This window comes from Polyodon spathula, chromosome 11 (genome assembly GCF_017654505.1).
Source record: "Polyodon spathula isolate WHYD16114869_AA chromosome 11, ASM1765450v1, whole genome shotgun sequence".
Lineage (NCBI taxonomy): Eukaryota > Metazoa > Chordata > Actinopteri > Acipenseriformes > Polyodontidae > Polyodon > Polyodon spathula.
In genome coordinates, this window is record NC_054544.1 from 22,881,231 (window position 1) to 23,025,409 (window position 144,179).

The 144,179-nt window shown below is 38.0% G+C and overlaps 3 protein-coding genes across 4 annotated transcripts in view; all 3 read left to right on the forward strand.

Annotated features, from left to right (window-relative positions):
- Positions 1-52,012: 52,012 nt before the first annotated feature.
- LOC121322944 (SH3 domain-binding protein 4-A-like) lies at positions 52,013-103,836 on the forward strand. Its single transcript, XM_041263588.1, has 5 exons — positions 52,013-52,112; positions 77,376-77,579; positions 78,142-80,492; positions 100,104-100,292; positions 100,815-103,836. Exons 2-5 carry the CDS (start codon positions 77,459-77,461, stop codon positions 101,037-101,039), a joined length of 2,886 nt encoding a protein of 961 aa, XP_041119522.1. The 5' UTR covers positions 52,013-52,112; positions 77,376-77,458; the 3' UTR covers positions 101,040-103,836.
- Positions 103,837-110,347: 6,511 nt separating this feature from the next.
- LOC121322945 (E3 ubiquitin-protein ligase TRIM39-like) lies at positions 110,348-121,237 on the forward strand. Its single transcript, XM_041263589.1, has 7 exons — positions 110,348-110,411; positions 111,588-112,215; positions 112,650-112,745; positions 112,874-113,107; positions 114,326-114,485; positions 114,793-114,819; positions 119,958-121,237. The coding sequence occupies exons 2-7, from the start codon at positions 111,643-111,645 to the stop codon at positions 120,548-120,550; spliced, it is 1,683 nt and encodes a 560-aa protein (XP_041119523.1). The 5' UTR covers positions 110,348-110,411; positions 111,588-111,642; the 3' UTR covers positions 120,551-121,237.
- Positions 121,238-141,387: 20,150 nt separating this feature from the next.
- The window catches only part of LOC121322608 (protein S100-B-like), a 5,828-nt gene continuing 3,036 nt past the window's right edge, over positions 141,388-144,179 (forward strand). The window contains exons 1-2 of one of the 2 annotated variants that reach the window (XM_041262771.1): positions 141,388-141,494; positions 142,609-142,767. In XM_041262771.1, coding sequence (XP_041118705.1) covers positions 142,630-142,767 — 138 coding nt within the window. In that variant the 5' untranslated portion in view covers positions 141,388-141,494; positions 142,609-142,629. Of the gene's footprint in view, positions 141,495-142,237; positions 142,341-142,608; positions 142,768-144,179 lie in introns of those variants that run through there. The other variant, XM_041262772.1, reaches the window with a different exon arrangement.

Genomic DNA, 144,179 nt, shown 5'->3' on the forward strand with positions numbered 1-144,179 from the left:
ATTTTTTTTTCTGCACCCCTGTTTTTCCTACCGATTCAGTATTTTTTAAAGCTGTTGAAAACAGCCACTAGGACTCCAGCCACTAGTTTGGTTCATTAGTTATTCTGACGGTTTCTTTTGGCCAGTTAGCTTTCCGCCTGCTTCAGCATGGTCAATATGACTATCCGCCAGAGTGACAGCAAGTGAGACTGAGTCTCCCTGGATCCTATGTTAGAAGCAGCTGTGTGTGTGTCTTGTGTGTGTGTGTATTATGATCCTAAGCTGAAATACAATCCTGTTGCAATGCACACAATTCACGTTACTTCAAGCTGATGTGAAGAAGATCCAACCATCCCTTTGTGTCAAAGTGAGACTAATGTGAATTATTTTCCAGGGTAGCCCCAAATGTGTCAAAATATACACTCTTTATACACTCAATTATAAATCCTACTTAAAACTAAAAATAACTGTGTACAATTCTACTCAAATACTATGCTTATATTAGGTGGATGCTTTGGTCATTTTATTTATTACCGCATTAACACGATGTTGAAGTTGCCTTCTAAGTCGGCCAGCTTTTTATTCGCATTCCAGCTTTTTATTAGCTATATGCACCAATATAACTAAAATTTTATAAGTATCTGGGCCCTGGGGTATTTCAGGGGATAAATTGCCTCAGGCTGCTCATTTCAAAGTTAATACAAACACAGGGGGGACCCCTCTACGTCACTTTAACAAAGGTATTCGGTTATGATGTGGGTATCCACTGAGAAATGCAACAAACACAGAGGGTTTGTATTTGAAACGCCACTCAGGCGTCAAGGTTTTATTTATTTAAGCAGTTGCAGTGTTGATGGCCGCCACTAGGGTACCAGCGATGGTAGCCCTAGGGCCAGAGGATATATACTTGGCAGTACATGAATAACAAAAAGGAAAAACAAAACACAGTTCAAAAACACCTAAGAAATAAATTAGGTGGCCAAGCTCGGGCCATGCGCTACTCCCGCTACACAGGGAGGTCCCGTCCCAGGAACCTTCTTCCTAACATAAACTAAATAAACTGTGGTAGGATTAAAAATCCCCTAAAATAATCCCTAACATTAAGTCCACAATCCTGGTTGACCACGCAGGGGTCGTGCTGAAGCTCACCCTTGCTTCCACACTCAGTTGCAAGAACTCTCCTCTTTCACCTCCAGGTTGTGCAGACAAAGCATCAAACAGCACAGCTCTTTTTAAGGCAGGTGAGCAGGGTTAATTGATTATCAGTTTTTCAATTTCCCCAGACCACCTGCTGCACTTTCCCTTTAATTAGGCAAGCAGGTAGGTCTTAACCTCCAAGCCCTGCCATCCAATTAAACACATTAAACACATCATTATTTACAACCCAGCCCAAAACCATATTTTATTTAGACACCCCAAAGCAAACCATACTATTCACAGGGACAGGCCTCAGCCCTACCAGTCCCCTGTAAGTATTTATCCAGGACTAAAACAGAATTTGGTACAAGAACAGCAGACAAACACAGCAATATTGACATCAGGTTTAGTGAAACATTTCAATGAAGGTATCCAGAAGTGGAAACCCTGTGCGTGATCCATATGTATTCTTCCCTGAAATGTTGCTCTAAACCCAATGTCAATATTGCTATGTGTGCCATGTTTGCCCACTGCCCATACAGAACATAAATATAAATATTAAATATATAATAAAAAATGTATGAATCTTATATTTTTCCAACATCATTCTTGAATTAAATAGAATATATAAAAAAGATATCAAGAAGAAGATTATCAAGGTATTTTATACATTTTTGATACACCAAAATTGACCCCTTTTGTAGATAAGGAAAAAATATGAGATTCATGGTAAATATGTTTTATGTATATAAAATATATAGATATGTATACATGTTAAATATATCGTTAAAGATTTTAAAATATAAAGTAAATAATTTCAACTAATTAATTTCAAGTGTACTCTTTTTATATACTTTATTAATTAAATTACATATAACAAATGTTTTTTATGGCACATAATAATAATAATAATAATAATAATAATAATAATAATAATAATAATAATAATAATAATAAAAACTATGTTGTAGACAAGCAGGGCACTTAAAATTACCTTTAAGGAGGAAAGACAGCAATGCAGCTCTTTATAAAACACAAGAGGTGTTTACTTAGCAGAGATTGTCAAGATCAGTGACTCACCGCTTAGTAACACAAAGTGCCACACAGCCACCTCCCCACTCTTGCGGATGCACACACCTCTTAGGGTGATTTTAGCCGATTAATAACAAATCATGGAAATACTCCCAAATGAACCATAAACGTGTAAAACAACAACTTGAACAATTCTCACCAAAACAGTAGTCAAATATTTACAATCAAAAAATTTCCAACCCCCAGCATCCTTTGTAAGCAACTAATTTACATGCATCCACTCAGGCAATATCTGTATATGACAAATACATATTTAATGCTTTGTATAATATATATATATATATATATATATATATATATATATATATATATATATATATATATATATATATATATATATATATATATAAATAAATGTTTCAATACAATTAAATATAAAATGCATGTACTGTATGGTATACAGTATGGTCCACACCCCCTTTCAAAATTCTTACCTTTTGTTGCCTTATAGTCTGGTATTAAAATGCATTAAAATAGTTTTAGTCTCAATAATACGTTTTCCCCTTAACAGTGTGGAGTATGGTATGTTGATAAGTGGAAAAAAATCCTCATTTAAGTGCATGAAACTCTGAGGCACTGACACAACAAAATGTGAACAAAAGTCCAAGGGGGTGTAGACTTTCTATAGGCACTGTATTTAGTTAATGTTTTTATCAATGTTTAATTAATTTTTAATGTCAGCATCACATATTAGCATCATTATACATTTCAGGGAAACATGAATACTTATGTAGGGATTATATAAAAATTATATAAATTTTTGTCATAGGTATATTTATTACAAAAATTTTACATACCACTTATATTCCGTTTTTTTGTAAACAACGTTTTAGACATATAATATAATATATATATCAATATATATATATATATATATATATATATATATATATATATATATATATATATATATATATATATATATATATATATATATAGTCAGTTAAATAAAATGAATTAGTAATGTATAAAAATACATTAAAATATCTGGTGCATTTGGAGTATATTTTAAATATAATTTAATCTGTGAGCAATATATTTATTTGATATGTTGAAAATATATGGTAAGGTTATAAATATATTATTCATATTCACAAGTTATATTCACAAGTTTCCCATTCATAAAAAATATATATTACAAATATATTTTCATTCCGTATGGGTGTTCGTGTACCACAATCTGTTTTGGACCAGGATAAATACTTATGGGTGACATAGAGGAGTCGCCCTTGTGTTTGTATTCACTTTAAAATGTAAAGTGAGGCAATTATCCCCTGAAATACCCCAGGTATGTATTCAATTTTAGTTACATTTAGTGCATATTAGTGAATAAGAAGCAGGTCAGATAAGAAGCCAATTTCAGCATCATCGCATTAACATTTATTTTTATTTTTTAGTTAGTTTGTTTTTTTTTAATTTGTAATTTTCCAAAGTAGCTTATAATTTGACACATTTGGGCCTACCCTCGAGAATAATTCAAACTAGTCTCACTTTGACACGAAGGGGTGGTCCGAACTTGTTCTGTTATTTGTTCTTATTCAGGTCGGCTCTTTGGGTAATGTAAATTGTCTGCACACACCTAACAGGATTTTGATTTCCTAAAAATATCAGTGAACAGTCCTCAGGGCGATGGGGTTGACCCGATCTTGGTGGGGTTGTATTTCATTTTTGGATCAGAGCATGAAAATGAAAAAAAAAACATAATAAACACTTTTTTTATTTTTTTGTTGGATGTACACAAAAGATTCATTTGATTAAAAAATGATTTATTTCAGGATATATTAGACTAAAGGCTGTCTTCATCTGTGTAGAGAGAAAAAATTAAGCATTCTGAAATAAATGATTCATTTAAACCGTTTGTGTACATCCAACAATTTTCATTGTTGTACACTGCAATTATACAGTACCTCCTTTCAAACCTATAACTCCGATAATTTGCTCCGATCGTGGTTGTTTGTTTGTTTGTTTGTTTTATGTTGTCCTAATTAAACACGCATAAGCAAGGAAATAAGAATGTGCCCTCGTGTTTCATTATGTTTTGACTAGATTGTGTTATATATAGTGTTTGCTAACACAATTAAACAGGAAATATTATTTTTGTTGGATAAAACCGCTTAAATGCTCACTACTTATTAATTTAGTACCGCAGAAAATTCTGCATGAAATGTGATCCACCAGCAGATAAAATGGAAGAGCACGTTAAAAAATAGGCAGATATTTTTTTAACGGATTAACAGGTGGAAAAAATGTGCGGATTTAGCCATTCCACTGTAAATGAAACCCTGTCTGAAAATCAGGCCCAATATCTGCTACTACATTAGGCTAAAGAAAGCTCTTAGTTTGTATACCTTTCTCGGGTCATCTGTTTCCACTTGTACTGCCTGGATCATTTCACCTCAGCAGTGCTACTGGGTTGAAAGCTTGTTACTTTCTGAAAGCAAGTCATTCAATAGGGGAGGGAAAGTAGCTGATTGGTAATTGACAAGAAAGAAGCCATTCAAGGGATGGGGGCAATTTCACCCTTCAGATCCAAGCAAGTGCAACACTAACTGAAAGCATGGCTTGCAAACAGAGAATCAAGTGTAGCACCTTATCATGTTTAGAATAAAAACACAAGTTTACTATAACACATGTTTCTTTCAAAACTGCACATTTAAGACCTATGTAAGAGCACAACCTGTAGAGTCAGGAATTATTTTGTTAGCTCCCATCACTTTAAAAAGCAGTAGCAAACATTTCAATTCAGTAGCATTTGTCGGTATGGTGCTACTCTCTGTATTTAGGGATTGGCTCTTAAGATGTCTAAGTGCTTGCTCTTTAGCAGATGGTAAAGCTCCTTATGGGTATTAACCAGGTAGCAATGATGACCGACTAACTAAGAAAAAGTGTTTCTCAATCGACTGGATTGGATAGCACTGACTGATATCATTTGAACGCTGAGAACACTGTATGTACACCTATATTACTTGATTTGGGTTTCAATGTACAGTTTATATAGTTTTCAATATCAAACAGGTCTCATGTGTGCACTTTTGAAAGAAACACATGTTATAGCAAACATATATTTTCATTTTAAAACAAGATATTTGGTTTTACTTTAGATTACATTTATGCTATTGTAACAGAGTTAAAAGTGCCATTAAATTCATGCTGAAATTGTATGATCATAAACTAGTAGTCACAAGTTGGCACTGAAAGGGTTACAGTGCTCAAAGGCATCCATTTTGTATATGGCTCTCTGTTATGTTGAACGTGCAGCAGTGATGGATGGATAGCAGCTGCAGTGAGCTGTGTTGCCGATTGAGGACTGGATACCCTGATACCTGTTTTCTGTTTATTCTTACAGAACAAATCTTCCCTTTCCATCAAGCTGCTTGTGTGTTTTGTTAAGCTGAGGAGTAGTGCAGGCTCTCTCTTCTTGTTAGAGACAGGGTACCTGTGGCATCACAGGAAATATGTTATATTTGCACTTACTGAGTTTTCTCACCTCAGTGGTGTCTTTTGGGTCGTGTTAGTGACTGAACGCATGTCAATCAATAGGGGAAGCAGCTGATTGGTTATTGTCAGGAAAGAACCCAGTGAAAAGGTAGAGACAGATTCACACTCCAGGTGAAATGACCCAGGAAGTGCAAAAATTTGTTTAACATTTTTGTACCAGATATTACTTTTATAAGTAAAAATACACATTTTCTACAACATGTGTTTCTTTCAAAACTGCATATTGAGACCTATCTAGTGAATGAATGTGCATGGTGGAGAATATTTATGGAACTATTTTGTTAATTAGAATTCCTTGGTAAGCTGAGCCATTGCTGAAACAAGGATATTTTATAGTAACCTATGGCTCAGCCACTGCTGTTATTAAAATCTTCCGCTGGCATCAAACAGCAAATTAATGGCATCCTGCACTTGAATAGGAATAGACTGCATTGCTCTCATGGTTGCCATGGCACCCATTCTTTCAAACATGTGTCATGTTTTAAGGGCAGAAGATCAATTTGCTCTTGTTTGGGGATTACTACCACCAACACGTACATACACCAGCCTACTAAGGCTTAGTTTAACATAGCTTCATGTGTCATTTCATTTTTTTACATTACTATTTAATGGTATTTGCAGTCATTATGAGTGGTTCTGAGCTTCATTCATTATCAGTTTTGATAATTATTAGTTACTGAATCTGAAAGTATGTGAACTTTTAGATTCAGTAACTGGTGGCACCCCCTTGAGCAGCAATGACTTCAACTAAGCGTTTCCTGTAACTGTTGGTCTGTCTCTCACATCGGTTTTGAGGAATTTTGGTCCATTCCTCCTTACAGAACAGCTTCAGCTCGGTGACATTTGAGGGCTTCTTTGTATGGACAGCAAGCTTCAGGTCCTGCCACAATATTTTGATGGGGTTTAGGTCCAGACTTTGACTAGGCTATTCGAAAATGCAGAATTTCTTCTTCTTCAGCCATTCTTTTGTAGATCTGCTTGTATGTTTTGGCCTGACATTCTCCTCTAGAATCTTCTGATACAATGCAGAATTAATTATTGTGTCAATGATGGCAAGCCGTCCAGTTCCTGTGGCAGCAAAGCAGCCCCAAACCATGACAATCCCACCACCATGCTTGACGGTTGGGATGAGGTTCTTCTGTTCGAACGCAGTGTTTGGTTTTCGACAAACATAGCGTTTCTCATTGAGGCCAAAAAGTTCTACCTTTGACTCGTCTGTCCAGAGAACATTGTTCCAGAAGTCTTGTGGATCATCTATGTGCTCTTTTGCGAACTTCAGACGGGCAGCAATGCTCTTTTTAGAGAGCAGTGGTTTCCTCCATTTGTAGACAATCTGTCTGACAGTGGATTGGTGGAGCCCCAAATCCTTAGAAATGGGTTTGTAACCCTTTCTAGACTGATGAGCATTAATAACTGTTTTTCTGAGGTCCTTAGAGATTTCTTTTGATCATGGCATGATGTGTTTACACACACCTGATGGTGAAGACCAAACTCACAAAGTTTTCTGATCTTTATATAGGGCGGGGCCTCCCTAATTATTTAAACACCTGGGATTCTAATTATGCCCTTAATTGGGCTGATAAAAGCAGGGGTTCACTTACTTTTTCACATACCCTGAATCTTAATTACTCATTATTTGTCTAATTCATACATCATTTTCTTTCAAAAGACATGGAATTGGTTAATATAATCCCTATTGGATATTTAAGATTTGATTCAAGGCTGCTATCATGGTAAAACTATGGAATTTCCATAATTATCATTGGGGTTCACAAACTTTTTCTCGGCACTGAAGATTGATTTGATCTGTTTAGTGCTTCTACCAGCAAATGCAGCGTACAGCCAGAGTTATCAACGAGTGACTTGACCCAGGTCTCAATTAAATCTCATGTCGGTGTGGGCAAGTCTCAAATCACATCTCAAGTCAGTGCAGTATTCTCAATTCTAGTGTAAAATCTCAAATAAAATGAACTTGCTAGCTGTGTACATAGCTTTAAAAAACAATGGCATTGCAGCAAAATTTTGGAATTGTTTCACATGAAACTTGGGTTCATTATAGTAAGTAAATCACCATAAATCGAAATTCAAATATAAAATATGAAAAACTGGTGACCATATTTTGTAAACCAAATCTGAGGATAATCAGTTATGGGAGCAGAGCAAAGTAGCGAAGATTCAAATGTGTGTTGCAGAGTGTAGCGTGAGCAGCTTATATTTTAACAGTTGCACATATTCATTACAAATAGAAAACAAATATGCTACAACCTACAGAAACAAACACACACTGCGCAATGATTAAAAAAATTATAATAAATTCCCCAAACTAAACAAAACAGGCAATATGCAAATGTCTATTTCTGCTGCCTTCAAGCCAAAGCTAAGTAGTCAGGGTTATACTTGGACATACTGGGAACTTTGGACTATGTATAACCAGGAGATTCCTGAAAATATAAAATCTAATTTTACTGACATCCTACTGTACAGTATGCTGTCATGGGTTTTCATGTCATGTCAATTTAGAGAAGGAAAAAAAAAGTATTTTTCCAAAAAAAAAAAAAAAACTTTGCATTTTGATGGGTTTTTTCTTCAGCACTGTATAACACATTTACATACACACCAAGCAAGAACACTTATTAATGCCCATAACACAGACGTTTATTAAAAACGGGACAAGAAGCCAAAAATATGATATTAAACTTAAATATTGTACTATATATTGTAGCGATCTGTGCTAAGTGTGTGTGTTGTCCTGTCATTCCTGCTGTTTGTGTGTCTCTGTCACAAAGATGGCTGTAATAGGTGTCTTTAGACCAGAATCAGGAACCAACAAATAAACAACAAAGAGGTGGAGTTTGGTGAAGATGAGCAATTGGTTTCGCTCAGCATTTAATAATGAAACAGACAGAAAATAAAAGGTTGTAAAGACACACAAGACATGGCACTTTTGCCAAAATAAAGAGATAAACAAAACGGACTATAGAGACAAAACACGGTGAGCTTGTATTTTAACTATTACTACGATTATTACCTCCATCTCCAATCCCGTTCTCCACTCACCGAACACACAACCCTGAGTGAGTGAAAACATGCAGCTTTTATGCAGACGTACCGAGACTCGATTGCTAATCAATCATTCAATTGGAGTCTCGGTACAACTGCACGTGAATTTTAATAAAGTGTAATTCCCCGTGCTAGCATATTATTACATTTTACTTGCACGTGAAGTACTGTGCAATCTTAGTGCCTAAATACAAATATACATTTTAAAATAACTTGTGTTCCACAGACCCATTTATATCCCGTGTACCAATGACTATACACGAACATTAGCACACATCAAGCAACGTATAACACTGAAATACACACACGGGCGGGCAACATTGCCACAGTCACCCTGCATGAATCGATGAGTAAAGAGAGTTTCGTGTCTAGGCTGTGCTCACTTGCTGCCTGGTGTGTCACATGCACAGTGCAGCTGTATGTAGATGGGGTCTGTGTTTGCTGCACTGTGATTTGTGTTAGGTTCCTTCAGTCAGCTGCTTGCGCGGGACTGAGTGTCTGAGTGATTGGCCAGTGTGTATGTAAATGTGCCCTTGTGTGTGTGAGCCAATAGGGCTCGGGGGGGGGGGGGGGGGGGGGGATCTCTATTTAGGAGCTGCCTGCGAGCAGCTCGGGGCTGTGTTGTGGTGTCCTGACTTTAATAAACATCTGAATGAGATCTTGTTGCGGTCGTCTACCTCCCCCTTGTTTACCCCGAAACGCTACAATATTATAATAAAGGTTTGTACTTACTCCCTCATCATCACTGTAGTACAATCCTCATGCAACTGTTTTTTTTTCTTTTCATGCGATACAGTTAGCCTATCTAAACAGAACATGTTTTGTTTTATTTAAATGCAAATGTTTTTTGTTTTTTTTCCAGACAAAAATACATAACTACAGTAATGCATTTATTAAAAAAAAAATAAAATAAAAAAAAATAAAGTAATCTAAATAAGGTCCTCTTAGGTCTAGTTCTTAACACTTGCTCCAGTGTGTACTGAAGCTGGATTTACTGTCAGTTGAAACAAGAGCGGGTCAGCTCAACAAACTAGACTGATAGGCTACAAACAGTAGAATGTCAGTGATTATACAAAGAAAATGAGTGGTAGGAATTTCTGTCAATCAACCCACGGTACCTAAAATTCAAAACCTGATTGGTTACTATGAATGTCAGTGACGTTCATCCAAGTAAATCCAAATCAGGTCGCAATTAGAAAAACGTGGCAACTTTTGTAGCCCAATAGGTCACTGGCAATTCCAGTTCAGTGCTGCCAATGGAAGTGAACAGAACTGATTAAGAGAGAGAGAGAGAGAGAGAGAGAGAGAGAGAGAGAGAGAGAGAGAGAGAGAGAGAGAGAGAGAGAGAGAAAAACCATGTCTGTGTTGCTTTTGATGAATGGCTTTTTTCTGGCCACTCTTCTGTAAAGCGCAGCTCTGTGGAGTGTACGGCTTAATGTGGTCCTATGGACAGATACTCCAGTCTCCGCTGTGGAGCTTTGCAGCTCCTTGAGGGTTATCTTTGGTCTCTTTGTTGCCTCTCTGATTAATGCCCTCCTTGCCTGGTCTGTGAGTTTTGGTGGGCGGCCCTCTCTTGCCAGGTTTGTTGTGGTGCCATATTCTTTCCATTTTTTAATAATGGCTTTAATAGTGCTCCGTGGGATGTTCAAAGTTTCGGATATTTTTTTATAACCCAACCCTGATCTGTACTTCTCCACAACTTTGTCCCTGACCTGTTTGGAGAGCTCTTTGGTCTTCATGGTGCCGCTTGCTTGGTGGTGCCCCTTGCTTAGTGGTGTTGCAGACTCTGGGGCCTTTCAGAACAGGTGTATATATACTGAGATCATGTGACAGATCATGTGACACTTAGATTGCACACAGGTGGACTTTATTTAACTAATTATGTGACTTCTGAAGGTAATTGGTTCCACCAGATCTTATTTAGAGGCTTAATAGCAAAGGGGGTGAATACATATGCACGCACCACTTTTCCATTATTTATTTTTTAGAATTTTTTGAAACAAGTTATTTTTTTCATTTCACTTCACCAATTTGGACTATTTTGTGTATGTCCATTACATGAAATCCAAATAAAAATCCATTTTAATCCCCGGTTGTAAGGCAACAAAATGGGAAAAATGCCAAGGGGGGTGGGGGGTGGGGGTCAATACTTTCGCAGGCCACTCGCAGGCCACTGTATATGCTATAACTTACAACATGGGTAGAGTTTCCAAATATGCCATCACTGATAGTTTTATAGAAAAAAATATACTATTTACTTAAAATGTCTTTTTGAACAGTCCAGTAGCTTACTGAAGTACAGTGCCTATAATAAGTATTCACCCCCACTTAAACATTTTCACAGTTTGTTGTGTCACAAACTGAAATATTGATGCATTTAAATGAGATATTTTTCCTTTGATTTACACAACCTACTCAACACTTTGAAGAGGCAAGAGAATTTTTATTGTAAAACAGTTAATGAAAAAAAAGAAGAAATTATTTCCATTACGAGAGTAGATGTTAAACTTCATGTGGATTTGAACTCGGCTCTCGCCAAGATAAGCACCAACTAAGACGTAGCTTTACAGTAAATCAATGAGATCCATCTGCATATCCATCTATTTGCGTTTCTTTCCATCTGATGGTGTAAATATCCTTCTGCCTGGTGTTGGTGGCTGAAGTGTAATGCTGGCTCCAGGGATCAGCTTATTTTGCCTCCCCAGCACATAAGCACACACAATGGCTGTGATGTTGGCTCTGGGGATCAACCACAGTGTGGTCTCTCCAGCGCATCAGCATGACAACTGTCTGGATTGAGCCAAGTAGGGCACATCTCTGGGGTCTTCAAGTTGGCACCTTCCATCCTCTGTGTTTCGTCGTTTAGCCCACGACACCTCAAGAGGGCTCGACAGTGATTCTGGAATCCCAGCATCACCCCCCTCTGTCCCTGTGACGGAAAGATGAGTTCTGGTGATGAATCTTCCTCCCAACCTGTGAGGGCGCTAAAGAACGGGAGGAGAAGTATCTGGAAGGGCTGGCCTGACAGTTCGTTTCCGGGTCAGGGAAGTGGGTCAGCCTGGAGGGAAGCGCGACTCTGTTGTAAGACCGTATTGATTTGTGAGGTAAACGAGAGGCAGCTGCAAGTAATAAGGCAGCTGCAACCGTTTATCTCGATATCATGCGGGATTACATATAGGGGCCAGGGTAACGCTGATCTTCTCCTTCGTTTGGGTTAACGCTTGGAGAGAGAAGGATCGAGAGAGGAGCTCTCGTTGTAAAGAGGAATTACGTGTTGTGTTTGTTTGTAATTGTCTGCGTTTTTCACCACCAGACAGTTAACTCACCTATCCGGAGCTGTCGACCAGGGTCAGCACAATCCGGATCACCACTGCACGGAACCGTCACAAAATACAGTGTCTTCACCCACCACAAGCACTTCTGCACTCACCCAGGACTGGTGACCGTGTGTTCGTTTGTTCGGGACTGTGTCCTATTATTGCTATCCCCGTGCTTTACACATTGTTGTGTATAGCCGGGGATTTATTATTTAACGGTCACCAGACCTGGATTATAAATAAAAGCACCTTTCCACTGGAAACTGTTGTCTGCCTGTCACTCCTGCATCGCATCACCGCTATACCTGTTCCCCTCCACTAGCCACTTTGCCACAGTCCCCCACTCAACTCAGCCCAGCTTACTTACCCATACATCAGCGTCACTTTCTTCCTATTGTGCTTGAGATCAAAGCCAGAATCTTTCCGTCTCAACCATAGCCAGTTGCTGCTCCTTTCTGCTGCTTCAGATTCAAGTTCTTCACTGTGCGACACAACTCTTTGCCACTGAAGTCGACATCTCTGAGAAACCGGGTTGTAAAGTGTGCCACAAATCCTCGACAACCCACCTCCACTGGGTAAACCTGGTTAGATAAGTTTTTACCCACCTGAGTCAATACTTGGTAGAACCACCTTTGGCAGCAATTACAGCTGTGTCTTTTGGAGTAAGTCTCTACCAGGGTTGCACATCTGGATCATGCAATATTCGTTCATTCTTCTTGGCAAAATTGTTCAAGCTCTGTCAAGTTGTACGGGGATCATTGGTGGACAGCAATCTTCAAGTCTTGGCACAGATTCTCAATCAGATTCAAGTCTGGTGAAAGGTGACTCTCTGTCCCAGTCTTAGGTCTTTTGCAGACTGAAGGAGATTTTCCTCAAGGATTTGCCTGTATTTCGCTCCATCCATTTTGCCCTCCACCCTGACAAGCTTCCCAGTCCCTGCCAATGAAAAGCATCCCCATAGCATGATGCTGCCACCACCATGCTTCACAGTAGGGATAGTGTTAGCTGGGTGATGTGCTGTGTTGGGTTTGCGCCAGACCTAACGCTTTGTATTTAGGTCAAATAGTTCAATTTTTGTTTCATCAGACCACAGGAAATTTTGCCACCTTTTCAGAGTCTCCCACAGGGCTTTTTGCAAATTCCAAGCAGGATTTTACATGGGCTTTTTTCAGAAATGGCTTCCTTCTTGCCACTCTTCCATACAGGCCAGATTTGTGGAGTACCTGAGCTATTGTTAACACATGGACAGTTTCTCCCGTCTCAGCCATGGAACGCTGTAGGTCTTTTAGAGTTTTCAGTGGCCTCTTGGTGGCTTCTCTGACCAATGCCCTTCTTACCCGGCTGCTCAGTTTGGGAGGACAGCTCTAAGCAGGTTCTGGGTGGTGCCGTATACCTTCCATACCTTCCATTCCATGCCGTATACCTTCTTAATGATCGACTTGACTGCGCTCCAAGGGATATTCAATGCCTTTGAAATCTTTTCTGAATGCAGTACTGAACTGTGGGACCTTACTGAGACAGATGTATTTAGTCTGAAATCATGTGAACCACTTTTATTGCACATAGATGGTCTCTATTTAACTTATTGTGCGAATTCTGAAGGCAATTGGTTGGACCTGAGCTTAATTAGGAGTGTCATAGCAAAGGGGGTGAATACTTATCTAATGAAGACTTTTCAGGTTTTTATTTTTAATTGATTTATTTTTTTCACCCCCCATTTTTTCACAGTGTTGAGCAGGTTGTGTAAATTAAAGAAAAAAAGTCCCATTTAAAAGCACCAAGATTTCAGGTTGTAACACAACAAACTGTGAAAACGTCCAAGGGGGGGTGAATACTTCCTATAGGCACTGTATACATTCAGAGATCGAGGCACAGCTTTACTGAAAGCAGTATGCAATACAATGTCGGATGATTAGACTGTTTGGCCCAGGAGCTCGCCATCTGGTTCAGCAGGAGCCGCACTCAGTTGAAGAGCGATCTCCGACAAGGTCAGAGGTCAACTAAGGCCAGGTAATGGAGGACCACCGTTCCCCAAAAGGGAGACACACTTGCAAAGGAGGTGGTGGAGAAAGACTTGCGGAACATTTAGTGAAATGTGGACTTGATCTAAATAGTATTGTGTAGCCAATAAGGTTAGTGTAGAGGACTGAGCCTCACCCCTAGAATTACATAAAACCTCCAAAGATTGAATGAATTATTTTAAACAATTTAACCTAACTTATCTTTTGTATAATATTTTAGTAAAATATATTTATTTGATGTAAAACAAATGCATCTGGAAGGTGTGTATTTGTGATACAGCAGTGTACACTATGGGTAGGATTTTCCAAAGGTCGTAAGTGATAACTTTGGTGTTAATCAACAAATCGGTATGTTGCATTGATTTTGGCATTTTCAAGAGGTCGTTATGCCTGTTTCGTTACTAAATAATCGTGCTGATTTACAAAATAATGTTAATTTCTTAACAAGCAGTGTTTCTTGCAAATATTTATTTTGTTTGTGTGAGAATTTGAAAGGAAACTGTTAATTGTCATAATTTGTCAGGAGTTAATTTGCACTTGGAAAAGGAGTATGTAACTCACCTTGAAAAAAGATATGTAACAGACCACGGGTATAACGATGATGATACAGAGAGAGACTGAACAGGACCAGTGTTAGTTTCTTACCGACTACCTAGAAAATTCAATATTTGTAGTTCTGAAAATATTGAAGCCTTTTCTATACTTGTGGTTATGAATAAGATTTATTCACTTGTTTTAACCGTTTGTAAACTTGCACAACATTTGTTGTACTGCTAAAATGATATACCGTTATTTGCACCTTGTGTATTGTTACAGAAATGATCAATGCAACTGTAGCCTGGGTGAACTCTCAATACATATATTATGACAACTGACTTGTATTGTAGATTTTATTTGAATTATACAAATAAAAATAACAGTAAATAATGAAATCTTTGTGTAGATAACAGCAGTACCAGAATTCAACAATCAATACTGGCTGGACAAGGCACTGCAATGTGTGGTGTGGCAGGCTGGCAAGTGGACAGAGGCCCAGACACAGACTGCAGTTCCAAAAAATATATACTTTTATTATAAAGTAACGCAAAACAAACATGCACAAGGGCAAAACAAAGATGTTTAAACACAAAATATCTAAACAAAAAAAACAAAACTTTTTGAGGCTGAGCAATGCCTTCACTGGATTCAAAATTTCAAAACCACAAACCGACCAAAAAAACAAAAAAAAAACAAAAACAAAACCACCAAAAAACCCACCAACCTGCTTCCTCAGCTCCCTCCTCTCAAATGAGAAGTAGATGCCTCCTTTTATGTTAGGTGGCTGGGCGTTGATTGAGCTTTAACCTAATCAAATAATCAGCCCCAGCCACCTGAACATAATAAACCCAGGCAGGTAGGGGAAATTAACCCCATCCCTGCCAATTTAAAAAGGGCAGAGCTTTGCTCTGCCACACACCTCCCCCCATGTACAACGTACACCGGCCGCAATCGGCCAACTCCCCCCTCTCTGGCTCCCGGGAAGGCGACTCACCCCTCTTTATTGGAGTGACCGGGGGCATCTCCCATGTCTACTGCCAGGTAATTGACCACCATGAGGGCAACCTCTGGGAAGGATGCTGGTTGGTGTTGTTCCTCCCACTGTTCCCACCTCTCCCCATCTCGACGCCACAGCGTGTTGATAACTATGGGGAGATCGTGGACAAGGTCTGCCTCAGGGTGCATCAACCAGTCCCAGATCTCCTTTGATGGTGGTGAAGTTGGTGGTGCTGGAGGTAGTGGGGGGTGGCCCCTGATGCCCGAAGTGAACACTGCATCTCTTCCTGGGACTGGTTGTAGGGGCATCCTGCCCAGTTGTGGCCGTCCTCCTCACACCGGCCACACCAGTTTGCCGGTGGCACATCTGGGCAGGACCGCCAATGATGGTCCTCCTTCCCACACCAGGAACACCAGAGGAAGAGGCTGGCCGGGTCCTCCAGCGGTGGCTACAGCAGCTTACATTTCTTTAGCTGCTGCTTGTCCTGCCTTTGCCGCTGTCTGCTCTTCTTTCCCATGTTTTTAAAAAAATAATTATTCCAAAAATTTAAAAAAAAAAAAAAAAAAAAAAATACTGCTCTGAGCCTCTAGGTGGCACTATCCTGCTTCTGACACCAAATGTGGCAGGTTGGCGAGTGGACAGAGGCCCAGAGACAGACTGCAGTTCAAAAAAATATATACTTGTATTATAAATTAACGCAAAATAAACGTGCACAAGGGCAAAACAAAGATGTTTAAACACAAATACCTAAACAAAACTTACAAAAATAAGGTTTCAAGGCTGAGCAATGCCTTCACTGGATTCAAAATTTCAAAACCACAAACCACCCAAAAAAAAACAAAAAAAAAAAAAACACCAAAAAAAACCCCCACAAACCACCAAAAAACCCACCAACCTGCTTCCTCAGCTCCCTCCTCAAATAACAAAGATAGAATAACTAAAACAGAGGTCAGAGAACCACTGGCAAACTCAGACCACAACATGGTCTCATTTGAAGTGTTTTTTAAATCCCCAAAAGTAAAGACTAAAGCTAAGGTTTACAATTTTAGAAAAGCAAACTATGAAGGCATGAAACAGAGACTAACAGAAGTAGATTGGAGTAAAATAGAGAAAACACCCACAGAAGAAGGATGGTTGTTCTTCAAAAATGTAGTACTAGAGGCGCAAAACAATTATATCCCTAAAGTAGACAAATCTAAATGTAAAACTAAATTGCCAAAATGGTTTAATAGATCAATTAAAAAAAATATTCAGCGAAAAAAGGCACTTTACAGAGCATTAAAAAAGGACCAAAAAGAAAGTACGCAGAAAGAGTACACAGAACTGCAAACGCAAGTCAAAAAGGAAGTTAGAAAGGCTAAGAGAGAAATAGAAATGAACATTGCTAAGGGAGCTAAAACCAATTCCAAAATGTTTTTCCAATATTACAACAGCAAGAGAACATTCAAAGAGGAGATTAAATGTTTAAGAGATACAAATGGCAAAATCGTAGAGGAAGAAAAAAAAATAGCAAATATGTTAAATGATTACTTTTCACAAGTTTTTACAAAGGAAGATACTGACAACATGCCCCACATGTCATCCAGTTCCTATCCAGTTTTAAATAACTTTAGCATAACTGAGGCAGAAGTGTTAAAGGGACTAGGAGCTCTTAAAATAAACAAATCCCCTGGGCCGGATGAGATCCTCCCAATAGTACTCAAAGAAATGAAAGAAGTTATTTACAAACCGCTAACCAAGATCATGCAGCAGTCTCTTGACACAGGGGTGGTACCGACAGACTGGAAAATTGCAAACGTAATACCGATCCACAAAAAGGGAAACAAAACTGAACCAGGTAACTACAGACCAGTAAGCCTGACTTCTATTATATGCAAACTTATGGAAACTATAATAAGATCCAAAATGGAAAATTACCTATATGGTAACAGGGTACTGGGAGACAGTCAACATGGTTTTAGGAAAGGGAGATCGTGTCTAACTAACTTGCTTGATTTTTTTGAGGATGCAACATCGATAATGGATAATTGCAAAGCATATGACATGGTTTATTTAGATTTCCAGAAAGCTTTTGACAAAGTCCCGCACAAAAGATTAATTCTCAAACTGAACGCAGTTGGGATTCAAGGAAACACATGTACATGGATTAGGGAGTGGTTAACATGTAGAAAACAGAAAGTACTGATTAGAGGAAAAACCTCAGAATGGAGTGTGGTAACCAGCGGTGTACCACAGGGATCAGTATTAGGTCCTCTGCTATTCCTAATCTACATTAATGATTTAGATTCTGGTATAGTAAGCAAACTTGTTAAATTTGCAGATGACACAAAAGTAGGAGGAGTGGCAAACACTGTTGCAGCAGCAAAGGTCATTCAAAATGATCTAGACAAGATTCAGAACTGGGCAGACACATGGCAAATGACATTTAATAGAGAAAAGTGTAAGGTACTGCACGCAGGAAATAAAAATGTACATTATAAATATCATATGGGAGATATTGAAATTGGAGAAGGAATCTATGAAAAAGACCTAGGAGTTTTTGTTGACTCAGAAATGTCTTCATCTAGGCAATGTGGGGAAGCTATAAAAAAGGCTAACAAGATGCTCGGATACATTGTGAAAAGTGTTGAATTTAAATCAAGGGAAGTAATGTTAAAACTGTACAATGCACTTGTAAGACCTCATCTTGAATATTGTGTGCAGTTCTGGTCACCTCGCTATAAAAAAGATATTGCTGCTCTAGAAAGAGTGCAAAGAAGAGCGACCAGAATTATTCCGGGCTTAAAAGGCATGTCATATGCAGACAGGCTAAAAGAATTGAATCTGTTCAGTCTTGAACAAAGAAGACTACGTGGCGACCTAATTCAAGCATTCAAAATTCTAAAAGGTATTGACAGTGTCGACCCAAGGGACTTTTTCAGCCTGAAAAAAGAAACAAGGACCAGGGGTCACAAATGGAGTTTAGAAAAAGGGGCATTCAGAACAGAAAATAGGAGACACTTTTTTACACAGAGAATTGTGAGGGTCTGGAATCAACTCCCCAGTAATGTTGTTGAAGCTGACACCCTGGGATCCTTCAAGAAGCTGCTTGATGAGATTTTGGGATCAATAAGCTACTAACAACCAAACGAGCAAGATGGGCCGAATGGCCTCCTCTCGTTTGTAAACTTTCTTATGTTCTTATGTTCTTATGTTCCTCTCAAATGAGAAGCAGAGGCCTCCTTTTATGTCAGGTGGCTGGGTGCTGATTGATCGTTAATTAACCTAATCAACTAATCAACCCCACCCACCTGAACATAATAAACCCAGGCAGGTAGGGGACATTAACCCCATCCCTGCCAATTTAAAAAGGGCAGAGCTTTGCTCTGCCACATGTGGATATACCACAGTTGATGTTAAGCCATTTATTCTACTCAAATAGCTTTTCAAACTCTGTGATAATGTCAATTCAAACCTCCTTAATCCATATACAGTACAGCTTTGTTTTTTCAGTGTTCATGGAACATAAGTGGTTTTTTTTTTCCCACAACTGATAACATTTAGAAGCTTTATGCCATTTACTGGCAGTCTTCACAAGCAAGATGGTTGCCATGGATACGCCTCATGTGGCTCATTCCATGTCTTCTTTATAAAAACACACTTCATATAATAGTAAAGGGGGCAGAGTGTGCAGGCCTCTTATCAAAACAAATGATATTTTATAGAATATTTTGCAGTGAAATACAATTAGATCTATCAGCAATGTATTTATCTGTGGTAGAACATTTACAATGCTATTGTCACAGGGTGACCTAACATCTACAAACTGTTATTTTTTTTAGCTTGTTTAACACTGTACATACAGGTGTTTTAAAGCACCTCACAGGATTAATCTAATCACAGGCAGCAAACGTGCAGTAGGACGAGCAGAGACGCAGAGACTGGAATCCAAAGAGAAACCACGGATAGGAGATGCACGAGTAGAACAAGCAGGCTGTACTGGAGGGTGGATTCAGGACGAAAGGGTTCAGCTTTAAAGGGAAGTAGTTGGCCCTTTTTTTAATTATTAGTACATGGCCTAGTAGTGTTTTGTCCCGCTTGGTGTTTTAGAACCCTAGTGAACCTTTATTTTCTCTCTGCTGGTAGTAATACCTGCATTTTATTTTAACCCAATGCAGGCTGTGTGGTGTTTACCCCCTGTATTTCAAAAAAATATATAATCACCATGATTGGTATTTGTTTGCAACTTGTGATTAGTTCTGCACCATTTAATGCTTGTTATTAGGGTATAAAGGCTCTGCCTTTGTAATTGCATGTATATTTGGCTGTGTCCAGTCATTCCTTCTAAAGAAAATATCTATCTTGGTGGTGTGTTTTATTGTCTTGCACTTTATATTTATATAAATGCCCACCATATAGTGAGTGGTATACTGTATCAGACGCTGCATTTAAATGTTTTTACCTGTTGCTGGAGAGTGTGTTCTTAAATACATGATATAGTACTGGTATAGTTAACTATAAACAAGCATACTTATTGTTTTGGGGTGTTATGTATAGTGGCTATTACACTGCATAAGTGTGTCCCTCAGTGCTCTTGGTTAAAAGAAAAAAAAGTAACTTAGTAAAGGAATATACAGTGGTATAAAAAGTTTTGTGTCGACGTACAGATTGAGTGTTTAAAATAATATTTAAAAAAGTCTGGTCTTTTGCCTTTTGTTGTTGTTTCTGAACCTAATTACTTATTATTTTCAGTTGTTTTTGATTGTTCTAATTGGCAACAGAAGGTTTGTGATGTAAAGGTAAAATGGAGTGTATACAAAAGAAGTGTTCCTCTATATCAAACTAAGTTTACTCATGATTAAGACTCTTTGTCAAAACACGTTAAGATTTTGTTGGTGCTTTTTTTGTTTTCTAAAAAATATGTGAATATGTGAAAAAATATGAATAATGAAAATAATTTGTTACAATAAATATTTTTTGTGAAGAATTGGTTGTCTTTTTCACTCTATTCAATGTATATGGGCCTGTTGCAATCAATATAAACGGTCTTTGTTTTCTCTAACCATGGAAATAACATGCTGTAATATGTCTTTAACAGGATACATGTATCTGGGTAAAGGATTACTGACATGCTGTAGTGTTTAGAAGAAAACACTTTGCTTACCGTTGCTGCCTGCGGTATCTTTCTCTACATAATAGTGACCGTTTGAAGATTTGTATTCACATATCCTTGAACATCAGCTAGGCAATGAGACTGAATAGACTGCTGTAGATATTTTTTTCTGGACATCATATCCAATTAATGTTTCATTAATAAAATATTGAAATTAGCTGAAAAAAACAAACATTTGAAGTAGTTTTGGACACATAATAAATATGAGGCTACGACTGGAAGGGTTAAAATTTGTATAGCTAACAAAATAATTCCAGTAAATCTTATCCAATATGCATGGCCATCACTTTGTAGAGCTCGCATTTTCCTGTATGAAAGATTCACATGTTATGTTAAACTTTTTTTTTGTGCTGTTTTTGTAAGCAGTAAAACCAGTAACCCTCTCTTGCACTCTCTTCCATGCTGCACTTCCCTCTCATCCGTGAGCTGCTTCTGTGTAGGACAAACAATTCAGAACATTTCGTTTTTTTTAGACAGTGACTCTAAGTATATGATTATATGTCTCCAGAAAAATTCTAAATATTTGCCATTCATTTTCTGACAAAGTGATTGCTGGCAGATGTAACAGTGTAGAGGCTGGACACGAAGCGCCAACTTTGTGCACTGCAATTGAGTGTCTTAACCACAATGCAAAAGAACTGGGCTGGTTTGCATTCGTGGTTTTAGAGCTTTTAACCTCATCTCACCGAAAGGCAACAGAATCCGTAATGGCAGTGTATCACACAACACTGCCTGTTACCAATACTTACAACACAGCAGACAGCAACGGTAAGTAATGTGTTTCATTGTAAGCACTGCAGTCTGTTCATTAACACCATAACATAATACAGAGGTAGTGAAGTTTTTTTTTCTTTTTTTTTAAATAACTGTTTCCCTTGTAATAACCTTGCTTTTCACCTTTAAAATCCTTCAGAAAAATGCTGAATATCTAGTGGCCTGAAGTCCTTAACCGTCCCGTTTTAAAAGCTGTTGACAGAGACACGTTTAGATCTTCAAAGGAGAGACCAACATGCTGTCTGTCTCTCAGGCTCCTCCAGCAGAGCGGACAGACACGTCTTTATAAGCTCTACTCAGTCATTTACCCAGCTGTATTATCAGAATCACCGACAAGGCTTGATAAGCACTGTTTTCAGAGTGTGATACTGCTCTGTATGTTTTTGACAGTTTTGTTCCTTTTAAATATCAGTGTTATCTCATATTGTTTGTTTTATATACATGATTGTGTATATAAAACTGTTACCTTTCTAACTTAATTCTTCTCTGAAGAAGACTCGGTTCATTTACATTACTCCATCCTCACACTCTGTGTCAGCAGCCCGCTATACAGCACATGATGTTTTACCTTCAGTTCCAGTTCTGAAATATGTGTATGCTGTATCTATATTTTCTATAATGTTACGACACTTCCTCATTAAACTAATTTACAGCAGTGTGCTTCACTAACAGCACTTCCAACTCCACTCCCTGCAGTCTCGGGCTAATCACACATTTTAATTCAATAACCTTCTTACATTTGAAATCAGTCATATGAAGCACATTACTGGATATTTAGGTCATGCTTTATTTTAAAGGCCATTTTTTTTTGGTTTATTAACTGTTAACAAACATTGTTAATTTTTAGCTAAGGGTTAGAGTTAAGATTAGGGTTAAGTAAAAACCTGATTAAATTTGCTAAACATTACTACAGTAACAATCTGAACTGATTTCAAGCATATGATCACCTGGGTATTGATCATCCGTAAGGCTATATATATATATATTATTAACTAACAGTTAAAAGAAAATAAACAATGTACATTAACATGTTTATTAGCTGTCTGTTAACAGTTAATAAACAAAAAAACGGCCCTTAAAATAAAACGCGATCGATATTTAATTTAGGGGCTCAAGAGTCGTCTTGAGTTGTTTCTTATTATTTTGGCAGAGGTTTTAGTTGGAGTTGTTTGCTTTCAGCAAACAATGATCATGTTAATATTGTTCTTGGAGTAAAACACTATGAGAATTGATTCCCAATTCATTGAATTGCATTACTCAGTTGTTTGTTTAAAATTAACAAGTGACATTTCAATCAGGGAACAAACATAAGGATAAATGAGTGTATTGATTTTTCTATTACGATACCAGAATGTATTAACCACATGTTGGAGCCTCCTACGCAGTCTGCTGTACCCTAAATGAAGCGGGCAGGGAGCTCCAAATAAGTACTCCATGAGGGGGAAAGGGGAGGGGACATGCTTTTTTCTGTCTGTCTGTAAAATAATCTAGTTTCCATCCAGAAACAGCACCATACTATTTTTCATGAATTCCTTTAATCCCAAAATGACTGTCCCTCAGTACATTGTTTAAACTGTGCTATTAGGGCTTGCTTCGGCTTCGGCTATGATTACTGTCAACTTTAAAAACTTCAATAAAGGAAAGAATCATTAAAGATCAAGTATCTTTATACTTGTACTTTCTCTCACCTTTATAGATATTTACAGTGCTTCAGTGTTTTATCAGTGAGTTATGTTGTTTTGTTTCGCATGGACAGGACAGTGCTTTGAACTGTTTTGAAAAGCTCATCTCCTTCCTCATTATGATAATTCTATCTCCACGGCTACCAGAAGAATCTCTTGTCCCCTCAGTGACGACGCTCTACAAATCAAAGGCAGTCATATTCTGTCAGTTATTGGCATGGCTGATAGAACAAGGGAGTAAATTAGACTGCCTAAACATAGTGCTCTGATAACTCAACTTATTTTCGAAAAAATGGGATGCCACTGATACTCACAGAGACGGTATTGCATCAGAGAGACAGCACTGCATTACAAAGAGTGTGGATGAGTGTGGGTGGGTCGTATGAGTAATCCAGACCCAAATAGAAACTATTATTAACTATGGTTGCTAAGGAATAAAAGAAAGAATAAACACAGCTGAAAACTAACGAAAAACAAGGGTCAGTTGTCATGCTTTGAATCTGGAGTCCGCTGTCCACACATCAAGATCAGAGCACCGAAAAGCTAAATTCAGCACCAAGCATGTTTAAATTGCAGATTCCACCCAGCACAGCTTGTAGGAATATAAGTTGAACTTTAAATGTATTCAGTTTCATTGTACAATATCTTTGAGTAACCACTGCCAGTAAATGCATCATCTCTTTTTGAAACGCTTAATTTGCCATGTGACATTGGAAAGTCACGGAGGAACAATAGCAGCGCCTCTATTCAAATCACAGAGGGCCGTGCACTGACGGGTTACTAGGCAATGCAGAAGACTGCTCTGGACTGGCCTTTCTGACTGCCTCTGTTTAGAAACACAGCTTTGTCAAGCATTCTGTCATTGTGCGCTTTCACATGACTTGTTAAATGTGAAAGAAGAAACTGTGTAATGAGGTTTAGGGGAACCATGTCAACACTGCTAGTTTGCATTCACTGTTTCTCATTAATCTATTTAAATTTCTCTTGTGTGGCATTCAATTGATATATAGTAAATATGGACTGGAGAGGAGGACTATAGTGGAAAATGATTGATCCGAGGAAAGACTATTGTTACAGACAGGGGGCTATAATGCCTGAAGCCGCAGGCTGAGGACAGTGCACCCTGGAGGTAAAAATAGTCTACTGAGGGGCATTTCATTTTCCACTGTTAGCTGAGGCTGCAGTACATATTTAATACGAGTCAGTCAAAATAAAGAGAGGCAAGGTTAGATAGTAAATAGGACTCTATATACTGTAAAGCCATATGTAACAGGGCCAGGAGCCCTGTACATGAAAACATGGCCGGGCAAATGTTTGTTTTTGCATGTGGAGGAGGAGCGAGGTGCCGTCCGCCAGTGCCACGTTACTGCTTTGTTTATTTTGAACAGGTTCTCCCTCTCCGCCCCTGTGTCTCATTTGTTTTATTTTGTATTTGTGTATTATGATTTATTGTATTTAAATGACAGCGAGAGCCGTGTGTGTGTGTTTTGGCAGAGGCGAGTTTTGGTAGCTCATCCTCTGCCAGTGTAATTTAAAAAAGCTTGTGCAGAAGGTGGCCATCTTCCGAATTAATTAGGTAATTAATTTGTTGCTAATCAACAGAGATGGTCACCTGCATAAAAGCCTGCAGCTCTCTGCACTCCGGGTGGTGTGTTCAGAGGAGGAAGCGAGAGCGATATATATATATATATATATATATATATATATATATATATATATATATATATATATATATATATATATATTTTTTTTTAAATAGAAGGTAATCTAGGAACAGTGAAGGCGATATATGCCCAGCCTGACCTGGATGATATTTATTGTTTTGTGTTCTTGACTTTTTTTGTTTACCTTTTTGTTTTGCTCTGTGAGCAGTGTTTTTGTTCAATTGTTTTATTTATTTTTGTATTTAAATAAATGGTGCGCAGTGTCTTTTTTCCCTGCAGTACTGCCTTTGTTTTTTCTGTTCCTGCATCTGGCCAGACTTCACCACTCGTCATCCTGTCACACCATAAATATTTGTGATCCTTTTATTATGCGCTTTTTGCATATGAAAAAAAAAAAATTTGGCATGAATATCTTAGTACTGTACATATAATGAAGTAATATACTGCTACCAGTGCAACAGGTCACCAAGAATTCTGTAGGAAAATAGGTTTTATGGGTGTGATTCGGCAAATCTTTTGTTTGCAAATATTTATGGATTTGTTTAAATATAGCTGATACAGTAAATAACTAAACAACATAAATAAATAATAGAAAATGTTTTGAAGTTGCTACTGCAAGGTTTTGTAATTCATTTTCTGTCAAAGAATCGCGTTCTGCAGTTTTTCATTCAGCCATTTTTATCTGTTTAGAAGTAGAGGTGGAGGACTTTCCTTTGAAAAGGGGTGGGACTGACAGTGAAGTAAACGAATCACATGACAGACTGACTATTGCTCGGTGGTGTAAGGATGTTTTTGCTCCTATGATGAGGTTTTACCCAATCACAGGAAATATATATATTAAATTTAGTGTGCCAAATTATTTTTTTATCCCCATTTTTCTCTCCAATTTAGAATTTCAAATGATGTTCCCTCACTGCAGCAATTCCCTCCAATAACTCAGAAAGAACTGAAAGTCAGTGGGTTTCCTCTGATGTCATGGACAATCCAATCGCCTTTTATACCCAGGTATTCTACAGCAGATGTCAGGTAAGCCAGTCTCTGATTTGTGCTCACCACGTGCCTAGCCAGTGGGCTGTTGAGGAATAAATGTCCCTTTTGATTTTATCTCCTTAAGCCATGGGAACGCCAGAGCTAATTCAGCAAAGATCATCAACTTTGCACAACAAGCAATCTGAGCTCCCCTGACTGTATGACTCTCCCTGCACACCACAGGGTTGACCCTTTACCACGGAGACACTTGGGTACCCCCTAAATGTTTTTAACACTGGGTTCTCGGCCAATAGCCCAGATCGAATCTAATCGAGCATCACTGCATCAAGCTGACGAGGAAGTCTACAAGAGCAATTGAGAAGACTGGCCAACACATCCCACAGACTTGTATGAATCAGTGAATATACTATGACAAGTAATCTAAAACCTGTGATAAACACAAAGAAGGTCGTGCCAGATAGAGTGAATGGATATCAACACTTTCTTGCAATAAGATTTATTTTCTATTTAATATTTACTTTGTATAATCTGTGTGTGTGTTTTAACTGTTGCAATAAGCCTAATTTTTGATATGACATTTACTTTCTATAACGTGTATGTATGTGTTAGAACACCTGTTTGGTATAACCAGTCTGGTGGAGTCCTGTGTGATGGGAATGGGCTTACAGTTGGGGAAAAGGAATTAGATCATTGGACATTTATTCATCTAGCCCTGTCCTTAATGCATTTTCCTGTGTTCTCATCTACCTCTAAAATAAAATAAAACACAGAAATGAAGACTGCAATCCCTTTCTACTTTGAGAACCCTACAAAGCGGCTCTAGGATAAGGGACTTTGCCAGTCCAGATGTATTTTGTAGCTAGAAATTAATTTCCCTTCTACCTTTCCTGAAATGTTCTGTCTCAGATTGCATGCTTATGAATTTCCTTACTTGCATGTGAGCGAAAGGATATCTATGGCAACGAGCAGCTGGTATTCAACCGAGCAGTTAAAAGGGAGATTGCTGAGGGTGAAATCATTCTGGCCTAGATTTGTGTGTTATGAAACATCCATCAACAAGGTGGTCATCTATTTCTAGCCTGTGGCAATGCATTAGAATGCTTCCAGGACCAAGATAAATAAAGGATATCTTTTTTCACTTGGTCCCTTATAAAAGCTTACCCTAGTAAAAGCATATCAAAGTGTAATAAAGCATAGGTAAGCACTGCAAAACCAAAGATAAATTAAGCATATAAAAAAAAAAAAAAAAAAAAAAAAAACATTGCAAACCATGGTGAAAAGCAAGGGAAAATTGCAAAATTACTGTGACAATGTACTATGGAAAAATGTTATAAGGCCAAATAAGTAATATAAAATTTTTTTGCCCATTCTTCTTTGCAAAATTGCTCAAGCTCCGTCAAGTTGGATCGGGACCTTTGGTGAACAGCAATTTTCAACTCTTTTCACATATTCTCAATTGGATTGAGGTCTAGGCTTTGACATTGCAACATTTACTTTTTTGTTTTTAAGCCACTCCAGTGTGGTTTTGGCTATATGTTTGGGGTCATTGTCCTGCTGGAAGATGAATCTTCTCCCAAGTCCCAGGTCTCTTGCAGACTTCAACAGGTTTTCCTCCAGGATTTCTCTGTACTTTGCTGCATTCATTTTGCCCTCTATCTTCAGGAGTTTTCCAGGCCCTGACGCAGAGCTGCCACCACCATGCTTCACGGTAGGGATGGCGTTCTCAGGATGATGTGTGGTGTTAGGCTTGCGCCAAACATAGAGCTTAGTGTTGAGGCCAAAAAGCTCTATTTTGGTCTCATCAGATCATAGAATCGTCTTCCACTTGGTCTCAGAGTCTCCCACATGCCTTCTGGCAAACTCTAGCCGAGATTTGAGTTTTTTTCAACAATGTCTTTCTTTTTGCCACTCTACCATAAAGGCCAGTTTTGTGAAGCACCTGGGCTGTTGTTACTGTATGCACAGTGTCACCCAGCTCAGCCGTGGAAGACTGTAACTCCTTTAGAGTTGCCATAGGCCTCTTGGTGGCCTCCCTGACTAGTACCCTTCTCGCCCTGGTCTTCAGTTTTTGAGGACGGCCTGTTCTAGACAGATTCATGGTTGTGCCATATTCTCTCCATTTCTTAATAATGGACTTTATCGTGCTCCGGGGGATATTCAATGCCTTGGAAATGTTCTTATATCCTACCCCTGATTGGTGCTTTTGAAGAACCTTATTCCGGATTTGCTTTGAATGTTCCTTCATCTTCATGATGTAGTTTTTGTTAGGAAATGTACTAATCAACAGTGAGACCTCCCAGAGACAGGTATATTTAACCTGAAATCATCTGAACACCTTAATTGCTCACAGGTGGACTCCATTCAACTAATTATGTGACTTCTAAAGACAATTGGTTGCACCAGAACTTATTTAGGTGTGTCATAGCAAAGGGGGTAAATACTTATACAATCAATTTTTTGAAAAAAAATTCTTGTTAACTTCTACCGTTTTGAAGATTACTCCTAATATATATATATATATATATATATATATATATATATATATATATATATATATATATAGAATTATATATATATTATATATATATATATATATGAGGACCTATTAATTTAAAAAATGAATAAGAATTCAAGAGAAACACCACAGGAATAGCAGCTAAAGATTTGGTGGCATTATTTTAAAGTGTATCTCAATATTGGAGCAACAGAACCCAGTATGACTCAGAATGATTGCAAACAGCATGAAATAGTACAGGGGGTGAAAACAAACAATTAACACCCGACAAGAAAAAGGCAAAATGAAATTATTCAATAATGTAGTAGCACTGCTTTAAAATCACCTGGTCAAACACATAGAGTAAGGGACAGGAAACATCTTCCAATACAAGGCTTGAACATCTATTCCCAAAGGCTGCATTCAAATGTTGATCAGGCAGGTTGACACATGCAATTCAGTTCAGTTGGGATAGACATACGATAGATAGATAGATACAGGCTGATGCTCTATCAATATGAAAAACATTGCTGCTTTTCCTATATCATATTGTTCATTATATGTCTCTCTGCCATTCACTTACATTTGGGATTATAAATCCTGTTATCCTGCAATAACACGTCACAGCAAGACGCTGAGAGACTGATTGATGTCAAAAGCAGCACACAACTGATTTCTTTATCCTCTTAAAATCCAGGACCTTTCAAAAGGAATACCAAAGCACCTGTCACATTATAATTATAACTAGAGGATGTGTCGCCTGAGCGTCAGTGGTGCTGGGTAGTGTGGTGTAGTTCATCTTTTAACCCCTTAAGATATGCAAGAAACTGATCGGTTGTTCAAATGATTTCTTCTAAAATACATTTCATAGTGACTCTGGTATCACAAGAAAACTGACAATTTGGATGGCCCGATCCAACCTGTCAATATATTTTAAATCCTGTTTCGTGAACCTTGTTGCAAAAATAAGATGGGTTACGTCCAGTCCCTTGTCTAAAACCACAGATGCAAATGAGCCTAGCTGTCTTGTACTGCTCACAGGGTCACCAGTTCACACCCAGCCTCCGCCCTGTTACACTAGCATCATTTTATTTGTGGGATACATATGTCCCTTTTACCTTAAAGGGTTTGGGAGTGGTCCCTATTTTGGCGAATGGTAGGGCTGTATGTAATATACCATCAAACAAAATTATGAGGCTGTGTGATCCAATGGGTAAAGAAACATGCTTTTAATCAGCAGGTACCCAGTTGAAACCCCAGCTCAGCCACTAACTCATTGTGTGTCGTTCACGCACCATAATGTTGTATCTTGTAAAGCCTTTTGTCATAGTGGTTCATTATGAAAAGCACTATATAAAGATTATTATCAAATAAACACCTATATTTCAAACATTTTATCTTTTTATGCTACTTTTGTAAGACAACAAACATACAGATAATTATTCCTGAAAGGTTAACATTGTTCTAACACATGAACAACCATGTCAGGATGCATATAATCACCTGCTGAAATGTTTATAAAATCCTGTTCTGTTCAAAGTTTGTTGGTTTTCTTTGATTTGGTTCCTCAATATACAGACCCTAGAAACCATTCCATAGAAAATCTGCAGTGAAAAGCAGGGAAAAGGGTTCGAGTTGGTGCAGAAATATTTAGTACATTTCTGGACTTGGAACAAAGATAAAGATACTAACTAGGGTCCCAACTGCAGTGTGAAAAAGTGATATTTAATCCACCCCAATCATGTTAGATTTACAGTTACAGTCTATCCCACTTAAGTGTATATTGTTTAAGTGTACTGTATATCCTGCCTGCGTTTCAAATTTCAAAATCCAAACCCGTTACCAATCCTGCATCATTGCATTTACATTGTATATTGTAAGTGTATATTCCCGTTTTACTGTATATCGATGATAGTCTGTATACCGTTAACTGAGCATGTGCATTGTGAACTAATGTAAACAGGCACAGGCCTGGTGTCAGGAATGGGAACACTTTGAATACATTCCTGCTCCAAATGGCTGCAAAAAAGGAAAAGGCAAGACTTTACATTAAAAGACTGTGAAGGACGGTGATGTGCTAAAATCAACACAGCATTTGTAAAGGTACTTCGATACTGATGTGTGTTCAGTTTTCAAGTAGGCTAATATTACATATAGAGGTGTGACGAGAATATGAATGAATGCAGTTTTCAGCATGAATATGGTACATTATCTGCTATGTAAAGACAGAATTTAAGTAGCAATTATTTCTAATGAATTCTTGAAAGTTAAAAGGGGTATTTTGTGAATATGCATCATGGGCCATTGTTTAACATTTACTGAACATTTCAATAAAATATGCTAGAAACTGATGATTCTGTGTGTTCTTATTCAAGTAAAATACTTCATTGTTGGCCTGAATTAAGTGAAGCCTCAAGGAAATGGTTAATACTTAGTACTGAATGCATTTTCTTACTGGTACAGTAATATTTTAAAATAAGAACTGGGATTGCAGATCACCAACCTGCTTAAGTGTGTACTCCATTTTAAGTGTATACATATTTGCGGAAAATATATTATACGTTTAGCAGGTTAGACTGTATTATATTTCTGAGATATTGCTATTGAGATATGGTTACAATGTGGTGCAACACTAAAAAGAGGTACATGGCTAGATGTGACGGTGACTGTAATCCCCTCCAAGTTCTTTCTTTGAAATGCCTGAAGAAATGCAGTCAGGGAGGTGCTATTTATCATCAGTCTTTCACATTCATAAAGTATTGATATACCACCCAGACTAACTGCTCCCTCCAGCTGAGTGCACACTGCAGCTGTGATGGGAGGTAAATATTAAGCAGCTATCAAACAAAAAATACCTAAAGTCCTCTGGGAGGAACTGCTTTTTCGTGACAGCTGAGTGTTGCATACCAAGACTGCCAATATTCAATGGCACCCCTGTCCTTCTTATCTGAGCTTACAGAGTTAGAGCACAAGAGCCAGTGTGGTACAAGCAAGGCAAACCCTACTCTAGATAAAGACTAGGTGGACATCTAACCTAAGAGCTAATAAAATAATTCGACTGACTCTCTTTATATACAACCAATCTTTTTTTTTTTTCACTAATAGCTTTGAAAAAAAAATACTATTAAAAAAATCAAATCTACTTTAACCATAATGTGTGCGTCTTCTGTATACTGTAGGAGACCTGTTGTGAGGCCTAAAAAATGATGACAAGACTGACTGGAATTATAGGGTTAGCTCTATGGAAGTTAGTAAAAAAAAATGTAATGTTTTTTTTTTTCAACCTTAAAAGGAAGATTCAAATGTCATTTTAACAGTTTTTTGTTTGTTTGTTTTTTGTCTAGTGTGGTATTTACAATCGTTATCAGTAGAAAAATAGTTTTAATTACGTTTTCCCTGTATGACCTGGCAAAGTGCTGTGAACTCTTTTGAAAAGCCCAGCATTTTATCAAAGTCTTGCAACCATGGAAATAGCATTGTGAGGATAAGGAAGTGCAAATTAGAAGTTCCGGAATCTTTGAGGAGATGGGCTTTCCAACACAGCTTAAATCACTTTTCCAGGTTTTAAAATACCCCTTTTACAGAAATGTCTGGATTCTTATTGTCCTGTTAGAAATATCGTTGAATAGTGGTGGTTAATCTTTGAGCTATGAGTTATTGCAGGGCAGCCATCAAAAAGCCATTCAAAAAGCCATTCAAAAGCTCTGTTAGCGCCTCACAGCTCTGTTTACTTTCTTAAATCTAAATGTTACATTGTTTAAAGAACAATTTACAATGTTAAAAAAGAAAAAAAAATCATACCTGAGGGAACACTCTGAAACCACAAAGTCAAATACAAAACAGTGACATCATAACTTACTGGCATTCTCTTCATCACTCTTTTCCAGGAGGCATTAAATAAAGGCTGGTAAGGATTTGAAAACAAATAAAGCTGTTTTTTTTTTTTTACCCGTATGTTAACAATAAAGCCGTATATGATAGAGGCATGCGAGAAGTTATGTCAACACTTGGCCATTCACGTTTGTACTCGTGCGATAAATATATATATATATATATATATATATATATATATATATATATATATATATATATATATATATATACAAAGAGACACTGCTTTCTCATTTTCTTAAATGTAGGCTGTTATTACTCAGTAATTGAAAGGCAAACAAAACACAGCTGAGATGACACAAATTAATAACACCTGTTGCCAAAGACACTTGAACCCTGCGCACAGAAAGTTAAAAAGATAAATAGAACTATAAAAAGTGGTAGTTTAATAGTGATAATGGTACTACTGTGGTGTGAGCCCTGGTCTCAGGCATTATTGGCTTGGAAATTTAATTATTACTTCATAACACAATTAATGAAATTCAACTGTAGCACATGCATATTTTATGATCAAGGTCATTTCAGCTAATCGGAGCAGAAGGGAAGGGTAAGGGAAGGAAAGGGTGTTTATTTTTTATTTCACAAATTGAAAAGGGAGGAGTAAGTTTTTGAAAAGTAATCTTTTGCTTCTCCGCTGTCATGCAACTACAAAAGAATGACTGTTGTTCACAGTACAAATACTGTCTGTCTGTGTCACTGAGCCCCCAGCAGCTGTGAATTCTGAAACAAACACTGCCTTATTGCACTTGAAGGTTACAATAATTTTGTGTGTCAGTTAGGTTGCTCTAGTTGCTTGTGGACTCTGGCCACTTTGCCTCCAACTTTCTTTGGGTAAGAAAGTCACAAACACAAGCTCCAGACAACACTCAAGGGCTTGCAGAACTAAAGGAAAACTCCAGGCTCTGACATAGGCTTCCCATGGCATTACATTTACCAGGCACACCAGTTTGCCTTAGAAATAAGAATGACAGGTGGTAACCTTGTTGTAGTCAGTGACTCCTGGCTTCACAGCGATCAGTAATCCCTTTGTTTTTGAAGTCTAGCCAATCCCTTTAAACTGGTGTAATTACATATACTGTAGTAGGCAAATTAATCCCTGTTTTACCGTGTGTGTGTGTGTGTGTGTGTGTGTGTGTGTGTGTGTGGGGGGGTGGGGGGGGGGGGGGGGGGGGGGGGGGGGGGGGGGGGGGCAGGATGGGGGGGGGGCAGGGAGTCTTGTTAGGGAAATAAAAATCAGAAGTTCCTTTTAAAGTCACTTCATAGGGATTGAGAAATACATGTTGCCCATATCAGGAGTTCACCAAACTTCACATGATAAAATAAAAATGTTGGGTCTTGAAAAGACATTTAAAAAATCTCAAATATATAGATATACAAATATATATATATATATATATATATATATATATATATATATATATATATATATATATATATATATATATATATATATATATATATATATATATATATATATATATATATATATATATATATATATATATATTCGATTTTAAGTGTTTGGAATTGAACTTACAAATACCAGAAACCTGTAGACATATAAATTGTGAAGCTGCTGTATTTTATTGAGACTCTCAATACGGTTGCAACAGCTTTCAAAAGTAATTAGATCGTTTCAGCCTTGGAAAAAGAGGGAAAAGAAAGGGGGGACTTGATTGAAGTCTATACAATTAGAAATGGTATAGATAAAGTTAACCCATGATGCATCTTCCAATTTAACACTGAGTGTAGAACAAGATGGTACAAATGGAAGCTAAGGAATACAAGTTTAGAATGGGAGGTAGGAAGCCATTTTATATGCAGTTATGCATACATGGCATAGCCTACCAGGTGACATAGCAGGATTTAAGACACTGGCAACATTTTAAAAACTACTAGAATCTGTCCTATTAAATTAGGTCCCCTAGTAGGGGCGAATGGTGTCCTAACAAGGGACAAGCCTGATGGGCTGATCGGCCTTTTATAATTCTCAAACATTTCTTATGGTCTTATGTTCATTCTACTTGCATGTTATGCTTTTAATCTACCAAGTGATGTTGCGTATTTAGTTGTACTGGATTGATTTGAAGGGAGTGCAATATTATCCCTGGTTCCTCTTTTCTTCTGTTAACCAGTGATAATGCAGCTATTAGTCAGCACTCCTTCAACTAGAGTGACCTCATAGATGTTATTAGGAGCTTGTGCCATTCACTTTCATTTTATGCTGTCTGGGACATTTGAAAGGGGTGATAAAAACAGATTTGAAACTCAAATGACTTGGGATCAGAACATGTTTAGAACATTAAAGTAATTTATGTAAAATTGTTAATTGATGCAACTACAATATAACGTATTGAAGGCTTCTGTAGCACACATTCGTGTGTTAGAGGACCCCATATCACCCACAGAATCACTTTCAATGTATTTCAGACATGTATTCTGCAATATATAAAATATGACTGTTACAGACTTTGATAAAATAATGCTAGCTCCAAGGCTTCTGGGCTCTTTCAACTCTTACTGGCTTGTTGTCAGATTGACACAGCTCAACATCAGATACAGGACACATCTTTAAGCACTCCATTGCTCAACTTCTCCAACTCTCTAACTCTGATCCAAAAAATGATCATTCTCGATTCGATGACTCAGGAACAGCAAATCAAATAATGTATGCTCCTAGGAGTTCAGTGGCTACCTCTAATCCAGTTAAGAGTGTATTTGTCATGCACTCTTTGCTGTGTCAGGCCTGCAAGCTATAACTACTTACTGTATAAACATATTATAAGTAATTAAACCTAAATAAAAAAAATTAAAAAACACAAAGCTGATATTAACACATGTCATTTCTTTATGTAGAGTCTATTGTGGTTTAAAAATGTACATTTCTCTCATTGACATTCTAAGTCTGAGATCTACACTGTTAGCAAAATTATAAGTATAGTTACAGCTATAGTTTCCAGTGGGGTCGTGATTTATAACACAGTATTAGCATTGCCATTCAAGTGTTCAGTAAGTAAATATTACAAGTTTAAGTTGTAATAATTCTTCAAATAGCTTCTCTAATTGGTGACTCTCTTCTGATGAGCAGAGTACAGATTTTCATGCCCAACACAACATCCCGGATGGAATTAGAGGCTGGTGAAACTGGTCATTCTAGAACAAATAAAACACCTTGCAGATCATGTTAAACCAGTGCTGTCCTGACTGTGGCTCTACAACCTTTGACAACACTGCAAGAATGAAAATAAGGTTAGCAACATGCTGCCCTTGGCAATAAAGGTAATATCTCTAATTAATGGCAGGTATTAAGAAATACATGTTACTACATGGAAATGTAAAGATGTGCTACATTAATTTTCATACAATCCTAAGTACAAAACATAAACAATCAATATTATAAAAAGATGCACTTCCGAAACCTCAAACTAACCGAATTTACAGCTATGGCCAAAGGTTTTGCATCACCCAGTAGAATTAACTAATTTTGTTTCATAAAATCAAATGAAACCTGCTTTTGTTTTGTAGTTTTTCCATAAACTGACACAAATTTAAAAATGTGACATTTTGAAATTTAACATGAAATACTGTATGATAACACCAAGACTCATCTGTAAACGCTATAGTAAACAGTCAAGAAACTAATGTACTAAATTTACTTTCTAGATTTAATTCATAAATATATAGTATATTATATATATATCTAGATAGATATATATAAATATAATATTTCAATTATATTTCAATAAAAAAAAAATTAAAAAAATACAAAAATTCTGAACTTGATATTTGATTTTAGACAAACTTTAGATTCCAATAATTAATATTAAAATTGAAGTATAAAACTGCAGGTGGCATTGTATGGTACTTGATTTGCACATTTCCTTTAGACTGGAATTTTTTTTAATGATGGTTGGGTTGTATTGCCACATTCTATATTATTATTATTAAACCTTTATTTTACTAGAAAATCACATTGAGATTAAAACCTCTTTTTCAAGTGAGACCTAGCCAAGAAAGGTAGAAGCAGTACAATAAAACATATTACAATACAAACATACAAATACAAAATTAAAATATTTTAAAAACACAGACAAGTCATACTCAATACAACAAACAATCAGTGACAATCAATTAGTGACAGGTGTAATCAACTACTTAAAACAACCAATAATGCTTGTGGTGGGTGATAACGATTTGTTTTCAGTGGCTTTGCAGTGCAGTGTTGATCCGGTTTACATGCTGGTCCAAGGTGATATCTCCGGATACGTGTTAGCTGTCTGGTGGTTCAGAAACAAAGACAGTTACTAACAGACAAAAGAAACAAACAAAACACTCACGAATATTCTTTTTATATTTTTGGGAACTCTCCCGGTCCTTCCAGTTCCTCTCAATTTGAACCAAGCGAAGGAAAAGATTTATGATTCTCCAGCCCCTTTATGATATCACGCATGACCCCTTGGTAAGTGATTGCAGCTGTCTCTATTGCTTACAGCTGCTACCTCATTTACCTTCCGGGTCAAGGTAGTCTCACCTTCTTCCAGGCTGACCAACTTCCCAGCCTAGGAAATGAACTGTCAGGCCAGCCTGTCCAAAGACTTCCCCTTTCGCTACTTAGCGTCTTCACAGGTCGGGAGGGAGATTTCCAACTAGAACTCATTATATTTCTGTCACAGGGTCCCAGTTAGAAAAAGCTGAACTGCTTAATAAATAAAGCAATTGTTATACCAGTATCATGGCGGGACAGTATCGCAATGTCTGTTCACACTGGAGTACCAGTATAAACCCAGACAAGAGAATGTTTCATACCGGTACAGTTGTGATATGACTCAGAACAGATGAAGTGTGGACAGGTGGATCATAATAACAATGTAATGGAGTCCGAGGCATCACACACATTCTATTACCAAGATTCTCAACTCCGTATTTAATTAATTTCCTGATAAGTTACAGCAGTAAAAAACATAAAAACTGATGGCCAATACCAATAAATCCAAAATTTATAATTGCACCTGTCTGCACTGTGTGAAATGCTTATCTCTGTTTTCTGCACATGCGCCATCTCTGGTACTGCACTCAGAAAAGTGCATTTTTCATACGTAGATTACAGTAGGTCATCATTACCATGAGTTAAAAGAGACTCAAAGTAGCTCAATCAACACCGCTCCATTAGCTCAATAGAACATCTTCTCCTGAGTGCTCTATATCCCACAACCCTTTGTGTGCAGCATGACAGAGGTCCCCATAGAGAATCAGTGGAGTGGAGTATCTTGCTGTAATAGAGAATATCTTTGATGTATATAAATCAGCTTAAAGTGGACAGGTATAGCACAGTAGTATCGGTCTTGTACTGGTGTTGAGAAGTGAGTGATATTTTACAAAGCTGCTCTTTAAAAGCAAAGCTTCACTGTTAAAAACCCAAAAGTGCTACATTTAGAAACACTAAGACAAAAACTTAATAAATTGTGATAAAATGTACACATTTATTAAGATTCTTTTAGTATATCTAAGGTTTCATTTTCATACTTGCCAACATTTACTGTTCAGCACAACTTGTATGCATCATACACATGGGAGAGATCATACGCAAAAAACACTATCATATAATAATAGACGAACTCCACACCACACAACCAGCATGACAGTAAACATAAACACAATGAAGCGTTCTTACCTTTGTATACCAGTAAGTTAGTGATCAGCAGATGTGTCAGCTGCATGAAGAGCACAGCGTAACACAACATAACTCTACTGTGCAGAATACATTTTTTTTTTTCAATGGGTAAATATCAGGACTTTCTTCCTATGCATTGGGACACGGGACATTTGCTAGGAAATCAGGACTGTCCCGACCATATAGGGACTGTTGGCATGTATGAATTTTACACAATTATGCTGAGTTGGGACAAATGATTATCCATATAAAGATGTGAAACCTAGGGTCTGAAATAATAATTTGTCCCAGTAAAGATTTCTATGTCATTTTTGTATCTTGTTTTAACCATGTTACGCCATGGTTCATTAATTTTTCTAGGCCCTCAGGAAATTGCAATGCACATCTGTATTAACTTTTCGTCCTGTGTATAGTGAGGGCACCATGGAGAGATGAAATCTGAGGTCTTTAGTTCTGGGGTTATGCATGCGTGTAGAGGTTCAGAGTGAGTTTAGAGCCCTGGACAAGGGTAAACGACTGGCTCAAATGATAAGAATCTTTTAATCCAATCAACTCTAAACCAGCACAGGTTTGAGATTTCAGTGTAAACGCACTATTAGATCATTTTTATGTGTGGTGCAGACAGTCAACAGGGGTAGGGTGACCACCTGTCCCTAATTGGACAGGACAGTCCCTAAATGTAAAATCAAGTCCCGGTCCTGGGCTAAATACCTCTGGACTCCTAGACACAGTGCAATCTTACAGTTTAGCGCCACAGACAAACCATAGCATACCTGTTTGGAGCAAAGCCCTGCCCCTGCCATATCATTTTGTAATGCCTTACACTGCCGCAGCGTGATTGACACGTTGGATAGCCAATCTAAGACATAAAACTATATAGTTCCACTATCATGTGACATTTTACATTCCCATCACATGTTCCCCAGCAGCATAACACTGATCTGCTTTAGCGACAGCAAACAAAATACAATTCATAGACTTTTAATTTCATTGTTTTCTTTGTTTATGCAAAATGGCTGACTCTCAAAGTTGAAGTGACACAGATCGTGATACGTCGATAAAGGAAGGAGAACCCTATAAGGCAGGGGTGGGCAATTCCAGTCCTGGAAGGCCAGTGTTCCTCCTGGTTTTTGTTCCAACTGTATCCTAAATTACTTAATTAGACCAATTAAATGCTTATTAGAAAATTAATTTGTCAGTTGGAACAAACACCAGTAGGGACACGGCCCTCCAGGATTAGAATTGTACATCCCTGCTATAAGGCCAACTCCACCAAAGGAAAAAAGTAAACACCTGTGCAAATTCAGTGAGATTATAACAGTCATACACATGGATTAGGAAAATTGCAATTGAGTTTATACATTAGGTAGAAAATATTTTAGAATTGGATACTGAAGTAAAAATGTTAAAAATGTTAGGTGTTCTGTTTTTGCATTTTTAAAAGGTGGTCACCCTAAATAGGGGTGATTTAAAATATTCTTTTTTTAATTAAGTTTTTTTTTTTTTTTTTAAGCCATATGGGATTAATTGAATCAGGTTCATGAAATCTTTTTCAACATTTAAGAGAGGGTTTAGCTATTATTTTTTTTTCTCATTTTTCAAACCAATAGATAATGACACAGAACCTAAGGCAATGTTTACAAACACTCTTCAAAAAGTCCTTTAAAGATTTTATCATTTAATCCTCAAATGCTGATATCAAGAATGGCATTATTCATATCACGAATGGCATTTCTGATATCAAGAATGGCATTATTCATATCACGAATGGCATTTCTGATATCAAGAATGGCATTTTTGATATCAGTATAGTAATCACATTTTTGATATCAAAAATACAATTCTTGATATCAAAGTACAATTCTTGATATCAAAAACGCCATTCTTAATATCAGAAATGTCATTTTTGATATCAAAAGCACCATTCTTGATATCAAAAATGCCATTCTTGATATCAAAAATGCATACTAATGTCAATCCATCCGGTTTGAATTTGTAATATCAAAAAGGTCTGTATGTCTGTTTTGTGTTGAGCAAAATGTCTGAGAATTCTTGTGACATGGACAATGTTTTATGAGCAATTCATAAAAAATGCACTTCCAGGCAGGATTGGAACTCGCAAGTCTTATATAGTCTTATATAGTTTCAAATAATGTAATTAGTAATGTTCAGATAAAGCATTCTGAATACAGAAAGGTTGTTTTTTAATATATAGGTTATACAATGTGTTATGACCATACAATAAATTGTTAACCCTATTTTTCTTCGTCTTTGAAAAGACCTGCGCGTTAAAGTCACTAACTCTGATGCTTTGTTATTGTTAGATATGCTTGACTTATGAGACAACCTGACCCTGTATATCAGAAAAAAAGTTTAACAAAGAAAAGTATTTGTATTCGTAGTTCTCAAAACTGTTTAACAGCTGTCCTCTAATTTATACAGCACCCTTTCATTGATGAGGCTGCTTCATTGAAACCCACTGTGCTAAGTGACACTTGAGCCCTCGTCGGTCCCTCTGCATTCGCAGAGCAGCATACTGATCAGGCAGGAGCGGAAACACTCTGCGGTCGCCATGGCAACCAGGGAAACTCATGAGCCAGCTCTCACTGAAACTGAGTGCGAGATTAAGAAGGAGCACACTGTTCCCTCTCAGGACAAGGCCAGCGGCTTTATTATATTAGATCATATTCAATAGCGTGCTTAACCCCTGTTCAAATTTATTTTGTTCTGAGAAAGCACTTGCTTTTCTTCGGTACTCAAAGAAAAAACAACTTGGCGTGTGTGTGAAATACCCCTGCTATCTTGTCTGTTCTTCTTGGTATCGCTTTCAGCTGCATTCGGCAAATCCTGGTGACTTTTTAAAAGGCTTAAAGCACTTCCATGGTCTTAATACATCCTCTACGAAACATGTTTTCTGTCTAAGTACAGCTGGTGCACCAGTGCAACCGCCAACCTGCCCCTCCTCAACACTCTTCTCCTAGTGGATGTAAAATCGTTTAAAGAACCTGTGTGGTCTCAACAATTTTTATGATTATGTCTAACCTCCAAGGTCCTCTGGTACACCATTAACCTAGCTGATGTGAGAAATTTCACATTTGTTCTATGGGGTATTTCTCACTGGTTAATGGTTACGCTATGGTACCAGATAAGCAATTGTTGACCCAATTTTATATTGCATTTTTACACTGCAAAATATGTTTCTTTTTCAAGACCTATAACAAGAAAAACATGTCTGTAACCTTTGGCAGTAACACTGGTCCATCTTATCAGTCTTGACACCATCTGGATGTGCACTGGTTTGAGGTGCAATATAATGACCAGCATTATGAAGGGTGATTCGGTCACACAGTCACCCACTAGCAGGCCCCCTGAGTCACTGAGATCCTTCTCATTCATGTCTCTTTCATTTCTCTGAAGTAACTCATCTGATATATGCCTGGAACATTTCTCCTAAAGCGACAAAATATGACATGTTCCAATATTTTCCCTGTGGTTGTGCTTTATTATGATTGTGGCGAAACAGTTGAACGCCTCTAACGGTGCATATATGTTGAGTGTATCACATGTCACGTAACCACATATATTTTCATATATGTTGATTTGAGGGTTTGCTGAGGTTATCTTCATTAGGCAATCAGCGTATAATAAACAAACCAACACCAAGACATTTTAAAATGATTAAAAAAAGATTTTCTGTCATTTGGGCATTCAGGGGTTATAAGATATTAAACAACTACATCTCTTTAACTAAAAAAAAAAAATCTGGAAAACTGGTGAGTTGATTAAGTTTAAATACCTTGAAGCTCAACTTGTCCAAACATGAATGATAAAACAATAACAGTACTTTTTCCACATGACAAAAAAAAAAAAAAAAAACAGTGCTGAGTCATTCGATAAGAATGCAGGCTGCTATTCGGAGGTTGGCGTCAAGCACTGCTTTTCTTTGAAACACTGTTCTAGGAAGGTATTGCTATTGCTCAATTGCTAATACAATTTGGAGCTTCCTCTGAAACTGATGTGTCAGGATTGACAGAAAACAGATTCTATTGTGTACATCTGTAGAATATATGAGAGGAAGGGATTTGATACAAAAAGTGCTTCATACTGTAAACATTTAGTTAACTGTAAGCTTCTTTTTTGTATTTCACATATGGTACGTTTTTGTTGTTTACTTCTGAGAATAACCGAATAAATCATGGAACTGTGAAACGTGAAGTTAAAGATTAATAGTGGGGTTCCAAAAATATAACGTTATGCATCCCCACGTGTTGCTACAACTGTTTAAATAATGTACCTGTAATTTTTTATTTTCATTGTTAGCATCCTGACAACTTTTTACACTTATAATTTTAACATTTGTTTCAAAGCTATTTTATGGCCACTCTAGTGCACTGGGGTTGAGATCTGCTCTCGAAATCACTGCAGGAAGAGCAATAAAAAAACAACAAAAAAAAAAAAAAAACCTAACAACAAGTGTTCAATCTTTTCTGTCCCGTACCACATCATGGATTTTTATTGCTGTGTTACCTGTTTGGCAATGTGGGCAATAATCCTTACACTATCAGTGCACTAGAGCGGACATTTTGAAAAGAGCTTTGAAACAGACTTTAAAGTTATAAGTGTAAAAAATTCTCAGGAGGGTGTTACAATGAAAAGAGAAAAGACAGGTACGTTATTTATACAGCTGTAGCAACACGTGGGGACGTGCAACGCTAGATAATTTACAGCTACGCTTTAAGCCCTTTCATGCAAAAATGTTCAGGAATACACATGGCAATTGATGGATGGAAAACATGTCGATCAACTTTCAAATGTAACCCTTGCATTTTCTTTAATGTAATTAGTCAGTTATAAATATATCTTTCTTGTATAGTCTTTATGTAGTTAATTGTTCATTCAGTATTACAAATCCTCCTGTGTACGGTGTACCACCTTATTGACACAGTTTTCCAATAACAACCCAGGGGCTTCCTACGTGTCTCTCTGATTTGATGTAAGTCAGTGAAGGTTGGTGTTAGGCATGACTGCTTGCACAATGAACAGTTTTAATGATGTTTCAGTCATCTCCAGGTATATATGGTATGTAACTCTAAAGGTAATGTTGTATGAAGGTATTTTGATCGCTCCTCAAAAATGAACACAATACAGAGAAAGCAGTACAACAATAAAGGGATGCAGGCCGTGATTCTAGTGGTGACCTCTGACAGCGATAGCGTCTCACCTCAGTAGAATCTGGTTCCCGGTGGCCCAGGAGGGGGGGGTGTGAGCCTTGGCCAAACTGTTTAAATCAGTCCCTCAGTTCAAACTCAATCATTCCCACATTTACTCCACAATACCCATCTGAGTGTTGCCTTCCCCTTTTGAATATATCACACAACAAAGCACTGAGGCCACTCTTTTTTATAATATGTTATTTATATCCATTGCAGAAGATGTATGTTTGATAGTACATAACATATATTTTCTGGTTAATATTTTAGTAGTTTTTTTTTTTTTTTTTTTTTTTTTACAGTTCTAATTGTTGGTTTTGTCTGTAAATTACCGTTCTGTTTTAAAGCTTGTATTTGTTAAAATTGCAGCTAAGCCTTTTATTTTTTTGTTTGTATGTGGGAAAAACAGATTTAATCTGAAGGCAGTGGAACTCCATTGCAGTGCAATTCCCACAGAACACAACTGAGGAAATGCTTAAACAAATTCCACCTGGTACAGATTAAGGAGGAATGCTACAAAATTAAACACAAATGAATGTATAGTTTTTTATACTGGAAAATAGACCCTAGCTGCTAAAGTAAGCAGATCTTGCTAAAAAGCCAATATCGGAAGCCCTTGGTCCTTGGCCTTTATTCCCTGTACTGGAATGCACTGCCAAAAATGGCAAAAGCCTACATCTAGACTATATGATACCTAATTCTAAAACACTGTACTTGTGTATAAACACGGTACCGCAAGACTGCCAAACTCGTAGTACTAATGCATGTATCTGAAGGCTGAAGCCAACATATTTGTCTTCTCATAGTTCAGTGTTTATGATCGAGTGTTTGAAGTTATGGCTCAGGAAAGTGTGTTTCTCTAGAAGAAATGTTAAACTATACAGACAATGATTGATGTTCTGTGCTCCTTTTGTTTTCAAACAGCACTTCCTGCATTTATCTCTCACTATTTTGTTATCCCAGGGGCAATTCACACAGGCTTGGCAAAGAACCATAACCCTGACATAAACACCCCAGGAGAGACTACGAGCGCTGCTACACATCAGCTAGATGTAAACACGTCTTGTGGGACAGTGGCCTTTAACTGTAGTCATCAATAGGGCCTTACCTTTCCACTGAAAGAAAGAGCATATTCTACTTGAAGGGTACTTTATACAATCTGCATGTTCCTAATATTTAATATCTTACCTGTTTAATATACTTTTATATGGTTTTGCTTTTTTTGCTTAGATAATTTAGACTAAGTGGTTGAAAAAGACATTAGCAAGTAAGCCTGGTAAATAATGATCTAAAAAGAATCAACAACACAGATATTAGAATATTGACCAGATACACAATTATTGGACCTTTTAGTACTTTTTTGGAATTATAAACAGCTTTGGTTAACTTGGAAGCCTGGTGACTGTGTTTACATTCTTCATTTCCATTCCTGAATTTGCATCATGATTATTTTTGGTCAGGTAGCAGCAATGTGCACACAATACAAGTCTGTGGGTCCACCTATTTGTTTTCATACAAGACATAGCCCTAAGTTATCCAGTTCCCCCGAGTGAGCGATGCTGACTGCAGTCTGCCTGGTGTCACCTGCAGCAGCTAGAGGAACAGGTTTCCAGTGTATGTTATGGGGGTATTGTGTTATTCCAAATCCAGCAAGTTTCAGAATATAACACAAGCCTTGTGCTCTGTGAGCATAACTGAGCAGTTTCATTTAACAGCCCTTGTATAATGTTCCTAATATTCAAATTCGGTCGTCTAGTCTATTTTCAAGCCTGTTTCTGAAAGAATGAGGGAGATGTGCTTTGGGCGCTGGCACAGCAAGGCAATACACACAAGAAGAGGGACAATTTGGTCACAGTAAGATGTTTGTTGCTGATTTGGATTGAATTGTTTATTAAAATATGCAGTTGAATTAATAAACTCAATTGGTCAAAACACATTACCATTTATAACATGAACAATGTATGCAAATTGCACCACCTATATTCAAGAATCTTATAAAATAAATCTTACAACAGTGGGAAGATGAACTTGAAATGGTTTAAGGGACAATTAAATACAAGCAATTATCCACTCATTTGCTACGACTGGATATAGAGGTCTGGTGGTCCATTGTTTAAAGATAAGGGCTTAATACCAGGAGGTTCCTGGTTGAAATCCCTGCTCAGCCACTGACTCACTGTGTGTGACCCTGAGCAAGTTACTTAACCTCCTTGTGCTGCCTTTGGATGAGTCGTACAACCGAGAGATCCTATTGTAAGTGATGCATAGTTCACCCCATAGTTTCTGTAAGTCGCTTTGGATAAAAGCATCTGCTAAATGACCAAGTAATAATAATAATAATAATAATAATAATAATAATAATAATAATAATAATAATAATAATAATAATGTTTACCCAGTATAGCCAGGCCTATATGGTCTGGTGTGTACGCTGCATATACTTGGTTTCTTTACTGGAATTCTTGTATGTTTGATGATTACTGATACTGTGTGTGCAGTTTCGGGTTGGTGGTAGGTTCGCAAGTTTGTGCAGGACCACATAGTTTTGACTAATCTTTTTTAATCATGCAAAAGGAATTTGGATGGATTGAAACAAACATCCCTGCTTGGCACAGACAGAATAGTGAAACAATTGCCAGCATGCAACATTCATGTCTGGGCACAGAGAAAATAAAATAACTATTGCCTGTTTAAACCCTTGGAAGTGTACCATGGTAAGTATCCAAAAAACAATTGTAGTTTATTATGCTTAAGTACATACAGTAAATGATTCCAGTAACTCTTATGATTTGATCTCCTATTTTCTCATATGAAAGAGGCTCATTAATGTTAAGCGTGGATTTGATTTTGAATGGTATTTTTTCAGAGCATTTATAAACAATAAAATTGTCGAGCATCTCTCATGCTCTTTTCTGTGCTGCACGTCCCATTGAAGGAACGCATCCAGCACGTGTGAGTTGCTTCTGGGAGTCTCAGTCCTCGTAGGATCAGCAATTCTGACTGTCTCATTTTTTTTTTAAAACAATTAATGTTCTAAATATTCTTCTCCAACAGCTTCAAATAATTACCATTAGAAAATCATATGTACCTTTACCAAATGTGTGCATGTTTCACGCAAGAAAATCTGATAGCAATGAACTGGTAGGAAAGCATATTAGGTAAGATTTATTCAAGTTATTTTGTTAGCAGCATGTACTTTAAAGGGCTACTTTGCATCACCTGCATTGTATTTTAATTTCTCCTCAGTTTAGTATCATATTATCTGTATTATGTATGATTCATTACTGTATTGTTTTTTTTTTTGTTTTTTTTTACCATGCTTACTAACTAAAAAATACTCTTTAAGGCTAATTGTGGGAAAGTATATTATGCTGTGCACTAAAGCCCCCAGTGAACACTGTGTATTGAAGCCTGTACAACGATCATATGCTTCCCCAGCACTCCTCCTCACCCCCCCATCTGCATATTCAGTGTTTGAAAAAACAAAGTTAGTAATAAAATTCGAGAGCTTTTTTAAAATCTTTGTCTGTGTGTTATTATACTGACCAGTATAAATGTCATATACTTATAATAGGTAGGTTAAGTCACCCAAATTGTCTTTCCATTGCAATAGAAAGCAGCAGCACCATCTAGTGCACAACTATTAATTGTCAGCAATACAAAAGGAAACTTGACTCGAAGTTACAGATCACTAGATGACACTGGCTCTTACATCTTTAAATACCATAATTGCTGGTCTAGCTTGTGTTACATATATCTGTGGCAGAGAACTAGAAATGACAAGAAGCGACTGCACTCAGGTGAAAGCACCATTGACACAAAATACAGAAAACAAAAAACACAGTATTTGAATAATCGTAACGAGAACCTCTGGTAAAAACTGAAAACAAAAAAATAAAAAGCTAAAGGAAGGTAAAAAGAATGAAGCTCTTGTTCAGCAGTGATGTGCGAAATTCCCTTTCCTAGTTGAAAACAATGTTACAGATACACTGAGTACTAAATAGCAGCAGCACAAAAAATGTTGGAAAATCGTTGTCAATTACTTTGGATTTTAAACACAGTGGTACTAAAAAAAATCAGTTGATTATCCACAGTTCTATATAATATCAGCTGTGAGAAAAGTTTTGCAGGAAAGAGGTTCCTTTGATTAACCCATACCTCAATAAGCCACAGCTGGATTTTATTAGGGCACTGGGAAGTTGCCGTGGATTGCATTAAACACCTATCCATGGTTATTTTGGGATTACCCTAAATTTAACGTGCATCGTTTTTTATTACATCACTATCAACTATACCATCTGAATATTAATGGTATTTCTAAAAATGGCTACATTGTCAAAAAACAGTCAAATTATTATTTTTTTTCATTTAGGGCCTTATTTACAAAAAAAGGTAGGTTTTGTTTAGGACTGCATGTGTAAAGGCAGTTTGGTAATTAAATTAAGTTTGTTGGTCATAGAATTATTTTTTAACTGTATTTAACTTAAAAAGAAATCCTAAAACACAACCACGGCCCTTAAAGTTTTGTTAATAGCCCCCATGTCTCCATTCCACACTCTTGTCTGAGTTTGAGGCGTTTCTTTTTCTCGATTTGTAGTTCTTTTCCTAACAGGTTTAGCATGGCATATAGCTTATCACAACATTATTGATCATAGCAACCCTGTCACCAACTCTGAGTTTCTGATTTGAATGATACTGCGCCAAGGAACAGGATACTTGCAATAAACAAAAGGATGACCACTTATAGCTCCTTCATTCTTTTGAAGTCTGGTTATCTGCCTTGGGCAAAACTGTTGCTTTCCCACTGAATGGAAAAACTAATAGCCCTGTTTTTTTCAAACCTTGCTTTGGGTCAAATGTGCACTATTTCAGAGATAGGAAAATGAAACTGGCAAAGTTACAAGACTAGGGAGGAACAAATCATACATTTCATTCAAAGATGAACTCACCACCAGTATTGTCATTAAATACATGCCTTTTTATCCATGTAGCCACTCCTCTTAGGGTCTTATTTTCAGTGTTTAATTAAGTTTATTTAAAGGTCTCTTATCACTCATAAAGAGGTCAATTACTTTAAAGCACACATAAATCTTACTTAATATGTATTGCCATTAATTCATAAATATGATATTTGACTTTTTAAATGACGCACACATTATGGTCAATTGTATTAGATTGTATTGCTATTTTAAAAATCCAATTCATGACACCAACCGTACTATATGGAGTTTTTACCGTGCTCAGTATCCGTGTGGCTGACATCACCTGCTTTAAAAAGCTCATACCTGAGGCATCCTCGGAAAACAGTCAATTCAAAACAGTGACATCACAATTAGCTATGTAATACAGCCACTTAACAAGATTCTCTTCATCAGCCTTCTTTTCTCTTTTCAGTGAAATTGACAATGGACTAAATAAAGGTCGGTATTCATTACAAAACAAATATATCTGGCTTCTATAACTTGTATTTAACAATAAAGCAGTATGTACAGTAATAGGGTTACTGGCTGTGTGTGGTTTGAGAGAGAGAGAGAGAGAGAGAGAGAGAGAGAGAGAGAGAGAGAGAGAGAGAGAGAGAGAGAGAGAGAGAGAGAGAGAGAGAGAGAGAGAGAGAGAGAGAGAGAGAGAGAGAGAAACAGATGAGCTCAGTTGCCAGGTGCATCTGTATTCAAAATGGATGAAATTGTGGTGTTTTACAAGGGCCTTCGATAGAACAGGCCATTCCATAGAACAAGGCTTCAGATTTCACCCCAATACAGATTCCCTGAAGCATGCATTGATGAATGGACCTGTCTCCCCCATGTCTTCATAATACTCAAATCTGTCAGCTAGGTCATTTAAACCTGTGTGTGATCAGTTAGCTAGTAAAACATGTACTGTTTTAATACAAAATGCTCAGTTGGATTCCACATCTATGTGGATTTTTTTAGGAAGGAGACAAATACATTAATAGGTCTATACATGCTTCATTCTTAAACATCAAGAAAGCTCAAAACTGTAGTACTATCAATACACAATTCATGCTTGGAGTTAATCTTCAATCTTTTTAGCAGGCAACCTACTGCAAACTATAATAACATTAACATATAAATAGAGTCAAGAAAATTGCAGAATTGTGCAGGTATTATTATTATTGTACTGTATAAACTAAAACATCCAAACAAGAAAATGCATTAACAGAGCAGGTGCTCTTCGCATATAGATCAAACATAAGAACTGCAAGGCACAGACACAGGCATGCTAAATCAAGCAAGGCTATGTAATAGCCCTGATAAAAGTTTACCAAAGTAAAAGCATAGCATAGTGTGATATGGTAAATTATTGGTAAATACAGAGAGGAATGGTAAGTGCATTTAAAAACATGACAAACCCTGACAAACTATGTAAAATGCTTGGTATAATAATGGAAAAAGCATGGGGAAACTGCAAAATTGCAGTGAAAATTTACAGCAGGAAAACTTTTATAAGGGAGATAACTGGATACATTCATAGATGTCATACTGTTTGGTGTGAAATAGATAACCAAAAACTAATTTGGTTCTTCAAAAAATTCAAAAAAGAATGATCCTAGTTCCAATAAGCAGTAAATAAATGGAGAGGGGTAGATATGAGGCATATACACTAAACTGCTCATTCCCTCACCCCTAAGTGAAAGGGTCCCCCCTCTAGACCAGGGCAGGCTTGAGGTATGGAGAATGAACTGCTCCCTCCCTCATCCCCTAAGAGAAAGAGTGCTCCCCCTAGTCCAGGGCAGGGCAGACTTGAAGTCAAGTCAATAATATTTTTTTATTTTCATTTGAACTGTATTACTTTACTGTAGAATCACCAGTAACACTGGATTGGTTGAACGGTAGGTCAGTATTACAACTGTACCCATCTGTGTAAGTGCATGTCATTTTGAGTTCCAAGCTTTGTAAGTAAGTGGTTTAAAAGTTGAGCACTGAGCTGCAGTTTCCTGTATGTCAATGTATCAACCCTGAGAAGCAGTGTTATGGTACAGGCCCTGTTAAGTGTAATTACTATCACAGCTTGACAGGCCTCAAACCACAGATGACTTATTCTAAGAAATGCTGTTCCAGTGATGAAATCATGTGTCTTGCACAGACATGCTATGGCAATTTATCACATTATAAATTTGACAAAAAGCTTGAATTAGGGAACTAGTTTCAACAGAGTTTTAGGTCTTTGACTGGAGACCTGGGTTTGAATCCAGCTTCTCTGGTGAATAGAAAACAGATTTTGTGGTCAACAAATTGAAATTGACTAGATCTTGATTTGCTGCTGATGAAAATGATTTCAGAACGCTTTCACACTAGTCCCTGTGGCAGGTGGGAAGGTGGAAGATACTTTATCTGTTTGGTACTTGAAAGATGACTTTTTATTTTCTCCAAAAACTAATTGATGGTGGATTTAGATTGCTGCCAGTTCTTTGAATTCCAGTTTTTGCTCAAATCAGTGAAACATCAGAGGTCTCCTTTCTGATTACATTGGATTTAAATGTAAAGCAGCCTCTCATCTCCAACCCAGCTCTCCACACGTGGAAGGCCTGCAGCTGCTTGTATGGACACAACAAAGCCAGATAATACATCAGCCACTAGTCAAACAGGAATTACCATTAAAGACAACAATACACAATGTCCATAAACACTACAGTGTTCAGGAGGTAGCATTCACTGTAGTACATTACAGGTTAAATGTTTAGGGTGATACATGGCATCTTCAATCAATCCAGAAGAAACTTAGTAACTTAGGCATACTTGACAGATGTTTCTACTAAAAGTCTTTCCGATATTCAGTGTTTAAATGGTATTTCATTGCAGGAGTTGAGAATAAAAAAATTGATGCTAACCAGGTTTTCAAATGAAAAATTCATGACCAACATTCCAACAAACATTGAAGACAAGACGAGGTAAACACGTGCTTCATCCAACACATTATCTTGCTGTTTAGGACATGGGTGAAGTTTGACTTTTATATTGGGGGTCGGGAGTCGGGGTGGGGGCCCAGTGATTCTTGGACCTTGGTGGGGGTGGAGACAGGAACAAAGCTACAGAGATGTTAAACTTGCAAAAGAGAACATGTGCCTTATTTGGAGACAACTGGGGGCCCCTCCCTAAGCACTACCATTGCAAAATGTGACAAAAATTTTATATAAGCAGAGCAGTCTTGGATTCAACTGCAGTAAATGAGTGTAAAACGAGGGAATACGCGTGTCTTGGAGTGTAGAACAGACTCATTTAATGGTTGCATTAGTCTCATCGGCTAGCTTCAATACCATACCACTGTATTCAAAATAGGTAAAATCACATACACAGCTGCATGTTGAGGTGCATTGCTAAATATGACGAGTTGATTAATTGTTTTCTTAAGTTATACCTTTTTAACATCTTTTGAAAATATTCTGTAATAATAATAATAATAATAATAATAATAATAATAATAATAATAATAATAATTGAAATTACAGTTAGGGCATGAAAACAAAGTGGATCGTCAACAGGGCCTGGCTTTTATTGTGCAGTACACAACATGGAAGACAAAAAACATAAACACAGGAATCATATTTTAACGCTACACTAAAAGTCGAACACAGCAAAAACGAATGTGTATTTGTTTTTTAAAATTATACAGCACGCTCTCCTTAAAGGTGCAAAGATATAGCAAATATCACCGAAGGTCTGCACATAAATGTATAGATTTTATAAACTCGAGTTTCTCTTAGAGTGCACAATTTGCCGGAACGCTCAAAGTGTAATTTGAACAGCTCGGTTGAATGACATCAGCGGGGCTGCTGGTTCCAGCCCCTCCCTCACACGATGACATCACTACCATACTCAGCTTTCAACCAGCACAGTGGAAAATGACAAAAGGAGTAATAGTACCCGGAGCGAAGGCATTGACGTTGTGGAATATCTAGTGTAAACGAATTCATCCAAATTTGCACGGGTAAGTCACAGAAATGCCTTAAATGTGCAGTTTGCTGTTGAAATGTATGTGTGATTCTTAGTACCTGAAGCTCAGTTTTAATACAGTTGTGTGCTGCCATGGTTTTATGTGAAGGTTGTTTTTTGGTGCTAGTAGTAGTACACTGTATTAGCGCTGGAAACGGGATACTGATCATGTTTTAAGGACTTATTAATGGACGGGAACAGTTTCTGGATAGTTTTCAACTAAATAATATACTATATTTCGAGAAAGTGTGATTGTGTATTGCCGTAGCTAGCTTTGCATTTCGTTTTTGTTTATTTATTTTTAAAGTTAGCATCAATATATTTTGTCTTGCATTACTGTTCTTTTAGTAAAGCTAATTTATTTAGATTTTTAATCAAGTACAAGAGCCTTTGACTTCAAAGGAAAAGGAAAAAAAGCAAAAAAAGCAAAAAAACAAAAAACAAAAAACAAACACCCCACTGAATTAACTGCTTAGTAGTACATTCCATATGTCTCTTTTGAGTCGGTCTGACCGCTCCGTTGATACATTCTCTGAAAGTAACGTTGACCAACATGATAATTACATTATTTTTAGCTCCTGCTTGAAAAGCTTTTGCGAGATTTTTTAATTTTTTTTAAATATTATTTTATGAGTTACTTTAGAGGACGGCTGATTATTTCCTTCCCGATATAATTGATAAGACTTTCAAATCGCTCGCTTATTTTTTGAAACTTTTTTTTTTTTTAAGGCAGTGTTTTAAACGATATTAAACTGATCAGGAAATAATTTTTTGTTGTAATACATTCATTTGCAAGCATTAACGACCACGAACCCTCTCACCAATGTCGATCCAAAAAAATAAAAATAAATAGAAAACATTTAAAAAAATGTAATAACCACAGTGAGAGAAGGTGATCGCGTGTGAAGTTTTTGCCCAGTAACAATTGTGAAATGAGTGAATATAAAACTTTGTAAATTTAATAATTAAAGAGACAACTTTAAATAAATAAATCAACCCTGCAATAAAACGGTTATTGGCAGTCGATGTCTGTTATTTAAATATAACGAGGGCTGTTTGAATGGATATTCAAATTATGGGTAGTCTATTTCGTACACTTTGTATTTACATAACAATGTTACATTACACACTCCCAGCCCCTTCTCAGATCAAAACAATGCACCCCGCCCTCCCCTTCCAGCGAAGACCTCGTTTAAAAGTGTACAATGCTTGTGGGACCCCCAGGTGGACTATAAAAACGTTTACAATACCAGTAAAGAACAAGTAGGGCCTATTGGCTTTGACGTGAAATGCGCTAACCATAAGCATAACTCTGTGGACTTGAGGATACATTGATTGAACGGTTTATTCGATATCCACTGTCATGAGAAGAACTAATTAAACATTTCGACGTAATTTAACAAGAGAACATTTAAGAATAGTAGACAATACACGTTGATTGCAAAACAAGACTTGCAGCATTTCTTCTAATGTCTTCTTATTAGTCTGAGCTGAGGTTGTGTGTGTGTGTTTATACAAATAAGGAGGTTGCACTGCATCAGTCTTGGCAAGCTGCTGAACATTAACAACATGGCTCATTTATTCAGTGTACCACAAATGGCCCTATTGTTTCGCAGCAAAGCGCTTGTGATGACAGTGGAACTTGCCATGACCGTGAGGTGCCTGGCAGGCAGCAGTGAACCAGGCCTTTACAAGCAAACTTGTGGTTCTGTTTACATATTTTTGTCTGAGGTGCATCTTGTGCTTTGTTGCTTCAGGCAAGTACACATTTAATAATTAATATGGTACTGAAATGTTTTATTTACACATCATAACGCCTCTGTGTAGATTATATGTATTTTGACTGTCCAGAATTAAGTTTACCACAATTCTAATTGCTGGAAGACAAAGCAAGAATTACAATATAAAATGTAATCCTGGAAAAAGCCATTCTTCCCCAGGTTTTTGCCTTGTAAGGGCTACCTAGTAAACCAGTACTTTTTAGTAGCCTTTTTCAGTTAATTCATGTTAAATATTAGCCTTCATTTGTAAGCAGAAGGCACAAGCTGTTGACTCATTTTCCTAAAATGGGGTCTTCTGTTTTCTGTCACGCCAACACATCAGATGTGCTCTGAAGTGCCTGAGTGTCATAGTATATTTGTACTTCCTGGGAATAACAAGACAGCTATGCATGCCTTTTACTAAAAAAAAAAAAAAAAGCTTTCATTGCAAGACGCAGCAGCAATCCAAAGGACTCATATCATTGGTTGGTATAGTAATGGGGCTCTAAGCTTTTAAGCTCTAACAGTTAATAAGAACATCAACAATGGGGAGAGTGAAGCAATTAAAATGTTTAACTCACCCCCTCCCAAAAAACAGGATGGTTCCACCAGTCAAGGGCATGGTGACTGAACTGCTCACCCCACTAAGAGAAATGGTGCAAGTCTAGAGCAGGTTTGTGGCATGGAGACTGAGATGCAGCCTCTCCTATAATAATAATAATAATCTTTATATATCACCTTTCATAACGCTTTACAAGATAGAAGGCTAGGGTGTGTGAACTATGCATCAGTTGTAGAGTCACTTACAACAACGTCTCACCAGAAAGATGGAGCACAAGGAGGTTAAGTGACTTGCTCAGGGTCACACAACGACTCAGTGGCTGAGCTGGGATTTGAACCCGGGACTTCCTAGTTTCAAGCCAGTTTCTTTAAACACTGGACCGCACAGCCTCTTATCTAAGAGAAAGGGTGCTCCCTGTAGTCTAGAGCAGGCTATCTGCTCCCTTGATAAATAGGGCATTGTGCCAAGTATCTATATGAGTGCTCCAAAAGTAAAAAATTGGTACGTTATGGCACTTAACAGAAATGGCCTCACAGATTAATACAGGCTGATTAGAAAGTGAGTTTACCACATCAGTGATGTGATGTGTTGATGTGGTAAACGTACTGTCTAATGCCTTTGTACAAGGGTATACGGTGCAATAGACAGCTTGCTTCATGTTAGCAGTGAGTTCCAAAGAGAAGAAAAGTAGATTACTTGTTTCAGACGCCCCCATCTTTCTCATGTTCCTCACAGCCTCTAGGGTGTAAAAGCAAAATAATCTTTAAGAAACCAATAAGCAAGCATATAATATCTTCCTCTGTAAGGCTGGTGAACATTGTTAAAACTTTCTCCTATAATGAAAGTAACCCCAACATTTGGTAAGTGTGCTCTTTAAATTCAGCTTTGCTGAAACAGTGCTCTCTCTTTAATTGATAAATGTTCCAATTCGATAAATGTAATTGTTTAAGCACAATTACTTCTGTGTGTGATAGTTTACAAATGTTGTTAATTCGTGATATATTGTTTTATATTACTACATGTTTTTATGTGATAAAGACCTCAATTCTCTTCAGGTATGAAGTGGAAGTTTTAAAGAAATGAGTGTTGTTGTGTGCATTTGTATAGCCCTCTGTTGATATGTATATACACACACACACACAGTACCAGTCAAAAGCTTGAGTACACCTGCTTGAAACCAGGTTTTTCATGGTTATCTATGCTTTTAACTGTATAAACCTGTCTATAAACACTTAATATTTCATTATATGATACGTGCACTTATATAAGCTGAGAATCATAAGTGAATTGCATTCAGAAATTAAATTTTTAAATGAAAATGTAAATCTTGTCAATTTCAATGAAATGGTCACCCAAAGCAAGGGGATTTCAGTATGAAGTCCAAGTCAGTTAAAAGTGTGAAATGTGTATAACAAGGTGTTAGAACACTGGCCTAAGTATAAAAGTGCCTTTGTTTTATGTTCTCAGAGTTAACTAGCATGTTACCTAATTAACCTTTTTGTCACCAATTATTGTTAGTTGGTGAGGGTCCATGATTATTAGAAATATAAGTAGCATAGGCACAAGTTTGCCATTCCTGAATATAAGGGAGCAGAAAATGGCAAAATACACTCAGTTAAGCAAAGAAAAAAAAGACTGTAATTACTTTAAGAAATGAAGGTCAATCTTTAAGACAAATCGCAAGAACTTTGCAAGTGTCTGTAACTGCTGTGGCCATCAGACGATTTGAAGAAACTGGCACTCATGAATGAGGACCGAACAAAGTCAGGCAAGCCAAGGGTGACCTCAGAATCAGAGAACAAGTTCATTCGAATCACAGGTCTGTGAAACCAGCGATTAACTGACCCTGAAATACAAGCTCAGCTAAATGCTGCTAGAAGTACAGCTGTTTCAACATCAACTGTTCTGGGGAGATTGCATGAAGCTGGCCTAACTTGAAGAATTGCTGCAAAGAAACCATTGTTAAGAGTGCAGAATAAGAGGAAGAGACTTGCCTGGGCTAAAAAACACAGAAACAGGATGTTTGAGGAGTGGAAGTCGGTCTTATGGACTGATGAGTCAAAATTTAAAATATTTGGGTCCAACCGCTGAGTATTTGTAAGACACAGAGAGGGTGAGCGCATGAGTTCTGCATGTGTGGTTCCCACTGTGAAGCATGGAGGAGGCAGTGTCATGGTCTGGGGTTGCTTTGCTGGTTACCAAGTCAGTGGCAAGCTCAATCAGCATGGCTATCCTAGCATACTTCAGAGGCATGCCATTCTATCAGGATTATGGCTAGTTGGGCAGTCCTTCATTCTTCAGCAAGATAATGACCAGAAATACACCTCAGAGTTGTGCCCCAAGAACTATCTGGAGAAGAAGGAAAGTGAAGAACAACTCAATCTAATGACCTGGCCTGCCCAGTCTCCAGACCTCAGTCCCATAGAATTTGTATGGGACAAACTGGATAGAAAAGTCAAAGCTAAGCTACCCACAAGTGCCCTACATCTCTGGGAATTGCTGCAGAAGAGTTTGGAAGACATGTCGGGTGATATCCTGCTGAAATTTGTTAACCGAATGCCTCGTGTTTGTGAAGCTGTTATTAAGACAAAGGGTGGCTATTTTGAGGAATCCAAGATTTAGAGACAATTTTCTTGAACATTGCTTTGATACTCCTTATGTTTTGTTTTGTATATTGTAACATGTGTTTTCATTGTCAAGTATTTACAGAAACGTATAGGACGTAAAACATTGTCAATTATGAAACAAATCTAGTTTCCAGCAGGTTTACTCAAACTTTTGACTGTGTGTGTGTGTCTATTGCCTTTACCTTGTTATAATTTCCTGTACCTCTCCAGTTTCTAATTTTGTTGATCATTTATGAACACTTCTGTACTGTGGGTTTTGTCAAGTGATTGAAAACGAGACATTTTGTGTTTGAATTGAAAGTGATGGTCTCGAGGAGTCAAATGTTTCATCCATGCATTAAATATGTTTATAATATTAAATATGTTTATTCAATATGAGTAGTCTATATTGGCATTGTTTTCATCCCATGCAAATATAAACAGTAACTTAAACCTCAAGAACAGACTTTTTAGGCAAGCTCTCCAAATCAATCACTATTGCGTAACACAGCAAATCTTTCAAGTATTTTGTTAAGTGTAAGTTAGCATAGTATTTTCATCCATAACTTTTTATAAGGTAAAGCTGTGTTAAGTAGACAGTAGTGTCAGCACTAACTCTGTCTGCTTGCAGTCCGGTGCAGTACTGCATTTCATACAGCAAGCCTTGATAGCATTCAATATCTTTTTTCATATTTGGTGGTCCTGAGAGAAATATATATATAAAATAATTATAATTTTTTAATGGATCTCATTCATTGAAATCCACAGAATGACTCGCACTGTTCCATGTTAGCAGCGTTATTAAGCAGACGTGGGGCTTGTGATTCTCTGATATCAGCTGTATTATACATTTATATATTTTACAGGTGCACCAATAAAGATTTCTTTGGCCGATCCCGATAGCTGGTGGTTATCTATCCATATCGTCCGATACCAATAATAATAAATAGTGCAGGTAAGCTATTGTAAACTACTAGAACAAGACATAGGGTCTCTATTTGAACTGTTTTGTAAATATTAAAAAATGAACAGATATAGTTTACTTGTTGCTTTTCAGAAAATGCATACAAAGAATAACGTATTATATTGTGTGCTTGACAGCAAGTTATACATTTGTTTTACAAGTCACACAAAAATAACACTTCTGTAGAAAAAAATATATAATGTGATATTAACTTTTATAGCCACTTACTGTCAAACATTGCATATTATAACTATACCGACCTATAAAATGTAGCCTACACGGTGTCAACTATAACAACGCTTGTTAAATTCTTGTTTTAAGGATACACTGCTTAACAGTATAGCACAGCTTAAATTGTTCACGTAATCAAAAACAAAAAGATGTCATAAAAATATCCAGTTACTAAATTCAGTCAAACTTGAATTTGTTATTTAACAAGACAGCACAGTAATCAATTCTCCTTCAAAATGCCACTGAATGCATCCTGCAACCAATGCAGATTAATCAAGATAAAAAACTGTTGCAAAAGGTAATTTTGAAGTGCATAGTATAATAATAATAATAATAATAATAATAATAATAATAATAATAATAATAATAATAATAATAATAATAATAATAATAATAAAAACTATGTTGGTAGTGTTTTTTTAAAGCATCGTTGGATTTAATGATCGAGTCTGTTCTACTGCACACAACTCGATATCCTATTGTAGTCTTCAGATATTTAAAAAAAAAAATAATAAATTCGAAGCACTGCTCTTTAGAGACTTATTTACTGTTGCGTGATTACACGTTACACAGCACTGGGAAAATGAGTCTCTCAGTGTTCTTGTGCCATTAGTAGTAACTACCCCCAAGTAAGGGACTCATTTTTAACCAATTTCTGCAGTCAAATTAAAGAGTCCATGCTATTCAAAGAAAAAACATATTGTTGGTAAAGGTGGAAAAAACAACAGAATTTGCAGCTGATTGTGTTGTTATCTCTAGCAGGAGTGACACAATTTAAAAACACTTTCTGTTTGTACTGTACTTGTTACTGTTATACATAGCATGTGTAACATTTTTTAATGTGTTTTTTTTCTAGTTAACTTGTGTTGCCTTTTAATTGCTTAGGAAAAACCTGAATACTCGTGTCATTCTAACAATGCTTGATTGAAATTGAGAGAACAAGAGAAAGAGAGATAATCCTATAAGGTGTCAGTCAGCCAGAAAAGTGCTCCACTTGTAGGGTTCACATTAAGACACAGATCAGGCCAGGTCAATAATAGAATGCTTCATATAATGTTTGTTTGTTTTACTTCCCATCATAGCAGTTGTGTCTGATGAAAGTAATTGAAGGTGTGCTTAATCATAATAAACCTAATAATCTTATACGCTACACCTGATCTGGGTCTCAAGGAAAGCAGAGAGTCAGTAAGGGCGGTGCGACTATGAAAAGGGCAGTTATGTAAAATATTATTATTATTATTATTATTATTATTATTATTATTATGTTTACATAAATGAGAGCTAATTAGTCAAAGTTCTTACCTTTCAAATTAGGTGTAATAAATAAATAAAAACAAATTAATAAATCACTGATTTTTATAGGTGTTTTTTCACAAATTTAATGTAAATCACATTTTTCTTCCTAGATTTAACCTAAAAAGTCCAGATTTAGCTAAATACAGAGGAGATGAGGAAGCAGAGGGATTGGCTCTGGGTATGTAAGGGAAGCTCAGCTCAATTTTCTTTTGTGAAAACCTAGATTTATTTTTGCAGATTTAATTGCTGTATTATTTCTCTTATGTAAATGTAAAAAAAATAAATAAATAAAAAATTTAAAAAAATCACTGATTCTGTTTGTAAGAAATCTAGATTTAAGGTGTCTGCTAAATGTTGATTCGCCAAGTTTAAAAAAAGATTTATAGACTAATTTTTAAATGTTGAATTTGTGATACGTTTTCAACATTTATAAACTATAGCTTTTACACATTTCAAAACGTAATGTGTTTGTTCACATTTATGTAAATCTGAACTCTATGTGTTGAAAAAAATCTAAGAAAAATACATGGTTTACATTTAATGTGTGTCGGGGGACAAACAAAACAGCGATATGTCATATGTTTCTATTTTTTTCTCTTTCTGACTCAGTTTGTAAAATGCAGTCTTGAGATACATAAGCAGTTTCAGATGCTCTTTATTGTAAATGCTAGAAGAGTGTGCATTTCTTAGTCATCTCAGCTGTTGCCTTGCCATTGTCTGTTCGGTATCTGTCTTGCCCTGTCTACAGTGCGACTGACCAAAGGAAGTTCACAGAGATGCTATATCTCCATGTACCTGCTCTGTCTGCAGCACATTGAAACATTACGAAACAGCTCGCTGTTAATGCCTTCTGTGCGATACAAACACCTGTGTCAGCAGGGCCGCCTGGACCACACTGATATGACGTGACATGCCTGCAAGGTGTTTCAAGTGTTTGGGAGAGATACATTGTTAAGCTTCAGCATCACCAGCCTGGATGGCTGCATAGTACTGAGACTTAATGCTGTTCCTCATTCCTCGTGAATCAGTAGGAATTCATGATGACCTAGATACAGAAGGTCTATCTGTCTATGTGTTAGGCCTGCTATTTTATTTTCCCCCATTGTGAATGGCAGCGACAGGGCGGTGCAGATTTATATACTATGGAATAATGCACCTCAGGATGTTGTATATAATAAATAATCAGTCATGTGAGGGACATCCCATTTACACCAGTGTGTGTGCTTATAGATGGTTTCTGCTTATTTTGCCCATTGAGTGTTTTTGCTGCAATTTATTTTCATTCATGTACAGGGTAAGTCATCAAATGGAGTTTAAATCTGGCTTTTTAGTTCACAGGCTTCACCCTCACAAAAGCACCACAGAATTTGACGTAATTTGCCAGTCTCTGCTTGAGAGTGGCACAGGACAGAATTGGAGGGAGGCATGAGGTGTTCAGTCAGGACAAAGGGGCTCCCCCTCCCTCTCTGTGCTGTGAGAGTAGTACATTATACGGGAGTACTGGTAGTGGACCTGTGTTCTGCAGGTACTGAATACTTTGTATAATATTAAAGTACAGATATACGATGGATAACATGGCAATAATCAACTCACGCAAAGTTTAATTAAAAAAATCATACATGTGAACCATAATGTGTGCTTCTTTTTACATAGTAAAATATGAGGCCTAGAGCAAAATAATGACATACATGTCAGGGTTCGACATTAACCATAGCCTGGCAGCCCGGGGCCGGTAGAGATTGCAGTTTGGCCGGTAGTTATGAAGCACCACAGGCCCAACTGAGCCAGTTACATTTAACTAATTTTACTAGCCATTTTATATATATATATATATATATATATATATATATATATATATATATATATATATATATATATATATATATATATATATATATATATATATATATATATATATATATGCATATGGCTTCCGTTTCATGAATCCAGGAAAATGGGCCAGTGTGCGAAAAGCTGAAAACTAATTTACAAACCATTTTTTAAAAACATAACTACAAACTAATCGTAACTTTCCCGCCACACCGCATATTTGTTGTACAGTCAGACTCTGAGACTGCATACCGAAGTGCTGTGTTAGTGGTACTCGTTCCTGCGACATGGCAAATCTTTTACAAATCGGGTTCTCTACAACTGAGCAACCAATAAGCCATAAGGAAATCAATACATCATAAAGAAATTAATTATGGAAAAAAAAAAATGAAGACTAACATTTAGATTAGAGGCTTCATCTGGCTTCATTATGACAGTGGAAAAAAAAAGTAACGTTTTGCCTTCCTTGGTGCAGATAAAACAGTAGCTTTATTTGTTGTGAATTCAACATTTTGTTTGTCATATCCAGTCTCACAATAAGATGTCCCGATGGATACCCAGATACACGATCGAATTGTAAGTTTTTGATTTGGGATCCGATGTGTTCAGGTCAAACATGCCATTCACAATCTTTTCAGGACTCGTTGGTATCACTCGGCAAGATTGGTGCTGATTTGGGAGAGGCAACGCAACACAAGCAACAACACTCTGAGAAGGATTGTTGTTATTTTGTATTTTGAATATTGTGTTAACAGTGTTTATTATTAGGATTATTTTTGTGTATCCGAACTCTGGTCCCTTATGCGCCCAAGAATAAAAGGCAAATGTGTGTGTACAAGCAGTCTGCATAACAGTGTAACTGGTAAACTTTAGCTGGGTTCACGAAGTGTACAAACAATGTCCAAGACGAAATTTCTTTGTTCAATAAATTATTTCCTTAGCACAAGTTTTTCCTTTTGTTTATTGTATTAAAATACAGAACTCAATGAGCAGCAACGTCACAGCGTGTCTCTCTTCCAATTAAAGCAACAGTAGCATAATATTGTGCAAACCACCAAATAATAATTTTTGCTGTAGTGTATTCAGAATAAAATAACACATCATAGAACAACCTAAATATTCTATATCAGTTTAATTCTAACAAGTAATATTTATAAAATAATCTTAATAGTGTATTGTAACCTGGCCAGAACAATAGAAAATACATTCCAACACTAATTACTAATTACAGTAATTACTAATTACAAGTCAAGTTATTTTGTTTATTCAATAACTTGTAAATAATTCGATTTTAATGGTCAGTGCAAATGTTGACGTTACTCCATCCATTCACAGAAAGTCAACAGTAGATGTTTTACATTGAACTGCAGTCCAAAGTTAAAAAATAACTCCTTTCCAAGTATCTTGTCGTATCTTATTAGTCACTGCGTTATTCAGCTTAACATTTAATGCCTTTATAATAACGTTACATTACCTTTCTAATTTCAATGTTACCCGAGTTTGGATTACTTCTTTTAGCACATTATTTTATTTCAGTTCACACATTCAAAGTTTGCCGGTGCCATGCTCCCGGAAGCTATTTCACGACTGGCTAGCAACTGCTGCGGAAGCTGCTGTGTACAGTCAATGCAGAGGAACTCAAGCAGGGATCTCTTAACATTAGCTAAAAACAAGGCAATAAAATTGGCAACAATTTCAAACAGAATACAATTACTGCAGAATGTTTCTATCACAAGCATTGTATAATTAATTAGGGTCCTTACGTTTAATATGCAAATAACAGGGTTTAAGGCTGACAACATGTGTTAAGCATCAGCATTAAAAAAATAAATAAAAGAAAGACGGGTTTGCTTCTATTAGTAGCTAATGTATAAGGGTTTTTTGTGTAGTCTAATATGTAATATGCCATGTTTTTTTTTTTTTTCATGTATTCGACTGCACTGACAAATCCCTAATTAGGATTATTATAATAAAGTTTTAGCGTTGGTGTGACCATATGGTAACAGCTTGGTTTGCTTGTGAAAAAAAATTGTACACGTACATTTTCAAATCTTGAATACAGTATAATTTTCTGACAAGCTCACAAATGTGTGCATGTTAAATGGCTGAAGTACCATATATTGAAAGACTTCGTTTAGTCATCTTCTTTTGAGACCTGGGCTCTCTTTGGTTAGCATACACAGTTAGAAGGGGCCAATAGTTAAAAATCTAAATGTAGAGCCCTGATCATGTTATGTAAGATTTACTGAAATAATTTTGTTAGTGACTGAAAATAATACTTTACGCTGTGCCTGACTGCAGTCTGTAGTCCCTCTCTCTTCATATGCGTCAATTTTATATATAAACTAAAAATAGTCAGGCTTTAGCAGGCTGAAAAATCAGGGAATGTTGGCTGTCTGCGGTTTTCAGATCTTGAATCAAATTTTAGATCAAAAGGATTCAGAAAACTTCCACCACCCCTTGTTTGCAATTAGTAAGCAAGCAATCGGATGACAAGGGCTGTAAGAGTAAACATCTTAATTAAGACAACAAAAGGACGGCAGTGCTGCTGGTGGTGGGTGGTGGGTGGTGGGTTGGGGGTGGGGTATGCAGCATTCTTTTAATAACAATGAAGCTAATATAAAGAGCTCCAATCTGGCTCTCATTCCCCACTAGCCAGACATTTCCTTTGCACTTCTTTTTGTCAGTCACTTCCTGTTTTGGGGTTGGCTCTCCCAGCTTTGATAAACACCAGCAGCAAGAGGGGAGATCAGCAATACATTACAGCAGCCCCCTGCCCTGCCCACACAGTTTCCACTAGTTTCCCGTGAGACATTCTGTTACTCAGTCACCATGGCATTAAAGAATCGCTTTAATCTTTTAAACGACATTACACACTTCTCTTAAAAGGACGGATTTTTGATTTGGTTTGAACCTGTTTTCGGTGTGGTGGGTCACAGTCTAAAGCCTTGCTTGAGAAGCTTAAAACCTTTATTGTCCTGGCTCATTGGTTTTACTGTGATTACAGTGCATTGTATAAGCTGCCATATAAATGAAAATTATGTGGAGTATGGACTCCTTTTTTTTTCCTCTCTGATTTGGGCAATTAAACATTTTTCAGTATTTTTCACATGATTGTCGATCAATTGAATATGAGTTCCGACAGTCTACCGTTCCGTGTTGTAACTTGAAATCAGTACGAAGTCACCCTCCTGCCACCTGTCTTTTTATGATCCGTACGAGCTGTCCTGAGTAATAAATCAAACCCATTGCACTGTACACGAGACAGGACCTGCTGTTATCACTAATTAAATTGGGTACAGCTCATTTTTAATCTGCAAAATCCCTCTGAATTCTGAAAGACTGTTCATATTTGAATATTCTTACTGTTTGACAAGTTCCATTTATATGAGTCAACCATGAGACCATAAGAAGTGTGTGTTGTTCATTATGCCTTTTTTTCACATACTTTTTAAACTTTCAGATTTCGTAACTCGCACTAGCTTTGCACCCAGTCTGAGAAATTAAAACCACTTCAAGTAAATATTTAATTTCCTTTTATGTTATTGTGCAATACGTGTGTGTGTGTGTGTGTGTGTCTAATATATATATATATATATATATATAATGTATATATTAAAAACAATTTGTTGGACAGCCTTTGAAATGAACTTTGAAATGATGCTAAATTTCTTTCTGTAGGTCATTCCCCACATGAGGTCAGAGGTCATCGAAATAGTACATTTACATGTCTCAAACCACCAACTGAGGATATGCCCACTCCTACTTCCCTGCACAAATTAGAAGCAGTAATCCTTGAGCTATGGTCCTGTATCCCTACAGAACCACTTGCATACAACACAGTCATATGAAATCATTGCTGCCAAGATTGCCCATGGTGCCACTCACTTCGTTGACTGCTGTTGCAGATGTTTTTACTTTTGTGTACAACACATTTCCATTTAAAAATCTACCCAGTACAGATGAGATGTAGGCGAGTTCAGATTTACTGGCTTTCCAGTCCTGCATCTTTATTTGAGGTTAATTAGCTTAAAAAATGCTAGAGTCTATGTAGTTCTATTACTGGACCAATGGCTGGAAATGTTTGGGAAAACTTGCAGCTGTTACAGTTGGCTATTTTTAGCACAAGCAGAGCAAGGGTGGGTGGAACGAACACACACACACACACAGCATTGTATTAAAGTGTAATGTCTGCGTGCTCACTTTTTTCCATGTTAGAGTAAACACGGCAATCGTACAGGTATATATAAAGTGACTGTGGAAATAGTTTTTATTTTAGGGACAGAAAAGTTAAGGGAGCTGTGAACTTGTTATATTTATTTTTCTTTTCTACACCGCTAAAGGGCTTTTGTCTGAAACACCCTGAAATAAACTATTTGTAATCATTTAAGCTTTTTGTGTACATCCAAATTTTGTACACTGCAGTTATACCTACTTTCAAATATTATTTTACAAATCTTGTTGCTTGGGATTTTAGTGCTCTGGCTCAGGCAATGTGCTGGCAGAGATTGATTGTCTGCTAGGGTTTACCACCAAATATATTTCATTTATGACATGGAAGAAACTGATAATAAATTCCAGTTGTTACTCACAAATGGATAACCTAGCTTAAACAAACTGCACTTTTCAGATGTCTTTTTTTATTAGGATATTTTGCCTGTCTTTGAAGATGATGTATTCATTAATACCAACATATTCAGTAAGCAAAGGGCCTGATTGGGTTAAATCTAGCTTCTGCGAGCCTCAATTCGACATTCGTGGACTAATGAATCCCCTGGTGTGTGTATTATCTTACTGGCGCATGCGTGTTTCAAGTCATAAATTGAATTCACTCCGTGCATGCATTATATTATTGTGTAATAAGTAGGGATTCAGTGGTTATGATTTTCCCAAATTGAAACCAACATTTGCAGGACTTAAAAACTTGTCCCAGACCCGAAATTGTCTACGCAGTGCTGGCCTTATCCATAGTCATATGTATCCATAGTCATATGTGCAGGCTATAATAAACCAGCATACTAAGTGCTTTGCCACATGTTTTTTGGGGGCTGACAGTAAGCCTGAGTTCTTGCTTTTCTGCTGACATAAATCTAAGTTAAATTTTAAATTGGAACTGTTTACTCACCAGAAATTATTTTAAAAAGCTACCAGACATCAGGCACTTGAAGTAGGGCTGTAACAAAGGGTACGGTTTGACCTTTGAAGGTCGGAAAAACATTGTCGAACGAAGGTTCGAACCTTCGTTGGTATTAATTAGCATAATTTACTGATAACGTCACCATAGGTTTTTCATTGAAAATCCTATTATACAGGTAATCCATATAAATGGAATAAAATATTCACATGTAGTTTAACAGTACGTTGTATAGAACAGTAATCATGTTTTTATAATGTAAATAAAATCACATAATTGACTTTGCTTGCGATCTATACAGTACGCATGCATTGCACAGCAGCTTATTAAAAGAACTGCCACTGACGTCAGCAGGTTATCAGTCGGTCACATTTTACTACTTTTTAATAGTACTACTACCAATAAAAATAATAACAATAATAATATGATCTTACACTTGCGCAGTTTGCATTAAACTTTTTTTTGGTTGTCTTGCCATTTATCAGAAATTACCAAACAGCAGAGGGTTAGAGACGGCTTATGCTTTACAACACTTTGAAAAAATTAAAGTTCTGCCTCTGGATAGCATGGGGGGCGGGGAAAACTGGCAGTACTCGGTTTTCTAAATTTAAAATTTGTGTAAGAGTATATTTTGTATGTTTAATACTTTATTCTACCATAGCACTTCTCTTACACTGTCTTGTACACTAGTATTCAGTCTATATTTTACTGAAGCAGTACAACATCTAGCGGTACCCCCCAGTGCTTTGCCATAATATAACCTGCTCCAATGTACGGTGCCATACCAAGTTGCTACGTATAATGATTTGGTATGGTATTTGGTAAGTGGATTTTAATACAACTTGTACTTGTAATATGTGTTATACACTTCTATTTAATATGGCAACAAAAGCCCTACCCCTAGTCTGCATTTGTTCATCTGTGTGGGTCTTGTGCATATTGAAAAATATTTACTAGCCAAATCAGACAGGGAAGAGGACAGGGAGTTTTTTTCTTCTTTTTTTCCAAAAAAGCTGCAGCATTTGTTTTCTGTTTTTCATTCGTGCTGTGATTTTTGGCTAGCCCGACCTTTCCGCTAGGGGCAAATAACAAAATAATGTAACGCGTTGGGATTTGTAATGAGTCCAAGGAAAAACAGTATATGTCTGACTCTGGCTTTAATAGCACCGAAATGTTTGCATATTCTTTCAAAGTTCAAATGCACATTCTTGTATAACTGGTACCATATTACACTGTAAAAATCTCTCGGGAGTTTCCCCATCAAATGACGTTTAAAACAGAAGAATGTGACCTTTCTGTAGCTGCGGTCCATTCCGTGATTGTTATTGATATGGTCATTTTTACCTCCTGAATATATTTAAAATGATAGTAGTGTCAAATATGTTTTAAGTAATATTTTATGTTTTCTCAAAAACGATTGGCTGGAATGTACACAGACCCTCAATATATCGCACTAATGAAAGTGTCACAGTGCTATTCAAAGAACAATCACATTGAGGCATTGGCTTAAATAAAATTGAAACTAAAATGGAAACATTGAGCATTTTAAAAGTAGTTATGGGCCCTGTTTTCAACTGTGGTGGAATGGTAAGGCATCACAAAGGTGAAAAGCTAATGCTGCTACACTTATTTCATATTTTCTTTTTAGGAATGCAGTTACAATAATCCATCAGTGTTTTAATTCCTGTTAATTGTGACTTTATCCCTAGTAAATAGTTCCTTCTCTCTCACAATCATTTAAAATATACTGTAAAGCCATACATACCACTGTTCCCTCCCACAGTAGGAGCCTGCATTGAAGTAATTTTGCGATGCCCACTTTAATTACACAGCATTTAATGAGAGGAACAAAACATCTCGGTAGCTTTGGCGCAGACCATGTTTAGCTTTAGATGACTCACTTTTTTCAGAACAATAAATAATCAAGACTAAGGAAACTGTCTAATAATTTGTCGATCACTGTTTCCACCCTTATTAGATGACAACTAGAACTGCCAGGCAGTTTTATGGCTTCCAAACTCAGTACCAGTTGGAAATTTTGGCAAGCTGTAGCATTGCAGCACAAGTGCCAGCAACAGATCAGTTTTATAGAGCAGTTTCAATTCAAAATACTGCATTAGTTCATTATCTCACGATGCTTTATAACTTTAAACACCATAGTAACCATGACCCAATCTACACACTGCAAGGAGTTATAAACTCATTTTACATTTAACCTTAAGGAGATCAAAGGTCACGGTCAAGGTAATTTTTTAATAGAGCATATATGGGTTCCTAAATGTGTTGTATAGCAACTATAACTATGTGCAGTGTAAGGAGTTGTAAGCTTGTTTTAAATTTGATTGGCGATTTTGAAAGGGTTTTTAAAGAAATGCGTTATTGTGGCCATGTTGGTTTATGCCCAAACACCATTTTTGAAAAAGTCAATTGTATTGACAAAGGGATGATGCTTGTCAACTTTGGAATCAATTAAACCATTTTTCAACTGAAGCGGTTTTAAATTTAAGAAGAAAATGTAGGTCTGACGGCCATCTTGTTTGACAAAAGAACACCATTTTGCCATATTTGAATTCCATTGTCCCCAGAATGATGTCTTGGAAGCCTAAATATGCTACAGCCAGTCAAATGAACATGCTCAATCACTTTTGTGTCCGTAACACTTTGAGTTCTACTGTATTGGGGGTTTTCTTAAGATGTTCTGATTTAATTGACGGAACAAATACCCATCATTGTCTGCCACATTTGTGATTTAAATTATTTGAATATCGTTGTAACTAATGTAAGCAACATGTACAGTTAAACAGTTCTGGCTTCTCATGAAGTACTACGTGTCTACAATAAGCAGGGAGAATATTGTAAGCAGACTCTCAGGAGTCCAAATTTAGTACAGAATTGCTACTGATGGTGACATGCTGCTGCTTTACCTATCTGTTTGTGAAGAGCAGTTTATTTAAGAGGAGTGCTGGGGGAGGTGCCAGGGTATTTGTTTCAGAACAACCTGTCCCAAGATGCTTTACTGCTGCAAGGTTGTAACCATAGATACTGCATAATAGTCTTTGAAGAGACTGGGCAGGCAGGCTATTATCAGAGCTGCAACTAAAGTTAATTATTACAGTATGTACTGTATTGTAGTCGCTGGCAAAAGATTCAGACACAGTATCTACCAGAATGTATTCATTTACAGTCATTTTATTTACAGCTCGATTTAATCTCTGCTGGTGGTGTTCATATGTTTTTGTAAATTAGTTTCAACAAAGAGTTTAGTATTTAAAAGAAAAGGATACACTCCAGTGATACATGAAAATGTTAAACAAGCATCATTACTGTGGCTTGGAAGCAGACATTTCTCCCTTTTGTTTACTATAGGGGTTGGCCCAAAAAATGGAACCCTTGCAATATGTAGCAGATACTTTGGAAATGGAGAGGGTCGTACCTAAATGATTTAGTTGAACAGTAGCATCTCCCTGTTGCAAGTTAGATCAGATTTACTGTCTTACTCATCACGACTGAAGCCAGTTTTCAGTGATGCCGCTTTAATATATTACATATCCAAACGTGTGCATTTAAACTGGTGTGTTTATTACAGAATGTTTTGTGTCATTTCTGATGTCCCGCCAAAAGATGTGTAATATAGAAGAAAAACTAGAAATTTTTATTATTACAACATTATGAAATTAGCCATTGTGATCTAATTTCAGATATAGCCTACAAATATATAGATATTTTCAGTGGGTATAATACTGGTTTAAACATTTGAAATGTCCTTTGGAGTGACTGTCCTGAGCAAGGTTGTGAAAATAATTCTACTTAAATTATTAAAACTATTAAAGTGCCAAAGCGAAAAGATGGCAGAAGGATTAAGACCTAAATGCTCTACTGGAACTGACCCCTACATCTCCAGAAATCCCATTACAGGATGCTTTAGACCTAACTGAAGTGCCCGAAATGAATGAGATGAAAATTGGAGAGCCGGGTCCTAATGGCATAAATGAGCCAAGAGCATCAACACCTAAGCCCAAACCTCCAAAACAAGCAAATAAAGTAAACTGAAGTAAGTAATGAGAAGACTGAAGGAAAAGAAGCTCTGAAAAAAGAGATTGAAAAACAGAGGGCTGAAAGAGCAGCGAAAAAACATCCAGCTAAAGTGAGTGAAAAGCCCAGGTCATCAAAAAACACTGCCTTCATATCAAGAGATGAAAACAGTTGACTTCGCCCTGGTAAAAAAAAAAAAAAAAAAAAAAAAAAAAAAAAAAAAACTGTTGGAAGAAAAAACTAAAATCAAAGAAAACATGTTTATTTAAGTAAATTGAAATTAAAATATATATGGAAAATGCATCAGATACAAACTGAATATCATCACCATTCTACTGATATTATATATTTATCTTTTAATAAAAAAATAGGAATTTCATGAAAATTAAACTGGAACAAATCCATTTTCATGATGTATAGACTCTATTCCATGTTTTCTTATCAATTTAAAACCAGGTGCATTTGCATGTTCAACTTGTGGATGAGCCAGTATGCACACTAATCTTGGGCTTTATTGTCTTAATGCCTGTGAGCATTAACTCAGTATGCTAGTTCTCCAAATGATAGATCAACACTCCGTGTTTTGAGGTCTATCAATCAACTATTTATTCAAAATGACAATACATACTAAGACTACTATTGCGTAGCAGTTTGATCTATTCCTGGGTTTAATAAGACACACCTGAGCTTGTTACCTATACACTGTGGCAAATCAAGCTTGTATCAAAACCTGATCTAACAGATTGGAAACAAGCATGTATATATTTAGTGCTCTGGGAATGTGAGGAACAAGCAGTGGCTGCAGGCAGGCAGGCAGGCAGCACCAGTAGAGCTTCTCTCAGTTCTGCAATCAAGCAAGAGAGAGAGGGAGCGAATAACACCTACCCCAGTCCTGACCAGAACACCCCCTGCCTGCGGGTCAGTCCTGGGTCTCTCTCAAGCAGTATACCTGTTTTCTTCATAGGCTCATATGTTCCTTTCACTCCACCATTTATTGGCTAGAAACACAAGCTAGGAAGTCCCTGGCAAGTGCTTCTTATTGGATTAATGACCAGAGAGTCATGACAGGTGTTGACTAGGGGTGTTGGATTCTGTTTAATATCCTAAAGGTTAACGTTTAATACATATTGGGAATGATTGTATCCAAGCAGTAAAGCCATCGTGTAGCAGGGCAGTAGGAAGGCCCTGTTGTTTAATCGTTTTTTATTTTTCTTTTAGAACGGGGTCTCCCCCACCGCCCCTGTGTTATTTTGTATTTGTTTATTGTATTGTGTTTTATTTTGTTTATAGATGATGGTGAACTGCCGTGTGTTTTGTTTGTTTATTATTTATTGTATGATGGTGTAGCTGTGTTTAGTTTTGTTATTGTTTTGCAGCGTGGATGGGAAGCCCCATCCATATTAAAAACTTGTGCAGAAGGCGGCCATCTCCCGAATTAAGTGATTAATTTGTTGCTAATAGGGAGATGGTCACCTGTATAAATACCGGCAGCACTCTCAGTTCGGGGTGGGTGTTCTGAAGTGGACAGCGAGAGAGCGAGGAGCGAGATTAATTTAAGAAACGAAACTGAAAGGATCCGTGAAGGCTACTGCCCAGCCGGACCTTAACTGTTATTATTGTGTTCGAGATTTATTTTGCTTAATTATTTATTTTCGCCTGTCAGCAGTGTTTTCTGTTTTAAACATTTTATTTATTTTTGTTCTTTTTTATTGAAACTGCAGATACCTCTGTTGTTCTTCGTCCTTCTGGTCTGACGCCATTTCCTGACACACCATCATAAGAAGCCCTCAATGACTGCAGCATGCATTTGTACAGCATTTCATTGTTAATGGAAAATCCCTAATGTCATGAATATGAAATATTGAATGTGAAATACATTTGTCACACAGTGTACATACTGGTAATGCCTGTACTGTCTTTGGCCTGCATATTTTTGACAATGGTTAATCTAAGTGTTAAACACTCAATAGTACTACATTTAGAATTAGTAAAAAAAACTTAATAAATTCAATGAGAAATGTGTTTTCACTGAAAACATTGAGCGTTTGTGAATTTAATTTATTACATTTCTTTTAGTATTTAAAAAATTAGGCATACTTGTATGTTTTTTACACTGGTTTAACATTTAAATGTAATAAACACAAATGTCTTCATCCTCTTCTTCTCAGAACAGCTGTACAAACCAACTGGCAAAGTCAGCAGATCAAAATGACAGCCAGATACCGATTTCTTTTGATTTATGATGAGAAAGACTTGAACCCGATTTCTATCTCTGGTTTTTAGCTAGCACTCTCATGGTTTATATGTCCCCAAAAAGCCTTGAAGAAATTGTAGATTCACTGTTGGTATCAGTGTCAAATTCTTTCTTGAGTATTTAAAGATGTAGTCCGGTACATACATGTCATGAGCAAGCGGTTTGAGTCTGGTGAAATGGGCAACAGATTCTCCAGCACCAGTCAATCTGAATGTATTGATCAGACCCAACTCCTCAGATCACTGCCAAACAAGGGGGTCACAGTTGTGTTTGCTGTCATTCTCCCTGACTGCATAAGGCCTTCAGCCCAGGACCTGGGGGTCAATGACCATGCAGTGCTTGCTCACCTACTGTAGCTTTAACCCTTCATTAGTAAGTTGTTCAGAGTTTTGAAAATTCTAAATACTACAGATGCAGTTGTATTCATTATAATGTAATACATTTAAGTTTAAAACATCTGGGAAGATTAAACTTTATAGATTGATACAGTGGCATACAGCATATGCAGGTCTGTTGAATAATATTGTGGTAGTCTAAAATTATACATATAGTCATGTAGGTTCAGATTTGGGTAAAACTGTAACCGAAATGCTTATGTATTTGATTTCTACCTGTCCTTCAGAAATAATGATTGTGCGTTTTTTAAAGTTTTAGATTGAATTGGCACTAAACCAGTCATTCCCACCCTTTCAATGTAGGAACAACCTTGGTGTTTGGATTTTTCCCACTGAGCACTTGCCACGCATTTTTTCACATTCGCATTTTGAAATTGCTTTATATGTGTATATATAGAAGTACATGTAGAAAGTAAAGTATTTATATAACATACCGAACTTCATGAAATTCCTGGGCTTGAATCTTCACTACCAGGTCAGCAAGGAATGTTGACATTTTGTGTATTAAAAGTTGCTGATGGCAAAGGTCCTGTTTCTTTTGTTAATTATTTTTTCACATTCTGAATGCTTTTATAGATAAATGGAGTCTCAATTTTGTAAGTTTAAGAGTTTTGTTTGTCAAACCTCCTGACAAGAAATGCACTAAGGCTTGGGTCGTCCTTGGATCCAGTAAATGTAAATGCCAGTGCTGATCCACGCAACCGTTACCTCGTAGCAAATTAATCTATCCAAAACATTTGTAACGCAATGTATTATTCGGCAACTTCACTTGATGTACAGTGCCTATAGAAAGTCTACACCCAAGTCTATTAAAAATACAAAACTGAGTAATGACCTTTTTGTCACCCTACTATACAGGCCAGATTTGTGGAGTGCTTGGGATATTGTTGTCACATGCACACTTTGACCAGTCTTGGCCATAAAAGCCTGTAGCTCTTCCAAAGTTGCCATTGGCCTCTTGGTAGTCTTTCTGATCTGTCTCGCTCGGTCATCCAGTTTGGAGGGACGGTCTGATCTAGGCAGGGTCTTGGTGGTGCCATATACCTTCAACTTCTTAACAGTCGTCTTGACCGTGCTCCAAGGGATATTCAGGGCCTTTTTGATATTTTTGTTTTTTATACCCATTCCCTGATCTGTGCCTTTCAACAACTTTGTCCCGGAGTTCTTTTGAAAGCACCTTGGTGCTCGTGGTTGAGTCTTTGCTTTGAAATGCACTACCCAGCAGAGGGAACCTACAGGAACTGCTAAAGCAACAAAAGGTGAACATTTTGAAAGGGGATGTAGACTTTCTATAGGCATTGTACATATAAGAAACACCAGAATATGAAGACGAGTTTAGTGGGAAGCAATTTGAGAAAATAAAAACAAAAAAAAATAATTGAAGTGTCAGGATGTTACTTGCCACTTTTGGTGGACTGTGATGTGTAAATTAAATGGCGTTGTGACGCACAGTCGATTAGGATATATAGCATTTTGGTTCAATATAACAGCGTCAGAACACATTGTTTCCAGAAATAGTGTAAGAGAATTTCCTTTTGGCATGTAGTCTTGTGAGATATTAAACATGGCTGAATAAACCCATATAACAACATGGAGATAAAATTGATCATTCACACTATGGTACAGTTCACAAGTCCAGCTACAAATACAGCTTCTCTTTGTTTCATGCTAACCTCTCTAAAATTATTTATGGAAATTTAATAGTTATATTCATATCCGTGGTAACAGTGTAGCACATATTTTATATTGTTGAAAATGAAAAGTACTCAAATTGTGGTTTCATTGTTTTTTTGGTTGGTTGGTTTGTTTGTTTGTTTTTCTTTTAGTCATTCCACGAGTTAGGAATATTCAAAGCAGTGTGCTACTTTTATGCAGAACGAAAAGGCTGGGACAGCCAGATTATGTTTTTTTGTTTTTTTTTCATCCCCAAACAGTGAACACAAACAGTACAATTAGCACAGATTAGATTTACATTGATGCTAGATGTAGTTTTTTTATTTATTTATGTATTTATTTATTTATTAAATAATGCTGGCTAAAAAGAAGTCTAATTTTGACAAAACAAATGTGCCTTCTTAATGGGTAACTTATTTAGTTAGTATTTATTTCACATTAGAAAGCTGTTTCAGTTAATAGCAGCTTTGAAGGCAATGCCTGGTGTTGCATCAAAGGGAGCTGTAATATTTATTTATAAACACACTCGTAATAAAAGAAAACGGATAAATGGAAAAATGCAGACTACATATATATGTTATAATTATATATCACATGGTTAAACCTGTTTGTTGTGTTGCTTAGTAATATTAGTAGCACAACATGAGATTGTGTAGAAATGGATAGAACTGCATAACTGAATTTTGGGAGTTGTTTGTGGACCACTTTTTACCACAGGTTGGGAACCAGTGCGACAGAGTTTATCCGCAACAAACAACTAAGTTTAAAAGCTGTACATAGTTATTTTGTAGTATTTAAAGGTGCCTAAAGTAGCAAAACCATTTGGGAAATAATTGTAGTTCAGTTTATAGTATAAAAAGGCATTTTTATTGACGGGTCATATGGATATCACATGGATTTCTTATGCTGTCCCCAACAGAGATTGCATTAGGTTTTGAAGCAGGAAATGTGTTAAAGGCAGAATCTAACAATAGGAAACTTCATCCAAAAGATTTAAAAGTACATTGTATTCAATGGGAATTGCTATCCTTTGCTGGGGTATAGGCAGTGTCAAGTATAAAAATGTAAACTTGGCATTCTCTCGAGGCGCTTCACTCATTTTGTCCCAGGTCTGTTTAGATTCTTGCAATATTGTCTTGTGAGGATTCCTGCTCGTTCCCTTTGGCATGGTGAGAAGCCACTACGTTCACTATTGTGATTTTTTGGGCAATATTCTACTTCTACTTCAGCAGTGATGCTTATACAGACCAGGCTGGAAGTGGAGAGAGTCTTTCAGTCAATATCCAACCTAAATTCAGTGACAGAGCACGCTATTAAGCAAATTATTTTCAAATTACATTTAGTTTGTATCTCAGGATTTTGACGTAATTCATACACCAGAAATGTAACTTAACAAGTAAGCAGCAGGGTTCTGAAAAATACAGGTTTACCATCCCCATGTGCTGCTACAACTGTTTTAATAACATACCTGTCATTTATTTTCATTCTTAACATCCTGACAAGTTTTTACACTTATAACTTTGAAGTATGTTTCAAAGCACTTTTCAAAATGTCTGCTCTAGGGCTCCCAAGTGGTGCATCCAGTAAAGAGGCTCTGCATGGAGTGCAGGATGCATCTTACAGTCTGGACGTTGACGGTTTGAGTCCAGGCTATTCCACTGCCGACCGTGGAGCAACCTCTGTAGTCTGGCCGGGAGCCTGCGGTCTAGCCTGTAAGCTTACCAGAGCTACTTTGTCCTCTGACACAGTAGCTCCTGAGGGGGCTGCATGTTTGGTCTGCAGTGTGAAAAAAAGCCATGGACTGATAGCACACGCTTCGGTGGACAACGTGTGTTCATCTTCTCTGCTCCTGAGTCAGCATGAGGGTGGTAGCGGTGAGCACACTCAGGAGCAGTGAAGACTATTCTAAATTGGGAGAAAATGATAATAAAAAAAAAAAAAAGTAATTGGTGACCTACTAAATTTTAAAAGAAAAAAAAAAAGTCTGCTGTATTGCACTGATAGTGTAAGATTATTGCCCACACTATCAGCCAGGTAACAGTAAGAATCCTTGATATGCTACGGAACAGAAAAGCCAGAGCACTTTTTTTTTTTTAATCACTCTTCCTGCTGTGATTTCAAGAACCGATCTCAACCCCCGGTGCACTAGAGTGACCTTGAAAGAGTTTTGAAACAAATGTAAAAATTATAGGTGTGAAAAGTTGTCAGGATGTTAATGAAAATAATAAAAAAAAAATACAGGTATGTTATTTAAACAGTTGTAGCAACATGTGGGGATGTATAACACTATTTTTTGGAACCCCACTACTTACTCTAAGTTGCCGCTGTTGTCTTTTTTTGACGGGATTGTGCCATTATATCCATTGGTGTTGTGCGGCTTTACATAATCATGACCATCTATTGTCATTTAGGTAATGGAGGGCAGAAATGAATCTGCTATGATGAAAATGTATGCAACTGATTTTTCTAAATTTGTGAATGGATATGTTTGTAACATACTGGTTTATTTAATTTCTTTAGATACAATGGGCAGCGCTCAATGATCGCTAGTCCTTGATAACATGGGTGTGGAAGAATAGGACTGCAACTAGAAAGGATCAAATATGGCTGCTCAGAGAATCCGGGCTACGAATAACAACAACGTTCTTCCTCGCTGTAAATCGGAAGGCACCCTCATCGACTTGAGCGATGGGATACCTGAGCCAAGCTTCAGTGATGTCAAAGGTGAGTGATTCTACTTCTCTAGGCTTTACACTTTGGTAATCTGCAGCTAACCAAAGTGCCATTATGCAGTAGAAGAACTAAAAGCAAACAAAATGTAAATAATTTAAGTCACGTAAGGTAATATCATACACGTTTTAATTTATGAACATCCCAGGGCGCTTTTACAAAAAATATAATGCAATAAAAAGAGCTATAAATAAAAGGGCATGTTAAAAATGTTTTAAGCTTAGATTAAAACTTGGACGTGAGTTCCAAAATGAACTACATGTCGTCGAACCGTACATTTTTAATTGAGCTGTTGGAATTACAAGGAGACACGTTATTGGCATATCTCAGTTTGTAAGGAATAAGCAATTCAAATAGGCAGGAATAGAACCAGGGATAACCTTAAGTGAGAAGCAACACGTTTTAAAATTAAATACTTCACTGGAAGCCAATGTAGTGACCTTAAAATGTGAGACGTAGACTTGGTGTCAGAAAGTTACAAAAACTAGGAACATGGAACCATATTTTAAAGCAAGAGCAAAGGCAGATTTAATATAGCTGCTTCTTCTCATTTCAGTGCCTTCTCCGAGTGCCTTACTTCTGGATAAGTCTGCCTCTTTTGGAAATGCACGAGAAGTTGTTGCCATCAAGGACTACTGCCCCACCAGCTTCACAACTTTGAAGTTCTGCAAGGGAGACCATCTGTATGTGTTGGACACCTCCGGAGGAGACTGGTGGTATGCCCACAACAATACTGAAATGGGCTACATCCCTGCTGCCTATGTCCTGCCGGTCAATCATCGCAACTCCTCTCTCAGCGACAGCGGGATGATAGACAACCCCGGGGACAGTGCCGATGAGGGAGCCAAAGAACTTGACTTCCTTGGGGAGTGGACGGAGGTCATCACAAAGCAGTCTACCAAGACGTACGAGAACAATCCCTTTTTGAACCGTTCCTCCACCAACCCTTTTCTCAACGGGGTTGTGCAGTTACCACTTGATCAGAACAGTATCGGGCAGATAGGGTTGAAAGCGGTGGACTTGCTTCTCTTTGACTCCCTTTCCCCCAGCTCCTCCACCACCAACAGTTTCAGCAACAGCATCTTTGACAACACTCCCTCTAGTCCTAAGCTGGAAGTGTGCCAAGCGCTAAGGCGGGACAATCCCTTCTTCAGGAGCAAGCGTTCCTACAGCCTTTCGGAGCTCTCTATCCTCCAAGCCCAGTCCAATGCCCCTCCGACCTCCTCTGGGTTCTTCTCTGGTTTGAAAGCCCCAGCCCCAGAGCAGTTCCAGAGCAGGGAGGACTTTAGGGCAGCTTGGTTGAATCATCGGAAGCTGGCCAGATCTTGCCATGACTTGGACTCCCTCGGCCAGAACCCAGGCTGGGGTCAGACGCAACCAGTGGAGACAAACATAGTGTGCAAACTGGATAGCTGTGGTGGGGCTGTCCAGCTACCAGACACCAGCATCAGTATTCACGTACCTGAGGGCCACGTGGCTCCTGGAGACACCCAGCAGATCTCCATGAAAGCCTTGCTAGACCCACCGCTGGAGCTCAACAGTGACAAGTACTCCACAGTGAGCCCGGTGGTGGAGATCAAGCTAAGTAACATGGAGATCAAGACCTTTATCACCCTGGAAATGAAAGTGTCTGTGGAGGTGAAGAAGGACAGCAAAAACACAGCAAATGTTGTCTGTGTTAGGAGTGATTGCAAAGAAGGGCCTTACTCTCCGATACCCCAAGCATACATCTACGGGGACACTGTGCAGGTGCAGCTAGATAACTTGGAGCCCTGCATGTATGTAGTGGTGATTGTTCAAGCACAGAATCTTACTCAACCCTCAACAGTATGGGATCACGTGGTGAAGAAGGTCACTCTTGGTGTGTATGGGCCTAAACATATCCATCCCTCTTTCAAAACCGTGGTGGCTATTTTCGGGCATGACTGCGCACCCAAGACCCTGATGGTGAGTGAGGTGGGGAAGCAGGCCCACAGTGCCCCGCCAGTGGCCCTACAGCTATGGGGGAAGCACCAGTTTGTGCTCGGGAGGCCACAAGACTTGAAAATCGGAATGTATTCCAATATGTCCAATTACGAGGTCAAAGAGAACGAGCAAGCCAGGATCGTACGGGGGTTCCAGGTGAAGCTGGGGAAAGTGAGCCGATTGATTTACGTGATCGCTTCCCGCAATGCAGATGACCTATCGGACTTCACTCTCCGGGTTCAAGTGAAGGATGACCACGAAAGCATCCTTGCTCAGTTTTGCGTACAGACGCCTCAACCCCTGCCAAAAACAGGGGTACGCACCACAGGGCAGAGGAGGTTCCTCAAGAAGAAAGAGGTAGGGAAGATTTTACTCTCTCCACTTGCTGTAACAACGAAATATCCTATGTTCCAAGATCGATGCATCACTAGTTTGAAGTACGGCAAGCTCCTCAAGACCGTGATGAGGCAAAACAAGAACCAGTACCTCTTGGAGTACAGGAAGGGAGATGTGATTGCGTTGCTTAGTGAGGAGAAAATCAAATTGAAAGGACAGCTGTGGACCAAAGAGTGGTATATAGGGTACTATCAAGGCAAGATAGGACTTGTGCATGCCAAAAACGTGCTGGTGGTCGGCAAAATCAAACCTAGTTTTTTTGGGTCTGATCTCACGACTACAATGCTGCTGGATCAGATTTTGAAACCTTGCAAGTTCTTGACATACATCTATGCGTCAGTAAGGACGATGCTGATGGAGAACATCGGCAGCTGGAGGGCATTCGCCGATGCACTGGGCTACTACAATCTGCCACTGTCGTTTTTCTGTCGGACTGATTTGGACAGTGAGCCGGAAAAGGTGGCCTCAGTGCTGGAGAAGCTGAAGGAGTATTGCAACAACGGCGACGACAAAGAGAGGAAGTCCTTCCAGAAGTACCTCATGACAGTAAGTGCTCAGTTTTCACTATGCAATTGCAACAAGATACATTCTGCAAAATGCACATCTAGTATTAGCCCAACTTGGACATAAAGGCTGTGGCAGTTTAGGACAAGACTGCAGAGAGAGGTTGATAAAAGCCAGTTTAGGCAAGGAAGGGGAATGGGAGTTGAGGATTACAAACAAAGGGGAGTAGCAACAGACAAAAGTGTAGGTAGGCTTAGAGGTGCTTATTGTATTGGCCTCCCCATAGTGTTCCAGAAACTGCTTTAGTTGTCTGAATGTACTCTAACAAGGTAATGAAATACTTGAATTGGCTTTCCTTATTTTGTTTTTACATAGTCCTCATTATTCAACCAAGCTTTATTCCTGCACTTTTTCAAGCAATAATGCAAAATGACAGCAGGCATGCAGGCTTAGTAGAGATTCCCCTAACATCAAAAGAGAGAAAAAGAGCTTCTCAATCATGTTATCAATTAATTTGTTTCGTCTTCTTATAAATACTTGCATTATCAGCAATACTCATGTTTCTAACAAATGATCTCCACCACTGCTGCCAAGATGTTTTGTTACTATCTCTTCCCACAGACTGATTTGTGTGTAAAGAGATGCTAAGCTATGCAATAGGAGTTTCCATCCCTGCCAAACTCTATTGTGGAAGAGAGCATTGGTATTTTACAATGGCTTTATTTTATAAAGCTTATGAGAGAAAAGCAGATGGAGTGTGCGAGAGAGAAAGAGCTACGAACTAGGTAGAAAGTCACACTTAATGGGAGTTGAAACATGGTTTATAATTATTGTGATAATCTTTAACCGGTAATCGATGATAACATCATGTTTGTTTTATGATGTGTGACACACTAATACCTTCTTGGGTTAAGGTTGAGACCACAGACCAGACCGGTACACAGTATAATAAACACAATAATGCCTCAGAAAACTAAACACAACAATGCCTTACAATCTTTACCTGTTATTAGGAGATGCCTGTTTATATCATCCTCATACATAAAGACGTTCACTCATTTGTGTTGTACCTGCATGCAGGATTAGTACTCTTTCTACTGGCAGTCAGGTTTTTTTCATTTGGCTTTTATGTAGGAATCTTTTTTTTCAGAAGGTCTGAAATGGTTTGCCTAGTGATGTTTTTCAATTTAGCTCTTTGTTTTGGTTTTAGCAAACTTCTGCTTTTGAGATAAGAGCACATTTTCTTCAGGGTTCGTTGTGTGGAGGTTGAGACATTTTTATTTCCTGTTTTAACAACTGCACAATTCAGACTGGCGCAGACGGGACTTGTGAGTATATACACAAACAATATATATATATATATATATATATATATATATTGTTTTTTATACCAGGTTTTTTTTTTTTTTTTTTTTTTTTAGACTCGTGCTTTTAGGCAGAGGAGAATTGAAAATTATTTCCAGGTTCCAGAATAGACAGGTTCCGGATCGTGGAGGGTATTACACCATTCATTTCAAAAGGGGTTTGATCAGGACAGTTTTCTGGTATGTAGAGGGGCTGGATTAGACAGGTTTTAGTGAAATATATTAAAAAAACATTTTTTTACAGCAGCCAGAACCATTTCCATCCAATCCTCTCCCTTGCCTCAAGCCATGGTCAGCTGGTCGGATTCCTTTGAGAGCTTTTAATGAACTCTGCGGGAAAGCCACATTTCCTGGGCTATGGAAGGGCAGTTTTAAACTGTCTGGCAGAGTTCCAGTGCTGAACTGCCAGGTCAGTGATATGCAACAGAGCTAAGAAAGTATGGCTGTCAAAGTATCAACAGAGCATACCTGGTGGTTCTTGGTGAGTAACGTGAAGATAATCAGTGAGTAAGGGAAGACATAAACATTGAGGAACGATAGGCCGGAGCGGTTCATGTCTTTACTCAGAGATTGATTTAAGTTAATCGTCCAGAACCATTGTGTTTTCTGTTTATACCACACGTAATTAACCATTTACTCATTATGGTAGATTTAAATACATTTTTTTTTTTTTTTTTGTGTGTGTTTTATGGATTCAACATTGCCTTTGCTGCGAGAGCTCAAAATTCAAAACTTGGCAAAGCCGCTGTTGTGATGTCACACTGCTGTAAGTTGGCCAGTGAAATATGAAAACATATTCAGCTTTGGAATAATATACAAAGCTCTTATCAACGGACTTGAAATAAATACATTTGAATGAAAACACGTTCATTCCTGTTGAAACTTCAGTTTAGTTTTTAAATATTCTGTTTGATAGTTGGATAATTAATCAAATCTGCTGGTCGATCCCCTTGTTGGCCTTTTTCACTATGATACATTTCAGAAGGAAACTGAAGTTTCAACAGGAATAAATTTGTTTTTATTTGAAAAACAAGTTTTTTATAAGAGAGTTAATCTTTAAATCCGCAGTATCCCTCAATCCTATCAGTTTTTTAAACTGTGATTCCTGTTTACAGCGTTACCCTGCAGTTTACCCTTCTGAGCACCAGAATCATTTCAATTTGTACCCTCCTCCCTGAAGCCCTCCCTTCAGTCTGCCACTTTTAAACACTGCGACTGGCAGCAGCAGGAGGTTATAAATGTGATCACCAAGCTCTGCTGTAGCTCTGCAAAGCAAAACAAAAATGTTAATTTTTATCGAAATGGTGTTTTGGTTCTACTGATATTTAACATATTAAAATGTGGAGAGCGTACATTTCAACATGTAAATACTTCTAATCACAGTATGAGCCACCACACCTTTAATACAAATCCAATCCATGTTTTTAACTACCTCTGTGGCAATTACTGCAGACCCTGAAGTATGGTTTATGTAAGTACCAGATTAAGTAATATCCACCTGAGTTTACTTAGTAATTAGACTGGTTTGTTTGCTAGGTATAGTATAAGATCAGCCATATAATATTAATAAGCAGGTTTTGGGAATGTTCAAATTATGCCTTGACTGACTGCTGTACTCTCTGTAGGGTTTAAATGAGGGGGCAGGTTGTTTTGTTGTGATACAGGAACTTCAGACAGAAGTTTAATAGTGTTTGGTTTGCCAGACAGCCTCAGAGGATTGTACCAATGAGGGAACTGCACTGATTTACGTGTTCTGGAATAAGCCATAGAACATCTCTCTGGACAAATCCGTTGTTTAAAGGAAGAGAGAGAGACGAGAAAAAACAAAAACATCTTGGTAGAGTGACGCTGGTCCTTTTTTTTAACTTTTAAAAGATTGTAAGATACACAAATTATCAATATAATGTAGGACTACATGATCCAGGAAGGAGGAAAAGAGAAAATCTTACTTGTGTCTGCTTCTCCTGAAATGTGTTAAGTCCGATTCCCTTTCCAACTGTACCGCCCAAAGCAAACTAATTTTTTTTTTTTTCCCGTTTCAAATTGCCTGTCTGCTGTGTCCCTGGGAGAACACGCTGGGACCACGCTGCCAGGTGTATTTCACTGCAGTGAGGCAGCTCCGCTCCCTGAATACACAGAGCCACAGGGTGTCCATGCAGTGCTTGCACAATAATGAAAGCTGCTTTAGCAGTCTAGAACAGATGCTTACTTGCTGTGGTCTCGCTCAGTGTTTATATTGAACTTGTGGTGGGGGTGTTTGTTGATAGTTTGGATGATGTGACGTTTTATCGGCTGCACGCTCGTCCATTATACTGGATACTCATGTACAGTGTCCAGACTGTTTGTTTGTTTTTTTGTTTCAGAGCAAATTTTTAAAGCGTTGGTAGTCGGGTGTAACAATTCATTGTGTATACTTTCTTTGCATATGTATCGTATCGTAACAGAGGAATATGTTGTTTGTATTATGACCAAAATGCACAACATAGCTCAACATAGCTTGAATGAAAAGTGGGTTTTATAACTGGTATATATTACTTGTCTCATGTCATTTCTGTCTGTCAAAATAGTCTGTCATGAAATGTCATTTGATCTTATTATGTATCTGTGGCAGAGCACAGCTCTGCTTTTTAGAAATTGGCAGGGATGGGGTTAAATTCCCCTACCTGCCTTGGTTCATTGTGTTCATGTGGCTGGGGTTGATTAGATGATTAGTTTAATTAACGATCAATCAGCGCCCAGCCACCTGACATAAAAGGAGGCCTCTGCTTTTCATTTGGGAGGAGGGAGCTGAGGAAGCAGGTTGGTCCTAAGGAATAGAGGCAGGGGAAAAAAGGCTGGAGGGAAGTACGTGGGAGTTTGGACTGTGTCACGAACGGAGGCTTTACTAACTTGGCTGTTTTCTGTTTTTATTCCTTTTTGTTTTATTTTTGGATTTAAGCAGAACGCGAAGAGGACTAAGAGGCTTCTGTTCCTTTATTTTTGATTACTCCAGCACTCCCTCCCTCACATCCTTCTTTATTATTTTTCTTTTTTCCGTGTTTTTCCAGAGTGTTAGGTGAATCTTCTAAGTGGAGCGATTTACACACCTAATACAATTAAAGAAAATATTAAATAATATTACACAGAAAAAAGAAAAATAATAAAGAAGGATGTGAGGGAGGGAGTGCTGGAGTAATCAGAAATAAAGGAACGGAAGCCTCTTAGTCTTGGGTGCTGATTGATCATTAATTAAACTAATCATCTAATCAGCCACCTGAACACAATGAACCAAGGCAGGTAGGGGAATTTAACCCCATCCCTGCCAATTTCTAAAAAGCAGAGCTGTGCTCTGCCACAGTATCATACAAGAAGACCATCACATGCATCGTGATAGGGTCATTCCATATGAAGTCAATCATCAAAAACCTCGACCTATTTTAATTTGGATGAAAAAATGTCCATGTATGTTTGACCTCCTCTGATTTTGATAAACTTTAGCACATATTATTGTCTTTGGAAGAAATGGTTATAATGTGAATTGTAGGTCTGTGTGACTTCCCATTCATGAGATACGGGTCATCAAAGCTTGACCTGATTTGGACACCCACCCTACCTTTACATGATCATAACTTCCTCCATGATTGACATAGAAAGCTGGCGTTGGTGCTGTTTTAAAGCTCTCAAATATGACTATATTCATAATAAAATTGATGTGAAATACAAGATTAAGTTCTGTGAATCTGTGACTCTGATATATTGTAACCTAGCCCCTTAATTTGTGCCCTCCATTGGTTGAGGCACAGCACAGTTGAATCCAGAGTGTTAGGTGAATCTTCTAAGTGGAGCGATTTACACAACTAATACAATTAAACAAAAATATTTAATTGCAATCAAGTATAATCACCTGTTAAATTGAAGCTGCAGTGAACTGGTGCAGTGGTAACTCATGTTAATTAATTAACCAATTTTGCCTTAAGTGTATCACAGGTAAATTAAATGCAGATCAATACTGAAATGTGCCCTTTTTATAAAGTGAAAAACAAGAAAACCGAACTATAACCTAACTAAGGTGTGTCCTTAAACCCGGTATTCTTCCAAAAAACATTGGTATATTATACTTATCTGTTTAACATTCTTGACATTACATGTTTGTAGCTAAAATTCTTGCAGTTTTGCAGTCTATTTGATATTGAAGACAATTTGTTGCATAAATGGCAAGTACATTAAATGACTTTCTTGGCGTTCAAGACATCAAAGCAAGCTGTGACCCATTTCCAAAGCATCGTGGAATGCGCTGCACTAAAGGTCACACTTTTAACAAAGAAGCAGATCAAGGACCACCAGAAGCTGAACTTTGTGTATGGCCAGAAGTTATGTTACCGTTGTATGAAGTTGCTAGCCCATCGTTGTCCTGACCAAGACCAAACAGAATCTTCAACACAGTGACCCCAAAGAGTCTAGTTCCAGAGAAAAACTGAAAATGAACATGAGATTTCACAAGTAAACTAGGTCATGGAGGCACCACAATAATTTCCTCTGAAGAGAAGGAAATTGTCACAAAAGGTATATGCAATTCAGAAGGTCAGAGAAGCAAAGGAAGACAAAGCTGAGAGGTTTTCCCAAAAACATAAGTGGAAGACTGTTTAAACAATCAAGGAACAGTCTTGGGCATATCAAGAGATGATGGCCCAGCTGAAGGAAAAATTTAATTCAAATATCAGTCGAAGTCAGTAAGTTCATATTTTGACAGCTGTCTCAATGTCTTGGTCTATACGGAGGACTGCTGCTGAATTTGGCTACCTACCACATGTCCAAGACAGCCAAGGCTTTACAGGAAGAGAAAGGATGCCTATCGGATCCAAAACAAAAAATTGGGGGAGAACGCTAACAGAGGAGATTGCTTAAATGGTACATTTTTTCTATAAGCGGGAAGATGTTAGTTGACTTTACAAAAATGGCTTGTTCTCTGCAATCTTTCAGAGACCTATTGTTTCTACAAATTACAGCAACCTGACATTAAGATTGGTTTCTCCAAATCTGCAGAGCTGAAACCAAAGGAGTGTGTATTGGCAGGCAGTAGCAGTACACATGTTGTGTGTGTCTCCACAACACACCAGAATGTAAAGTTGATGTTCATTTGTTCTGAGTTTCCACAACTGTGCCGAGTGCCGGTATAGACGCACCATTGAATCACTATTGGCATTGCTTATCTTATCTCATGTTCCACATCGGTTGCCACTTAGGAAAGTGTGAAAATTGTCCATCACTTGAAGATTTCAAGTCATCTACAAATGCTCTTTCAAGATAGCCTGGTGGACTACAACTGACAGATCCACCCTTGAGACAATCAGTGAACCTGTTGATCAGTTCATAGAGACTTTCACAAGCCATCTCCAACGTCTTCATTGACATGATTTCATCGCAAAGATGCAGAGTGCATATTGTCAACAGCTGAGGGATGAACTCCTTCAAGAAAATTAATATCTAGTTGTTGGTGATTTTGCAGAAAACTTCACTTTCGTCATGTAAATTGCAGCAAAATCTCACCATTGGACCAGCTCTCAGGCAACCATACATTCTTATGTTTGCTGTTGGCAAGACAAAGATGGAAATTCTCAGCACATCTCATATGTTGCGAGAATGCATGACTCATGACACAGTCGCCGTTTATCTCTTTCAAAAGCATCTTTTGAGGGTCAAATTTGGGAGATGCCTGAGAGAAATTAATTACTTCTCTGATGGGTGTGCAGGGCAATATCAGAACTGTAAAAAATTTCCTCAACATTTGCCAGCATTTGGAAGATTTTGGCATGGAAGCAGAGTGGAACTTCTCTGCAACATCATCCTTCTCCCTCCCTCCCTCTCTTTCTCTTACTGTCTGATTTTGCCTTCTGAATGCCCTTGGTGCTAAACTTTGCTTCCGTTTCAAAGGGATTAATCTTGGTATCGGCAAGTTTGGGCCATGGGAGATTTGTGATCTTGACAGTTTTGTACACTGGGCAGGAAGACCCTGTCAGATTGATATAGTGGACGTGGTGAGGGGCTTATATCTTCATTTTTCAATTGAACGAGACAAGAGGCACCTTTTTTAAAAATTTTAAAAAAATTATTTACAAAGATTACATTTAAATACAAGGATTTTAGCAGACTCACTCATTCCAGGTTTGAATTAATAGGGGTTTAGCAATTCACCTGTACAGACTCACACATATAGGCTATGGCATTCATTGAAAAACAAAGCACAGCAGAGCATGATGTATTTTAAGCAGATATTGCTTACAGCACTGAAGGTTGCTCATTGTACGAATTCAGAGTCCTCATTGGAACCTGTTATCAGTAACTACAGTTAAAATGTCTTGTATGTCAATAACAAAGGATTCTAAACCACAAAATGTTCTATAAACACATGTTAATATCATGTTTGAAATTCACACTGCTGAGGTCACAAAAGAACAAGCCTCTGAAGAAAACACAGATAAACCTGTACAAGAAGCTTAAAATCCAAAGTGTGCTTTCATTTTGTTTATCTAAATGAAAAAAAAAGAAACAAGATGTCTATATCGCATGCGATTTGTAAAATATACTGTAAGAAATTAACGATACTGGTAATATAACCAATCTTTCCACCCACTTGAGAAGATGCAAGAGATTAACCCTTTCATGCATGAATTATGTTAACCTTAAACAAGATTTTTTTCAAATGGTTTTTATTAGTCTTCAGGTCCTATAAAAACATAAAAAAAACTTTTTTTTTTTAGTACAAAATTTAAGAAGTTATACATCTGTCCACTTGAGTGGACAACATGCATCTGTAACATAACAAAGTCCCTATTATCTTGGAACAACATATTATAAATGAAAGTCTTTTTCTTTTATTTGGGGAAAAAAAGTAATACAAAATGCAAAACTAAATGGCTGGTACCATTCCAACTGGTATGTATTAGAATGTTTTCTCATTTTTTTATGCCCAAATACATACTTATTCACCCAGAAACAAAAATGTCCTAAATTGTTGTTCTAAAAATCTCTTCCTTATTGAAACAATAATATTTTTTTTTTTACTTCAGAGTGTTATACACATCAAGTTACCATCCTTCCCTCTTTAGTGAAATGAATTTGTCTGACTTTAGCGCTGGGTGTGGAAGTTGGCAAAGCACCCGGGACACAATGGCTCGAGGCACTGCATGCAGATGTACTTAGTTTTCCATGTACAAGCTGCATCATGGCACCTGTTAGCATTTTTTGCATCAGTTACCTTTGGCCAGTGATTCCCCACACTGAACCTGACTTCAGGAGGTGCCCTTGACACTGCCCTGTGCTTCAAATTAGAGGGTGTCTCACTTGGCCTTCCTCTTCGATGTTGCTCCAGAGAGCCGGCATTGATCAGCGCTCAAGCTATGAATGCTTTGAAATACAACAGATCCTTGTCACAGAATCCTGACATTCGATACAGTAGCCATGCATTTACACAAGTCACATCAAGAAAGTGAAAGAATACTCGAATGTACCGTCTCCTGTTTTTGCGTCTGTCTCGGTACATCGATACACACTGATCTGTGAGATCCACTCCCCCAATGTTTTTGTTATGTAGCTTGACAGCAAATGGTCTAGGGATATGGATCATTTCCTTTTCTTTCTTGCTCCACCTCTGGGTAGAATCCTGTGGCTGTTTGCCTGCACAGGACGATGCAACGTGTAACTGAACTGTCTAGCCACCGTGTAATGGTGAAATTCTCATCATTGGTCACAACTGATGACACACCTCTTCCTTCTTCCTTCAGCTATTTCTCACTCTTCAGCTTTGATTGTGCTCCCATTAGCCTGTTAGCTCTGCATGTACCTGTTGCATAGATGCCCCCCGCCTCGCGTAACCTCTGGAGGAGAGCGATGGTACAAAAAAAGTTATCAAAAAGGACCTTGTGATTTTTGTTTTGTACATCATCACACAGACGAAGAACCACATCAGCACACATGCCCAGTATGCAAACTCCACCCCTGCCTGCACTTTCTTCCTAATACACCTCAAATCTATACATGTACCTGGATGTCCCTGCTCTCACCCACACCTTCAAACCCCAGGGCTTGGGTTTCTTGGGAATGTAGTACTTGATGGACAGATGACCCGTGAAGGAAATCATTTGCTCATCAACAGACTGGAACTCTTCAGGATCAACTGCTTTACTAAAAGATGCCTCCAGTTTGTCTAAAACAGGCCGAATTTTGAAGAGTTTATCTTTGTTTCCTGGCTCTTGCGAATAATTGTCTGCAAAGTGAAGGTACTGACGAATCTCTTCAAATCTGTTTACTGGCATTGCATTTGCAATCATGTCAAGGTGAAGGCCTTCATTCGATGACCGGTACATTCTGGATCTTCGATATCTGATATAGAACATTATCAAATTTATCATTATCAAAGGAAACTTTGAAATTCTTGGCTTGTTAGGGACAGATATTCCTTCCATTTCTGCAGTGAATACAAGTTTGTGTTGTGGATAATTTCTTCAACGAGGTTGTCAGAAAACCAGTGCATAAAGAAGTGTATGGGCTCTGTTCCCTCAACATTCACTTTATGCTCTCCTAAAAATGTAGGCAACATTCCTTCAAAATCATTATCTTTGCTTTTCCATCTTCCAGCCTATTTATGGACAAAACTGCAATGTATAGCTCTTCTATTACAATAACATATTTAGCACAGGCCTATAGAACAACATAGGCCTAATGTGCAATATTAATCTTAATATTGCATGACGTCCACTTAAGTGGACATATGGTTTAACATAAATTGTGAAAAAAATAAAGTGAGTATTTGAACAAAACATATACCATATTATTCCCTAAACATTACTTTCTTTGAATATATTTTTTTACCTGCTCTGCTCTTTTTGTGTAAAAGGATTTTACGGAAATCCCTGAAGTGCTCGCTGCTGCTGAACTTTCCTCTGCAATTGTACTGGCACCTTTATGTTTTTTGTAGTACCTATCAAATGCCACTAGATAGCAGGTGTTTTAATTTCGGTAGACTGCCAATGAAGAGGATACCATGCATTGGTGATGTCAAAACAGAGTTTCTTGTGGAGGTAATCACTTAAAAATAGCTGTCCACTCTAGTGACCTCTGTGCATGAAAGGGTTAATGGAGATTGCAAGTCTGCATATTGGAACTTTTGCATATAAACAAGGCAATGCTGATCTTGTTACTGGATTCTGCTGTTATATACAAAGGTAATGTTTCATGCTGGCATATGTTTAAGATACTGTCTATTAAGCCAGTTGAAACATTTCAGCACTATTTAGTACTTGTTTACATTACTATACATTATATATATATATATATATATATATATATATATATATATATATATATATATATATATATATATATATATATATATTATTTATTTATTTATTTATTTATTTTTTTTTTATTTATTGTAACCAACAGAGAGGGGGTTAATATCCTCCCTGCATAAAACGGGCATTGGTTTAATTGTTTTTTGGTTTTGTTAATTGTCATCTGCACGAGGTGAACAGCTCAGCTGTCCTGTTGTTAGTTTAGGTTCCTGTTCATGTGTAGTTAGTGCTCGTAAGAGCTAGGTATTTATTTTGTTTATTTTGTTTTGTGTGTGTTATTAAAAATAGTGCGTCGGCCCAAAAAATTCAATTTCTGTATCCTGAGTCTGTTTTAAAGGGGCAACGAACCGCAGAGAGTCGCAAGCTTGGTTACTATATCATGAACACTGACCATAGCTGAGATGAGAGAGGCCTGAAGATCCCTGGATGTTGTTCTATGGTTCTTTGTGACTTCCTGGACAATTTTATACCTTGCTCTTGGAGAGATTTTGGCAGGCCGGCCACTCCTGGGAAGATTCACTACTGTCCCAAACTTTCTCCATTTGGACAATATGACTCTGACTGTGGTTTGGTGGAGCCCCGGAGCCTTAGAAATGGGTAACCCTTTCTAGACCAATAGGCATCAACAACTATTTTCAGAAGGTCTTCAGGAATTGCTTTTTATCGTGGCATGATGTGCCTCGAACCTGTGTGCTGACAACTCACTCTAGCAGTAAGGGCCAAAGTTAGTTTATTTATATTGGGTAGGGCTGGCCCAAATCAGGCCTGATTGTTAACCAAAGTATTCAAACAGCTGACCCTAACTATCCCTGTAATTGGGTTGAGTTAACTACGGGGGCAATAACTCACACCTGAAGATTGCATGTTTGATTACCTTGCACACCAAACAAATGAAAGAAGCACCAAACTTTGGTGTATTTTTTTCTCTCAGACTCCCTCTGTATACTACTACAACCCACAAAAAGATCTGACCAAATTCAATGTGAAAAATGCGCACAAATGCAAAAAAACAGACAGGGGGCAAATACTTTTTCACGGCACTAATATATATACTATATATATACTGTGCAAAAGTTTTAGGCAGGTGTGAAAAAATGCTGTAAAGTAAGAATGCTTTCAAAAATAGACATGTTAATAGATTATATTTATCAATTAACTAAATGCAAAGTGAGTGAACAGAAGAAAAATCTAAATCAAATCCATGTTTGGTGTGACTACCCTTTGCCTTCAAAACAGCATCAATTCTTCTAGGTACACTTGCACAAAGTCAGGGATTTTGTAGGCATATAGTTAGGTGTATGATTAAACAATTATACCAAACAGGTGCTAATGATAATCAATTCAATATGTAGGTTGAAACATAATCATTAACTGAAACAGAAACAGCTGTGTAGGAGGAATAAAACTGGGTGAGGAACAGCCAAACTCAGCTAACAAGGTGAGGTTGCTGAAGACAGTTTACTGTCAATAGTCAGGCACCATGGCAAGATTGAGCACAGCAACAAGACACAAGGTAGTTATACTGCATTAGCAAGGTCTCTCCCAGGCAGAAATTTCAAGGCAGACAGGGGTTTCCAGATGAGCTGTCCAAGCTCTTTTGAAGAAGCACAAAGAAATGGACAACGTTTAGGACCGTAGACGCAGTGGTCGGCCAAGGAAACTTACTGCAGCAGATGAAAGACACATCATGCTTACTTCCCTTCGCAATTGGAAGATGTCCAGCAGTGTCATCAGCTCAGAATTGGCAGAAACCAGTGGGACCCTGGTACACACCATCTACTGTCCGGAGAAGTCTGGTCAGAAGTGGCCTTCATGGAAGACTTGCTGCCAAAATGCCATACCTCTGATGTGGAAACAAGGCCAAGCAACTCAACTATGCACGAAAACACAGGAAGTGGGGTGCAGAAAAATGGCAGCAGGTGCTCTGGACTGATGAGTCAAAATTTGAAATATTTTGCTGTAGCAGAAGGCAGTTTGTTCGCCGAAGGGCTGGAGAGCGGTACACAAATGAGTGTCTGCAGGCAACAGTGAAGCACGGTGGAGGTTTCTTGCAAGTTTGGGGCTGCATTTCTGCAAATGGAGTTGGGGATTTGGTCAGAATTAGTGGTCTCCTCAGTGCTGAGAAGTACAGGCAGATACTTATCCATCATGCAATACCATCAGGGAGGCATCTGATTGGCCCCAAATGTATTCTGCAGCATGACAACGACCCCAAACATACAGCGAAAGTCATTAAGAACTATCTTCAGCATAAAGAAGAACAAGGAGTCCTGGAAGTGATGGTATGGCCCCCACAGAGCCCTGATCTCAACATCATCTAGTCTGTCTGGGATTACATGAAGAGAGAGAAGCAACTGAGGCTGCCTAAATCCACAGAAGAACTGTGGTTAGTTCTCCAAGATGTTTGGGCCAACCTACCTGCCGAGTTCCTTCAAAAACTGTGTGCAAGTGTACCTAGAAGAATTGATGCTGTTTTGAAGGCAAAGGGTGGTCACACCAAATATTGATTTGATGTAGATTTTTCTTCTGTTCACTCACTTTGCATTTAGTTAATTGATAAATACAAACTATTAACATGTCTATTTTTGAAAGCATTCTTAGTTTACAGAATTTTTTCACACCTGCCTGAAACTTTTCCACAGTACTGTGTGTGTGTCTATATATATATATATATATATATATATATATATATATATATATATATATATATATATATATATATATATATATATATATATATATATATATATAGATAGGTAGATAGATAGATATAGTGCTGTGAAAAAGTATTTGCCCCCTGTCTGTTTTTCTGCATTTGTGCGCATTTTTGACATTGAATTTGGTCAGATCTTTTTGTGGGTTGTAGTAGTATACAGAGGGAGTCTGAGAGAAAAAAAAATACTCCAAAGTTTGGTTCTTCTTTCATTTGTTTGGTGTGCATGGTAATCAAACATGCAATCTTCAGGTGTGAAAGTTATTGCCCCCCTAGTTAACTCAACCCAATTAAAGGGATAGTTAGGGTCAGCTGTTTGAATACTTTGGTTAACAATCAGGCCTGATTTGGGCCAGCCCTGCCCAATATAAATCTGACTAACTTTGGCCCTTACCATCAGAGTGAAGTTGTCAGCACACAGGTTCTAGAGGTACATCATGCCACGATAAAAAGCAATTCCTGAAGACCTTCTGAAAATAGTTGTTGATGCCTATTGGTCTAGAAAGGGTTACCTATTTCTAAGGCTCCGGGGCTCCACCAAACCACAGTCAGAGTCATATTGTCCAAATGGAGAAAGTTTGGGACAGTAGTGAATCTTCCCAGGAGTGGCCGTCTTGCCAAAATCTCTCCAAGAGCAAGGTATAAAATTGTCCAGGAAGTCGCAAAGAACCCTAGAACAACATCCAGGGATCCGCAAGCCTTTTTCGCCTCAGCTGTGGTCAGTGTTCATGACTCTACCATCAGAAAGACACTGGGCAAAAATGGAATTCATGGCAGAGTAGCAAGGTGGAAACCACTGCTCACTAAGAAGAACATTAATGCTCGTCTCAGGTTTGCCAGAAAGCACCTGGATGATTCTCAAGAGCTCTGGGACAATGTCTATGGACAGACGAGTCAAAAGTGGAGCTTTTTGGCCAACATTGACCCTGTTACGTCAGGTGAAAACCAAACATTGCATTCCACAGTAAGAACCTCATACCAACAGTCAAGCATGATGGTGGTAGTGTCATGATTTAGGGATGCTTTGCTGCATCAGGACCTGGACGACTTGCCATAATTGAAGGAACCATGAACTCTGCTCTGTATCAGAGAATTCTACAGGAGAATGTCAGGCCATCCGTCCTGAAGCTGAAGCTGAAGCGCAGTTGGGCCATTTAGCAAGACAATGATCTGAAAAACACAAGCACATCTACATCTGAATGGTTGAATAAATGTAAAGTTTTGGAATAGCCTAGTCAAAATCCAGACCTAAACCCCATTGAGATGTTGTGACAGAACCTGAAATGATTATGCTCGAAAACCCACAAATGTCACTGAGTTGAAGCAGTTGTGCATGGAGTGGGCCAAAATTCCTCCACGGCACTATGAGAGACTGATCAATAACTACAGGAAGCGTGTGGTTGCAGTTATTGCGCTAAAGGTGGCGTAACCAGTTATTGGGGGGCGGGGGGGGGGGGGGGGTTGCATAACTTTCTTTCATAAATAAATAAATAAAAGGGACCCTGTTCACTCAAGGTCCCTTTTATCTAATACTAGATTTTGGTTGAAGATCGGATACTATTCAGTGTCAAAAATATGCAAAATCAGACAGGGGGCAAATACTTTTTCACGGTACTGTGTGTGTGTGTGTGTAGTAGATTTCCACTATCAAAGACACTTTAATTTTCACATTTTAATAATTGTGTCATATGTATGGTATGGCAACCTATGCATTGAGGTCTGTATTGTATCTCTGTAAACCCGAAGATGCACATACCTATTGACTAGCCACAGTCTATACGTAACAAGCTCAGGTGTATTTTATTAAACTTAATCGTACCAGGAACTGATCAAACTGCTATTCAATGAGAGACTTATGTCCAGCCCTCATAAGAGTAGTTTGTCTGCATATTCAGGGTCTTATCAGCAACTTATCCTTCAGGGGATTTTTATGCAGAAAACCTGTTTTGTATAGAATCTTGCAGACTTGTAAATCTTGTATTCCTGTTTTTTTTTTTTTTAAGTAGAGAAAATAGTGCTCACACAGCAGATGAAATACATTCTTACACATACAGATTTTGTTTGTTGCTGATTTTGGTGGATCCAGTAATATATGTTTTGTATAAATCTTTTCTTCTGTACAGGGAGGTATTGCGCAATGGTAACATCTCACCAAGTGAAAAATGATGAGCAGTCAATGTCACCAAATACATTGCATAGTATGACTTGAAAATACTGTCACCAGAGCCAGTGACCTACCCGTAAACATCATTCTGGCACAATGTATACAATAAGTATTGTATATTACTCTGTTCGGTCCTTTTTGATTAATTTTATTTATTTTGCTGAATTGTGAACCGGAGGATCAAGGTGTCTGTTATTAGCAGCCCTTCTACAGCACTGCCTTGTCGGGTCTCATTGGGAATGGAGGTTTGTATGGGAATCCGTTGAGTCGGCTGTCAGTCGTGACAGATAGCATGAAATATGACCCACCCAAAAAGGCAGACCTTTATGCAAAGTTATTATATTTAGCTTATTTTTGGTTTTTATTTCTGGCTGCGCTGATTCAGAACTTAGAGGTATTTTTTTTCTACTAGTACAACATCAGCACATCTAAAGCAACCTGAATTTCCAGTGTGATGTGCTGGAGCATTCCCTTCTTGGATAAATAGTGTCAGCAAACAGAAACAGCAGCGAGATGTGCATTCCGAAGCAGTACTCCACCCTTTCAATGTCAGACCTGTCCTGTCACCTGTCAATCATCCATTTTTTTAGAAACACATTTTCACATGGGTAAAAAACAAATATCCCTCTCGGTTGCATTGTTTTTTTAATTTATTTCAACCTTTCATTTCTTTTTTTGTATTTTCGTTCGACTCTCCTCCTTGCCTGTGTGACCTGCTTTGACTGTCTAGTACATGCAAAGTCAGCACACACACATTCACGTTAATGGGACTTAAGATTCTTCTGTTTTGTCCCACCATCATTTTGACCACCGCCGCCTTTGTCATGCTTTTGCACAGCTCTCTGTTTTTTTTTTTAGAAGTAGTTGGGGTCAGTAATGCTGCTTTCTAACATGGTCCAAGACCTCATGCTGGGATCGCATCAGAAATGTTTCAAATGAATGCCTGGGGTGAGCCCTGGCTGTGCAGAACATTACTGGCTCCCTGGCGAGCACCTCTGCTTCAAAGCTGCTCTGCACCGGCTGCAGGGAAACCCATTGTTGGTCACGGCGGCTGACTCTAACACAAAGGGCAGAGCCACATTCACTGGGTTGCTACTGGCAACTGGTACAAGCGATTTATTTTACCCTTTGAGATGCAGGTTTGTGTCACAAAGGAAGATTTTGACGGCAGCATTGGCATGCAAGATACTGTAAATGCAATCATAAATAATTGAGAACCCCAGGGGAGCTTGCCTGCTGAAAACCTGAGTGTATGATCATATGAATAATGTTGGGGGTTAAGAGGGAAGGCAGGCTTGAGTTTTAATTCTGCTCTGCTCAAATGCTGGTCAATAGGGGGTTTGCACAATACTGGTTTTTCATACTCATGTTGCCTTGAAGAATAAATAAATAAAAAAAAATAAAAAACTGTCTCCCTCATGTTTTCAATTGAGTACAGAAGTAAATTCTCATTGATTTGCTTTGAAATCAACAATTATACATGGATTTATTGTGTATCTTCAGTTTTTTTTTTTTTTAAATACTTCTTGGACAATAAGAGTGTTCTGTACACCCCTACTAGTCAAATACTACCCTAACCCTAACCCCCCCCCCCCCCCCCCGTGCACAACTGTGTGTTCCACATTTCAACACAATTTTGGAACAGTCGTGCTTTCTCATGGGTTTTTTTTCTTTCCAATTTCAATTTCAAATAAACGTTATTGGGATTAAGAGTATTAGTTTTTTCAAAACAATTCCAGTCAACACAAGAACTCTGCATGTTAAATAGTAAGAGATCCACACAGAATGTGCCCTGTTTCTAAACTGTCTCCCAGGTTGTGTTCAGCAGAAACTTCTGCTGTCTTCTCTACCTCATAATATTTTGAAGCCTTTTTTTTTTTTTTAAACATCTTGCAGACATGTATAGATGGGATTTGCCAAGTAACATTCTTCTATATTTTATTTGTAAGTCACTTTACCAGTGTGACAGATTTTTTTTTAAATTATTATTATTATTTTTGTTTAAGGCGTGTGCGATTTTCATTGTGTGCTTCATTGCCAGGTGGCTAGTGCCATCTTTTTTTCTGGGGGTTGATTCTTACTTGTGGATCAGTCTGATTTTAGATAGCTCCAGTAGTTCAGTGCTGTTTTTACTTGTGGATCACTCTGATTTTAGACACAATACATCTTATAAAGAAAGTATACAACTATATATGTTGTGTTTTTGGTCTTTTATCACAATAGAAATACATATCCCTATTACGATACAATACATCATCTAAAGAAAGTATCACAATTTATTGATACATGATGAATCGTTGCGCCCCTGTATGCTAGAGCAAGGGTCTTCAACCCTGGTCCTGGAGAGCCCCAAATCCTCAGGTTTTATAGGTGCCTGTGTCATCATTAGCTAAAGATCTGGAACACATGTTAATCTTGACTAATTAAGCCAGCAATTGGTGCAATTAACTAAGAGCCCGGTTGAAACGAAAACCAGACAATCCAGTAGCTCTCCAGGACCAGGGTTGGAGACCCCTGTGGTCCAGTATATTGTCAGCGAGTGTGAACTGGTACTCCTTTCCCTGAGACCTGGCATTTTGTCTGAAAGAGCATCACTCTGGTTCTTTCCACTGAGAGAGCCTGTGTTTTAAACTGTTGCTCTAGCAGGGTCAGATTCTCTGTAGGTGACAGCAGAACCAGATCGTCAGCAGTGAGCAGACATTTTATACCAGTGCTATCCAGAGCTCTGTTTATCTCCAGATAAGTTACTCGACTGCATCCTAGCACTATTGTGTCATGTTCGTGGCTCAGTAGTGTGTGCGTCAGACATCAATTCCAACCATCCTCTCGTAGGAATGCATCTTTCAACACTTCATTGCAGCCTCAAACACACACTGGGCAACGCGGTTAATAATGTCACTTCGGGGCTGAACCGCAGTGCTGGAGAAAAGGTATACAACAATGAATACATGTATGGGCCATGTTCTCAAACCATTTACCACAGTGCTAAATGTACACTATTTTTGCAAAATGAAACTGCTAGTGTTATTGGACTAAAATTAATTAAGGTGCATGTATAACCACTGGCGGAATCTGACCATTTTCTAATTTGCACGCAATTAACTAATTCGGGAATGGCCACATTCCACCTGTTGTTGGCAGGGATGGTTTTAACTCCATCCTTGCCAAATTTACATTCATAACAAAAATCTAACTTTACTAAAGCTGAAACCACACACACACACAGACTATTTACAAGGCAGGCTTCTACCCTGCCACACCGTTCTATTAAGAATTGTAATATTTTTTTTGAAATACTAATCTGAATTAAACTGTAATCTGTGCCATCCTATCACAATGAAATGCAGGCAGACAACAGCTGTCATAACCAAACTGCAATATTACATTGCAGCTGTCTGTGTGTTTTTTTCAAAAGGTTGTTACTGTTTTTATGCAAGTGCCAAAAAACACAAAGCAAACACACTAGTTATGTACAGATTTTGATCAGTATATTTCGAAGAAAATTCCTAATCTAATCCTGTCCCAACTGGTTGGGATCAGCCAGAGTCTCCTGTGAAATGTTTTTAAATATGGGTCACAGATTCTACCAGGTTTTGTCATTTTTGTCTTTATTTTTTATATTATGTTAATTCAGTTAGAGACATTGCATTTGTGGATATATCAGAATAACCAAAAGGAAACTTGGCTAAATTATTCAGTAGTGTAGATAATGGGTTCATGCTGCACTACGGTAGCTGCTTCCTGCCTTCGGATGTGGGGCAAAGGGCACTCGCCTCGTGAACACCCCTGCTCTCTCTCATTCCAGCAGTTCCAGACATTCTTGCACGCTGCCGGCTGGTAACAGTTAACTTTCCAATCCTCCTGCCTTCTCGCATCCCGCTGCCCTTTTTTGTATTCAAACTCTCTTCTGTATTGTCTGAAAATGAAACAGACACTGCAGCTGACCTTGTGGTCTTCCTTCACACAGCCTCGCTAGCAGATTCTAGAAACTCACCTGAATCGAGTCACGCCCCTGTGTTACCAGTACCGATAGATTTTGGATCCCTTGAAGGTATTTTCTAATGTACATGCTCTTCCCCGCAGGCCTTGCTGAAGATAGACTGCCAGGGCCTGGTTGCCCGGCTCATCCAGGACTTTGTGCTGCTCACCACGGCTGTGGAGGTGGCTGCAAGGTGGAGGGAGCTGGCAGAGAAACTAGCCAAGGTCTCTAAGCAACAGATGGACGCCTACGAAGCTCCTCACAGAGACAAGAACGGGGTGCTCGACTCGGAGGTAGGTCTGAGCTGAGGGGAGCCAGCCAACTGCATTTACAGAAAAGGAAAAACAAACTATTTTATAGCATGTACAGAGTAGGGGTGACCGCAACAAAGCTTGTTGAGTCAACACAGTGTGCTCTATGGGAGCATTGCAATGCTCTAAGTATATGCTATCTCCCCCCACCCCCCAACAGACTGAGAAAATTAGCAGATAATTGTAGGGGTGCCATCTATGCCTAACATTTTATCATACATTCAATTGTGATGAAACTTTCTTTAACGTAAATGATTAAGTGTCCGTATCTGTGCTTAGTTGTGTCATACTTACATTTTTACATGCACACACTGACAATTTAACTGTTTTCTGAAAAATTCTCTCTCCCTCTCTCTCTAATAGAGAGAGAGAGAGAGAGAGAGAGAGAGAGAGAGAACACCTCATTCTTTAATTTACAACTCTGACGAGGACTGACATACATGCACCAGAAGGGTGTATGTTTGAAATGAAAAAGATCTCTTTGTTTGTGTGCCTCCCTCCCAGGCGATGTGGAAGCCCGCCTATGACTTCCTACTGACCTGGGCTGCCCAGATGGGGGACAGTTACCGCGATGTGCTCCAGGAACTCCATGTGGGGCTGGACAAGATGAAGAACCCCATCACCAAGCGCTGGAAGCACCTGACTGGCACACTCATCCTCGTCAACTGCCTGGACGTCCTGAGAGCTTCAGCCTTCAGCCCGGCCGCACAGGACGACTTCGCCATTTAACACCCCGGAGCACTCTGCCAGGGACTCAATATTCATTTACTATTTCAAACATTTTAAAAGCCTTTTTTTTACCCCTTCCTAAAGATATTTTTTTGTTCCCCTACCATTTTCTAATAAATCCTACTGACTGAACAAAGTACTCAGAATGCCCATTGCACGGCTCCATCTTTATTTTATTATCTGACTTGCACAGGAAAAAAAAAACAGTGAAAAGTTGAAAACAGTGAATTAGTGACGAGCCCTTATACAGGACAGTATAGCAGTGAATTATCAAATGGTGAAATACCCAGGGGCCACGTGTTTCCATCAAGTATTTGGGACAAGTCCAGACCTGGGAGTTGGTCTGCTTTACCCCAGTCGGACTTGCATTTGCTTATTAAATATCTTGACATCCCTGAATAAATAATCACCATGTCGCTCAACCAGTCTGTTAGTCAGTTGCTGTTGCAGAAACACATTTTTTGGGAGGGATAAAATGAACTCATGTCCTAAGTTTAGAAATAATAAAGAACTTTGTTCAATGACAGACGGTTTGATGGGGAGTCTGTCTCAGTGGCATTGAAGACTAGGGGGTGCAGGTACTCGAATAATTAGCTTTTTAAGAGGTATTTGTCGGCAGATGTTAAATTAATCTATTTATTAATGTGGTGATTTTCAAAACAAGAAAAGCTTACCTCCCCTCACATTTACATTTGAGTACCAACCAATGGCAATTAACTTCCAGAGTGTTTTAAAAGCCAATTAGAATAAAATGTTCCTATCACCCTAGGTGCTGACATTTTAACTGTCGTACTACCTTATCGAGGCTGTAAACTGACCATGATATGTTGCAAAACTAGCAAGTGCACCTGATTCATGACGTACATGTAACCTTTTCTTTAACCTCAAGAGCTACCGCTGTGGAAACGGATATGTATTTCTTTGAGTTTAATTGGAGATTACATTTTGCCCCGGACTACAATCCCACGATTCACTCTAGAGATGACACATTTCTAAAACGATTTCCAAAAAAAAGATTTCCCATCAAAATTGAGACAGGTCAGACAAATAATGGCTTCTAAAATCTAATTGAGTTTTAGATAATTTGGTTACTACAGGTTCTATATTAAATCACACTGTCAGCTTGTCATTGATTGATACTCAATAATTGTGAAAACAAGGGAAACCGAGGGAACGCATTATTTTGTGTTGAGCAATTAACATGCTTTGTTCCATTTCATTAATACCTAATTACAAATTTCTTAAAGATAGTTAATCTGAAAATACGAGTATCAGCATGCGCATATTGAAGACCTTGAGAGAGACTTCTAGTCAAAACATTTGCCATTGAACCTGTTAAGTTTCTTTTTGCATTTCTGCATCACTGGTAAATTCTATTCAGGGAATATGGGATGGGTCGCTCTTTATCAAACGTGTTTGAAGAGGGACAATTATCTGTTCAGAGGATCCAATATATTTATTGAGTAGTGGGGTAAAATGGATCCTACTACCCTTAGACATTCTGCAGTTATTTATCAGTAAAAATACTTGTCAGATGCTCATAATAATATACATGAAGAAATTCATAGAAAAACATGAAAAAAAGTCAAAGTTCAATTTTCTTTTTCAGTACACATTTGTTGGTTATGTGTGTTATTCTTTTTAAATCTGCCATCCATTTTGTTTTACTGGTGATGTTACCTTCATAAGAACACTCTAGAAGGAAGACGATCGAACAGTTCACGACAATGAACTGGTTTTTACAACTGCGTATTTGTATATTTTTGTACTGAATCTTGCTTAAAAAAATGAATTAAGATTTTTTGACCTTTTTAGGCTGTATGCTTTTTTTACTATTCCTGTGATAGCAGTGCCATAAACTATAGAGAAAAATAACATTGAGCCTTTCTGATACTTCTGTAGCCTCTGTTTTAAAGCTTTTTTTTGGTACAAATTACAGAGAACAAAAATGACAATCAGTTACATTTTCTACAAGAGACTGGAGATGATTGCACTAGTATGTATAACAGGAACCCCCACCTATAGTTTTGACATGTACATAATTTGTAAGTTGTGAACATATTGGTTTCAAAAACATTTACAGCTGTTTTAAATTGTATGAATTTTGCTTTGTTTTTTTTTGTGTTTTTTGAATATACATTGGTACAAACCTTGCTGGCGTCTTTACTTACTGGCTTGCCCTACACGTGTACTTTGGAAAGGCGAAATTAATGCAGTACATTGTGTTTTGTTTCAATGCAGTCTACTGTAAATAACTTGATCTTCAGAAACATGGCAAATGTAAGGTGTTACACGCTAGTCATAAATGTAGGATGCAAATACCAAATGGGGGGTATAGAATTTGAACACTCACCTAGAGAAATAACTTTTTTTTAGTAGTCCACACTATGGGCCCCATTTATCAAGACTTTTAAAGCAAAATGCACACTGCTAATGTTAAAACTAGTACCATACAACTCTGCCATATTTCTGTATCATTAAATGAACCTTTTATCAAGCTCAGAAAACCCTGGGACCATAAACTGATTAGACTGAATCATGGACTACATCTACAGTAGTCAAGGGGGCACGATGTAAACTGGATGAAAGTACCTGTATTGCACATCCTATTTCTTATGCTATAGTGCCTTTGATGAAGGCTGTACGAGTGGTAGTTGACCACAACTCGAGTTATGTATTCTGAACGTGAGGGCGCTACTGAATGTCAAAGTCAACTACCACATGGTAGCGCATTCCTTGAGGGAACTGTCGCTATTAGGAAACGATTCTTTAAATAAACACTTTAAAATTACCTTGATTTACGTTGCACTTGTAATGATTCGTTGGGTACCCTTCTGCTGAGAAAGGCTTGAGGAAAATAGTCCAGAAAATGTTCATTAAGAATCACATGCATAATAAGAGAGAAAAAAAAAACCAAAGAACTTTATTAAACAAATACGTTTTTGATTGTCAGTTGCTGATAGTTTATCTGGACAGTGCCAGTTATCTGAATAGAGCAATATTACTGAACTGTCTCTTTAAATCTGTTATCATGTTATTGATTTGCACAGCAAAACAAATAGTTATAACTATAGTTTGAATATATAAAATAAGTCACTAAGGTTGGGTGATAATGATAGGTGAAGTTTATTATTATCAATAATTCTACATGAGCTCCAGCAAACAGTGGCTTTCTCTCTCAAGTTATTTTTATTTTTTCTCCCACAACAGCTGGAACTTAATGAAAGATGTTGCCTTTTATGAAACATATTTCATCTTTGGTGTTAATTATTTATAGCTATTGGAAATCATTGCACAAAAAATCACTGATAATATCACAATAACTGATTGTTCCAACCCTACCTTACAGGGCTGGAGTCATTTATACATGTTGGTGCTGGGACAAATATTGAAATATTCGAATAAACACTGCTTCAAATGACCATGCTCTTATTCATTCATACAGCAGAACTATCAAAAAGATGCCGTGAAAAGGATACCAATGCCTGTGTGCAAATGGGGTCTGAAATAAATAACACCAATTCTGCTTTGTGAGAGTTGTTCTGTCCTTTCTTTATTAGGTCATTTGATGGGATACTGTTTTGTTTGTTTGAATTTGTTTGGTCAAGAGGAAAAAGAGAGCGCATCCCCTACTGAACTACTGTGACACTGCAGCCCCTGGCATCGTAGATGGTCTCACATTCCATATTGGCACCACTGCAAGCATTTGCACAACACTGCAAGTTTCAACCTGTCCCCAGGACTCAGAATGAAGGGCTTCAGGCAGTTGAGTGTGTGTGCTGCCTGAGGATTAAAGCTCTATTTGGAACAGTCTCCTGACTGTTTCCATGCCTTTGTTGTGGAGAGCTTTTTATTCAAGCCACACATTGCACTCCCAATACTGTGTCTCAAGGTGCAGCAGCAAGAGGCTTACTTTATTATTGTGTGATAATGCAATTGAAAGCATAGTGCCACTCCCAAGATGTTACAGGCAGAAATTAGAGACAAGCTGCATTTTAAAGCTCAAAGCACGCATTTATTAGAGAAAAAGACAAAGAAAAAGGCACATGGGCAAAAGCAAAAGGTTTACACCAAACAATAAAGTATAGGCTGGGCATTCACCCTCACTATAAAGTTTGCTTGTTTGTTCATTCACTCACTGAGGGAGGAGATCAAAAACAGTGATCTATCCCTCCACCAAACAAAGGATTTGTGGCCACTCCCCAATTAAGCACAAATTATATAATTAGGGAATGGCCACACCTGTGATTTCTGGCAGGGACAGATTTAACCCCACACTTTACACTAGCAGGGCTTCCGTCCTGCCACATGCAGATTAGGGTGTGAGACAAGTTGAGCACATGTATCACTTGTGCACTATAGGAGTTCGATATTTGGCTCAAAAAGATAGTTTTATAGGTGTTAATTGATTGAAATCATTGATCATTTAAGCAGATCCTAATGCCCAGAAGCCAGCTGAGCTGCAGAGCTGGTCCTGGTTCTCCAGAGGCTGGCCACTCAGACATCTGCTCCTAGGTGTAAAGAGGCAGTTGGCTTGGTCGTGGGTTCAGAGGACGTCCACTCACCTGCAGAGGATGGTTTTTTCTCCGTTAGTTTATAGTTTTGACTAATAAAGTATTATCCTATCTCATCTATAATCACTGTCCAGATTGTAACATGTTTTCTGAAATACGAATTGTTACATTTAAAATAATCTTTAAAATCCTGGGACAAAGACTGCGGTATCAGTTAAATCAAAACTTTACATTACATCAGCTAGTATTGTCACTGTTTTGTTTTTTTAAGAGCATGGTTGGCTATGATGATGTAACTCATTGATTCATTTTGAATTACCCTCAAAGAACCATCACAGATCTTCTATATCACTCGATGGGAAGTCTCGGTGGGTTGCAGTCTTCACGATTCCAGTTGAATGGTTATTTTTCTCTAAAGGAACAAGGTTCAAAACCACACCGCTTGCAGTAGCGTATATAATCCCTGCTTATTTTACTGAGTGTACAATTCTTACAACTGCATATCATGTGGGACTTGTAAGACATGTCAATAGGACTTATGAGACATGATTTAATCAAAAGCAAACTCAGGATTTAAAGCCTTTCATTCATTTCTACATGTTTGAGTACACCAGGTGCTAAACATAATGGAAGTGATTGACGCCACTGATTTAGGAAAGCTCCTGGTAGCTTTTTAATTAACTCCAGTGAGCTCACAGAGCCGTTTAATAATCTCCAGTCAAATCTTAATTGCAATAACCTACATGCATATTGCATGCTGTTTACCTGCTGGTGTATGGTGCTTTTGCAGCAACCCTAATATGATTATAAACACCTACTTTATACAGCCCATCCCATTCATCGAACATACAAAATACATGTCCTCCAGAGGTTGTTTAATAGTAGTTCAATCTTAAGTGAATATGTCGTGTGCAGTGTCTCTTATTATATCAGACATCATTGAGCACAATTTGAAAAGCCAGAACAAGCACATGATCTCTATAACAATTACAAATCAGAAATCAACTAGTCCCAGTGAAGTATTTGGTGAAATTCCAATAGCTCTTATCCTGTGTACAGATATCATGCCGTGCATAGAGCACCATACCTAATTCAGCTTCGCTTCACTTCGCAGTCCTCTAACCCAGACTGCACAAGGTGACATCTCTGTACAAAAAAAGTACATAAGAGACACCCTATACGTGTATATTTCAAACCACTTTCTCCTTAAGAAAAGGAGAATTTCAAAGCTGGCTCTTATTCACAGCAGTATCAGCGCTGATGCCATCACCCAGGGCAGGGCCTCTTTCAATAACATAAAGCCTCATGGATTTCCTTTGCCAACTGCGCTTCCTCTGATGGCAGCTTTCAATGGACCACACAAGAGACCCAAGCTGTGCTCAGGCCGATCCTTTCTTTTCCATGCAACACTGCAACAATCAGCTGGATACAGAGCCAAGCCCCTCTCATGCATAACAGACCTTGCCTCACTGGGAAACATTCTGTAGCCAGAATCCGTTTTTTTTGTTTCTTGTTTAGCTGGCATTCAATTACACAATACGTTGGTTACCATGCTCCTGGACAAGTGGCTGTTCACTGTATGAGAGTGTGTGTTCTAGGCGCCCTATATATTGCTCAACAAAGATGTCCTTTTTTAATACCTGTCACTTTTTAATACCACTCATGAACTGCCTATTGCGCTTCCTAACATCTGTGCCATAAGTTAATATATGTTTGCAGTGTGTCTCTTATTGTATGCAGTTTGGACTAAAGGACCACTAAGTGAACGAACAAACAAACAAACAAAAAAAGAGAACGAGGACCAAGTAATAAAACACAAACTAGTCCACCTGGCGGTTGCTAGGTTACAGTAAATCAGCTTTCTATAAAAATAAACAAAATGTACACACACACACACACACACACATATATATATATATATATATATATATATATATATATATATATATATATATATATATATATATATATATGTGTGTGTGTGTGTGTGTGTGTGTGTACATTGTGTATTTTGTACATATAAAATCTAGATATGTATTTTTTGTATAAAACTGTAAGTTGCCCTGGGTGAGGGCATCTGCTAATAAATAAATAATAATAATAATAATAATAATAATAATAATAATAATAATAATAAATAATAATAATAATAATAATAATAATAAATGTCCAAGAAAGATAACTTTTTATTTTTCTTTGTGGAAGACAGTGTAATTACAAGTAAAAGTGTTTCTTATATTGAAATAAACAACATAAATAAATAACAATAGATTATGAAGATTGAGCTGAAATTAATGGGTTCTGGTTGAAACTGGTGATATAGCAGAAAATACTGCAGGATCCATCAATTATTTATTGCTGAGAAAAGTAAATGCAGTGTGGAACTGCCAGAGGGCAGCATGGTCTAACTTCAGTTACAAAGTGTAGATAGTGAGAATCAAAAAGATAAACACTGTATTTGTGCAAAAAAGAGGCCTTGCAGCCATACTGCAGTGTGTATTATTTACCTCCCTATACTACTGTATATATTGTATTCATACATATGTATAAGTGGCTACCTCTGAACACACTCTTTTGCTTTGTCAGACCCGCAAATGAACCTAGTGTGGTCTACCATCTGAAAGCTGGTTACATATTCACCATGTAGTTGACAAAGAAGGGTGTCCTTTTTCTGTGTATTTTAACGCATTACACATCTTGCGCAATAAATATATTGGTACCATTAAAAAGATAATTGCTCCCTCGTTCAAGAAAAACTAAAATATTAATAATAAATCTGTATCAGCAGCATAGCGATACCCCATATATTACCCTCTTGTTTTGACCCATTTACTCCCTTAGACGCTTTGCTCACTAAATACCGAGGAATCCCTAGATAGGTTATCACCCCCACTTTGCAAAAGCATGAAAGATTTTAATGTCAAGCCGTACCCCACGAGCAGCTTTACCCCAAAGTGTAGCCCATTATTACCAAAGCAGAATGCATGGAGACACGTCTATAGATAAGAACATAAGAAAGTTTACAAACGAGAGGAGGCCATTCGGCCCATCTTGCTCGTTTGGTTGTTAGTAGCTTATTGATCCCAAAATCTCATCAAGCAGCTTCTTGAAGGATCCCAGGGTGTCAGCTTCAACAACATTACTGGGGAGTTGATTCCAGACCCTCACAATTCTCTGTGTAAAAAAGTGTCTCCTATTTTCTGTTCTGAATGCCCCTTTTTCTAAACTCCATTTGTGACCCCTGGTCCTTGTTTCTTTTTTCAGGCTGAAAAAGTCCCTTGCGTCCACACTGTCAATACCTTTTAGAATTTTGAATGCTTGAATTAGGTCGCCACGTAGTCTTCTTTGTTCAAGACTGAACAGATTCAATTCTTTTAGCCTGTCTGCATATGACATGCCTTTTAAGCCCGGAATAATTCTGGTCGCTCTTCTTTGCACTCTTTCTAGAGCAGCAATATCTTTTTTATAGCGAGGTGACCAGAACTGCACACAATATTCGATGCCACATGTACCATTTTCTCATTAACTATCTAGGTATCCCAAGATAGGTTATTATCACCACCTCTTTGCAAAAACATTGGATACGGCTTGCTTATTAAAATATTTCGTATTTATGCAAAGTGGAGATGATAACCATGACATAAGACACCAAACTATTTAGTGAGCAAGGTGTATAAGGCGATAAATGGGGTATACAATTCTATATGTGCTCTGCTGTTGAAAGTACATCAATAATTATGAATTTCTTTTTCTTGGATTGTAAAAGTTAAGGGGAGAAGTTAGTTCTTCCTCCCCTAGATTCCGGTGAGCCCAGTGATCTCTGGTGGACATATGTAGAACTGCCACTCGTGGAAGTAACCAGAAGGTCTGGACCTTGAGTAGATATCATGACAATGTTCACTTCTCTGTCACATAGTCTGTGTGTGCATTCTGTCGATACCCTAATTAATTTTCATTAAAATAAAAATATATAATGCTAAATACAATGCTGAACCCATTAGATGCATTACTAGCAATGTTGTTCCTTATTTTAGCATGCACAGTGCAAGGTTAATGACAGTTCAGATGAACTATTTCATCAGAACCCTATTTGAGGCTTGCAGTTTTAAGAGGCTGTGAGGCCAATTCCTTTCATTGTCAAGGTCGATCCTCGCCTCTTTTAGAAGCCCTGGTTTATTGAGGGCTATTGTAGAGCCATAATGCGAAGAGGTTAACAGCTCTCAGTTCAACTGTCAGTCTTCACTGTGTGAGTTATACTGCAGCACTGACACAGTTACACCTGAAAAGAGGGCTTCAAGGAGTTGCTCATTTTTTACTTCCATTACTTTTCAGTTGAAATAATTACCATAGAATTACAGCATTTTTTCTACATTAACCCTTTAAGTTACAAGGGAGATATGTATTCCACAAAGTCCATGAACCAGGGCTGAAGATTTACTGACATGTTGCATCTGGTTATTCAAATTGTCATCTTCCTTGTGATACTTGAGTGATTCTCAAATGTAGGAAGAAACCTTTTGAGCAGCTGCTTAATTCCTTATGTACCTTAGGGGTTACATTGTTTTCTTTATACTTTAATAAACATGTACACTTAGATGTGAGGCTCTGGAGCTCTAAGAAACATAACTCCACCCAAAACAGCTGACTCATACTTCAGGCTAGGAAAATGACCCAATAACTAGTTCAATTGTTTTCGCAAAGTGACCTGGTGATGGAAGGGTTAACAGAAGTGAGTGTAGATGCGTGCCCTGCAAAAGGGGATGGCCCTAGCTGGCAAAGATTGAGGAAATAAACAAAAAAAAAAGCAAAAAACAAAAGAAACCTCTCGGCACTGTCTATCCTGACCGATCACTTACAGGTAATTCCTTCTGAACTAAATCTCAATGTATTAATATAGGGAGCATTATTGATCTGGAGTTTGTTCTCAATGTGTTCATTTTCCAGTTCATTACATGTTATGTGGTAGTGAGGTCAGTGTATGCTATGTGAATGTGTTTACAGAAGTAAGATACTTTCTATAATCCTTATGTCCTGATCAACATATCAGGTCAATTAATATATCTGTGGGCAATTTTGTTTCATACTGTTGAGGTTAGGAAAGACTTTTGTATCAGTCTACTCTTCATTCCTGTCAGATCTCTTGTTTTTCCTCTTATAAAAATTTTACATTTATGTAAAAGCATAATAAAGCATAATTAAAGGAAGGTAAATCATAGGTAAATGCAGTATTGCAAAACATAAGCATGGAAAAACTGTCAAAATGATTACCATTCAAATGAGCTCTGGTAAACTTTTATAAGGGTCTTGAGATTTCACTTTCACTTTCCCACAAATTCTGAAGTGGTGTATTTGGGCTGTGTCTTACAAAAACACAGGACATATTTGGTTTCACTTTGTCGTCAGTAAACACAGCAAAACTGTTCGGAAAAATATCCCATTGGAAAATACAGTACATAACAATACTGTCTTGTCATGTGTGCATGGTGTAATGCAATAGAGGATTAAAAACACACTACTGCCTTTATACTAGAGGGAAAATGAGTTCATCCAACTCTTCAATGATCTAATCCTACCCCTAGAGGTTAATTTGATACCAACCTATGTACTATTAGCGTGTGGCAAGCAGGTGCAGTGAAATTACTGTGAACCAGTTTATGCATTGCACACTCCTGTTATCACTAGAAATATCTTTACAGGCTAGATGTTTCATGTCTGGTGTTTGTACTCTGCGTGTCTGTGCACAAATCAATTGGCCTTCAAAGAAAATATTTGAACCCCAAAAAGTTAGTTGAATATAGTGGGTAAAGACCCTAAAAAAATTGTTCTATTTTTTTTTCTGAAAGGAAATAACACCAATTAATAAGATGAAGAAGAAACAATGTAAGATTATTTACAAGCGCTTACAAGTTTTCAGTAGAATTTCCCATTTAAGTATTAACAAGACCCAATCTTCACAAGAGACCAGACTGCACTTTCTGATAGTTTATTAACCATTTTTTTTATAAGGTAACCATTTTTGTTTCCTAAATTGAAGCACTCCAGATCATTGGACTGATTCCCAACTTCTTTTCGAGCATCTGGCTTTCTCCATGGCTGCAGGAAGATCCTTCTCCAAAGATCAGTTTACGTGTTCAATATGCTTAGGTTTGTTCATCAATCCAGTCACCACTCCATGCGGACACAATTTCTGTCTGCAGTGTATCCAGGGGTACTGGGATCACAGTGATAATTGTACATGCCCTCTGTGTAGGAAAATGTTTTTAAGAAGGCCTGTTCTCAGCATTAACCGAATGGTTGCTGAACTCACTCAGGACTTCAGAGCGTTGACAGTCGATGCTCCTCAATCATGCCCCGCTAGGCCTGAAGATGTTCCTTGTGATGCCTGCACTGGGGAAAAGCTGCAAGCTGTAAAATCCTGCTTGGTGTGCCTGGTGTCTTTTTGTGAAGCACACATCAAACCTCACTATGAAGGAGCAGCATTCAGAAGGCACAGACTGGTGGATCCTGTCTGCAGTCTGGAGGAAAGACTGTGCACACAACATCACAGCCTTCTAGAGCTATACTGCAGGACTGACCTGACCTGTATCTGTGTGTTATGTCTGGAGGCAGAACATAGACATCATAACACAGTCCCCATACAAAGAGAATGGGCAGAGAAAAAGGTAAGGTTGTTTTGAACTAAGAAAGCTCAAACCCCAGCATACTTGTTTGAAACAGCAACTCGATTCTTGACACAGGTTAAGCTGTGTGAGGCTAATATGATATACTGGACACAGGTTCTCAGTGGAGAGTGGTAGTTTGAGAAGAAAGCTTCACTGAAAGGAGGCTCAAAACAAAAAGGAGCTAGAGCTAAGGCATACAAATTGAAGATTACATAAAATCTTCTTTCTTTTTTTAGTGTAATAAACAGAAAATAAGTAACATTAAACAAATTGTCATGGTGAGTCAGTCACTCTTTATAGATGCTGCTTTTAGCTGGCAAGTTGTCAAGCAACATGAGTGGTATATGGACGAGTTGTATTAGTGTATAATGAAAAAAACATGTAGGAGAACACATGGAGAAACAGAAAAGTACTCTTTGTCACTGTTTACACAGAAGAACCTCCAAAACATGCAGAGCGAAATAGAAAAAGAAATCCAAGAGAAACAAAAAGAGCTGGCTGAACTGAAACAAGTTGGGAAGTCATGCAACGTGAGTATTGACAAACATCTTCTCTTATCCCACTGAATCTATAAAAACATATTATAACATGAACCAGTGCCACAAAAGCTTGCTAATGCTACTGTTCAAAATGCCGTAATAATATCTCTCTCTGTTAGAACTCTGTAGAGAAAGAAATGATGAAAAGCGAAAGGATTTTCAAAGAGCTGATCCACTCCGTTGAGAGAAGCTGGACCCAGCTGGTTGAAGAGATCACTGAAAAAAACAGAGCTGCTGGAAAGCAGACAGAAAAACTCACAGAAGAACTGGAGATGCAAATCACTGGGTTGAAGGAGAGGAGCTCCAGGATGAAGCAGCTTTCAGAGTCAGAGGATCACATCCTTTTTCTCCAGGTAACATTCTGAAGAGTTTGCATTTCCAGCGCTGAATGACCTCCAGAATGGCCCGGGTTTACAGGTATTAATCACTTTTCAAATCAAGTAGATCTCACATAGAAATGAAATAAAACTTGAGTAAACAGATATGACTTATCTGTTGAAGAGGTTAAGCCGTACTGGTCCCTATTCAAGAAGGTTTATTTTGATGATACACTTGAATAGAATCAGCTGACTATCTATTGCCACATAATGGGAGCAGGTATTACCCCGTTCATGCAGAGAAATGGTTAGAGTTATAAAATGGTAGAATAGATAAACACACAATTACGTAGTTATTTAGGGGCTACCCCCTAGGAACAAATATTTGATATTTCCGAACATATAGAATACACAAAGAATGGAGGCTACAAGACAACCTTGATGAGTTGAACACGGATTATGTCTTTAGAGTACAACAGATTTTGAAACTAATTTGCAGTGCCTGTAGCTTTCCTCTAAACAATGTGTGGTCTCATAATGCAGTCAAATAAAACAGTGGGGCTGGGAACTTGTTCTTATGGGCAGTGTGACCACTTCAGAACTGAAGTAACAGTTTAAGAACCCCTGGAGACACAAGGAGTTTAAGAAAGTTTACAAATATGTTAACAATGTTCTCTCCGATATTATTATGGGATTTATACAGATTCAGAGGTTTTCCATTACAAATGTGATTTATCGACCATTCCGTTCTCCTCACCATTATTACTGCCCTGCCAGGGTATATACTGAAGTCAGGTATACAAATTTACTATACATACTGTACAGCTCTGGCCAAAAGTTTAGCATCACCTAGAATTTTAGGATTGATAGATAAAATTATATATATATATATATATATATATATATATATATATATATATATATATATATATATACATAAGCTTAGATGTTTCATTTAATATCATGTAACCATCATGGAGACTGTTTGTCTGTCCATCCGACTTTCTATATGACAATGTTTAGTTTTCACACACATCTAATCAATTATGATGAAGCTTGATATGGTCATACTTTAGCCCAAGATATTAAGAGTCATAATGTATGCATCTTGTTTGTCAAAATTACATTATTACATGCACAAACAATGCATATCGGTCATGTTGATACACTTTTGTATAGCTCTAATTTTCAATTCAAAGCTGTGGCAGGGGGTGAATGCCACTGAACTGCTTGTTTTTCTGCGATTTGTTGCAGAATTTCCAGTCTCTCTGTCCTCCTCCCAAAGCCGCAGCCTTACCCAGAGTCACTGTTAATCCTGACATCAATATAGCGGCTGTAAGGAAAGCTGTATCTGAACTTAAATACTGCCTCATGGATAGCTTTGACAGAGAACTAGTGAAACTATCCAAAACAGGTTGGTATAAACTGCTTTGGTGTTGATTCCCAGGGATAGAGCAACATTTTTAAAGTTAGTTGTTTTTTTAATTGCAAAGTTTGATGCATCTTATATCTTAATACAGTTTATCTATGGCTCTATTAGAAGGCCAAACAAGAGCTGGTCATGCTACTGTTAAGCATTGTGTTTAACCAATTGATACCGTGATGGATGCTTAATAAGAGATCACACACATGAAAACTACATCATTTTTTTCTTTTTTGACTAACTTTACATACTTGAGGCATTCAATTATATCACATTTCTTTTCTTTTTTTTTTTTTAGAACTGGAGAACATTCAGAGATATGCCGGTATGGGTAATTTTACTTTATTTCCATAACCTGCTTCTAATATTATGAGGACATTAGTAGAGATGTTTGAAATGTTTGCTCTCTTCTCCATGATACAAGATTTTTTAAATTAAAAGTATATCAGTTAGTAATATTTCAATGATCAATATTTTCCCCCACTTCTGTAGCATAATGTTTTCACTTCAGATCCTGGTACAAAGATTTTGTAGTTAGATAAAAAATATGAAAGATACACAAACATATTTCCCAGCACTGTAAGCTTTTTGTTTTGTTTTTGTTTCATTTTCTAAAAGGGCGGAACTAAAATGCTGTAGATTGTGGTTGCATAGGGTTTTATATTGCTTAAAACTCATTCTAGTGCTAAGCCTTTCAGCAATTGAAAAATGCCATACATTATGTGACTTGAAATTTAGAGGCCTGTTCCCATGTTGTTTTGCTAACATAAATTCTACCACACTGGCTAGCAGTAGTGCTTCCTCACGGTGGTGCAAACACAGCACTTCCGAGAGTTCTAATCAGTTATTAGGAAGCTGCTGTTGCCAGACGTCACTACAAATTGCTAAGTACCATATTTACTCAAATTCAGTGGGAGCTACTTGGATTTGAGGGTGTGTCAGAAGATGGAGACACAATCGAAAGGGTATTTTTCCTTGCGAATGCAACAGAAAGTCACGGTGGCCAAATTAAACAAAGGAGGCCATTAAAACCAGGAAAGTTCAAATTTATTTGGGTGCCAGGTAAGAATTTTCCTACTGGAATAATGTTATTTGAAAAGCAAAAAAACCTTAAATCCTATATTCTTAAAGGATTTAAAATAAAGTTAATGCAACACCAGACCACATACTAATAATTAAAAAACTAGCCCCCAGACCTGCGCTCTGCGCCCTTTCACTGAATAGTCAAAATACTAAGGGTCTGACCATCTTAATTTGTCAAAAAAAAAAACAATAGGACAATGAGAATAGAGCTAAGAATTTAGAACAAATATTAGTTTGCTTATTGAACCACAAAAGAAAACATAACAGAACATTAACATACTAATAATAGTAAAAAATTAACACTAGAAGCACCAAGTGACTTTTCCTAAATATATGTAATAGATATACTGATGTCATTTGCATATTGCCAAGAAATTGACATTTATAAGCACATTTACCTAGAAGTGCCAAAACCATTTTAATCAGTTATTTCAATACATATTTATTTATCAAATATAGTCTATAATCCTGCCTGTCCTTTTCAATACAATCAGTCCCATGATTAAGTGGCGCCTACCTGTTTACATTCTTTGAGCGCTTCATCTAGACAATGTGGGGAAGCTATAAAAAAAAGGCTAACAAGATGCTCGGATACATTGGGAAAAGTGTTGAATTTAAATCAAGGGAAGTAAGGTTAAAACTGTACAATGCACTAGTAAGACCTCATCTTGAATATTGTGTGCAGTTCTGGTCACCTCACTATAAAAAAGATATTGCTGCTCTAGAAAGAGTGCAAAGAAGAGTGGCCAGAATTATTCCGGGCTTAAAAGGCATGTCATATGCAGACAGGCTAAAAGAATTGAATCTGTTCAGTCTTGAACAAAGAAGACTACGTGGCGACCTAATTCAAGCATTCAAAATTCTAAAAGGTATTGACAGTGTCGACCCAAGGGACTTTTTCAGCCTGAAAAAAGAAACAAGGACTAGGGGTCACAAATGGAGTTTAGACAAAGGGGCATTCAGAACAGAAAATAGGAGGCACTTTTTTACACAGAGAATTGTGAGGGTCTGGAATCAACTCCCCAGTAATGTTGTTGAAGCTGACACCCTGGGATCCTTCAAGAAGCTGCTTGATGAGATTTTGGGATCAATAAGCTACTAACAACCAAACGAGCAAGATGGGCCGAATGGCCTCCTCTCGTTTGTAAACTTTGTTATGTTCTTATGTTCTTAAAACACGCCTCTCTGAGTCATAGGTACACCCCCCCCCTTCCCCCGGTGTATAGGATTGGAGGTTCATTCTTAGCTCTATGCACAAAACAATGGCAATCGGAACCGATGCCTTAGAAAGTGGAATACTAGAATGCCACAAAGTTCGGTTTGGACCAAGTTTGTGCTCAACCAGATGGCAAGACAATATTCAGTCAAAGGAGGATCTCATGATGGCCTGTGGATGTATTTTATAACATTTTAGACCTAGCAGCCATCAATGCATATGTTCTGTACAAGGAATGTACCGGGGAAAACTGCAACAGGAGGTACTGCATCTTGCAGTTAGCCATGGAGCTTCGGCAAGCACATATGGATCACAAAAGGGCATAAGACGGCCCTTCTGGCAGCGCTGCAGACCCACATGCAAGAGGAAACAGTGCCAGGTTGTAAAATGCAACAACAACAAAACTTTGGATGTCTGCAGAGGTTGTGGAAGGGCAGTGTGGTAAATGCTCAGGGAAAGTGGAGAAGTGTGTATTGTGCGTGGAGCTGTCAGGTATGTAGGCTAAATAAATGCGTTATGTAAATAGTTTATTGTATTATAGCTATTTATGTTTTGAGGTAGTGCATTATATACTATTTTTTTTTTTTTTTTTTTTTTTTTTTAAAAAAGACCATTTGATGTTATTTTTACAAACAAATAGAATGTTTATACAATTTTGTATGTATAGAGACCTGTTACAAAATAGTTACTAGTGATTTACTAGTTTATTTTATTAAGTTTTTCTTGTTTTGTACTGCTCCATTGCAAATATCCCCCCCCCATTTAAATATGGTGTTTCTGCTATGCAAATGTTTCATTTGACGCAAGTAATTTGAAATTCCAGCGCTTCCAGTGTTAGAGCTTTACATTTAAGATATTCAGATTACAAAACAATAAAGAAGATTAGTCGGGTCAGCGAATTAAAGTCCAGTGTAATCAATTTTGTCGGGCTTTACAAAAATAAAAATAAAAAGATAATGAAAGAAATTAACTAATTTCTCCACAGCATTCAATCGCATTTTCTTTCCCCCCCCCCCCCCACAATATTTAAATCAAATCAGAGAGGATTAACAAAAGGGGGAAAAAAATAAGAAGGCAAACATAAAAGAATAATCCTTTGTACACTTTTCTTCTAACAAAATCCTGGAACACAACGATAAAGTGTGCTCACTGAAACCAGGACGTACTACTTGTTTCATCATTAGATCTACACTCACCATGATGCCCCTATTAAACAATGACCTCTCTCCAGTTCAGGGCATGTGAGCGGAGTGGAGCGCTCATAAACGCTGCTCTTTACTTTCTTCCTCTTTGAAACCGCTCGCTCCAAAGCTTTTATTTCCCCAGTCCACTACGCACGTGCTCCGCTCTGGTGCTTTTAATTCTGCAGCCAGCTCCATTCACGCTCCGCTCCACTGCTAGCGTAAATCACTCCAAATGCAGAAATGTGCGAATCGGTTCTTTTGGAATCGGGTACCCGGTATGGTACTGACGAAACAGATACAAATATCAGGGATTATATATATATATATATATATATATATATATATATATATATATATATATATAGTGAAAGATCCATGCCACTCTCACGGTTCGTTGTCCCTTTAAGACAGACCCAGGACACCAAAAATGGAATTTAAAGCGCTTGCGCGCTATTTTTAATAAACACAAAAGGAGATAAACTTTTATCTAAACACATAACTCCCACTGGAGCATTAGCTATACAGGCAGGATCGCCCTAACTATAACTCCAGACAGCTAAGCTGTTTACCAAAAACACAAAACCCTACAGTTTAACACAGTACCTTTTCTGAATGCTCTGCACCAGAACACACGTTCTGCTTCCTACCCCTCAGCAGCCCCAAACAGACTGGCTGCATTCTTTAAATACCCTGCACCTGGCTCTAATTTACAATTAACACCAGGTGTAGGGGATTACTAAACAATAAAACAATTAAACCATTAACACCCAAATGTGCATTCTCACATGTTCTCTGCAGGGAAGGATTTTAACCCCCTTCCTGCCGTGTTAATATATATATATATATATATATATATATATATATATATATATATATATATATATATATATATATACATGTGTGTGTGTGTGTGTGTGTGTGTGTGTGTGTGTGTGTGTGTGTGTATGCTTAAATTTTGTTTTAATTGTATAAGCTTTGTGAAATGTGCAATTAACATGGTTCATGTACAAGCACACAATGGCTTTCACTGTTGCAATAAAACTGTTACTGTGCAAATTGGATATTAGTTATTATTTTGTTAACTTTAATGTTACAGGGTGATTTCATAGATTGCACAATATTGTCGGAGCATTGCAAAAGCTACACCGTTTATGGATCATATCTTCTGTATACAGTGTCAAATATATCTTTTGGAGTTGGAGTGGTGCCAGAAGCTTTCCACTTTACCCACTCCACTCCTCACTCCACTCCGCTCGCGTTCTGCTCCGCTCCATGTTACATGCTGTGCTCCACTTAAACAGGCCATTGTAAAGGAGCATCTGGATGAGATGCTGGCTAATGGGGTTGTCAAATGCTCTTTCTGTGGATGGGCTTCCCCAATTGTTTTGACTTTTAAGAAAGTGGCTGAAATAAATTTTAAGGTAATTTACCGTTGTCCAGCTACCGTAAACAGCAAGGACTACCATTCAATACTGTAACCATACTGTGTTTTACATATGTTATTTTCCTATTTGTTCACTAATTGTTTCATGCTGGCACCTAGAAATTAAAAGGTAATTTAATATATATATATATATATATATATATATATATATATATATATATATATATATATATATTTTTTTTTTTTTTTTTTTAAGAACTAAATGCGACTTGCATTAAGGGTATTTTTTGGTCTTCAAATTTAGGGGTGTGACTCAAATTCACAGGCAACTTAAATTTGAGTAAATACGATATATATTTTTGGTCCCAGTATAGCAACAGTTGGAGAACCCTGCATCCACCGCTACCTGGTTTATATTCCAATGTAATTCTCACCCATATGAAGGCTAGAAACAAAGTGCTGACCTATCAGATCAGTAGAAAAACTATATACAAGCAGAAAACAAAATTCACTATGATAAGGAGAGCCATCATAATGGTGCAATTTAATAAAGTCATGTTAAAGTCACCATTATTCTTTTCTCTATTCCCCTCCAGTTGATTTAACTCTGGACATGGACACAGCAAACGATGGACTTATCCTTTCTGAAGATGGGAAACGAGTGGTGGGTAAAGATAAAAAACAATTATTAGAAAAACGTAATCTACCATGTCTCCCTTACAAGCCAAATCGATTTGATAATTTACTCTGTGTTCAAAGCTATGAAGGCTTCACCTCTGGTAGACACTACTGGGAGGTGGAAGTGGGAAAGAAAACTAACTGGGCTCTAGGAGTTCATAGAGAGTCTGTTGATAGGAAAGGGGGAATTGAATCAAGCACGACGACTGGTTTTTGGGAGCTGTGGCTAGTCAATGAAATGACATTTTTAGCTGTCACTGATCCACCAACTCACCTCTCCCTAAGTCTGAGGTCCAAGAAGGTTGGAGTGTATCTGGATTATGAGGAAGGACTTGTCTCCTTTTACAATGTAGAGACTGGCTCTCATATCTACACTTTCTCTGACAAATTCACTGAGAAAATCTACCCATTCTTTTGTCCCGGTTATAAAGAGGGTCATAAAAATGAAGACCCATTAATAATCTGCCATCCTGCTGCTACACTATCAAACAGACTGTTGCTGAATAAATAGAAAAAATTGCTTTATCTGTGTATATGGACAATAGCATACCTTACTGGACGTGTTATATAGAGGATACTTCATAAACATACTGGAGTTTTTCCATGGATGAGGAAAGTTGAATAAGCCATGAGCCCCAACTGAGCTGAAGATGGTCATCTTCATGAGTAAAGGAAACCCAGCACTCTCTATACATTACTAGAGTATTCTGTCCATCCTTCTTTTCATCATATTCTGCATCTGCTAAAACTCAACACTTTCTCTATAAAGAAAAATCACTGAGAGGCAAGTTGAATTGATATAACCAACACTCCGGCATGCTTGGAATTCTGGAGTATCTTGTTTAAACATTAATTGCTGAGAGAAGAGTCAGACACTGTAGGGTTTATCAATGTGAAGACATTGTGAAGGATGTGATCATTCCAGCTGAAAATGGAAGAATGGGTTTAGTTCACTAGGAGTACAGAATACTTGAAAATTACAATTATGGGTTGGTAAAATGAATTGCAGGCTATTGTTGTATTGCAATTATTGTTCCTAGAATTCTATGGATTACAAATTCAGTTTCATGCCACATGTTGTGTGCACCTGGAGATATGAATTGCTAGGAATTAGTCCGATTTCAAATTTGCTTATACACTAATCAGTTTTATTGATCTTGATCATCAACTGCTTAAGGGACCTGAGGCATTATATTCTGTAGTATTTGATACTGTTTTACTGTGCTGCAGTATATAACCAATTACATTGTAAATAAAGTTGATTTTTAAAAGTGTTTTTATTTTTTTCCGTCAGTTCTACTTACTGAATAAAATTATTCTCAGATCTGGCTGTACTATAACCAAACTACATCTCCTTTCTTAACCTCACTTCCACACAAAAAAGGCACTTCTCTTTTTTTTGTTGAATTACACACTGCTTCGTCTTTCATTGAATACACTAATTTGTTGTGTCTCTTAAGCCCAGCATACACAAAGAAAACTTCTTCAATCAAAAATGTTCATGAAACAATTGTAAGCAATATGTGATAACTCCAACTGCACAGTCTGAAAATTGAGGAAAAGGTATTTTTCACATTGAACACGCATGACGTAGATATCATTATATATTTGTTTAGCAGCTGTCAAAGCCACATGATCAACGAGTCACATGTATAAAGATGCTCTCTTTATTGGCTAAAATGATTCTAGTGTGTGTATTGAAAAAAATAACAACATATCAAACAAAGTGCATGTTGGCAGTGTCATGCTTCCTATATTTATATTTGTTTATAGCTTAAATGGTAAATGGTAAGGTACAAAGTTTAACTACAAAGGAATAAGTAAGGTGTGTTCATATTGTAGTGATCTTGGAACTTTTGAACTGCTGTATCGCTGCCCTTGAAGGGACTGTAAACACTTGTATGTTTGTTCACTTGTTTGTCATTCTTGTGTATTGTGAGACTGCCCATGCCATTAGGTGAAATGGGGGGGGGGGAGGTTGTAAAAGTGTGTATGTGGGGTGGGGGAGATCCTTTGGGGATCATAATTAGGAACGTATGTGTGTGTGTGTGTGTGTGTGTGTGTGTCTGCTGGTGTGTCTGGGGGTAAATGGGGAGACGAGTCTTCAGTGGCTGAGGTAGTTCCTAGAGTTGGAGGTTAGTCCAACGCGAGAACTGCAGGGGTGCAGAGGTTGGGAGGAGGGGATCACATGGGCTGGAGCTATAAATAGTGGCCTCAGGGGTCCTCCATGTTAGTGGGTGAAACGTTGTACTAAGAGAAACTGTGTTGTTCTGTGATGAACCAGGTAAACGAACAGTGTGCTACTTTATGGGGAAAAACACTATATGGCTTGTTGCAGAGCTCTGCAGCCAACATGGCCTCTGGAATGCGATGAATTGCATCCACGTTAGACTGCAATGTGGAGATGTCGTGTGCCGACACCTGGAACTGCACAAACTCGATTTCCAGTACAGAAAAGATGCACTTCTTGTTGAGTGTGAGGTTGTGCTTGGTCAGCATGCGGAACACCTGGCAGAGGCGCTCGTCATGGATGGAGGCATTGGGGCCATGCACCACGATCATCAAGATAGAGAGACACGTCTGGGACGCTGGCGAAGACAGAGGACATGATCTTTTGAAAGCAGCTGGGTGCTGAGCTCAGACCGAATTAAATGCGGGTGTAGCGGAAAATGCCAGATTGTGTAAGAAAAGCAATAAGGTCCCTGCTGCTAGGGTGTAAGGGAACCCGGAGGTAGCCTTGGTGTAAATCAAGATTACTGAAAATCATGGAACCGTAAAAGTGGGTGTTGAGCTCCTCCACCATTGGAAGCAGGTATTTATCTGGGACAATGGCTGTGTTTACAGCTCTCAGGTCCACACAGATGCAGAGCCCCCCTAACTTATTTGCTATCACAAGGTTTGAGATCCAGGGTGAAGCGTTGATGAGCTCAGTAATCCTAGAATCCAGTAGGGCCTTCAGCTCAGCTAACATTTGATCCCACAGAGTGAGGGGAATGCGACGCAGAAGCTGGATCACTGGGGTCACCGTAGGATCGACCTTGGGTTGATGAGTGAAGACGAAGAGGCAGCCCAAGCCATCAAACAGCGCCGGCCATTGGCGTTGCTGGGGGGAGGCAACAAGTAGGATCTTCGTACCGGAGTTGTCAGTCAATGAGAAACCGAGTCCCATGAATAGGTCGAGATCCAGGAGGTTGGCCCCCTTGCATGTGACATGGAATGGAAAGGCCAGCAGAGACCTTGTGCCTTAGCACACTTGCAGCTGGAGGGAGCCCAGGACTTCAATTCTAGCATGTCCATAACCACTCAGAGTGGTGGAGGGGTGCTGAAGGGGTAGGTGTGAGAAAAAACTGTTTGTAGATGTCAAAATTAAGCCGAGACACCTTGGCCCCAGTGTCCAAAAGCAGGGGAAGGCAGACATCCCTGAGGTATACGGCACAAGTCTTAAAGTCAGTAGGGTTGGAGAGCAGAGTGTGCTGCTGCTGGGGTGGAGTGACACCACCTGGCAAAGTGGTTCAATATATTACAGTTTCTGTAGGTTTTCCCCCGTGGGCAGTCAGGAGCTCCGGATTCATGGAGACATTATGTATTTATTTATTTTGTATTCTTTGTTAGTCAAGATTTATTGTTGGACCCACAATTTCCACAACGCTGCCTAAAACAAGCAGGAAGTTGCTGCACTGGTGGACAGGAAGACCAGGTTTCTTTGTCCTGTTGCAGTAAGGGAGGGTGGACTTTCTGTACTGCAAGTTCAGTAGTTGTAGCACAGAGTGAGCCCCAGTAATTTTAGCAGCACAGGCAAAACCAAATGGCTTTGGCCAGAGTTAACTCATCATATTCGAGTAACAGCCTCTCACGGACTTGCACACTGGAGGTTTTCTCAATAAGTAAGTTTAAATTTAAATAGCAGAGCCAATTCCCACAATGCAGCTGTATATTGGAGAATGGACTCACCTGACCGCTGGGCCCGCAGTCTGAAGTTGAAATCCAGAGGAGGATGCTCTGGGTGGCGGCAAAATGACCCTAGAGTGCAGCAACAGCTTCAGCGTATGTGTCAGCTGGTCTTAAAGTGTAAAAGACATGCTGTCCCTCAGTCCCCAGGCAGTGCAGCAGCAGGGTGCGCTTGCGGGCATTGCTCACATCAGCCAGACCAAGTGCAAGCAGGTACATCTGGAAAGACGAAAGCCAGCAAAACCAGGGAACAGGCGGCTCACCAGGTAAAGCCAGGAAGACTGGCGGGGGTAAAAGCAAAACTTCAGCCATCCTTGTTGCCAATGTTGTATTGTAAAAAAATAACGACTCCAACAACTTATTATGTTAAAACTAACAAGATGCTTTATTGTGTGTCTTATCTCTTTCCAGTATGGTATCAGAACAGCCCTACAATAAATACATAAATACCCAAATAACTAGTACATTAATAATAATAAATACATCATGCAGATTTCCAAATGGTCTCATCACACTTCAACTGTATACATTAGTTACCACCCCATTACAACAAACACCTGAAATCCCCAAAACAACTAGTAAATGCAAAATAATAAATCTTGACTAGCAAAGAATACAAAATAAATAAATACATAATGTCAAAATTACTGTTTAGTCACTTTTTGAGTGAAAAATCAAGGCCAGAAATGCATTTTACACACTTCCTGTTTCAGCCTCACCCAACTTCCAGTGGCATCATCAGAGTAGTTAAATGTAGTCATTTAGAAACACCATCATCATCATTTGAACACGGATATGTTCTTAGCATAACCTAACCTAATCTTGTGACCATTTGCACAATGTTGCTTCCTAACATAGGCTTTTGTGATTGGCTGCTGTTGAAAGGTTGAAGTTCAGTACTGGTGGTAGAGTGGATAGAGGACATGTTGTAGTCTGGTGTTTTGTTGTGAGACTCACTGAACGCTCTCTTGAAAGCCGATTCAAGTGACTGCAGGGAAACCATGGCTTTCTGTTTAATGTCCCGGCCCATGAAGAAGTAGATGAAAGGGTTCAGGCAACTATTGAACAACAAGAGAAAGCTAGCACAGTTGATTTGACTGCACAGGGAAGAAGAACAAAAAAGTATGATGTGATATGGAGTCCTGCAGAGCACAAACAGGAGAGCAGTGAGAGAGACAGTGCAATTAACCTGACTCCGATTGGCCCCTACCTTGCTCTCTTTTCAAAACTGGTGGATAATAATGGAGCTGCAGGTCACAATCGTGTCCAAGGGAAGCAAATAATTCACTGAAACCTCAATGGTGTTGGGCAATATAACTCCATGTTCCCTCAGTATACATACTAAGTCTTCAGAAGGGCCGCTGTTTTCTATGTCCACATTGAGAAGCACCGGCAGGTTAAGCAGGCTGGAGGTGACCCACACCATTGTGCAGGCGATGGCAGATGTGTGCCTGGGACGCTTACACTTGTGCCAGATGGGGCGCCTTATAGCTAAGCAGCGTTCCAGGATGATTGCCGTAATGAGAAGGGTGCCAGCATAAAGGAAAGCAAAGACAAGAAAGCAAATGATTTTGAAGGTCACTTTGGAGGCAGGGAACTGAATTAGACCACAGAAGACAAAATCAGCTACCGCCAGATTGAACACATAAACCAGGAAGCTGCTCCATTTAGTCTGGAAGGACAAGATCAAGATGACAGCCCCGTTTTCCAGACATCCTGCCGACCACAAGGACACATTAAGGTAAAACAGCCACAGATATGCAGGTGGAATGAAAGTTCCATTGTTACTTGCGTTGGAATTGTTGTAGCCAGTATCAATAACATTCAAAAGGCTGTTGAAGTCAATCATCTTTGATTCTGAGAAAAAAAAAATGTGCAAAACATTATTACCTTCAGTATGACAGTAAGAAGGGTTAATTAGTAGGGGTGAAATGATTCATTGTGGATCAATGACACTGTAAAGAAGTATCTTTTCTAGAGGTGTATGTTGGCCAATGGCTTGCCTCATATCATTTTCTTTCTACTTTGAATCAACCCAAGTAGCCTAGGTTCCATTGGGTAAATTACCCTGTTTTATCTGAATTATTTATTTTCTTCTAGTTAAAATTGTAAATGAAATATTATAGTGAGGTGCAGGTTTCACAGTCCAATAGTACCCTGTGCAGTCGAAATCAAAATTACTCAGTGAATTGAGAAAATTAGAAAGCAAAGCTTTTTAAAACACTCATCAATTACTGGTACTATATTAGGCAATCTAAAGGGTTTAACACACTTTTTTTTTTTAAATAGCATGCCTGCATAAGGGAACTCAATTTAATCACACACAAAAAAAACCTTGATGAAACATGGAGCAGACAGAAAGTGGAGGCATTCTTGAAAGTGGCAGGTTTCAACCAATATGGAAGGTCTTTACACCAAATTAGAAAAACGATCCAGTAGCATCAGCCAATCACCTTCCAGAAACTTAAAATCAATACACGAAAGCGTCAGCTTTTTCATTTTGACTTGCAGTAATAATCACATCTATTGTTCAGTAATATTGCTCTAATCAGATATCTGGCACTGTCCAGGTAAACTAAGTAACTGACAAAAAATATTTGTTTAATAAAGTGTTTTTTTTCCCTCTCATTATGTACCATAGGTATTTTTTAAAGTGTTAAAAAAAAAAAATAATGCAGAAAATAATGCGGAAAAACATTTCCAATAGTGATAGTGTGCTCTCAATGAAGACTCGACCATGTGGTAGTTAACCTTGATTCTTAACGCCTCATCTTCGGCTCGGAACGTATAACTCCAGTCGCGGTCAACTACCACACGTTAGAGCCTTCATCATCAAGCACTATCGCTTAAATGTACATGTTGTACATGTAATTTATACAGTGAAAGTGAAATGAAATAGGTGGTTATTATTAATGCCTGTAATGGGCTTTGTATAACATGTTTTATTACTCCAAGCCACACGTCAGCACTGTACAACAGCCATAATAACAAAAGGGATGAATTCATAAAACTATGCCAGCAGGGATTTAAATGATTAAACTTAACAAAAAGACAACAACATGCTCTGTTGGATTTTACTCTAAGTCCTTCAGTTGTATTAAAGGTGGAATGGAAAGGGTTTAAATATGCATGATTCTCTTACGCCAGCCACTCATGTTATTTGGTTTCCAATTCTTGCCCTTTCACGTCACTGAAAGTTATTTAAAAAAAACACAGAAAGGTCCATAGTCACAACCTTACTGTAGCGCCTGAAGGCCATTTTAACCAGGCTTGTTGTTCTGCACAGTGGCTTTGCTGGGGGGGGTGGTTTATTCAACTAAGAGGGAAAATAAAAAATATCAGCCATATGGAAAAATGTGAGAAGAAAGTAGTTTTTTGAGATTTTCGATTATACTGTAAATACAGTATAATCATAAATCTCGAAAAACTCCTCTCTTCTAAATCTTTTGTAGTCATTTTTGTATTTTGTATACATGTTAATTTGGATTCATATGTTGTTTTTTTCTGACTTTATGTGAACGAAAAGACACACATTTGCCCGTTTTCCCATTGGAAATAGTGATATTTTGAAATATCACTGTCCTGGTCACAAAAGCAAAGTTTGTGGGGAATAATAGCCATTTTCTATACTTTTGAGGCATAAGCAATTAGAAAATAACACCCAGGAACAAATAAATAAATAAATAAATTGTTACACGGTGTAATCAGTGATTTAAACGTGCAGATTCCAAGGTGCAACAACAAAAGAAAATACAAAAGACACAAATCAGGTAAGGGTACATAGTAAAACACAATAATAAATAATTTCTGTGCACAAAATAATAAATGATAACATGTCACTTGTGACATTTAGCTTAGTTGTTAGATACACCATGTTTATTTCACCAACATCTCTCATGTTCAATCAGAATTGGATAAAAGTAAAGTCTGACATATGGTATGTATTCTAAAGATTCTGCTTGTGTCAATTACTAAAGAGCATCTTTACCAAGTTTCATCAGAAATGGAAAAGCTGTTGTCCATAAAGCTATGCAACCCACAAGTATAATAAAATGAACTGCTGTTGGTTTCACTACCCTGCTTATTGAACAAACAGTTAAAGGCAATCTTTTTGCAGACTTGTGTTTAAGCCAGTATTCAAAAAGGAGATTTGCTCATTACATAAATACCCCTTATTGTCTGTTCATGCTCAATAAGAGAGGAAGCCTCACTGACCATACAGTTCAAACGTCTACAAAATAAAAGCTACTGGTCCCTTATAAAAGTTTACCACGGTATTTTGCATTTGTCCCATGGTTATACTGTATATTTTACCATAGTTTACCTTGGTTTTCTGTTTTTATTTATATGCTTTAATGTACCTCGCTGGTGTATAAAATATTTAACATTTTTTCGCCATTCTTTATTACACTGCTATGCTTTTACTATGGTAAACATTCATAAGGGGTATGTCTTTGGGTTTAAAGGTCAGTACATGTTTTCTAAAGAGTAATGATGATGTCTAGTATCAAGGCACGCCACCAGATTCCTGGGCTTCTAGAAAGAAACTTCAAGGGGAAAATCTGGTTTGCAAAAATATTCTTCTTTTGGAGGATAAGTCACAGCTTTATAAAGCTACCTTATGTAATCAGTAATCAGTAATTAAAAAAGAACAGAAGCACTTGTTATGATTACAACTACAGTTAGATACAAAAATAGTTGCTGGTCACAATGTATAAACAGATAAGGCTGTAGGATAAGACACACATCTGAACTCACTTGTGTTAGATCAGTGCTGAAAGTAATTGATGCATGTGTAACACCACATGACTGGCACCACTTCACAAAAAGATCATCTCTAATGTGTTTACTGACAAGTTAAACTGAGCGGGACTGAGGGAGTGGATTGAGACAGCAAATGAGTCAGCTACCGTATCTTACATATGCTTTAATATTCATGAAACTGTTCTAATAATGAATAATAATAAAATAATGAATAAACCACGTTGAGCTTTCAAGATAATTATCATAGGATCTCATAATCAATTTCTCCTCAATTAAAAAATCTGGGGAAATACAAGTCTTGTGTACTCCTCCTCTATACAGTAAGTAGAGTAAACTAAATAATAGTTCTATGGGTAAGGTTGAAAATGTTTGATTGGTTACTGTCACAGAAAGACAATGATTCTTGGTGGTAAATCTCCCTCCCGACCTGTGAAGGTGCTGAGTAACAAAGTTCTCTGGACTACTTGGCCTGACATTTCGTTCCGAAGGTTAAAAGGAAGTCAGTCATGTAGAAAAGAGACAGAGCTTCAGTACACTAACTCATTGACCCGGAAGGGAAATTATGTGGCTGCTGTGGATGTGAGGAGCAGCTGCAATCGTTTACCAAGGGGTCATGAGTGACGGTACATGGCGCTGGTGGAAAAGGTCGGTTTGGCTGTCCAGACCGCGGTACAAATGGCACCTGTAATGATGACCTAGAGGCTTACCTGGTCACTTTCGAGTGGCTGGCTACCAAGAAGTCATGGCCCAGAATGTACTGGGCGCGCCAGCTAGGAAACTGTCTGCTCGGAGAGGCTCAGGCAGCATATCAGGCCATGACGGACACCTAAGCCGTCGACTACAACCTGGTAAAGCGAGCCATCCTACGCCGGCTCAACATCACAGGCAAAACGCACAGGGTATGATTTTGGGAGTACCGAAGATCACCAGATTCACTCCCAAGGGTGGTTGCGCAGCAGTTGTGTGACCACATGGTGCACTGGCTAAGCCCCGACCAGAAAACAGGTCTGCAAATGAGCGAAGCCATAGCAGTGGAACAATTCTGCCATGTGGTCAGAGCTGAATTCCAGGTATGGATATAGCACCACAACACTGCCACCCTGGAAGCAGCAATGAAACTGGCGGAGGATTTTTAGGACTCCCTCCCTACCCAAGCAGCTGCACACCACCTCCTCTCTCTGCTCCACCTACAACACTGGAACAGAGACCTCCTAGATCTCTGGTCCCTTTGGGCAATCTTGCCTCTTCTTCATGAAGGTCAAGGTTGGCCCCCAGCGGGGGTAAAGCTGCTTGTTTGTTCTGTCTATTTGTTGTTTACTATCACTAGACAGCTAACACATTCCGGAGCTGTTTCGAGTGCCCGAGTGCCATACCAGCAACGAGACAAACATATAACCAATGTTCCTCCTTCTCCCCTGTCTGTTTTAGATGCAACCAACAGGGGCACCAAACCTGGTCATGCCCATCGGCAATGGAGTGTGATGTGGAGGTGTGCAATTGGGCATCTGAAGCGGGTAAGCATGGGAAAGTGGTCGGGAAGGGCCTTGTATTGTTAATACAGTTTTAGGCAAGGTGACAACCCACACATTAGTGGACACTGGGTGTGAGCAGACCTTAATTAAAGTAGCTCTCTTGGGCAATGTGTCATAGCAGTTACGGGCCAGGTGGCAATCTCTCACCCTAAAAGTATATTTATTGGTAGTACCAATAAAACGCCACCAAGTAATAATTCTGGGTCAAGACTGGCCAAATTATAGAGAATTGGTTAAATTAATGGCAGTCTTGACCGCACATGTAAACGTGGCAGAAAAAAAAGAAAGGGAAATAATTGATGAAGTTTATCCCTTTGAAACCGAAATCTTTTCCACCATTTTTCATCCAAGAAAAACAAATAGAGACAGATATGAAAATGGGAGGGGGCATTAATGAGACAAGGCTAGAGTTTGGTGGGAGAATGCTCCAATGGTGACAAAAGCCAGTCAAAGGGGGTTGGAACACAGTGTGACCGAGAGGGCAAGGTTACTGTGCTATCTAGGGCAGATGCTACTCCTGCCCCTCTCAATATATAATGGACATGTGGAATTCTAACGCGGACATAGTGTGGGGCCAACATAATGACCCATCACTAGCTCACACTTGGGGGCAGGTCCGGTCTTTTGAAGGTAAGGATGCTGATGGCGCTGGGGTGGTAGTATTTCCACACTTCAGTATTGAGGGGCAATTACTGTATAGGGTAAACCTAGCCGCGGGCATGGGACAGCCTATAACACAATTATTGGTTCCACCGTTTTGTTGGCCCGAGGTCATGAGGCTGCCACATGATATCCCTTTTGCGGGGCACATTGGAGCTGACAAAACATGGGAATGGATATTGGCTCGATTATGTTGGAAAGGACTTCATACTTATGTGTTGAAATATGTAGCCACATGCCCAGACTGTAAGTGAGTAGCGCCGGGTCGAGTGCGCCATGCCCCTTTGGTTCAACTACCAATTATTTCCACCCCCTTTGAACGCATTGCAATGGCATAGTGGGCCCTTTGCTACCTTCTGATTCCGGGTATATGTATATATTAGTGGTGGTAGATTATGCAATGCGATACCCGGAGGCAGTTCCATTGAGGTGCACTAGTGCAGCAGCAATTGCCAAAGAATTATTGCAGATTATGGCCAGAGTGGCCCCAGGGATATTTTGACTGATCATGGAACCAACTTTCTGTATAACATGTTACAGCAGGTGTATAAAATATAAAAAAATACATCCCATCAGGACATCTGTTTATCATCCACAGAAGGACGGTTTGGTGGAACGCTTCAATCAGACCCTAAAATAGATGCTAAGACGTTTTGTAAACCAAGATGAAAAGCATTGGGCATTGCTTCTTCCCAACCTCCTTTTTGCAGTGAGAGAGGTGCCACGGATTTCGACAGGGTTCTCCCCCTTCAAGCTCTTGTAAGGCCGACAGCCTCGCTGCATCCTTGATCTGTTGAGTGAGCGGTGGGATGAGCACAAAAGTTCGTGCAAAAATGTAATGCAGTATGTGCTCGTACTAAGAGATCGCCTGGATTTGGTCAGTCGTTTGACCCAGGGCAACCTCAAATCAAACTCAGTACTGCTGCTTCCCTCCTCAGAATTAAAATTATGTGCTAAATGGCAGGAGCCATATGAAGTGATTCTTGCTATAGGAAAGGTGAATTATGAAATTAGATGTAATGTAATGAACGTGTAATTTATCATGTAAATTTATTAAAGCCTTGGCAGATGAGGCAGGCCTTATTTATAGCCCCAGGCGATGTGTAAGATGATTTAGGCCCCTGTCCAGGGACCCCTAGCACTAAAATAAATTCGATGGGGGAACAATTAGTTCCAGATCAGCAATGGGAGCTGCATAAGCTTATTGAGGAGTTCAGCAATGTTTTTTTTCTGATTTTCCTGGCAGAACTAACTTGGTTGAATATTACATTATCTCTCCACCAGGGGTCACAGTATGAGAGAGACCTTATTGGATCCCAGAAAGTCGACGAAGTGGCATTCGTAAAGAGGTAAGGGACATGCTCGAACTTGGGGTAATTGAACCTTCCAGGAGTGAATGGTGCAGTCCTGTTGTCATAGTAGCCAAGAAAGATGGCACCAACCGCTTCTGTGTAAACTTCCAGAAGGATTGCCACACTACTGCTACATCCATTGCGTACCCTGTGCCTTGGGTCGCCGAACTTCTAGATAGACTGAGAAAGGCAAAGTTTATCTTTACTCTGGACTTGACAAAGGGATACTGGCCGATCCCCTTAACCCACAGTTCTAGAGAGAAAACCACATTTTCAACCCCTGAAGGGATGTTTCATTTCAAAACCATGCCTTTTGGGCTACATGGTGTCCCCGCTGCCTTTCAGAGACTGATGGACCAGGTGTTACACTCACATCATGAATATGCAGCAGCGTATATTAATGACGTGGTTATTTACAGCTCAACCTGGCAAGAGCATTTAGCTAGGGTTACAGCCGTCTTTCATTCTCTAAGGGCAGCCCGGCTGACAGCTAGCTTGGGAAAATGTGCTTTTGCTAAAACAGGCTCGATATTTGGGATCTTTAATGGGCAATGGAAAGGTGAAACCCGTTGTAACCAAAACCCCGGCTTTGGTAGACGTGGCAACCCCCAAAACCAAGACTCAGATGAGGTCGCTACTGGGATTATCAGGTTATTACCACCGCTTTATATCAAAGTATGCCACAGTGGTTAACCCTTTTGTTGACCTCACCAAAAAGAGTGCACCAAATTTAATTAAATGGTCAATATAGTGTCAGGGGGAATTTGATACTGTTAAGCGAAGAATCTGCCAGGCCCCCACAATCATCACACCAGATTTCGATAAGAGATTCATCCTCTACACTGATGCGTCTGATGTGGATTTAGGTCCAGTCTTGTCCCAAAAAATTGACGGGGTAGAATATCTGATATTGTATATCAGTAAAAAGATTCTCCCTCAGGAGCACAAGTAGTGTTTGGTCATTACATGGGCTACTCACTCCTTACGATAATACCTGCTCAGTGGTATCTGGCATTGTAGCCCTTCATATACCAGATGGTACACTGTGCGGAGAAAGACCACCAAAATGCAGATTACTTCCCAGGAGGGGGGAGTAATGTGAAAGGTAGATTCAGCCAAGTGTTCCTTCGGCTCCACTCTGAGATGTGGGATATGTGACAGAAAGACAATGATTCTTGGTGGTAAATCTCACTCCTGACATGTGAGGGCATTAAGTAATGCAAACAAAGTACCCTGGACTACTTGGCCTGACATTTCGTTCAGAGGGTTAAAAGGAAGTTGGTCATTTAGAAAAGGGGCGGAGCTTCGATACACTAACTCATCGACCCGGAAGGCAAATGATGTGGCAGCTGCGGATTGGAGGAGCGGCTGCAATCGAAGCAACATTGCAACCTGTATTGTGAATATACATATTGTGAGTGTTTGTTTGTTTTGTCTAATTGTTGGTTGTTATTATTATACAGCTTACATGTTCCGGAGCTGTCGTCAGAGGCCAGCACAAACCTGGAACAACACTGCACTTGTGTCACTATAAACTGTATTTGTACCACAATCACTAATTCACGCACTAACTTGTGTATGTGTTTTGTGTTTAATGTGTGGATACAATAAACAGGACTAATATTTCTGGACCAACCCGGGGATTATAAAGTAAGCAATACACGCCGCTGTATTATTTACGAGCTTTACTGTTTACTGTTTGTTTTGCTGTCAGTCACTGGAAATAAACGAAATAAAACATATCTTTGCACCTGGATTACAATTGTCTGTCTGTTCTTTGATCACCTGCACCTGCACACTATTAACCACTTTGCCACAATCCAATATATGGACGCCTGAAGTGCTGTGCAGCATGAGACAAAGTCAAGTGCCTCTAACCCCTGAGAAGTGAGTATATTGGACTTATACCGACACCATGAAGGGCCTCATTGAAGTTATAATGCAGGTCAAATAGTATTTTTTGAAGAAAAAGCATGAACCATGTTTAGTGCAAAACATTTTTTGTTTTTGTTCTTTTTATTAAATATCCTTATGCCAATAAAGTAGTCCCATTTATAACTTTGAACTACACATTAAGTTATGCTAAATAAATTAATTTAATTGAAACATGCAAAAGTAAATTCTAAGGCTTCCCATGTACTGGCATGGATCTCTCAGAACTACATTTCCCATCATCCTCCTGCTCACATATATAACTGAGATGGATTTACCAGTGAGCTGAGCAGTCCATGCGTGTACATGGAAGCCATCTTGAGGCAGGGAATGCAATTTAAAAGTTAAAAAAAAAGTGGTCAAAAAAAAAAAAAAAAAATATATATATATATATATATATATATATATATATATATATATATATATATATATATATATATATATATATATATATTAAAAAAATACACCCACCTTACGTAAACAACAAACAGTTGTAGCAACACATGGGAACATGTAACACAATAAAATAAAAAGGTCCTTATGTACTCTTTAAGGGCTCTATTGTCAAAGTCTTAGCTGAAGCGTCATACTAATCAATTAAAATGACAAAAGATGGCATCCTAGAAATGTTTTGACTTATTAACAGCTTGATGTTGTGTGTTTGTTAAAACGCTTTGACAAAGATTGCCAAAGGCTGTGATAGTGACATTTTACCAACAGAAACACAATTGTTTTATTTATGAGGCCCCATCCCTATTTGGAGGGTAGCGGGATGCTAATCATTTGGGCCCCAACTAAAAGCCTTCCTAAGAGGGTATCCCAGGAAACAATGTAACACCTCACACAAAAAGCAAGGCACAGATGTGGATAAATAAAGGTCACTGGTCTTTTATGCTGCGGAGCAAATCAAAGAAAGCAAGAAGACTGCTGGAGGACGGAGAGGGAGAGCACTGATTGGAGCAGGCCTGCCAAGCCCCTGTGTTCTGAATTCAGGTAGTGAGTCACACACTTCCAAAAGCAGTGAATAAAGAGAGTCGTTCAGGACCCATGCAGCGGCCCGCCTGCTGTTACATAATGGGAGATTATCTCATGGGCAGTGTTCTGACAGCAGGGAGAGAATGAATTCAAACTCGGAATTTGACAATATTTAACGTACCTTTACAGGAGTGTCTGACAGATCCACTTGGGATCAAGGATACGGTGACCAAACCTGATGTGAGGTACAGATCCTGATACAGTGCCCAGGCAGTGTATGTTCATCTTGTTATGCTGGGGGTGGAAATCCTTAGTACAGTCTTCCAGAATTAACCTTGGAGTCATCAATTCAGATTCTAAGACATCAGTCATTTATAAAGCCTATACAGAAGCACCTGACAGTCCTCCATCAAAACTGAATGAAACAGTGATATACATCATAAGTCTTATTGTATATATACAGATATATATATTATATCTATATATAATATATAGATATATATATATATATATAATATATATAGTATATATATATATAGTAAATAGTGTCTTATTCACTAAGTGACCCTTATGCATATCATTTGCATAACAAGTGAATCAGTCATGTGAGGGACAGTCTATTATGCTACATATTGGGAAACCTGAAAGATGTCTTCCCTATCAGTGCATTAATTATCCAGATGTACATTAGAAAAAAATTAAATTGTCCACATACAATAAACTGTTAACTCAGCTCCTTTCTTATACAAGTTTACCATGCTATTTTTGAACAGTATTTTTTCACTTTTACCATGCATTAACCATAATTTAGCATGGTTTACCATGTTAATTAATATGTTTTATCAAACCTGACTGTTCTTTACATTGCTTTGCTATGCTTTACCATGCTTTCACTATGCTTTGCTATGCTTTACCATGCTTTCACCATGCCTTGCTATGCTTTACCATGCTTTCACTATGCTTTGTTATGCTTTTACTGGCCAGGTAGCACCTTAATGGGTGTATATTTTTGCTCCTGAAGCAGTGAAATGTGAAATAGTGTTTCACTCCATAGGGTGTAATGGCTTATAGAAAAGCATTAGATCTCAAACACAGTCACAGCAAACATGTTTTATAAATCTGATTCCCTTATAAGTAGGCATACTCCTTTATAGCATTTATTTTTGAGAGGCTCACATAATACCATAATAAATCACTCACCTTTTAGAGCAAAATATTTATTGTTTTATCCCACTTGGGTTCTTGAAACCTGTTAACTGTGTAATAGCTTGCAGGGGCTTTACTACTTACCAGCAGCCGACCAGATGCTAAGCTAAAAAAAATGAAAGCAAATGTAACTGATGTCAATCATGTTCAATGTTGTTGACTTTGGAGACCAGTATCTCTGTTCCACTGCTGGTCAAAAACGTCTCATAAACTGTGAACCCTGTTGTATATGTTCATTGTGTTCTAATGAAGAACCCCAATCCAGTACCTACTCTGAAAGGTGAGTGACTTATTACAATTGATCCACATAAGCTCAAATGAGCTGTTGCCTTTAAACTTACCTGATGCAACTAAAAAGGGAACGCCTCTTAAACGCACTGGTCTTAGTGCAGGAAGCAAACAAAAGGGTCTTGTTAGCCTACATATGTGAAATGTGTTTTGAGTCTGATTAAAAGTAAACAAAGAAACATTTTGTGGTGTAATTAAAATCTTTTTCAGCAGGCTGCTTCCTGCCCTGGCTCCAGCACAGTGAGAGCTGTTTATGAGCAGAATGTAGCTCTGTGTAATCACTGCTCTTTGTGTTCATCTGATAGGCAGTTAACACTATGCTGCATGCAGTGTCATGGAAAACAAAGAAATAAACAAGACAGTTAATGTAGAGATTGTTAACCTGAAGCCTGTGTCAGCAACCTAGCAGCATGAAAAGAGATTTTTACGAGAAGCTTCAAATGTCATTTAATGTATTTATTATTTATTTATTTCGCCTTTACTGTGTTATGATGTTTGAAATCACTCTGAATTGTTCTTGGTTGCTCCAATATTGAGTTATTATCAGTTTTCTAATTCACTTCACTTGACTTTGAGCTCGTCGATAGAATACTAACTGCCAGCTCTGGACAGATTCCATTCTTATCAAATGAAATTATGACCTTTCAACTCTTCAGGCCTCATCAGCTCCTAAAGCAAGCTGAAAAGCATGTAGATTTAAGGAACTGATAATAACTTAATACTGGAGCAACAGAACTGAGAACTACTCAGAACAATGGCAAGCACCATGCAATTGTAAAGAAAAAGCTATTAAAATCACAAATATACTTGCTCTAAAATATCAAAATTATAACTTAAATATCCTTATAAATTACTTATTATATATACGTCTTCTTTTACTGTTTCTTATAGTTTTTAAAGTTTTTGTTACAAACATTAAAAAAGATTCAAAATAATTTTGAGTTGCTTGGTTTTGGCACTTGTCCTTGTCTTTTGGGGGTGAAAATGAGATGGAGATTGGGGGAGGAGCAGGTAAACTCAAAGTACAGCTCAAAGTACAGCTACAGAGCAGTAGGTTTAAATATACCTGGTTTGGATAATGTTGAATATGGGAGGTACCTCCAATCGCTGTTTCTCCAGTGACTCACATGCTTTCAGTGTCTGAATGTGTCTTCATGTGAGCTCTTGAAGTAAAATGTGGGGACACAGTGATGGGAAAGTTAATCTGTAACTTTGAACAAGTTTACTATAATGTGTTGGCATTTTATATAGGAAAATGTGAGACCTATGAAATGTATAAGGTAAGATTTACTGAAATTATTATGTTAGCTCGGCAATTTTATAAAGCACATTATGCACGTGTATATTGAACTGCAGAGACTGGTTGTGTACCAGCGACCATACATACCACAAGCGAGAGTCTTATCCACTATGCAAAAGAGCCAAGCTTGTCTGTATTTGTGGATATAAAGTGTTTAACCTCATCTCATCTCATTGGCAGAGGACAGTTGTAACAGCACAGCATCCAACAACAGTGCCCATTACTTTCTCTGAAATTATAAAAAACCCATAACCCATAAACGATAAAAAGAAGCCTTTTTCAATTTTTGCATACACAGTGTAGCCTACTATGATGCTTTTAGTGTCTTAACGATAATGTGCAATTTGATACCCTTTGCTTCTTCCACAGCCAAAGGGTGTTCTTGTACTGAAATACTCTACACTAGCATTAAAAGCTGCCGAGCTGACTGAACATGCCTTTAGTTTTCATATTTTTTATGATATTTGGCAGGAGTGGTTCATATTTAAATTACTTAAAAACTGTTTTTCTAAGTGTAAGTGTGTGTCATTGCTCTTTCACCCAAAGTTAAAGAACAGTAAGAAAACAATGAAAATGAAATTGTAAACTACTTCCTCTTGAGATTTCAACAGCAGTATTCTTCAATTTTGATTTTATAATTAAAGTAACTTGCTTTGTTTCTTTTTGAACTATATACTGTATAAAACTAGAATATTGAAACTGTCTCATACATTTTTGGTCCCACTGTGTGCAGGGCATTGTCAGTGCATATCAGAAACATCAGAGTAGGATAATACAGGCACAGTACACTTCAAATATGTATATATAGATGTCTCCAAAATTGTATAGTCATGCAATACATAGGAGAGTTTTATTCTAATTGCCTTGTAGCTTTAAGCCAGCAGGATTTGGACAAGAGCTTTGTTGTTCTACCCTTTCTAGAACAATACTCGGTTTCAAAGGAAATGGATGGCACAGCATGTTAATGAACAAATCCTTTTCACTGGACATCTTGGCCAGCCAGAAGCAACATTCATCTGTAGACTGTCAAATAGAAAGTGAAAACAAGCAATGTGTTCTTTATACCTCCTGTAATGATGTATTGCTAAACAAAAAAGCAAAAACAGCTGATCATCACCCAGATATTTCTAAATGGTAAGATCAAAGACTATTTATAGGTTTGAACCTGGGACACCTGGGTGAAAATGAGTAATGGCTTTACCCCATCATCAGATTTAGAGGTACAGTAGTGCGGTGGGACCAGAGAAAGAGCGGAAATGTAAAAACATACATATCAATACACTGAACAGCAATGGTAGTGCACAGAGTTCATACAACACAGTGTAAGAACACTTTGGTGGGATCTACAATCTGAACCAATCTCTGTCGAATAATAAATGAGATCCGGCTACTTGCCTGGCTGTCGGCGGTTTCGACTTGCTTACTCTTTGGTATCCAACCCTGGTTCTGGTTCTCACTGCCTCACTGACTCACGCACTCTCTGGCACACACACATGCACACACATACACTGTGCTGAAGAGCTTGATCATAGCGAATAAACGGTTAGGGCAGATATGTGACGGGCAGATACATGATAGACTACTGTATTAGCTAATGGGACAAAGTTAACAGTAGACTCTCTGGGGAACTCAGAATAAGTCTAATTTTACCACTGTTCAATGTTTATTATAGTGTTTTGAGAGTACAGGATTTAAATAACTTACAACAGCCAGCAGAACAATGGATACTTACAAACTTTTAGAAGATCAGAGGTACAGTATATGGTGAAGCGTTTATTATTATCCCAATTATACATTACGCATGGGAAATCATCCAGTCACTGTTAAGAAATCCAGTTAATCTAATATTGTGTACAGATGTCATCCTGTGCTGATGCATCAATTTGAAAATTTTACAATTCTTTGGTTTAGCAATTTGAAAAACAAATACCCACTGATGACTTTTATATATATATATATATATATATATATAATATATAATACCGATATCCCCAATAGAGATAATAATATATAATATTCATAGTATTTATATCATAGTGATTTAAAATAAGTTCATAAATTATGTGCAGGGTGTCTCCTATTATAACATCTGCACTTCTCTTTTAGGCCTCTTGCCCAAACACCTCCTACACAAAACATAGTACCTTACAAATAACTTTGAGATTAAGTACGTTAGTTATCTTGTTATCTGGAAAAAAACAGAGTGAAATCTGAAAATCCTGATATGTTTGTATTTGTTCATGCCCTCAATGAAGATGCTGCATGAATGGACTTCAATGTACTGCTGATATGAACACATACACTGAGCAGGGGTGAGCACAGCACAGGAAATCAGCAGGGCACTGATGTACACATGAAGTCAGCGGGCAGTGTTAAGCCTGCCAGTATGTAAGTTAGGGGTTCCCAAACTTTCTTAGCTCAAGGCGCCCCATGACCTTAGGCATCCCAATTGAGGACCAACACCCAATGAATACATAGAAATTGAGTTTTCCAAGCAGATCACACACTTTAGTAATCAAGGCCATCTTTCTTTGCAATGCAAGCAAATCCTAACTGAATATACTCACTGTCTTATTTTCAAAATTTGGATTTTGAGCCCTTTAGTGAGAAAGCTTGTTTGTTTGTACCGGTAGAAGTACTACTGCTTTCATTATGTTTAGGGTAATTTCTTGGACATTTGGAGCCGCTCTGTAACTACTGTTCTCAGCTGTATACCGCCTGACTGCAAACGCAAAATAGATGGTTTATTCTATTTATGTAAGGGGAAAAAATATATCAAGAACTTCCACAAAGAAAATAGAACATAAGAACTACCTCCATAAAAAAAGAACATACGTTGGCAGAAATCTTGAATTTATATATGTATTTATTTATTCATTCATGTATAACTAAAACTTGTGTTTTTATATTTATAAATTGCATTAATCTAGTTGCCCATTTTGTTCTCCTTGTTATAGCGTGGGTGTGAGCTGATGTCAATGTTATATTCCAAATAACCCCAAGCACCGAACAGCAGTGTTCATGGAAATTCATTGATCCCTGGGTGGGGATCATTGCTTGACAGGGTCATTTGGGAGAGGAAATGTGTGTATGCGCGGTGGCCTCCCCTGAAACCATCCCATGGGCCCCCAGATTGGGATCCCCTGTGTAAAGGCACCAATGTGTCCATTGCAATTCCACTGCGGATGGAAATGTGGATAACGTAATATACTAACCACGTTGTTAAACTACTTCCAAAGCTACTATACGCACCCAGACTTCAATGCAGTAGAGTAATAAAATGCACCATATTAGCTTCACAAGTGGAATGAAATCACTGCCACAGGGTCAGACTGAATGAAGAGCTCTCCTCATGTCCAGCATCCCATTGGCCAGGCCAGGCTGCCGTGAGGCTGCAACACAGTCAGTAGGGGACCTGTCCACTCCCTCAGCTATAAAAAGGCAGTGCCCAGCTGTGTATGCTCATTCCCTGCAGACTTCAAACCCAGCCACAGTGAGGTAAGAGGAACCAGGCGTAAACTTTTTGACGGTTTTCATTTGTTTTTGTTTTTTCTAGTTTTAGAATTGCTAAAGACTGACTTGCCTGTTTTATATTTTATTTAACAAGTTAATTATTGTGTTGATTTTTTTGAAGTGTGTGCACAATAGTTTTTCTTTAGAGTGGACACACTTCAAAATATACGTACATTTTACAATTTTGCAATTGTGTCGCATTACTGAGCACAATATGTTATTACTGGGGAAATAACTACATGTTTAATCCATGTTGTTCATTCATGTATGAAGTTTATTATGGTATATTTACACATTATTTTAGCAGTTTTCTCTGCTTGAACTGTGTGTGACTGGGTCATCCTCACAATAAAGAAATGAAAATGTGTTAATGGTAATTACAGTGTCATTAATGCACATGTATTTTGAAGTCTATCTGACTGTTTTATACATTAAAGAATTTCAAATGACAAACACAGACTACATCAGTCAGTTTATGTATATTTTTTTAGTTTTCTTTTGCATTGCTGGAATTGGTGTTCACTAGATAGTGCTGCCATTTACTAACATAAAGACACTTCATTCTCAAAGCTATTTATTAGCACTTTTTTTCCAGAAAGGAAAAAACATGATTTATAATAATAATAAAAAAAAAAAAAAAACTACTTATAAGCCTGTACAATGTATTGTTTAGTTGTTTATTTCTGTAACTTTACCAGGTGTGTTTTTCCTTTCTGAAATAAAATGTAACAATTTGGAGGAGCTGGCTTTGAGAATCTAACCCTTTGGCTGATCTAATCTACACATGCCTATGACCGGCAACTGGAACTGAAGAGCGACTTATGAACTCAGGTCATTAATTCCAAATTGAATTTAATCAGATACAGATTTCTGATTTTCTAAGTCATGATTTCTTAAGTGTAATTTCACTTCTATACTTGGCCCTTCAACTCTTAAAAGAAACATAATTAATTATTTAATTTAATAAATAACTCAATGACAAATGCTTCGCCTATAAGTCTTTCTCAATGCCTCATAGTCGAACTGTTTATCATTGAATTTATTCAGTTTCTTAAATGTAGCACTGTTGAGAATTTAACCGTTATGGATGTTCTTTCAGATTTTGGACCCTGCGTTGAAAATGTCTGACTTAGAGAACTCCATGGTAGCCATCATAGAAGTGTTTCACAAGTATTCGGGAAAGGAGGGAGACAAGCACAAGCTGAAGAAAAGCGAACTGAAGGATCTGCTCAACAATGAGTTAGCAAGCTTTCTAGGGGTGAGTAGCTGCATGTTAGAAATGTTAAATATCACCAAGAGAATTCAAAGGGCAGGCCTGCCACCAGCCCCTCAAAAAGAACTGCAAAATAATTGTTTAGTCTGATTACATAATATCGGACGATGATAATGAGCTGCTACTAGATGATAAATGATCTAATAACATGGACAAGACAGTGACACGCTCTCATATTATATATATATATATATATATATATATATAGATATATATATCTATATATATATATAACTGCACGTCTAAAAAAAACTGAAAAACTTTTTTTTTCCTGTCATCGGGTAGTTGTATTATTATTATTATTATTATTTCTGTCAAAAATCCAAAGCAAATAAAAAAAAACTTAATTTTGATGCTTCTGGGATGACAATTAGGCTATCATATAGGTATTATGTAATGTTTATACGTTCTGAGGGGACCTCTTGGCATGCTGACACGGTATAGCCAAAATAAAATTTGTGCTCCCTTTTACTGGAAGAATGGGCTTGTTCTTACATGCCGCGAATCTGAAATTCATGTAATGTTTCTGTGTAAGCCTACATGTTTAGTACTTTTGAAGTAATCAAGTGTTAAAAACTAAAAGTTAATATATTTAAAGTGGTTAAAACAGTCATATGTTCTTTATTAGTATTCTAGTTTGTTTACATTTGCAAGCCCTGCGTTTGATCGAAGTTTAATGTAATGGAGCACTGTGCCTTTAAGAAATTAATAATTTGAACTTAAATAGGTGATGTCACAGATGACGTGGGAGTATGTCCATGATTTAAAAAAAAAAAAAAACACAATTTTTCATGACATCAACATTAAATCTATTCTTTAGAAAGATAATAAATATATATATATATATATATATATATATATATAATATATATAATATATATAAAAAGCTTTACCATCACTGAATGAGACACTGAGCACCGCAGCACTGTTCATAGTCTGTTACATGACCAACAAGGGCATCCAAGAAGGAGCCCACTCAACATGGCAAGATGCTTAGATTGTTCTGATTAACTGTTTCTCTGCAGTATACGGGAGCTCCTGTCACTATCAAAGTTTGTCAGACCTACTATCTTGCCAATTGTGATTGAAACTGCTGAAAAATAGGGAGATGCAGACTTTATATATTGCAGAACACATCATGTCAATAACTTCATTCGCATGACAGTTCACAGGGTGGAAGCAGGCAGGACCTGCTGACATAACTTAGATACTGAAAGTAGAGACAGGAGGAGTGCTAGAACTGAGAGCTGAGGTGGTAGCTGGAGCTGAACGAATATAAGAATCGACTGCTGGAGTTTGCTCAACGCCCTTTGCTCCCCATTATGGAAACAAGGGCAGAGAGATGAAAGGCTGACCATCCTAAATGTTAGTTAATACATGATCGATCAGCAGCTCCT

Excerpts from the sequence above, each read along its gene's own strand:
- LOC121322944 (XM_041263588.1), top strand. The coding sequence starts at position 77,459 with ATGGCTGCTCAGAGAATCCGGGCTACGAATAACAACAACGTTCTTCCT. Across the intron at positions 80,493-100,103 it reads TCCAGAAGTACCTCATGACA|GCCTTGCTGAAGATAGACTG; the intron begins GTAAGTGCTCAG and ends TCTTCCCCGCAG. Across the intron at positions 100,293-100,814 it reads ACGGGGTGCTCGACTCGGAG|GCGATGTGGAAGCCCGCCTA; the intron begins GTAGGTCTGAGC and ends CCTCCCTCCCAG.
- LOC121322945 (XM_041263589.1), top strand. The coding sequence starts at position 111,643 with ATGGCTGCAGGAAGATCCTTCTCCAAAGATCAGTTTACGTGTTCAATA. Across the intron at positions 112,746-112,873 it reads AAGTTGGGAAGTCATGCAAC|AACTCTGTAGAGAAAGAAAT; the intron begins GTGAGTATTGAC and ends TCTCTCTGTTAG. Across the intron at positions 113,108-114,325 it reads ATCACATCCTTTTTCTCCAG|AATTTCCAGTCTCTCTGTCC; the intron begins GTAACATTCTGA and ends GATTTGTTGCAG.